Genomic DNA, 135,841 nt, shown 5'->3' with positions numbered 1-135,841 from the left:
ATGAACCTAAATGCAGAGGCATGAGGGATCCTTCTCAACCCCAAAGCTGTTGTGTTTGCCGTGGGATAATGGGATGAGGCAAAGGACACTTCACCAGCTAGTGACAAATCTGTTTATGGCTCACCTTCCTAGATGGCCGAATGAGGGTAACGATGACCTCTGCTTCATAGGGATACGCTGAGATAGCTGGAAGAGATTTCCAGAAGGACCCAGAGCATGGCTGGCCTCTGTTACTAATAAAGGAGTACGGAATCGGCTCAAGATTGTCAAGCAAGGCGCTGTTCTATTTGTTCTGGGACAGCACCGAACAGGGGATTTCTCAAGACTGGAGGTAAAAACAGGGGGCCACAGGCGGCTTCTCCAATCCGCCGGCACTCGTCACCCTCCCCGGTCCCCTCTCTGAGAGGGGAGGCTCCAGCAGGTTCTAAGCCTCCTGTGGCCTGTGTCCTGGGGGAGGAGATGGCTTTTGCCTGGTCCAGGTGAGGCACGGGGTCAGCCGAGGTGCCTTCCTCCCTCCTTTGCATCCAGCCAGGGATAAGCCAGGCTGTTCACCGGCTCCTGGGTCAACCCAACTCTCTGATCAGGTTGGTGGGCCTTTTAGTGCTCAGCGCAGAGCTGGCTTGTGGAAGGGGCTAATACCAGAGGAATCCAGGGTCTGGCACTGCTGGGGGGAGGGGAGGCTGGTGGCTGTGAAAAGGAGGAGGGAGGGGTGAGGGGTCCTGCCTGCAGAAACAGGACACCAACGAAACTAGACCGGGCTCTGGGTCTGTGGGGGTGGCCGAAGGAGAGCCCTGTGCTGGGCTGCGCAGTCCAGGTTTCCCAGGGCAGGCTTCCCTCCGCTCCAAGGAATGACAGACCATGTGGTGCTACCAGGAGGCCATCTCAGTAGGGACACACTCTGCTCAAGGACTGAAGGTCTTGAAGCCAGGGGGGCTGGGCTACCCTCTACCAGCTGCATGACCTTGGACATTTGGCCTAACCTCTCTGTGCATCCACCTCCTTTATCCAGATGCAGGGATTACAAGAGCCCACCTGATAGGGGTGTTGTGGGTGACAGCTCATCACTGCTGAGATTGGCCACTGCTCAGGGCTGAGCATTTTGAAATCTCTTGTTTGTAGGCACGTGTAGGCGAGCAGACAGAGGGCTCCGGTGAGAAAAGCCCCTGGAGGTCTCAAAGCAGGTGTGTGAGGTGTAAAGAGCTCAACCTGGAGCCAGAGTGCGGGTGGGCTGGGGAGCAGGGGCAGGAAAGGTGGGGGAGGGGAGACCAGCTTGGAGGGGCTCTGGGGAGACAGGGAGGGGTATGGGTTGAGAGAGATGGGGAGGGGGCAGGAGCCCTTGGGACTGATGTCTGTCACCCAGGAGCATCCCCAGGGTCTGTGTGTGTGTGGGGGGAAGAGGCAGGAGGCTCCTGACAGACATTCTGCCCCTTCAAGGGCGGGCACTAGGCCAGGGAGCTCCGTGAAGTCTGCAGCCTCTTCTCCGCTCCCATCCCTGACCCGAAGTCTCCGTGTGGGGGCTCTGGAAGCCCAGCATGCAGGGATGGCCGTGGGTGCGTGTCTGAGCAGCGTCCGCCCTCTCCTCACTGCAGACTGGGGTTGCCAGCACAAAGCGGCCACTCCCAACCCTCCTCGGAGCACCTGCTGCAGGGTCGGCGGCCACCTTGACCCACCTGGGGCAGAGCCCTTGCCAGGGCACCGAGCATGGTCGCACCAGGCACCTCAGCTGTGGGGCACATTGTTCCAGACCTGTCCGCCAGCCGGGGCTGCTGGGCTGTTCTCCAGTCCCCCAGGCCGAGACCCTCGGCCGCCGCCCCTCAACCACTGTCCACAGACCGTGCTCCAGGCCGGAGCTGAAGGCATCAGGGTGGCTGCGCCCGGGCGGGGGCTTTAGGGTTCTCCCCCAGGAGGGCCGGCCGCGACGCCTGAGCTCCCCCACCGGACGCTTTCCGGTCCGCGGGGGACAGGCTGATAGGGGGTGGTCTTTCCTGAACGCCTCGCTGGGGAGGAAGATGAGGGGCTAGTAATTTCTGAACTGCGGAGCGGGGCGCGGGTGATGGAGTTAACCAGGCGCGTGCGGGCCGCCGGGGGCCCCTGGGAGCGCGGCCCCCATCCAGGCAGGCGGTGGGGCGCCAGGACTGGGGACGGGAGTGGAGGTCAGTGTGTCGTGGTCCGGAAACCAGCCCGGCGCCAGGATCCCCCAGTCGCACGCAGTGACTTCGGGCCCCCACCCCTAGCTCGGGCACGTCCCCAGCCCCGGGGAGGACGAGGGAAACTTTACCCAAGCGTCAGCAGAGCTCAGCCTCCGCGCCCCCTCTCAGCTGGCGGTCTGCCCCCCGCCCCACCCACCCTCCTCCCTTCACGTCCCCGCCCGCTTTCCCCCTCCTCTCCTCCCCCCCTCCCCCTCTCCCTCCTCCGTCTCCTCCTCGCCGGCTGGAGGCGGGCAGGTCCGGGCGGGGCCGCGCCGCGGAGCCCACAACCCCGAGCTCCCCTCCCGGGCCGGGTCGCCGCTGCCGCGCCCCGCGGGAGGAGCGGCGGAACCAGGCCCCGTGGACGGAGCGGCCCGCGCGGCGCGGGGGCATGAAGTTGGGCGCGCGCGGGCCTGGGAGCGGGGGCGCGGCGGAGCCGGGAGCCGCCCGCGTCTAGAGCCCGCTCGGTGCGCCATGGAGCTCGGGGGCCCCGGGTCGCCGCCGCCGCCGCCGCCGCCGCTGCTCCCGCCGCTGCTGGTGCTGCTGGGGGCCGGCTTCCTACCCGGTAAGTTTCGGGGCGCCAGACGGGCCCCCTTTCGTCCAGCTCAGGGCGGCCTTGGACCTCCAGAGCCAGAGGAGGGGAGGCTCCTGGCCGCGGGTGCGCGCAGCGGGGCGGCCGCCCAGGCTCCCCCACCCCCAGACGCAAAGGCTGTGCTGCGGTGCGGATTGAGCGGGGCAAGGAAGGAGTTAATTCGCCCGCGAATGCCAGAGAGGGGTTTGGGTGGGGGTGGGGGGCTGCTGTTTTGGGAGCTGGACCCAGAAGCTCCAACTTGGGTAGAGAGAGGCGGGGACGTCTCTCCGTCTTCATCCCTCCGGCCAAATTTCCCTGCAGACACCCCCATGCCTGCTCCTGGTTTGGAGGAGCAGAGGGGTGGCTTCCGTCCTTGGCCGCGCCCCATCCAAGCCTTTTCTGCTCCCCCAAGCTCACTGGGACAGGGGAAGTCCTCGCCCCCTGCGCCCCCCGCCCCATCCCTGGGCAGACCTTGCTATTCATAGTTTGGTGGAGGGAATTTCAGCCCCTGGCCTCCCCAGTGAGGAGTGGGCTGTACTGTCCTGGTGCAAGGGACCAGGAAGAATAAGGCTGGGGGAGGGGGGCCTCTGGACTCAGAGTGAAGGGTCCCCGGGGGTCTAAGACTGGCCCTAGGGTGCTTGTGAATCCCCTCTTAACATCTGGTCTAGGACATACAGGTGAGCAGGATCGAGCTGAGTGCAGGCAGCTGGTACCCTGTTCCCCTCCCCACACCCCCATATGGTGCAGTGACCCCAGTGCAGGTGCCCAGGAGAGACAGAGAGGCCCTCAGACAACAGACTGGTCAGTGGGGCAGGGCTGGATCAGAGTGGCCTCTCCTCAGGAAGCAGAGTGTGTATGTGTGGGGGGTCACCCTTGACTCACAGAAGGCCATCTGTCCAGGAACCCAGGGTGCTGGAGTTGGCAGTGTCTGGTGAGAACTCAGGGCCACCGGCAGCCCCAGGAAGCAGGCTCTCCGTGCCCCCATTTGGGCCTGTCCTGGAGTCCTGCGGTTACCTTCACCTTGTGCTTTGAGCCAGGGTTTCAGCTGAAGATCCAGCCCCTCCTTCCCAGTCAGCACTTACCGTTGTCTTTGTTTGGGGTGCTGTGCAGGGCACCTGAGGGGTCTGGGAAGGCTTCCCTGAGGAAGTTACACTTTTACCCAGAGGGTAGGAGAGAAACTGAGGCCAGGAGCGGGGCAGGATGTGCAAACGTCCTGAGGTGGTTGGAGCTGGAGGAAACCAGGGCCTAGTGGGAGGTCCGAGGGGCAGCCTGGATGACTGCCATCCTCTGCCACTGAGCTGCACCGATTTCCTGTCCCCATAGTAAGCAGCCACGTGGAGACCCGGGCCCATGCAGAGGAACGGCTGCTGAAGAAACTCTTCTCTGGCTACAACAAGTGGTCCCGGCCCGTGGCCAACATCTCGGACGTGGTTCTTGTCCACTTTGGGCTGTCCATCGCACAGCTCATTGACGTGGTAGGTGCCAAGGGTGGGGAGCGGGGAGCTCTGAGCCTCGGCCCATCACACACAGCCGCGGAGGCTCGTGCTGGAGGGAGCACCCCCCTCCGAGGGGAGGCCGGCCTGGCGGTGGCCGCAGAGCCTGGGGAGCCTGGAGGGGTGGGGGGGCCGCCATCGGCACTCCACGCAGGCTCTTTGTGTCGGTCCTGCAGGAGCCCCACAAATGTGCCCTTGTGGTGGAGCCCAGAGGACAGGGAGGCCCCCCACATAGGAAAACCCAAATGCCAGATTTTCAGCAGTAGGTCAGGGCCATCTCCCTCAGAAGCAAAGAGCAGAAAATGCCTCTGTGGGGTGGGGGTGGGGGGGCAGGTGCCGAGGCTGCAAGTGGCTGGAGGAGCTTGTGTGCTTTGTGGCAGTGAGTGGGGGTGGGGTGGGCCTTGAGCTGCCCTGGCAGACCTCACCTAGGAGAGCCCCCCTGTCCACTGCTCTGGAATACGGTGTCCCAGCAAGGCCCAGACAGGTTTGGGTGTGTTTACCTCCCTGGTTAGGACCCGAGAAGGCTGCTGGGTTAGGGTGCTGGGGGTCCCGCCTCCAAGTGGCTCTGGAAGGGCTGAGGCATCCGTTGGGGGGCACTAGGTAGTGGGTTCACTGGGGTGGGACCCCAAGTGCCGGGGAGTACGGACTGCAGCCTGTCGAGGAGGGGGCCTCCGGGAGCTCGGTTCGTGCATGTGAGGAGGTCCCAGGCCTGCTGGGTTTCCCACACTAGGATGCAGCCTGCTCTGGTGGCAGGGAGGGCACTGGAGTTCCTCCAACTGTGGGGGCCATGGATCTCCCCACATGCCCACCTCGCTCCCCTCCCAGGACCCCAGGCTATGTCAGCTTGTGTGGGGGAGGAAGCTGCTGGTGGAGGGGTGTGACCACACGGTGACCCTGAGACGGAACCAGCCGGGTCTCCCGATTCTACCTCCCCTGCTCCAGCCCCTAACCTGCCCACCTTAGGGTCCTGAGACCCCGGTCCTAGAGGGGCAGTCTGTCCAGGGGCCAGCTTGGTGAGTGAGTGGGACCTGTGCACACCGGGGTTGCCCACCTAGGAGCCTGCAGACGGGCTGCCCTGACCAGCCGGGAGGGCCGATGCAAGCTGGCGGGCGCTCTCCTCTAGCAGAGCCTGGGAGCCCCCCGCCGCACGTCCCACACATCTGACTGTAGCTGGGGGCGGGCCAGGCGCTGGCCACCTGCCAAGGCAGACAACCCTTGTCCCCACTCTCCTGGAGAAGCTCAGGGGCCTCGTCCCCGCCTCTCTAAGTCCCCTCGGGCTGACCATCCTGGGCTTGGTTGCCTCCAGGGTCAAGGTACTCATTCCTTCCTGGGGTCACCGGCTCCCCATGTTCATCTCAGGCCTGTCTTTGTGGGCGAGGAAACTCAGGGCCGAGAGAGAGGGAGGGACACACACACACACACACACACACGCACACACACGCGCACACACACGCACGCACGCGCGCACACACACACGCACGCACGCACACACGTCTGTCCCCCAGGGGGTCACAGCCACCATTCTCCTTTGTGTCCTAGGATGAAAAGAACCAGATGATGACAACCAACGTGTGGGTGAAGCAGGTGAGTGAGTGGGGGACCCCTCCGGCCCTCGTTCCCCCCCACCCCCTCCCCTCCTCGCCCCCCTCACCGGCTGTGCTTCCTTCTCCCGCCCTGGCCCAGGAATGGCATGACTATAAGCTGCGCTGGGACCCCGCTGACTACGAGAACGTCACCTCCATCCGCATTCCCTCTGAGCTCATCTGGCGGCCGGACATCGTCCTCTACAACAAGTGAGCCCCGGGGACGTCGGCGGGCGGGGGGCGGCAGGCACCTGGGTCCAGGTGTGAGTGACACAGGGGATCCAGGCATGAGCAAGAGGTGGTGACCTGTGTGTGCCCCGCCGTGGCAGCCGGTGCGGAAGCCTCTGGGAGGAAGTGGAGGGGGCCGAGGAGGGGGTGGAGGGTCGGGGGGCGGGCCACCGGTGAGCACAGCAGGGACAGGGGTCCTGGGTGCAGCACGGGTCCAGCCCCACCTGGACTAGCCAGCCCCGCTCTGGCATCAGTCCCCCGCCCCGTGGGGGCAAGGGGACCGCAGGACGCACTGCGGCACTCGTGTTTTCCGGATCACCCCTGGCCGGGCGGTGGTCCTTCCATGCAGGAAGCCCCCAGACTCCCCGCCCCATGCCAGCCCCACTTCTGCCCGCTGCCCCTGGCCTTTGGGTGCCTCTTCGCCTGGGTGCTCGGCCCCTCTCCAGCCCTGAGCAAGCAGCCTGGGGGACAGAATGCTGGATCTGCTCAGTACACCATCGTTCTGTGCCGGCAGCGCAGAGGTGTTTGCCAGGCATGGCCGAGGCAGAGGGTGGGATCCAAACTGTCCTTTGCCAGGACCCTTTCTGGGGCTCCTGAGCCTGGGGCAGCCTGACGTCCGCTTGTGTCCCCAGGTCACTGCTGGGTCGTAGCTGGGCGGTTGATCCCGTCTCAGGCTCGGGCCCGAGCCGCAGCTCCCACGGAGCCTACAGATAAAGCAAATGGAGGCACTCAGCTCCCTGCAGACCCCTGCCCCCCACTGCCAGACCCCGATGGGCTCCGGCACAAAGCCCCTTCCAGGGCCCCGGGCACTGGGCCTGACCTATAAAACGTTGCTATTTGATTAAGAACGATTGGGCTCTTCTTCCAACTTAATTGATTCCAGTAATGGCAGTGGGAAGAGCTTGATGGTTTTCGGGGACGCATTAGGGGGGTCGGCTTCGTGAGCGGGAAGGCAGTGGTGCTGCTCTTCCCGCAGGGCAGGCTCCCTGCTCTCCACAGCCAGCCCCACTGAACCACCAGCCTGGGGTTCTTCAGCCTCCCCGGCCTTCCTGGGGTCTGCACCCAGCTCCCCACACCCCCCGCCCCGGGTCTCAGAGGCCGTTTGACTCAGAGAACATGGTATCCATGTCCTGGGACTCAGGGGAGCATCCGTGCTGTGGGGACAGCTCCGCCCTCCCCAGGCAGGACGGTGCCGGCTGAGGAGCAGCTCTGGGGCCTGAGCGGACCCCCCAGGACTGCGGCCGGGAGATGGGGCTGCCACCTCAAATTGCCTCCTCTCTCTTCTTCCAGGCCCCGAGGGAGGGGGTGGGCCCCCAGCCTGTCTGTGGGGCTGTGGTCGGCATAGAGGTTCTTTCTGGACAGGGCCGCGGAGTGGCTGACGCTGGTCAGGCCCGTGTGCACTTGAGTGCGGCCAGGTGACCAGCCGGAGCTACTGGGCGAGGGGAAAGATGGGGGGCAGCTTTTCAGATGGCTTTGGGGAGCCCCCTGCATGGGAGGCTGTGCTGTCCACTTGGGGGCTTCTCTGTGGTGGCCCTTTGGGGAGGAGGGTCTCGCAAGGTCTCTTTCACACAACGCCACACGGATGGGGGTTCGCGGGGCCTGGGCAGGAACCTGGACGGGCCAGGAAGTCTCCTCTGCTCTGCTGGGGCCACAGCTCCACGCAGCGAGGCCAGCACGTGCTCAAGATCTGACCGTTAGGTCCCAGCGTCTGGAGCCCTGTGGCTTCCTGGAGGCACAGTGCTGCTGGGGGCAGGACGTGGGGCCGGAACCTGCTGGCGGGTGCTTCCTCTCCCCTGCACCAGCCCCTTCACAACTGGGGGCCTCGAAGCCAGCATGGGGAGGAGGTTGGACCCCGCCGGGCTGCCTTCTGAGATCCTCTACCTCCTCGAGAAGTGGACCGGTGGAAGTGAGATGCTGCACCACGGGGCCCACGTCTGCCCACAGGTCCAGACCCCACGTCCCGAGGGGGATGCCCTCCTGGGAGGGTCTCCAGGATCTGAGCCAGGTCTGCACTGGGTGAGGACACAGTAGCCCCCCAGGCTGGGGGCATGGGGCGGAGGGATGCACAGCCATGGGGGTCTGCGGGCTGTGCACCAGGAGAAGACTCGGATCCTGTCGGGGCATCAAGACCCCGAGGCCTGGGTGCACATTCCTAGTCCTGGGCTGCTTTCAGTGACCTTCTGGAACATTCCCTTCCCTTCCTGGGGATCAGGGTCCCCCGGGCTCACACCGCTGACTGGAGCCTCTAATCTCCCTGCAGAATGTTTGTGCATTTGCTTTGTGCCTCAGAGGGACAGGCTTTGGGTTTTGGAGCGAGGTTGCGGAGGGAGGACAGTCCACCTCATCGCGCCCCAGAGAGAGCCTCAGCCCCACGCTGGAGTGCAGGCTGTGTGTCCCGCATGCGAAGCCCCTGTCGCTCTTCCTGTGGATGCATCTGCGGGTCTCCGCCAACCGCTGACCTAGACGTCAGCCCAGAAGGGTTCCTGGAGGTCATAGGATCAGATTGGCACCAACTGAGACCGTTGGGACATCTGAGCTCGATGTCTGGGGGCTTCTAGGCCGTGGTGGGTGTGGGCAGGCACGGACGGCCGAGCTCTGAGCCCATGGCGGGGCACCTGACTCATGTCCACAACCTGTGCCGGCAGGTTGTGCAGTGACCCCCCTCCGTGGTGTCAAGGCACGTGGCGCCCACGGGTGCTGTCCTGGGGGGTCCATGGGGCTGTGGGGAGGTTCCCTGTCAGTGCTTCAGAGCCAAGCCACGGGGCCAGCCACTGCCTCCATCCGTTCATGGTCAGAGTGGACAGCCCAGCCCGGGGGGAAACTGAGGCCAGGAGAGCGGTATGCACACAGTTCAGGTTGCACCTGCTGGGGACACTAACCTGCGTCCAGGGGCTTCCAGCTGTGGAGCAGAGCAGGGCCGAGTCCAGGAGCCGATGAGGGCTCGGGGTGGGGCCTGTTAGCAGCTGTCCCTGGCTCCTCACTCCACAAGGCACCAGTGTGGCACGCCAACTTGTGTGCATCCGTGCGGAGACACTGAGGCGGACGTTGCTGTCTGCGAAGCCCCCGGCCAGGGATAGCAGTCCCCCGTCTGCCACCCACCCGGCCACGGATGGGCACCAACACCCCTGAGGCTGAGGGCAAGTCAGGAGGGTGGATGGCCAGGGGTGGGCCCTGTCCCCTCCTGCTCAGGCAGCCCAGGGTCCTCACCTGTAAGTCGTGGGGATAATGGAGAGAAAGGTGCTCAGTGGGGTTGCACACCTGGTCTGTGGCAGGAGATGGTGGCTGGGCAGGACCCCCCCCAAGTTTGGCCGTCCTCCAGTGTGACCTGCAGGGGACTCGGCTCTGTCCCAAGAGCCACTTTCATGTCCGTGTCCTCGTCCATAGGGCGTGGATGACCAGGTGCGCAGTGATGGGTCCCAGGAGGGGTTGCTCAGCCCCCACCCCACCTGGATGCAAATCTGCGTGGGAGACGGGTGGGAGCTGAGACCTTCCATCCCCTCTGCCCTGGGCCCAGGGGCAGGAGAGCATGGGGCTCTGTTCTCCAGAGTCAGGCCCCACTTGCCCTCACACCATGGACAGGAGCTCCCTGACCTCGGACCCTTTGCAGGGACGTGACCCCCCCCCGGCTGCCCGCTCGTTTCCAGCGCAGACAGTTGGTAGCTCCAGGACAGAGATGGACCGTGTGCCTCCTCACCCTGGTGCTAACAGTCCCTGCTCTACCCGCCAAGTAATCGCCACTGTCACCAACAAGCTTGTGTGTCAGGCATGGCGGGGGCCACTTAGATGTCCTCCAAGCCACGTGTCCCTCCTAGGGTAGGGGCGATAAGCTGAGGCAGATGAGGAAAGTGCCCAGGGCCGCCAGCCCAGCTCCACCTAGCCCGGTCCCTTGCCGGGTCCCCCGCCTTTCTTTGCTCACCTGTGAAGCCAGATGCGTGTGAGAGCTGGGCTGCGGTTTGGGTGGGTCTCACGCTCCTCTCTTCCTGCACAGCGCGGACGGGGACTTTGCGGTCACTCACCTGACCAAGGCCCACCTCTTCCACGATGGGCGGGTCCAGTGGACACCCCCCGCCATCTACAAGAGCTCCTGCAGCATTGACGTCACCTTCTTCCCATTCGACCAGCAGAACTGCACCATGAAGTTCGGGTCCTGGACGTACGACAAGGCCAAGATCGACTTGGTGAGCATGCACAGCCGCGTGGACCAGCTGGACCTGTGGGAGAGCGGCGAGTGGGTCATCGTGGACGCTGTGGGCACCTACAACACCCGCAAATATGAGTGCTGCGCCGAGGTCTACCCGGACATCACCTACGCCTTCGTCATCCGGCGCCTGCCGCTCTTCTACACCATCAACCTCATCATCCCCTGCCTGCTCATCTCCTGCCTCACGGTGCTGGTCTTCTACCTGCCGTCCGAGTGCGGGGAGAAGATCACGCTCTGCATCTCCGTGTTGCTCTCGCTCACCGTCTTCCTGCTACTCATCACGGAGATCATCCCCTCCACCTCCCTGGTCATCCCGCTCATCGGCGAGTACCTGCTCTTCACCATGATCTTCGTCACGCTGTCCATCGTCATCACAGTCTTCGTGCTCAATGTGCACCACCGCTCCCCGCGCACACACACCATGCCCACCTGGGTGCGCCGGGTCTTCCTGGATGTGGTGCCCCGCTTGCTCTTCATGAAGCGGCCGTCTGTGGTCAAGGACAACTGCAGGCGGCTCATCGAGTCCATGCATAAGATGGCCAGCGCCCCTGGCTTCTGGCCTGAGCCCGAGGGGGAGCCCAGCTTCGTGGGCGGAGCCCAGAGCCAGGGCCCCTCGCGCTCCCCGTCCTTCTGCAGCCCCCTGGACGAGCCAGCCGAGCCCCAGCCAGCCTGCGAGTCACCCTCAGACCAGGTCCCTGCGTTGCCGCCCTCAGAGGCTGAGAACGGGAGCCCCTGCCCCTCGCCTGACCCCCGCCACCCACCCACCAGTACCCAGGCCCCAGGGCTCACCAAAGCCCGGTCTCTGAGCATCCAGCACATGTCCAGCCCTGCCGAAGCCGCGGAAGTTGGTGTTCGATGCCGGTCTCAGAGCATCCAGTACTGCGTTCCCCAAGATGATGCCGCTTCCCCGGCTGGGGGCCCTGCGGCCGGCTCCCCTGCCTTTCTGAAGGCCGGCTCCGCCGAGCTCCTGCCCCCAGACCAGCCCTCTCCGTGCAAATGCAGGTGCAAGAAGGAGCCATCCCCAAATGCTGTGCTCAAAGCCCGGGGCACCAAAGTGCCCCCCCCGCACCTGCCCCTGTCTCCGGCCCTGACGCGGGCAGTCGAGGGTGTCCAGTACATCGCAGACCATCTGAAGGCCGAAGACACAGACTTCTCGGTAAGTTTCTGCCTGTGGCCGGACAGGCTCTGTCTGCTTCCCTTTCCTCTCTGGAGGAGGGTGTGGCCGGTGAAAAATCCCAAGACCCGGGCCCAGACCCGGGCTACTAAGCTCTGGGGTGCGTGCAGCCCGGCCCCCACCCTGTCCTGCTCTCTCTTCCCCGAGCGTCTGATTCTGGCAGGCGGTCGCTGGGGTGGCTAATGGGAGTGTACTGTGGGGGTGTCCTCTGTGGTGCCCAGGACACGGGGAGCCCGCAGGCTGCAGGGCGGCCTTGCCCGGGAAGTCTGGGCACCGTTGCTGGCCACCGGGAATGTCCCCTCTGGGGCCAGGAGTGGGCCTCTGGGGCGGGACGGGGGGTGGCTGGGCCCTGGTGCAGGGTGGAGGGGTAGCGAGAGGAGCTGAAAGGAGGCCTGATGGGGAGGGGTGGACTGGGGTCTGAGGCACAGCCCTGCCTCTCTGGCCAGCACCCCGCGTGTCAAGCTGGGGAGGAGGAGTTGTGGGTGTAGGGGCAGTAATGCTGGCCCAGCCGCAGGGACCTGGGGACCCAGGACCCCAGGGAGCTGGTCCTCCTGTGGGGGCTCCTCACTCACCAGCAGGGATCAGAGGAGCCCAGACAGTGTCCCCAGTCCCTCTGCCGAGTGTCAGCCCTGAGGGCAGAGACAGGATGCTCCTGTTGTTCCCAGTTCCTGGAGGAGAGGTGACCAGACGAGCCCAGGCCCCCAGCTGGTGGGCAGTGGGTCTGGGGTCTGGCCGGCTCTGCTGACCCCCCACCAGGAAGGGAACGTTCCTCTTTCCTTCTGCTGATATTTGTCCACCTGTCATGGGATTGCGCCGGGGGCCAGGGGTCCCAGCTCAGCCTGGGCTGACACTCAGGACCCCACAGAGCTGGGAGGGAGGGAGGGTGTCTACATGGGCCCAGGTTGGTGGGGAGTCCTCAGGTCAGAGCACGGGCAGAAGTGAGGGGGCTGCCTGCCCTGCTCAGTCTGTGGGGCTGTCACTTGGGGGCAGCCCAGGGAGCCCAGGGTCACGGCCCCAATTGTGTGTCGGATACACACGGGGACCACCTGCCCCGCGGCTGAGCGAGCCCTGGACCCATGCAGCACACCCCTGGGAGTGGGACACCCTGCAGAATCTCAAGAGGCTGTGAAGACATTCTGGAGGTTTCCGGAACATTCTGCCTGGGAGAACCTGCTTCTGGGGACCCCATTCTGCTGCCAGCTCTTGAAATAGCAGGCCGCCTCCTGACTCGATGTGCAGTCTGAGCGCCGCTGAGGAGTGACTAATGCCTGTAGAAGTGTGACCAGAATCCTGAGGGGCTCCGGCAGCCGGGCACACCTGTCCGGCCGCGGCCCAGCCCGGCATTTGCCCGCGTGGCACGACGGGCCGCCGCGACCTGGTTCTGGCTTCGGAGCAGCGCCAGGCTCTGGGGAGTGAAGCTGCCTTGACGTGGCTGGACCTCGGATGCTCTGGGCAGCTTTGTCCACGAGGCCTTTCATCCTCAGGATGGGGGACGCGCCCAGCGGGGATCAAAGACAAAGCAGCGGATGAGGCCACGGGCTGCTTCTCAGCCTTCCTGGAACGGAGGGTCCTGGAGGGACTTTTTATTTATAAGTGACCTTGTTTGCTCTCCGGTTTTGGTCTGGTTTAAAACCATCAGGGTGTCTCTGATTACTTGAGAAATCAGAGCAGAAAATGGCAGTGGAGAGCCCTCTGTACCCATGATGCCCCCAAACGGGAGGGCTGAGCCTGCCCCTGCCTCAGCCGTCCTGCCCTCAGTGCCCGGCGGGCCTGAGCCCGGGGGCCGCCTCCTTTCCTGTCCCTCAGGCGCCAGCGGGCTGCCCACCCAGGACGTGCTTGTGGCCACGGCCTCCATCCGCCTCGCGGAGCCTCTGCCCTGGGGGAGGCCGAGGGCTGGGGGCGGGGGCCAGGACCGTGGAGCGGTCGGCCTGGGCTGGGATCTGGGATGCATGAGCGTGGCCGCCCCCAGCCACACTGTGCCGCGGGTCCCCATCGACACACGGACGGTACCACCGCCTTTCTTCAGGTGGATGACCACAGGGGACGTGGCCCACTGCCCGCCCTCCGGCCTCGGTGTGCTGGACCCCACCTCAAGCCAGGGCCTCTCCCCCACCCCCGCTGAGGGGCCCTGTTCTCTTGGGCAGCTCCGCCCCACTTGGAGCCGGCCCGCAGTGCCCAGGTCTGTGTCTACCTCGAGGGGCTTCAGGGGCGGAGCTAAGAGATCCCGTTGACCCAGGAGGGCAGCTGACCTGTGAGCACTGTCCCTGGAGCAGGGTGGGCAGGTGCAGAGGGCAGCTGGGCCTCAACCGTTGCTCTCTGGATGCCGACCACCACGGGGCCCCAGCAGGACGCTCCTGGCCCTGAATAGCCAAGGTGTGGGCGCCCGCTGTCTGGGCCTCACTGTCCTCACCTGCACAGTGGGGGTGCACTGGATGACCTCCATGGTGTCCTTCCCACGCTGCTCTCCCAGTGAGAACAGACGTCCCCAGGAAGCAGCCTAGAACCCCGTATCCCCAAAGGCACTCCCTGTCTCCCCCTCCCTGGCACTTGGGCTCCCTGCCAGCCTCCCGTGGTTACCTTGGTGTCAAGGAGGGGACATGGAGAACCTGCCTCAGGAAGCATCAGGTTCTAGAAGGTATTCGTGGCCTGGAGGCCCAAGGGCGGCAGGCTGGGAGTGACCGTGTGTGTCTGTGTTTGCAGGTGAAGGAAGATTGGAAGTACGTGGCCATGGTCATCGACCGCATCTTCCTCTGGGTGTTCATCATCGTCTGCCTGCTGGGCACCGCGGGCCTCTTCCTGCCACCCTGGCTGGCCGGCATGATTTAGCGGGAAGGGGCCAGGCACCCGCAGGACACCCGCGACGTCTATGGGCAGCTCGCCGGGGCTCTGTGCCTGGCCGTCCAAGGGACTCCTGCATTCTGTGGGGTCACATCATTTGCCAAATTGTCCCCCCATTTTCTGTCGACTGCAAGACGGCCTTGGGAAAGGCCACTGCCCCCAGGGGGGCTGGTGTGGCTCAGCCCTGCTGAGATCTGCCAGGGGGGCGGCCGGGCTCGAAAGGACAGCGGGTGAACGCCTGTTCTTATCTGGAGGGCGGGGTCACCGCCCACATCTTATTAAAGTTTATCTGGAGCATGGTGACACATTGGCTTCCTGCCCAGGACGCGCGTCTGACCGCTCAGCACGCGGCCCAGCAGTCCCCCTGTCCGAGGGCCACGACCTCGGCCCCCCAGCCCCACACGCCCCTCGTCCCTGGGAGATCCTGGAGGCATCCTCAGGTGGACTCTCTTGGACCCCACAGAGGCCAGGCAGCAGACTCTCAGATCTCATGTGCCAGGGGTGGGTCCAAGCAGGGATTTTCTTGTTTCGTTTTATTCTGGGTAAATTAGTGTCAGTGCAGGTCTTGTGTCTGAGGGGTTTTGGGGAACAGTGTTGGGCCTGGGCCTGCTTGAAGGGGAGTCCAGGGACACATGCCCCACAGCGAGGGCACCCTCTGCCCCCGGGAGTCCGACATCTGGCTTCCTGCGGCCCTGGGAAGTCCTGGGCAAGCATTTGCAGGGGCCTAGTGATGCAGCCAGAGTCCCGGTGGTCACTGGTAGTTTGTGAGGACCCCGGAGCAGTGTCCAGACCAGGGGCTCCGGGCCCTTGTCTGGGCTCTCCCCGACCTCCCGTGGGTCCCCCTCTGTGCACAGCCCCTTGGGACACCCTCTCTAAAGCACAGACGTGGTAGCCACGGTGAGGGGTTGCTGAGGACAGCTCAGCCAGGCTGACTCCGGGGCCCTCTGGAGTGCTGTCCCTGGGGCTGGGTCCCCTGAGAAATGGCATGGGGGGGAGACCAGCACAGTCAAGGAGGCCCAAGGGCCTGGGGGACCTGGTGTCATCCTCTACAAGGTGGCCCCAACAGTATCCCTGTGCCCCTGGGAGTGGCATGGGGGTGGGCAGATGCTGCCCCCAGGCTCTCCCTGATTCTTCGGAGCCCTTAGGCCCCGAGTGCCAGGGAAGGGGGGGTAAGGACGATATTCATAGAGGACAAGGCCCAGGAGGCTAAGAAATCTGGACCCCTATTGATGGCCAAAATCCCACCTGCCCTGACCCCCTTACTTCAGCGGTGCCGCATGGCAGGTGGGAGCTGACCCTGGAGCCCACCTCCCTGCCTGCGAGGTGCCCGGGTCTGGAGAGGGGTGCGGATGGTGACCAAGCATCTGATGGGCCTTGTTGCTGTCAGGGCCGACCGCTGGTCCCCATCAGCAGTGACGCTGGGGTGCACGAGAACCAGGGCGGCAGCCACACCCTCGTCTTCCCCTGGGGCACCTGTGACGCTGGACTCCAACTGAGGCCCGGACGGTCCTTGCGTCCAGAAGTGGGATGCAGAGACCCCAGTGTCTAAGTCCAGGCATTGTTGCTGTTCCAGCCCCCAGGCCCCACTGTGACCTGCAGCTGACTCCCGGGGCGCCGTCTGGGGCGGCCGTCCGCACGTGGTGGGCAGGAGGCACCAGGCCCCCGCAGTGGGGCCCAGACTTGGATTTCAGATGCAAGCGCCTCGGTCCTGACACAAGTGGGCCCAGATGCACCGCGGCAGCGGGGCGGGTCCCTGGCGCTGGGCCCGGCGTGGATGCTCTCTTCTGGGTCGGGAGGGACCACAGGGCATGGGGACTCTCGCCTGTCCCTTTCTTGTTTTTGTTTTTTGTTGTGCTTTTTAAAGACTCAAACACCATGTCAGAAAGTCCACACTCGAAAACTCAGCGCCATGTTCCCATCACACCAGATGAGCCACGATTGCTATCTTGTATTTGCCTCCAGGGTTTTGTTTTTTCCATCGAGGCAACATTTCCTTGTGACAAAGTGCACGATCGTCCGCTGTCCTATCAGTGAGTCTGATGGATGAGACACCGGGACCCAGGACCCCGTTGCACACACGGGACGCCGCGGTCCCCGGGAAGCCCACCCGGCCCGTTCTGGCGGTAAGGGGGGAGGCCTGTGGTGTGGGGCCCTCCCGCCACCCTCCAGCTGGGGTGGCATCACCGAGACCCATCGTGGTCTTGGGTCCACCTGTGAACTTGTAACAGCAGCTGCCGAGAGGCTTCGTAAAGGAGAGCAGACTGGCTTCTGGGTCACCTTCCACAGTCTTTGCTCCCAGTCCCTGGGGCCCTGGCTCAGCGGCCGTGAGCGCTGTGCGGTCTTTGTGTGGAGCGTGTTTTCATTTCCCGTTGTGTTAACCGTGTTTTTACGATCAGTATCTTGTGATGTCAGCACATCTTACAGGCCTTAAGGAAGGGGAAGGACGGCCCCCATGGCAGCAGGGTCCCAGGAGTGGCGGGCATCTGCCTGGAGTGCGCCAGGAGTGTGCCCCCCATCCCACCTGCAGCCGGGCCCCACCACCTGCGTGCCCAGCTCTCCCGCTCCCCAAGCCACTATCCCCTGCCTCACTCACCCGCGGCAGGTGCCGGGGTGGCCCCATGCTCCAAACCAGGCAGTCCTGAGCCGTCTGCCCTGCCCTGCCTTGGAAGCCCCAGTAAGGCTGTGGCCTGGGCCTTCCCCTCACCCTGCCCTGTCGCCCTGCGGGGCCCGGCGTGGAAATGAAGTCATAGATCCTTCTTTCAATGGCATGGGCCTCTCCGTGGCCTCACCTGGTCACCTGTACGAGTGGAGATGGGCACGGAGGACTGTTGTCATGCTGCTCGGTCCTGGGACCTGGCTGGCACCCGGGTTCCTGAACTCACTGTGCACCTCTGCTTTCCCTCCACAAGTGTGTTCAGGTCCGGCTGTTCCTCACCCTCAGCAACGCCCAGGCCAGCAGGCCATGCCGGCCACGGCCCACGGAGTTCTGCCTGCACGTGGCCACGCCGGCCGTGGCCCACGGTGGCAGGCCTGGTGCTTCCATGGAGACCTCATGGCCCACAAAGCAGGAGCTGCTTCCCACCTGAGCCCTCACAGGACAGGTTCGTGATCCCAGTGTGCGTTTCTACTGCACTAGCTGCTTACCTGGACGATGGTCCCAGGCTCCAGTTCTTCTAGTCTAGAGTTTTCCCTTTCAGTCTGAATAAAAATGCCGTGTTGGACGGCACCGCACGACACCCGGGATGATGACGGGGGCCCCTCCTCGACATCCTGCTGGCGCGTCCAGACACCTGCCTGCCTCATGGGCGCGCCGACCAAGGCCATACATAGCCTGACCGGCTTTCCCTCACAGACCGGCCGTGCCGCAGCCCCGCCCCCGGCCCTCTGCCGGCCTCGCCTGTTCTTGGGTTTCGCAGAGAGGGGAGCACATGGTGGTGCTCGCGCCAGCATCCTGTCCTCAGCTGTGTCCACGCTCCGTCCATTTGCTACATGCAGCCCCAGGCAGTGGGCTCCGGCCGTTCCACAGGATTCCGTGGCGGCCACACCGGCCTTTATCTACCCACCCCTGCCGCTGGGAATCTGAGCCACCTCCAGTTTGGGGCTCTTGGGCGTGAACCCGCTGTGAACATCTCGGGGCATGTTTGGGTGCATCTGTGCATTTCTGCCGGTCCTACCGCCAGGAGCGATTGCTCCAGGGTGGGACGTGGGAACTGCGGCCGGATGGCTGGTGGTTGCGTCCCTTTGCCCCCCGCCCCCGCCGCACTGAGGCTTCTCGTCTGCGCGGGTCCCGCGAGGACACGGCCGCGTCTCACCCTCGCTGGGCTGCCACCGGCACCTCTGCAGCACACGGGTTCTTACCGTGTGCTCCTCGCCTGCTGCGTAAACCATGCTCCTGTCCTTTCGCCAGCTTCCCAGGGCTCAGCGTGGGCTCCGATTCAGCGCCACTGCCGACAGTTTGATTTTACATTCGTGACGCTTTGGGGGCCAGCATGTGGTTGATCGCAGCCCACGTTCCACATACGCTTGACAGGGTGGTGCGGCTTGCCATGGGGAATGTTCTAGAAATGCCAGCCAGTTCAGGTCAGGGGAGAGGTCTGCCTGGGCGCTGCAGACGGCTGGCCTTCTGTCTACTTTCTGTCCCGGTTCCTAAGTGGCCGCGGGTGTCACCGAGGACCACTGTTGGGTTTGTCGGCTTCTGCTCTCTGTCTGGGTCTACTGTCCTCCTGCCGAGCGGCCCCGTTTACCCTTACGTAACTCCCCCCTTTGTCTCGGGCGGAGTTCTGGGTTTCGAAGTCTACCTTTTCTGACACCTACATAGCCGTTCAGCTTCTTTTTGGGGGTGTTTCCACCTTTAACCACTAACCTGACTCATGTCAGTGTTTACAACGTGGACGACATGTGGATACCACCCAAGTCAATAGACGGAGCATTTCCATCACCCTAGGACACCCCTCCGCTCCCCAGGGAACCACCGCCCTGACCGCCACCGCTATAGAGGCTTCATGTGGTCTAAAACCTCGTGGAAATGGAAGACACTCTTTTGTGGATGGCCGTTCCTCCACAGTTTGTACGAGATCGCTCATGTCCACCAGTACACCACCATGTCTTTATTCACTGATGGACATTTGGGTTGTTCCTTGTTGGCGCTGTGATGGATGCTGCTTCGCACACGCACACATGAGTCTTTGTGTGGACGTGTTTTCATTTCTTTGGGGCAAATACCTAGAATTTCGGGGCTGCAGAAGACTGGTGCTTCTGTCTTCGTAGGGAGCTGAGAAACTGCCCTGCCATGCTCCCCGCACGCCTGCAGCCACCCTCAGCGACACCTGGGTGTGGGTCACACAGCGGCGGCGATGAGCCGCCCAGGGGAGCCCGCACTTTGGTTCACTTCCCTGAAGACCCGCGGTGTTGAGCGCCATGCTGGGGGCTCACGGGCCAACTGTGTCTCGCTCAGTGAAGTGTTGAAATATTTTCTCATTACATACCACTTTCTTTCAATGAGTTGTTAATATTTCTTCCCATCTGTGACTATGTTTTTCATTTTCTTAACGGTGTGTTGAAGAAAAGCTTTTAATTTCGATGAAGTGCAATTTATTACTGTTCCCTTCTATGGTTATTGCTTATGGATCCTTTCTGAGAAACCTGCTTATCCCAAGGTTGTAGGTACGTATGTATTTCCTTCCAAAAAGTTTTATTTTAGCTTTTATGTTTCAGTTTACTTTTTTAAAGATTTTATTTATTTGCAAGAGAGGGAGGGAGAGTGAGCATGAAAGAGAGCGAGCGAGAGAGAGAGCAAGAGAGAGCACAAGCCCGAAGGAATGGCAGAGGGAGAAGCAGACTTCCCGCTGAGCAGGGAGTCTGAAGCGGGACTCGATCCTGGGACCTGAGATCATGACCTGAGCCGAAGGCAAACGCTTCACTGACTGAGCCCCCCCAGGTGACCCTATGTTTTGGTTTATAACATTTTTCAAATTAGTTTTTGTGCATGGTGTGAGATGAGGGTGGGGGTCAATGCCTTTACCTCGAACCTCCAGTTGTCTCTGCACCATTTGTAGAAAACTCCATCCTTCCGCATCAAAATGCCCAGCACAGCTGCCTCACATGTTCTCCTGGCCTTGGTGGTTCTTGGTCCAATCCTGGCTCCTCCGTCCCGGCTAGAAACAGAAAGCTGGGTCTTGCCTTTCCACGCAATTTGGAGAGCTCATCTTTTGATGAGTTAAACTCACTTATATTTATTGTAATTTCTGCTGCATTGGGATATGTTTAAGCTGTTTCTCTTGTTTTTCTGTTTACATGTTCTGTCCCCTCCCATAAAAGAAAACTTGACCTAGTTGGCTAATCTCGAAGGTTTTACGTTCTAATTTTTTCCTCCTCGTGGCTGCTCCCAACTTAAGACCAAGGTTTGTATGTTTTAAGAGTTTAATAAATTGATATCATGCCACCCACCGCCAAATAAAGCAAGCACTTTGGTTGCCTTCAGGAACCTGCCCTCCCACACGCCAGCCACTATGGAAGGATCTAGAATTGTAGTGATTCGTCCATGTGGAGGGCTTCATTATTCAGTTGGTAGCAAATTTCATTGCCTTTCAGTGACTAGGGGGTTTCCTGTGTATTGGGTCTAATTTCTGGTTATTCTCCCCTTTCTGCAGAAGCCCCCCAGCTGGATTGCCAAAGAGGATCTTGTCTCCCCTTCTGAGATTTGTGGACTCAGAATATGTTTTTACCACATTGATATCAGTGATAATTCCACCGGATGTAAAATTTGAGTATTTTTTCTTCAACACTTCGGGTCATTATGCTCCTGTCTTCTAACACAGAGCTGACACCTAAGGAATATTTCTATTATCTTTGTCGTGTTTTGCATTAAATAATCTAAGGGTGTATTTTTTTTTGAGAGGGGAGGGGGTTCAGAGGGAGAGGACCCCGCGATCCCAGGACCCCGGGATCATGACCTGAGCCAAAGGCAGATGCTTAACGACTGAGCCACCCAGGCGCCCCCCTAAGGGTGTACTCTAAAAATCGATCCCATTTGGTTCTCTAAGCCTTTCAGTGTAAAGGTCTCAGATCTTCTCTAATTTTTTAAAAACGATGTATTTCCGCACTCTGCAGTCCTCATTCACTTGCCGCCCCTTTCCTCTTGGACCCCTGCCATATGGATGTCGACACTCACATTCTCTCTTTTTCATCCCGTTTTGAGTCCCGGGGAGACGTCTTCCGGCTGGTCCCATAACCGCCCCGCCTGCCTTCCTCTTACTTCTCCTTTTGTGTCGTCCACACTGGGCTGCCGATGGTCTTTTCTTTATTCTTGTTAATTCTGGCTTTGTGTCATTACTGTCCATCCTTTCCTCTTTGACGGTGTCGTGATTTTTAGGTTAATGGCATCCGTGTTGGTCTGGTGGAGGCTGTCTGCCCAGGTCAGGTTCTCTGCTCCCCTGAAGCCTTGTTTTCCCGTTACATTGTCTCCCAGACCCGACAGTGGTGCTGCATGTGAACGCGTGTGCGGCGGGTGTACGTTCGGGCACACACGTGTGTACGTGTCTGGGAATGCGTGCATGGGAATGTGAGTGTGCGCGGAGGTGCTGGCCTCTTGTGGACACGTGCAGTCAGCCCCAGGCTGAGGTCAGGAGGGCGGGTGGCAGGGGTGCTGTCTCTCCAGCCCGCCAAGCCGGGTCGGAGGTGGCAGGCAGGGCCGTGGCAGATTGGGGCGGGCAGGGCAGGGAGCCAGTGCCCAGTCCTGCTGGGCTCTCATGCTGGATGGCAACTCCCTCCCCTGCCTCCCCAACCGAACAATCCGGGGCGGGCGCCTTCTGACTGCCCCCCTCTGACGGTGCCCCCCGGGCCGAGCCTGGCCTGCCTTCACACCCAGAGAACCAGCCCCAAGGCTTCCCCTCACTCTGAGACAGCGGCCCCCCCACTTCTGTCCCCATGAGCCCCGGACCCGTCACCCCCTCTGCCCTTGGCTGCCAGGGGGCACCTGGAACCTGTTTGCCCACCCCAGACTGCTCCCCCCAGGGCTCAGCCTCTGCCAGCAGCCCGTCCCGAGCTCCACCTGCCCTCACCATCTCAGAGGACAACGGACGAGGTCCCTGAGCTCTTACCCACAGATCGTGCAAAGCAGACACCAGGTCGCATCTGTCCCCTGCTCAGAAGCCCCAGTGGTCTGCTCCTAAGTCAAAGTCCAGATCCCAGGCCACCGTGCTGCCCGAGGTCTGGTGGGCTGACCCTGCCCCTGGCCCTAGGCTCAGCTTTCTCTGTCCTCGCCACTCCAGCTTCTGCAGCCTCCTGCCGTTTCTGGGTGGTACCGTGGTCCTGGCCTCCCACGTGCTATGTCCCTGCTAGAGCCTCTCCTGCCTGCCACGCCCCTCTTTGTTTCTGTCTCTGCTCAAATGTCACCTCGGAAGCCTTTGTTGGCCTCCGCATCTAAAGGAGGCCCACCCCAAATTCTTCCTAGTCTGGAACATGATGTGGTGTCGACAGGCCATAGCAGATGCGGCCCCAGACCCACACTGGTGAGGTTTCTAGGTGAGTGAGTGTGGGGCACGGCCAGGGGGTGGTTACAGCACCAGCTGCACTGTCCAGGCTGCTGGGCGGGAGCAGGGGGGGCACTGGCAGTGACAAGGCATGGTGCCAGCCAGTCAGGGTCCCCACAGGGCCCAAGCACATGGGAGGGGAGCTGGACGATATGACATTAGAGAGGGGGCTGCTACTAGGGAGGTGGGGAGCCCCCTGAGACGGCCCAAACCCAATGCCTGGCTGAGCCCAGGAGGTCAGTGTTTGAGGGAGGGCTGGGCACTGCGTTCAAAGCCCCCGCACCCCCCGGTAGCTCTGAGTGCAGCTGAGAAACCGCATCCTGGGGCACAGAGTCCCGCGGTAACAGGGCGACAGCGGGGTGGGGGTCCTCGAAGCCATGGAAGGATGGTAGCTTCTCTCTGAGGCCAGGGGTGGGGAGCCTTGGACTCCACTTGGCAGGGATGGACTCTGGGCCCTGGGGACACCCTCCCTGTAGTGAGCAGCCCCCTGCCTTGGCGAGCATGCTGCAGTTTATCTGAGCGTAGAAAACAGTACAAAGGAAAGGCTCCCCACCGCCCTCCTTCCGCTCCCAGGTCCCTCCCGGACTCGCTCCTCCTGCCCGCACAGCTGCTCTTGGTGCCCAAAGTCTGGGGAGGGGTGCAGGGTCACTGTGGGCAGCACGGGAACCGTCCTGGCAGGAGAGAAAGGTGGGCAGGTCTGAGCCAGACTGCAGCAGCCCAGCCCTCCTGGCACCGGGGACCCGAGCCCCCCGGGTCTCAGTGTGTCCAGCAGAGCCATGAGCCTGCTGCTAGCAGGCTTCTCCTCCTCGGGGCGCTGCTCCCACGTGCCTCCTGCCCTGGCCCCTTTACCCACCTGGGTCAGGTGCCCACGGCGGTGTGCCCCTGGTCTCCCCTCCTGACATGCTCGCCCCGGCCGGGGCCTCCCTGGGCTCTCCTGGCTCCCCCACATCTGCCCACGGGCTTGTGAGGTTCCCCCAAGGCCCATGAACCCCCTCATGCCTTCATCCCAACCAGCCAGGAGGCCCTGCTCCTTGGGCACCTGCACTCTCTGTGCTGCACCCCCACCTTGCAGCTGCCCCTTGGGGCTCCCCCTCCCCGCAGGGTGGGGGCTCACCTGTTCCTCCTGGGGGTCCTGGAGGCTCGCTCCCTTTCAGCTGAGGGCTGCCCATGTGACTGAGGGCTCTGGGCTCACCTGAGCAGAAGGAGGGCATGCTCGAACCAAGAGGTACAGAAAGCAATGCTTTCCTTTTCCTTCTCAGGGACCCTGTTCTGACTGATGGGAAGGTGGGTGCCTGAGCCCTAAATAGACACTAGCTATTGGCTCCGTGGCCAAGTCGGGGAGGCTCAGTGGGGGGGGGGGGCTCATGACAGCATGTGCCAGCCTTGTCAAAGAGGGGGTACTCACCCCAAAGGCCATGTCTGGGGAACTGTGATGGGCTATGGTGGGCAGGGGGTTCCCATGAGTGAGGCCCTCAATGCACAGCCTGAGGTGTGAGGCAGGACCCCTCCCTGCCCACAGCGCAGTGCTCCAGCCCCACTCCGCCCCTCTCCTTTCTCCCTGATCCAGGCCCACGAGCTCTGTCTCCCCTAATCAGCCTCTCATCCATCTTAGCACCTGAGCCGTGACCAGCACTGCAGCCCCAGTCAGATGGAGGGATGCAGGACAAGGTCGTTAGACCAAGCCTCCTGCTGCATCCGAGCATCGAGCATCAGGCATGCGAGCACGCGGGAAGGAGGGCGGGGGGAGGGACGGCAGAACAGCAAATGGCCCTAATCTTGGGCATCCTGAGAGAATGGGGAAGGGGCCCCTTTGGGGACCCCAGGAAGCCAGGCAGTGTCCAGTCCTGCCCTAAGTGACCTCTGTGTGGGCTCAGGGGCCCGGGGAGGGTGGGGAGCCCAGTACCGGGAGAGGGGCTGCCAGGGCCCCTAGACCCTCCCCATAGGGCCAGTACCTCCGTTCACCGGGCGGGGGCCAACATCTCCCCCTTCTCCAGGGAGCCGGGTCTCACTGAGTGTGCCGGGGTGCCTGGGGGCCTCCCAGATGGGCCTGGGGGGCCTGGCGCTCTCATGGAGAAAGGAGTGGAACTTCAGCACATGAGCTGGGGGTTGGGGTGGAGGGGGCATCAGCAGGGTGGGGCGCAGGGCACAGGGGGCCCCCACGTGCCTTCCCCCCTTGCTCCACGGTGCATGGCCAAGGAGAATGGCCGGGCCAGGCTGGGCCTGCCAGTGACGAGGCGCCCAGGCTGCTGTGAGCACAGAGGCTGCACGGGGGGCATGGGAGGCTCTGGGGTCCTCACGAGGAAGCTACACCACTCACTCTGGATGGCAGACTCGCAGGCCTGGCTCAGGAGCTGGTAGATGGTGGCCAGGGACTGTGGCTCACCCTGCAAGGGAGGATGGGCCAGTGGCCACGTTCCATGACCAGCGGCACGAGGGCCGGTACCTCCCCCGTGCTCCCCAGGAAGTGCCCGGACCCCAGACAGGGGCCTACTCACCTTCTCTCCTCGCTCCCCTTTGGGTCCTGGCAGCCCCTGGAGTGGAGGAAAAGGGGGAGAATGACAGAGAAGTAAACCAACAGCAGAGGAGATGTGCTTGGACCCCATCCTGGCTCCCCTCTGGGCAGGCGAGGGCTGCATGCCAGGCCTGGGGTTGGGGTCGGCGTCTCCTGACTCTGCTCCCGGTGGGGGTGGGGGTGGGGGTGGGGGTGGGGGCGGGGGTCCCACCCACCTGGCGGGAGGAAGACCAGGGAAGGCAGAGCCTGATCCTAGGGAGCTGGCTGCAGGGAGTCCCCAGTGGACAAAGGGCCTTCCGCTAGCAAGCCAGCCAGCCAGGGAGGCGGGTCCAGAAGCCCGCCAGGCCTGTACGGAGTGCGTCCCCTCCCCTGGGCCTGCCTTCTTCCCTGTCCCCAGCTGGAGCCCCCTCCTTGGCTTGTAGGCCCAGGTCTGGCCCCACACCCTAGAGCCCACAGCCCCACCGTCTGTGCCCCACCTGTCCTGGGTCTGGGGTTCTAGCAGGGGCAGCTCCGGGCTCCTTCTGCTGAGCCCCAAACCCAAGCTCTTTGCAGGCCTGGCTTTACAAAGTGGCCTGATCGGTTGGGAGGGAGGAATTTGCTCACATTTGCCTCCTGTCTCCCCATTCCTGGGGAGGTGGTAGGTGGGAAGCGGACTTACCGTGGGCCCCACAGCCCCCGGGGGTCCTCTCTCCCCTCCAGTGCCCCTGGCCCCCGCCGTGCCCTGGAAGCCCTGCCGAGGTGTGGAGGGGCGGTTGGCTGCAGGCCCCGGACAACGTGGCCCCTCCTCCCTCCCGCCCTGGCTCCCTGTGGTCTGGGTCCCTGCGGCCTTGGACGCACACCAGATCCTTCACTCCTCCCAGCTTCCCGCAGGCTGAGCCTCATCGCCCACCTCAGCGCTGGTCCAGGCCCCGTGTGCAGGGCAGAGCCCTGCCCGCCCCACCCCTCAGCTCCGATTCTTCACTAAAACACCCCCTGGCTCTGTTCCAGCCGTCCTGAATGTGACCATGGTCCTCCCCTCAGCCCCCACCCCCGCCCCTGCCCTGGCCCCCTGGCGGCCTTTTGCGGGACAGGCACCTGGCCGAGGCCACCTTGGGCGCCCCCACTCAGAGCAGCAAGGACCCGGCTGGCTGGGGAGGGCGGGTGCTTCTGAGTGAGGCAGCCGAGAGGGAGAAGGAGGCCCGGGTCACGTGCTGTAGCCAGCCTCAACCCCACCCTCCCCAGGCAGCCCCGCAGCCCGGGCACTTTCCTGCCACATGGATCTTGCACAGGGGTGCCTGGGGCTGTCCAACCTGCCCGGGGGAGGCAGGAAAGACCCTCGCACAGTGTGCGGCAGGGTCCTGGGCACAGGGCGGTCCCGTACGCCCGGCGGAGCTCTGCACGGTCCCAGCCCAGGAGGAGAGGCCTCCCCGGGTCACCTCCTCCCGCTGTGGCCTGTGTTGTGTTCAGCCCTGAGGAGATGGTGGGAGACCCTCGAAGGGCAGGTGGTGCCTACCCTCGGGCCTGGAGGTCCAGGCAGGCCAGTGCTCCCCTCCAGGCCTCGCATTCCCTGAGGGCAAAGGGAGGGGCAGGCTGGGGTGGGGAGGGGGCCCGGCACCCCTACACGCCCTCCCGTGGATGCCCATGTGGCCGCCACAAGCGGACACACAGTGACCCGTCCCTGTGAACCTGTGCGGCACTCTGAGAGCCCATGAGGCCAGCCCAGCTCAGGGCCCGCCTCCCCGCCCCGGGCAGTGACCACAGCCCCCTCCCCACTGGCCAGGCCACCACCCCCTCAGCCTCTGCCCAAGACCCTCCCGCCGCTGGCTTCTCTCCCACCTTTGGTCCCTGGAGGCCGACCTTCCCGGGGGCTCCCTGGTGACCGGGATGGCCCTAGAAGGGAACAGAGATGGCTGGCCAGGCCGAGGCCAAGGTCTGAAGCAGAGGAGACCCATGGCCCCGCCCATGCCCTCCCTGCCCACGTGCCCTGAGTGGGGTCTGATCCCACTACCTGCAAGCCCGGGAGCCCATGGTCCCCTTTCTCTCCTTTGACCCCTGGCGGACCCTGGAGAGGAAAGAGACTCAGCGGCTAGTCTGTCCCGGAGGAAGGGGGCGGGGCAGCACAGAGGAGGGTGAGGGGGGGAAGCACCTACCACAGGTCCCTGCACGGTTCGGCCCTGGGTCCCTGGGGACCCCTGCTGCCCTCCAGGACCCTCAGGCCCCATCTGTCCGGGTGGCCCAGGCTCCCCCTGCAGACGCAGGCGGGGGAGGGGCTGAGAGGGTCTGGGGGCCCCCCCGCAGCCCCTCCCTCTGCCCTGTCAGTGACCCTCCCGGGCCTCCGGCTGACTTTGGTACCAGACCCGGGCTTGTGCAGAGGCATCTTCACCCTCACTGCCCACTCTGGGAGGGGTCCTGCTGAGACCCTCTCGACTGCCAGGAACAGACCGCGCCGCGGCCGCAGGTCTCGGAGCCCGGGGACCTGCTCTCCCTTCCCGACCCAGAGGTGTGCAGAAACCAGCTTGGCAGAGCCGGCCCGGGCAGGCCCGTCACAGACTCAGCCCTCCTGGAGCGTTCTCCCAAATCGCTAAGGGACAGGGGGCACCCGCTATTTCCACCGCTTGGGATTGCGGGGCGCGGGGGGCTGAGAGAATGCCTTCAGGTAATCTTTGTGAATTAAGCATATCAATGTACCAAACTCCGTAAAGAAAACTGAAGCTATTCTCATGTGTGACTATCGGCGAGAAAGTCCTCAGGACGACATCGGCAGGCAGAGCCCAGCCGCACATCACGTGCGTGGGAAGTACCCAGTTTATGCAGTTCAGGATTCAGGAAGACACCAAGATCATTCACCAAACTAACAGCTCCAGGAAGAAAAATTATTTGGCTGTGTCCAAAGCAGCAAATCTTACTTAATATCCACACTTGAGTTTTTAAATCTAATAAGGTAAGAACACACGGACGTGATAATCACACAACCCAACGCATCCATCTCTGCTCCCGAGCCTGCTCTGCACAAACACTGGTGTGTGGCAAACGTGGTCACAACTCACACGTGCGGCTGATTTCCATAAAGTATACTGCGCTCCCAAGAATTAGTAAGAAAAGTACCCATGGAAAGCGTTCAAAGGACATTTGTCCAACAAGAAAATTCCAGCAACTTCCACAGGGTGTTGGAGCTGCTTTAGGAGAAAAGCCAGTTAAAACGGTGTCAACACAGTTCACCCGTCAGAGTGCTCAAGGTCAGAGACGAGATGAGATTTGTGATTTCTGGGGTGGGGTGGGAAGCTGGCCGCTCCCTGGGGAGGGCACCTTGCTTCCAGTTGTGGGGCTGACTCCTGCATTCTCATGAAAGGTAGGGTCCAGCCCCACAGGACTCCCTCCTACTCACCCTGGGCCCTGGGAAACCCTGCTCTCCTGGGGTTCCGTTCCTTCCAGGGAGGCCCTGCAAGGGCAGGGTCAGGGCTCAGCGCCGTCCACCCGAGGGCCCCACAGCATTGCCCTGGACTGCAGTCCCCAAGTTTCGGTGGAGAAGGGGAAGGGTCTTTCGGGGCAAGAGAATCCTAGCCCATCCTTCCCTCCCACAGCCTCTTGGTAGAGCAGACTCCGGTTCCAGCAGGTCCTGGTTCAAATCCTGGCCCCCGTCTGGCGTGGACCGCTGAGCAGAGCCAGTGCCTGATGACCGACATTCCAACCGCAGGCCCCGCCTCATGGGGGGTCCAGGGCCTGGAGAGCCACCTCCCAGGCCCCACAGTGAGTACCCAGGACAGAGGCCACCCACGTGGCTATGACTCGCCACGCCACCACCAGCACAGGGCCGCACTCCCACGGGGAAATTGGGGTTATGCTGGATCCCCAGACAGGGGTCAGCCCAGGGGAGGGCAGCTGCGGGGTGGGGGGAAGGAGAGGCTGGGTGGACGAGGCAGCTGGGGGACGCAGGAGCACGTCCCATCTTGGAGGCAGGCTGGGACAGCTGCTCGGTGCTGTGGCAGCAGGACGTTGCCGAGAGCCCTGGTCAGCCCAGGGGAGGAGAGGATGGACTCACCGGAGGTCCCTGGGGCCCCGGGGGCCCAGGGGTCTGTGAGGAACAGGTGCAGGTGGAGGCAGATGGGAAGGCAGGGCAGGTCTCTCCATCCTTCTGGGGGCAAGGAGATCCCACTCATTAAGTGGCCCCCTAGCTGTTCTCATCTGACCTCGAGCTCTGAGGAGCCACAGACACCTGGGTTCCAGGACGCCTGGGAGGCTGGGAATGAGGGCAGGGACCCCACCCTGGGCGCCACCCCCCAGGCTGCCCCGCCCGGGCTGTCTCCCAGTCCCTCCCAAGTCCCGAGCGTGGCCAAGCCCGGTGTGGGTACAGCATGAGGAACTCTGCCCACACCCGCAAGGTGCGGAGGCCACCCGAGTCTCTGGCAGTCCCTCTGGCTTCGCCGGATGAGCGTCTTCCTGGCCCGCTGGGTGCACCCTAGCTGTGCCCACAGAAAAAGGCAGTGCCACCCCTGCCGCTGGGACTTCCTGACACGCTCCAGCCTGCCTGGCCCCCAGGGCCTCCGGGACACTTGCATCCAGCTGCCCAGGGCTCTGGCTCTGGCCCAGAGGCCACCTCCTCCAGGAAGCCTGTCCTGATCTCTGCCAGCACCGTGATGGTGGACATGCCGTCCACCCCCAGACTCTGGGACCCTTGGCGGGCGCTAGGCCCCCGTACCGCCGCAGGGAGCTCGCAGCACATGTCTTCCTCCGCCCAGGACTCGCTGCACACGATCTGCAGCATCTGGAGCTGGAACTATGACACAGAGCAGGGTCGACCAGACGAGGCTGCGGTTCCGTGGCCCCGCTCCGGCCCAGCCCAGCAGGACAAGGTCCATGCTCACTGTGGCTGAGCTGCTCCGGGGGCCCCGGGCCTTGGCCAACCTCCCCAGCATCACGAAGCCCGCGGCAGGTGGGCTGCCCGCCTCCCCGATGGGCCTCTCGGCCACCTTCCGGCAGTCCACGTAGAGCCTGACCTTGGAGCGGCCCACGGCCACATGCACCTGCCGGACACCAGAAAGGTTCCCCTGCAGCCCCAGCCAGGGTGGGCACCCGCCTGTGCCCGCAAGGCCAGGCCAGACAGCAGGGCCCAGCACCTGGGGGTCAGGATCCTAACTCCACCCCAGGTCTCACGAGGCCTCAGTTTCCCCTTTATAGAGTAGACCAAATCACACTTGTTGCAGACCCCTCCCAGGGATCTGTGGGACCCAGAAAGGGCTGGATGCTCTTTGACCCAAATGAAGACATCTGTCTAGAGGGGACCGTGGGGCAGAGGCTCGGACAGGCCAACGTGACTTTCAAGGAAAATGGGGGGGAGTGGGGGTGGGGCGGGGCGGGGAGAGCCTGTGTGTGATGGGCAGCCTGCAGTTGGGAGGCAAGCACGTCTTGCGGGTCCTGTGTGTGGGGGGGGCCTGCTCCAGAACTTGGGGAGCGGGGGCGGGTCTCGGGGAGGCGCACTTTAGTCTTTCAGGAACCTTCCAGGACCTTGTGGAAGCTTCCAAAGAATATCCTCCTCACTTCGGGCAGGTCAAAGGTGACCTCTTGCAAGGTGGCCCTGGGATCGTGGTTGAAGTAGGTCAGAGACTTCCTGCCAGCTGCAGGGGAGGGGTGGGAGCACGTGAGACCCCCAGAGGAGAACGGGGCGGCCCCACGGTCGGGCAGCATGCAAACGCACCCCAAGCCTCAGGGGCCCAAGCTGTGGACGCGGCTCCTATGGGAAGCTCCAGCCTCCCGCTGAGCCTGGGGCATCCCTGGCCTGGCCCGGACGCAGACCTCCTCAGGACCCACGGACCTGGGCCCACCAACCCTCCCTGTGGACTGACCATCCAGCAGGACCCCCAGGATGGGCTGGAAGTCCTCGGCTGTCATCTGCCATAACGCGAAGCTCTCGCGGGGGGTCTCAGGCAGCATGCGCAGCAGGAAGACCACCGTGTGCTCTGGTGGGGGGGCAGCCAGCTGGAGGCCACTGTTGGAGCACAGGTGGGGGGTGACTGGAGGCCTGGTTGGAGGTGGGGTCCCGCCACCCCGCAGACCCACGGGACTGCAGGGTGGGGGTCCACGACCAAGCTGGGCCTCTCCTGCCTCCATTCCCCAGTAGTAACATCAGGTATGTGAGGGACAGAAGCGCCCCCAGGCTGGTGCGGGTTCAGTGAGACACGCCCTGTGGCTTGGACCACAGCAATTGTTCAGGGCACTCCTGGGCAGGGTCCTCCAAGACCCCATCCTCCAGGGGCTCTGCGGGGGCGGAAGGGGTTAGGTCATGGGGGCCTGGCAGGAGGGTCTCTGGGCCTGTGTCCTGGGGTCAGGAGCCCACAAGCCCACAGGCAGCTCTGCCCTCAGGAGTTGCTTCCACGGACCCAAGCTTGCTGGAGTGCTCAGAGTGGGCAGGCGAGGGGGGGGGGGTCTGTGCCAGTGCCCACTGGGGCCTGCTGAAGGGTGGGAAGGGCAGGGAACAGGGTGTTAGGTCACCCAATAACATTGTTCCTAAAGGCCTACAGCCTCGCTCTTTGCCCTTCATTTGCTCTTAGGATAACCAAGAGCCCAAAAGACCCAGACCTGCCCATTCCTGTGGTTCTCCAAGCAAACTGACCCCAGGGCCTTGGCCGGCCTGCTCCTTCTTCCTCAGTGCCCTTCCCTTTCCCTATTGTCTCCCTGGTGGCCCTTACTTGTCTGCCACTTCCCTGGGGAGCCTTTCTGACCCCAACACAGGGAGGGACCCCTTCTGCTCTTAGCAACCTAGAACCCCTCTTGTGGCAGCTATGATGGTGGGGGGACACCTGTGCTGGGTGGCCTCGCCTGGGGTGGCTGATCGCATCTGGAGTGGGGGCCACACCAGCAGAACCGTCGACAGCGAGGGCCTGGGAAAGTCTGCACTTGCAGAAAAGGGACAAGCATGGCAGAGCCGCCATTGTGGGGCCGCCATCCAGGGAGGGTAGACCTTGGGGCCCTAGACGCTCAGAGCAGCCTGCCCCGATAAAGAACCGCAGATTCAAGCTTGGCCGGGAGGAAGGGGCCACCGGGAAAGGGACCGGCTTCAGCCACCCACACGCACAGGGAGACCCATCACCACCTGTCACGTTAACGTAGGAGCAGGCTGGGCTGGGCTGGAGGAAGAGGACCGTGGAGGAGGAGCTATGAGCTCAGATGGGAGCAGACGGCACCTGCCGTGGCCACGCCCACCCGCGGCGCCCGCCACGCCCACGCTGGGGAGAAAGGCCTGAATCCTAGCAGCTTGCGGGAGTGTTGTGCAATGGTCTGCTTCGTATTTTTCAAACTTCCAGCACAAAGCATATGACGGTGCTGATAACGTGCAGCATCTTCACTCTTCACAAGAAGGGTTCACAAGAACCCTTCACAAGGAAGGGTTATGCAGTGCGTATCACAGTTCCCGTTTGATTCAGGATCTCTCCACAAACAAGGCCGGGCGCTTGTGAGCTTACGGGAGCCACTCAGCCTTGCTCACGGCGGGTCATGGGGTGGCCCCTGCAGAGCCCCCGGCTGCTTGCAGATTTGCCTGATCCACGCCCACCGGGACGCGGGAGTTCTCAAGGGACACAAGCTTCTGTGCAGAAGTCTGCAAGTCTGATCAACGCTGGGGCCATGCGGGAAAAGGACCCGCCCGCGGCCTCGTTCCACCCACGAGAGATTTATTCATCTGTAAAACCCCACCTGCTCAGGGGAGTCCCTGGTCGGCTCTGGGGGCTTGAACCCGCCACAGCCTCCCCAAAGGGGCTGGGGGGACATCACAGGGAGGATGCGGCCACCCACCCCTGCTCTGCACCTGCCCCCTCTGGGGCCCAGTCCACCCCCAGCCCCCTACCTGGCCCGGCGGGTCAGTTGAGCATCCTTGAAGAGCGTGAAGGTCCTGGCACAGCTGAACGCCGCGCGCTCCATGGCAACACCACGGATGGAAGAGTACTCCTTCTCCACCAGGCCGAAGGCCGCCATGAGGTCGAAGCCTGCGTGGCCACGGCAGCAATGAAGGGGTGATCAGAGACTTGGGGTGAGGGAGGGAGGGAGGGGCAGGAGCAGGAGCCGTACAGGACGCGCAGATGCGAAGACAGTGACCGTGAAGACTGCCGACGGACGCACACTCAGAACCTGCAGGTGGGTGGGGGTCGGGCGCCCGGGGCCCCCCACTGCACTCCACGGGTGACCCCACACCCAGTAGCAGCCAGGGTGCCCAGCAGCCGGCCACACCACCCGCCCTGACTCGGCGGGTTCAAGGCGTTTGCACCTCCTCTGACGTTAGGGGCACCGCCCCCGCTCCGGGCAGATCTCCCACTCACAGGTCAGCCCCATGTCGGGGGGCGTCCCTGTGTGACCCCCGGCCCTGGCCCCTCACCCAGCTCCCGGTTAGCAGATAGCCTGCAGGAGGCCGTACAGGACCCAGGGCCCCAGCCTCGTCTCCGCGTGGCCATGGCCCAGCTGTGACCTCGACAGTGACGTGAGAATAAAGGCCTGGCCAGCCTCATGGGGAACCCCCTGCAAAGGTGAGAGTCCTGCCTGACCGCCTCTACCGACCCCGTGACCCTGGTGCCCTGTCACTGCCCCTTCATGGCGGGTGGGGGTCCCAGGCCGCTTCCCCGGGAGGACACGACAGGAGGAGGAGGAGGTACAGGTGGGGGATGGGGAGGGAGCTCAGCTGTCACGCGGGGGGTCCTACCTGGGAGGGGGCCATCGGGGCTGAGGGCGGGGCAGGCTGCTGGGAGGCAAAGGGAGTCTGGGTCAGTGGCGAGGGGCCTTGCCTCCACCTGGGGCCCCTCGCGGCCAGGTGGGTGCCCTGCCCTCAAGTCTACGGTGCCTTAGAGCCACGTCCTCACCCACACACGCTTGCGGGTCTCCAGGCTTGCGGTCCCCACACCTCGGACGGGATGGGGAAGCGACAGGGATGGTGTCCTGCTGCCCCGGGGACAGTGCCTGGAGGGTTCTCCCATTGGGTGCTGCACGCCAACACAGGCCACCCAACGTGTTCCAGGCGGCAGGGCCAGGGAGATGCGTGGCTGTGGGGACATGCTATCCTGGGGCGTGTGCTGACCTGGCCTGACCATGCAGGCTTACTCCACGGCCAGGTGCACAGGAGGTGCTCTGAAGCTGTCCGTGGGCCAGTAAAGGCACCACGGAGTAGGGAGGCCCCCATCCTCAGAGGCATTCAAGTGAAAACTAGATGACCCCGTGGAGGGACACAGAGGGAAGCTGGAGTGGCCGAGCTGAATGGCCTCTGAGGGTCCTCTGCTCTGAGCGTCTGTGATTTTCCAAGAAAACCAGCATACAGCCACAAACAGAATCAGCAGGAACCTCTCTGCTGGGCCCTGGCCTGTGGGTGGCCATCCCCCAAGGACCACGGATGTCCTGTCCATGAGCTTGGTGCATCGAGGGAGGCCAGCCTGGGCCCCCCTAAGTAATCTCCCTGTGACCCTCGCCTGCCCTGTCTGCGACCTGCATTCAGCTGGCCCAGGACTCCCGCCGGGCTGGACATCTGCCCTGACCTCCTGGATGCAGATATAGGAGAATTACGAGCCCATTCCGCAGCTCTGAGCCCCTGCAGGCAAAGCTCCAGCCAGGAGCCCCCAGTCGCACCAAACTGCACCCGTTTTATTGGACTAATATGGTCTTAACCCTGGGTTTAGTGGTTGCACTGCTCCATGGGGAAGGTTTCAGTGGAAATCCCAATCCCCTTCTGTTAGCGCCACAGGGCTGGGCCGTGTGCTGAGCATGACAGACAGCACATCCTGCTGGCAGGACTCCAGCTGAATAGGCCCCCAGGTTCTAGGCTTCCGGGTGCCTGGCTGGGTCTGCGGTCCGGCTAGGGTCTGGCTTAGTGTGAGGGTCTGGGGTCCAGCTGGGGTCTGCCTGGGAATGAGGGTCTGGGGGCCTGTCTGGGGTCTGGCTGGGCTCTGGCTGGGAGTAAGGGTCTTGTCTGGCTGGGGCTTGGATGGGTGTGAGGGTCTGGGGGTCTGGCTGGGGTCTGCCTGGCAGTAAGGGTCTGGGGGTCCAGGTGGGGTCTGGCTGGGTATGAGGGTCTGGGGTCTGGCTGGGTCTGGTGGTCTTGGTGCCCACTCACCCGTCTGGCCTGTGGCAGACACTGGCATACTCTCCCCTGCTCCATAGACTGCCGAGACCAGGACCCTGTATTTGGTGGCTGCCAGCAGGTCGGGGAGCGTCACGTGGCTCCTGGGTCCTGGGACAGAGATCTGGGAGGGAGGACACAGTCACCTAAGCCTCCCTCCCCTCGGAGCATCTTTGCTCATTTGGGCATCTCTGCTCTCATTTGTTTGTGTCCTGCCGGGGAAGACCTGCCCCCCTCAGCAGACAGGGTAGGCCGTGCCTCCCCCACTGCGCCCGGGACCTAGGGGCCCATGAGGGGCATGGCCTCCCTGCTCCACCAAGACCCACCGACTTCTCGGGTCCCGAGCCCGAGGCCAGCATGTAGGTGAGCCGGTAGCGGAGGACGTGGCCGCTTGGGGGGGTCCAGCTGACCCGCAGGCTGCTGGGCGACTCAGAAGCCAGGGCCAGGTTGGAGGGTGGGCTCCGGCGTGCTGTGAGGCAGGCAGCACCCGGGGGCTCAGAGAGGGTGGCCAGCACGCCCTCCCACCGCGTCCTGCTGCCCCTAGCCTCGGCACGGACAGGACCACTGGCACAGGTCAGCCCCAGGATAGCCTAGAGGGTAGCCGGTGACGTGAAACCTCGGCCCCCCCTGGGAACACCTGCCAGGAGGGTTCGGGGAGAGCCTGCTGACCCAGCGGCCAGGCCATAGGGCCAGGCACTCAGGGAGCTGTCGACGGCTCTGGAGTCTGGGGTCCCTCTGGGCTGTTCCTGCTCCTCCCACAGCTGAGGGGTGGAGCAGGGGTCACCTACCAGGGCTGTAGCGGAGGGACACTGGGTCGCTGCGGGCCCCGTCCCTGTAGTAGGCCAGGATGGTGATCTCATACTCCAAGTGGCTTTGGAGGCCAGGCAGGACCGCCACGCCCAGGTTCCCTGGGACAGAGATCTGCAGAGGAAAGGGACAGGGGTGCACCCCCCAGACAGGTGTCCTCATGCGGGCCCCGCCTACAGGCCATGGGGAGGCTGGTGCCCCTGGATGAAGCTCCAGGGCCTCAGCTCTCCCGGAGCCGGGGGGCAGGAGGGTGGTCTTCCTCTCCCCACGCCACACCTCACGGGCCTTCCCGTCTCCCAGGGGGGTCCACTTGATCTGGTAGACGAGCACTCCAGAAGCCGCGGCAGCTGCCCACCCCAGCTGGACCTCGTCCCCAGGGAGCTCTGTCACCGAGAGCTGGCTCGGGCTGGGGACCTTCCCTGGAGACAGAGCAGGGACACTGAGGTTGGGGAGGCAGGGCCTGGACAAGCAACAGCCCTGAGGAGGTGGCCGCTGCGCCCCACTGGGGCTCATAGGGGGCCCCACATGCCCCCGCCCTGGGCGACTCACCAGAGATCTGCCCCCATGCGCGGGAAGGAGGTTTCACTGTTGCGGGACCACACTTGGGGATGGCTGCCCATGGGGGGCAGAGGGGACCCCAGACCCCACACAAAAGCCATGCCCATTCCTCCCCTTTCCCAGCGCCCGGCTGCAGGCTGGGCACAGGCCTTGCCTCTTGAGGTGCCCCGGGTCGCGCCCTCCAGGGCCCCATGCCCCACATCACATGTGTCCGGGTACATGTGAGCCCACCTAGCTCAGCACTGCGCATGGCAGCACCTAGGCCGATGTGTTTAGCTTGAACTATCCATCGGGGGAGGGATGAAGCCACCCTGGGGACCCCACCCGAACCTCAGCCCCTCACGTGTGGTCAGGCGGCCGGTCAGTGTGGAGGAACCGCCCACAGGGTAGAGGCAGGTGAGGCGGACAGAGTACGTGGTGGAAGAGGAGAGAGGGCCCAGAGTGGCCGAGCTGGCGTTCCCAGGGGCCTCCACCTGCAAGGCAGACAGGCCACGTGGGGGCAGGCCTGGAGCCACTCCCCAGACCAGGGAGGGGTCAGCCCCGGCAGGAAGGAGACCCCAGCCTGGGAGGTGCACTGGAGGGGGTACCCACCACACGGGTGGGGCCTCCTGGGCCCTTGCCCGCCCCCACCCCCCCCAAAGAGCCTGGCTCACAATCCCCCGTACCCTGCACCCCGCATCACAGATGTCATTTATGTGTATTTGTCTGATTCCTAGCTTCACACCTGCCCCTTCCCTGCCCCTGCAGACTGGGGCCCCCAAAGGCCGGGATGGAGTCGGCTCCACAGCAGGCCAAAGCTGGTGCCTGGGGGCTCCGCCAGCACCCAGCAACTGTGAATGCAGCGTGTGGGGGGGTGCTGGGGGTACTGGCCCCCTGTGTTCACCTCGTCCCCGCTGGACCCCAGGTCCCCCAGCGGCCCCCCAGGCACTCTCACCTGCCCGGAGTGGCTGCCGTCACTGGAGACAAAGCTGACCCTGAACAGGCGCACGGGCCTCGGGATGCCCTCCCAGAACACGCGGACTGAGTCGTGACTCACATCTGAGAAGCCGAGGTGTCTGGGGGGCACCAGGGTGGCTGTGGAACACATCGTAGCCTCAGGACCAGCCAGCACCCTCTCCCCAACTGGTTAGGGGCCACCAGAGGGGCCTGGGTTCCCCCACCTGGTGGAAGGCTGAGAGGAGCCAGAGCGGGGCATTTGCCCTGGGGGCAGCAGCCTGTGGGGTGGGGCACTCACCGGTCCTGGCACGGATGCCCCGGGCCTCGCTGGCCTCTGTCCCTTGCAAGCTCTGCACCCAGACATCATAGTCTGTGCCAGGCTCCAGGCCGTCCAGCAGTGCCTCTGGCTGTCCCACCCGCACCTGCAGGGACGTGGCACTCGTGCTGCCCCTTGCCCACCCCATCTGCCTCCCCGATCACCCTCCTCTGCCTCCCCTCCCAACTGGCCTCGAACCTCTCTGCCCTCCTCCTGGCCCGGGGGGAAGGCCGGCGAGCATCGCACCAGGTACTGTGTGGCCCCAGCCGAGGGCTGCCAGGCCAGGCGGATGGTTCTGGGGGTCACGGCAGCCAGGGTCAGGGCCTGGGGCGCAGGCAGAGGCGCTGGGGGAGGGGGGACACTTTAGGAATGCAGCACCTTGCAGAGACTGTGCACACACACCAGGGGGGCCTTGCTCAAATGACAAAGGGCCCAGGTAAGTGCAGACCCTGCGGTGGGTCTCAGTGGAGACAGAGGTGGGAGGGTGGGGGAGGCCCACAAGCCAGTCTGACCCAGCCAGACTTCATTTTGGGCTGGGTTTCCAGCTGACAGCTCTGGGGGAACACAGCCACCTGTGGGTTTCTGTTTAAGGTTACCTGCCCTGAATGGGGGGGGTGCCACGTCCCCAGGTTAGAAACCCCACAGGAAGCCACGTATCGTGTGGCCCAGAAATGGCAAATCCATGCAGACAGACACAGACTGGGGACTGACAGGGGCTGAGGGGCTGGGGGCAGCAGCTCGGGGGTGCAGAGCTTCTCTCCCGGTGAGGATGATACTTGACAGTCGACTGTGGAGACACCCGGGGACTAGACTGGACGGCTGAGTCTCACACTAACGGATGAGTTGCACAACGTGGGGATTATGTCTTAAGAAAGCTGTTGAAGGGGCTCATGGCAGGTCAGAGAGGGCGAGAGCTCCACAAAGGCTTGAGAAGCTCAGAAGAGGACACCGAGGGTCAGAGAGGCCCACAGCAGGTGGGCTGAGACCAGGCCAGCCTTGGCACCACCCCTGCTAGAGGGAGGCTCCAAGGAGGCTACAGATAGGGTAGCCCTGAGCCCGGCCCAGCTCCACCCCACCCACCTGTGGTCACAAGGCCCCGCAGGCCCTGGCCGACCCCGGCCTTGCCGACAGGGAACACAGACACCAAGTACTCGGTGCCGGCCGTCAGGCTGTGAAGCTCCGCGGACGAGGTGGGCCCCTCCACCACCACCTAGAACATGAGCCACAGCAGAGCCCGCAGGGTGGGCGCAGGGGTGGGGAGTGCAGGGGTGTGGGGTGCAGGGGTGTGGGGTACAGGTGCAGGGGGTGCGGGGTGCAGGGCTGCGGGGCAGGGACAGGATCAGCTCTGCTGGGGCTGAGGTCAGCCCTCGCCTCCCACAGTGACCTTGGCCACCAAGCAGCCACGGAAGGTGGGAGCAGCACACACGCTCCGTCTCTCCCCTCGGCTTGCGGGCCGCGGCCCGTCTGCTAGGCCACCCCCGCTGTGCCCTTCTTCCTCCATGACGCCACGTCAGGTGCAGCCCTGACTCACCTCCCGCGGGGTGCCGCCCCTGGAAGGCCGCCACGTGATCAGATACTTGAGCGGCAGCTGGGGGGCTGGGGTCCAGGACAGCTGGATGCTGGAAGAGGTCACCTGGGTCACGACCAGGCTGCTGGGAGTGCAGGCGGTCTCCGGGGCCGGGGTGCCGGCGGCCGGTGGAACTGTGGGTGCGAAGGAGGACAGTCAGGGGCCCAGCAGGCAGCCTGCATTAGAGGCTCTACCTACTCTCCCCGGCGGCCACTTCCAGAAGGGACAGGTGTCCCCCAGGCTGCAGACACCCTCAGAGCCCTGAGAGCCAAGCGGGGTGGGGTTCAGGGCGTCCCATCCAGGGGCCACAAGCGTCCCCTCCCTTTGCCCAGAGTGGCCGGGCAGGGCCGCAGCCGGCGAGGGTGACCCCGCTCACCGGGGCCCCGGCTCCCGCCCTGCACCTTCTGGCAGATGAGGCGGCTGAGCAAGCCGGCCAAGGTGCCGAGCTGCGGGAAGTCCTGCACGTTGTGGACGGTGATGTCCAGCGGTGGGGACGCCAGGAGCTGCAGCTCAGCCTCATCTGCGTTCTTCACGCCTGCTCACGGGGGGGTCTGAGGACGCACCTGACCCCACCCACCCGGCACCGTTGTCCCATCCCACACGCACGACCACGGGCCCCCGGCCTGAGTCACCCAGCCGTCGGCAGGGGCCTTCCCAAGCCCGGTACCCAAGATCCCACGGTCCCCGGAACTGCGTCACCCGACAGGCCCTCCGAGAGACGGCGGCTGGACGCTGGTACAGGAGGGCTGGGCTCCCAAAGGCCCTTGCAGGCTGTGCAGGGCCTGCCTGGGTCTCTATGGAGTTTGGGGCCGGGGGGAGGCCAGTGTGCTTTCCTCAGAGTCCCACACACCCCCAGACCTACTCGTGAACCCAGGGCCTGGGATAAACCATGATACAATGGGATCTGGGCACCAAGGAGGTACTCTGCCCCCAGGAGCCCCCAAATCTGCAGTTCCTTCCCAAGGGACAGAGATAGGAAGTGACTGGTCAAGGGAGCAGAACGAGATCACAGGGGCGCCAGGCGCCTGTGACACCGTGTGTGGGGCACATGCAGAGGGGAACATCCACACATGGCACCGAGAACTCGGGGCTTTGCTTGGGAACCCCACATCGTGTCCCCCCTCTGAACGCCCATGGGTGCTCAGCTCCTCGGAGCAGGGATGGGTCCTCCCTGTGGCACAGACACCACAGGACCCCCAGCCCCGGGGCAAAGAAGTGGGAGTGCAAACTGCCCCCCATGCCGTGAGAACCCCAGCCGAGGGCCGGGGGCTGCTCACCCACGGCAAAGACGGCAACACCCAGGTCCTTGAGGACGCGGCCAGCAGCACGGGCATCGTCCTGGGATTTGCCGTCCGTCACTAGGATCACCACCTTGGCCGCCTCTGGACGGGTCCCCGCTCTGGGCTTCAGGTTCTGCTCCCGCACATGAGTCAGGGCCAGGCCTTGGGCAATCAAGAATCAAGGGCGTGCAGCCCCACGCGCCCCTCCCGGTGCCCTCCCTGCCCAGATGCCACTCCACTGGCCGGGCCCCAGCTCAGGGCCCACTGAGTCAGTCCCGGCCCCGCCAGGCTGGGGGCTCCAGAGGCAGGGACCACCACAAGACCTGGGGCTCTGCCTGCGGGAGATGCTCCTTGGGGGCTGCTTCCACTCGCGGCCCCTCCCGGAAGCTTCTACCCATCGGAGGAGCCACTCGCTTCTAGCAAGCCAGCCTGACGGAAAGCCCTGTTTTCATCAAAGATAATTAAGGGGCGACCTGCTCTTTACGAAGGTGTGAATCAGGCTCAGCACCCACATCACACTCAGCTTGATTTACATACGAGTTTTCAAGTCTGGGAGTCTGACCTGTGGGATGGAGCCAGGGCCTTCGGGACTGAGACCTGGACAAACCCCCCAAGGGCGGGGTCGCTGGGGGCCCAGGCACACCTGTGAACGTGTTTCCCCCCCTGTAGCGGAGGCTGTGGACAGCTGTCACCACCTCCTCCTTGGTGCGGAAGGCGCTGAGGTCCCACTCGGTCTGGGGGTCTCCACTGTACTGAGTCAGGCCTGGGAGGGGGGCAGGTGCTGGGTGCTGAGCCACCCACCCCACACACAGCCTCACTGGGACACCAGGGAGGGCACATGTTTGCACACGGACAGTCACCAGAACATCCCCCTGCCCCTGTGGGAGCCCCCACCTGCCCGGCCAGGCGGGGAGTCAGTGTGTTGGCGGCCGGTGACACCAATCGGCAGGGCTGTCCTTCGGTTTCCCCAGGAGGCTCCGTGCCTCCTCCCCGACTTGCCGTTTCTCAGAGTTGGGCCTCCCATGGGTGCTGGTAGGACTAGTGGGGACGCCTGGGGGCAGGGCCGCAGGGCAGGGGGCTGGTACCCACCGACTTGGACTTTATTTGGCCCAATTTCGAAGGGCTCGATGACGCTGGCCAGGAAATCTTTGACCTGCTGAAAATGACCGTGGCCAATACTCCAGGACCCGTCCACCAGGAAGATCATGTCCACGGGTGTGGGGGGTGTGCAGCGGAACTGGGGGCTAGCTGGGTGAGGAGGGAGGGAGGTGAGGAGCTGGGCCCGGCCCACACCACTACAGGAAGCCCCCCAACCGCTTCAGGCTAGGCTCCAAACCCCTGGGTCTCCTTCCCTGGGGTTGGTGGAGGGTGAGGGGCCATGGGGCTCTGGCCTCAAGTGTGGCACGTGGCCACGTCTTGGGGGCTCCCACTGGACTCAGAAAACCTCATGTGAGCCTTGGTTCATTGTGTCAGCCCTCTGAATGCCCCCAGGGAGGGTTAATGAGACTCCCAGCTGCCTCTCCCCTCCAGTGACCTCGGCAGGGCCAGTCCCTGTGTGTGATTGTCAATGTGGGTGCCAGTGGGCAGAGGTTAGCCAAGGGGGTATTGACTGGGGGGGTGGTCAGCATGGTTGGCAGCTCTGGGCTGAGGCCTCACTGGCTGGGGTGGTGGCTTGTCCTGATGACCTAGGAGCTCTTTAGACACAAAGCCACTGCCTGGGTCTGGGGCTCCCCAAGAGTCTATACTGTCAGTGCCTCCGGGCCGAGTCCCAGACCCAGGACAGGCCCCTCGTGAGGACTCCTGGGTAGCGTGAGTGCAAGGAGACCCCCATCTAATGGGGGGCGCAGCCCTGCCCTCAAAGCCTTGTGTTGCTGGGGAGACCATCCTGGCAGACCCCAAGTCCAATGGGGGACAGTGAGGGCGAGAGAGGGGATGTGTCCCTCTGAGAAGGGAGATACCTCTTTCCATCCCAAGTATGATTGATAGGGAGACAAAGTCAGAGACATCCAGGTCTGGGGGAGGAGGCACGGCCGATAGAAATGTCACACCTGTCTGCCCTGCCCTGGGTCATGCAGCCCCCGCCCCAAAAGCCCACAGAGGCTGGTGCCCTCGTGGTTTTACCCAACTTCTCTGTTGTTCCCGCAGAGCCCCGGGCCTGGCTCTGCCTCTCCAGGTTTACGGTGGGCTGAGAAATGGCCTTGCCCCCCGAGCCCCTGGGTGGGCGCTGCTCCTCGCCAAGCAGTCCTGTGGAGGTCACAGTTGTGTCACCTCTCACCTGCCACACTCAGGCTGGGCAGCAAGGGGCACTGGGGCCCAAGCGCACCCCCAGCAGGGGACCTGTCCCTGTAAGCCTGAGTGAATGCAGGAGAGCGGCAGGCATGCTCAGGAGAAGCTGGAGTGTGAGGTCAGACATGAGGAAGAGCATCCCGGGCGCATGGAGAGCAAACCTTGGAAGGTGACCTACCCTCATCCGACTCTGCACCACCAGGAGTGGGCGGGTCTTGGCTTGGGGACAAGGCAACTCGGGGCTCAGGGTCTGGGCTCCCCACGTGGGAGGGCATGGGCTCCACAGCTGCCTCCAGTGGCATCTGGCCACTCCTGCTCACAGAGTGACTCTTCAAATCCTCAACTGCAGAGAGACGTGAGGGGCTGTCAGGGTCCCCCACCCCTGCGTGGGAGCAGGGCCTGGGGGGCTGCGTGGGGAGGGGGGCCACAGCTCCTTTCCACACACACACAACACTCTGAGGCTGGGTTCCTTGTGCAGGATTATGGACTTACTCACAAACTCCCGCTGTGCCAGCAGGGCCTTCCCTGAGCTGGTGAGCTCGAAGATCTGCACGGTGTAGCCCTTGGAGGGGCTCAAGCCCCCCACCGTGGCCTTGGGGGTCTTGGTAGTCAACATCACCTCCTGTTCCATGTCCCCTGGGGTGGGGGTGGGGAGAGAGATTGAGACCACCAAGGTGGGCAGGTGTGTGTCTATGCACATGCATGTGTGCATGCATGTCACAGAGTGGGTAAATACTCTTGACCTCTAAAATTTAAAAAGATTACCCAGAACTGCTAGTTCAAATTGCCTCTGTCAGAAACAAACACAATTTTTTTCTGAAGTCAGACAATGTCACATAAGGTCATAAATTATTTCCATAAGTTTTCACAACAGCTGGCACTCAATGAAGGGCAACCAGGTGTACAAGGAACAAGAGGAAGTGACAGAAAGTTAAGAGAAACAACAGACAATAGGAAGAGACCCACGGATTTTCCAGACAATGGAGTCAAGGGGCTTTAATTATACTAACTAGTCTGAAGACTTAGAGATAAGCCTATGAATTTGGGTATCAAACTAGAAACAATAAAAAGGAAATTCAAGAATGTAAAAACCAAATGGACATTTTCCAAATGGAAATTCTGGAATGGAAAAACAAAAAACTGAAGTTAGGAATTCAAAGAATGACTTAACATCTTCTTACACATAAATGAAGAGATAAATAGTGGAATACAGGTCAGGATAGAAAACACAGAATTAAGAATGGAGAAATAGGGCGCCTGGGTGGCTCAGTGGTTAAGCGTCTGCCTTCAGCTCAGGTCATGATCCCAGGGTCCTGGGATCGAGCCCCACATTGGGCTCCCTGCTCCACGGGGAGCCTGCTTCTCCCTCTGCCGTTCCCCCTGCTTATGTGCTCTCTCTCCCTCTCTCATTAATAAATAAAATCTTCAAAAAAAATGGAGAAATAAAGGAATTAAAAATATAGAAGAAACAGTCAGAGGCACTGGAACAGGGGGAGGGTCCACATGTGTGTAAGTAGAGTCCCATGAAGAGAAGAGAGAGGAAACAGGGCACAACCCATATTTGAGGAGACATGGCTAAAGAATTTTCCAAAACTGCAAGAGAGTAAGATGCAGACTCAAGAAGCACATGAGTCTGAAGTGAGATAACAAGAGGTGAACACCAAGAATATCAGACTAAACGTGCTAAGAACAAAACAGAAGGAAGCATTGTAGAACAGTCAAGAGGAGACAGAGCAGCTCATGGCTCATGGAGCAACAACTGGGTTGGTGGCTGAATTCTCAAGAAAAACAACAGAAGCCAGATAACAATAAAAAGATTTTTCAAAGTGCTGAAAGCAAGTGCCAACTCAAGATTCTATACCCAGAAACAGCATCTTTCAAGAACGAAGAATGAAGACATTTTCAGACAAACAAAAAAACAAAACGCCAGAGAACTGGCATCCAGCAGACCCAGACTACAGGAAGCATTATTTTCAGGCAGGAAAAAAAAAATCCCAGATTAAGAGACTCTGGAAGAAATAAAGGTAAAGGGTGAATATGTGAGTTGGTCTAAATTAATATTGAATCAATATAACTAAAATAATTAAGATGTGTCTTGAGATTTAATGAAGATGTAGAATCAGCATGCATGGAAAGGAGATAAATGCAACTGTGATGACTGGAAGCCTTGTCTCTACCTGGGGACGGTGATACAGCTGCTGTGTATCCGACCCGCTGACAATGTCCAGGTGATCACTACATGGTGATGGAACCAGAGCTACCAGGCTGACGGAGACATGGAATAAAAAGTGTTCAGTCATCTCATACCTACTCGTAAGACTTCACTGCTCAAAAAAGGAGACACCAGACATTGTGTACCTCCATTTGTGGCACAACAGAAATTGCACAATCACTTATAAAGAAGTCTTGTCAACAAAATATAACCAAACCGGAATCTGACCAACTTCTGGGGTGGAAGTGCCCATCTACAGGAGGTACAAGGAGAGAAGAACGATCTGCATGACACCATGGTGGTGCCGTCAGCAAAACACAGAATTTCAGATGTTCCACAATACCAGCAATCTTTTTCCTTCAACAAACAAACGTCAGATAAAAGGGGAGAGACAAAACCATTTTAAATTGAAGATAACTGGGGCGCCTGGGTGGCTCAGTCAGTGACATGTCTGCCTTCAGCTCAGGTCATGATCCCGGGGTCCTGGGACTGAGTCCCGCATCGGGCTCCCTGCTCAGCGGGGAGCCTGCTTCTCTCTCTGCCTCTGCTGCTCCCCCTGTTCATGCTCTCTCTCTCTCTCAAATAAATGAAATCTTAAAAAAATAAATTGAAGATTACTTGAGACCTAGGAACCACATAAAGTATGTGGATTCTGTTGGGATCTCAATTCAAAGAAATTAAGTGTAAGAAGTATTTATCAGACAAGTTGGAAGATGAGAACACAACAAAATATTTACTAGTAGCTCTGAAATATTTTCAGTTTTTAGGCATGCTAGTTGTACTGGAGTTATTTCCGAGTCCTTCCCTTTAGAGAAAACTACTAAAATATTTATAGACAGAATTATATGATTATACGACGTCTTGGATTTGCTTTAAAATAATGCAATATATAAAAGGAGTTGGAGGCTGAGATCACACAATAGTGGCCATATGTTGATAACTGTCAAAGCTACATCATGGGAACATGAAGCTTCATTACACTATGGTCTATTCTTTCGCAGGTGTTTAAATTTTTCCATAAAAATTGAGTTTCAAAGAGGATAAGGAGAGAAAAAAATATATATATATAACAAGTATAACAAAAAGAAAACAAATAGGAAAATGATAGATTTAAATCCAAATATGTCAGTAATTTCATGAAATGTAAATGGAAAAAATGTTTCTATTAAAAGGCAAGGATTAACACCACGGATCATGTGCTCCTTGGAAGGTGCACCTATGGTAACAGGTGAGAGGATGCTGAGTAGACGATGTCACGCAGGCACCGCCCAGCGGAGCCAGCAGCCCGACGATGTCACGCAGGCACCGCCCAGCGGAGCCAGCAGCCCGACGATGTCACGCAGGCACCGCCCAGCGGAGCCAGCAGCCCGACGATGTCACGCAGGCACCGCCCAGCGGAGCCAGCAGCCCGACGATGTCACGCTGGCACCGCCCAGCGGAGCCAGCAGCCCTGGCCGCAGAGGGGGCATAAGGGAAAGCTGACGAGAGAGAACGGGAGCCCTGCACGGCCAGGCTTCTGTCCAGTAGGAAGGTGGAAAGATCCTAGACTTGCGTGCCCCCGGAACACGGCCTCAACATACAAAGCAAAGTTTGGTGAGACAAGCAGAGGAAGACATTTCCAGCACAGGTGGGGATTTAAGATGTTTCTCTTGGTGACTAATAAGATAAGTAGACCAAAAAAAAATGAACAGAAATAGAAAAGATCTGAAAAATAGGATAAGTAAATTTGGCTTAATCAAAATATCAGAAAACTGCCCCCAAGTCAGAAAGGGGGTTATTCTTGGGGGCAGAGACAGGATGGTGATGGGGAAGGGGCCTGAGCGGGGCTGGAGGTGCACCTTTCCGCTTTGGGAGGGGAGCTCAGGCTCATTGGCTTTCTGCCAATTTCTGCAACTACACACTTCTGTTTGCCGGCTTTTCTGTGGATGTCAAACCTCAATTTTTGAAAAGTTTTCTTTTTCTTTTTATTTGGGGGGGGAACAGCAGAAGGAGAAGGAGAGAATCTCAAGCAGACTCCACGCCCAGTGAAGCCTGATGTGGGGCTTGAACTCCTGGCCCTGAGATCACGACCTGAGCCAAAATTGAGCTGGATGCTTAGCCGACTGAGTGACCCAGACGCCCCGATTGCTGAAAACTTTTTAAGATGAGCAGCCAGCATCATGCTGGGGGTGCTCGTGGCCTCTCTCCTGTAAACTGTGAGTTAATCCTGCCCATCAGATGCCAGCTCACTGGCGTGCAGAATTCTGAAAGGGATCCAAGCTCGAGAAGGGAGTTCTTGTTTCTTCTAAAGACACTGACAGCGCCGTTGGCATGAGCTGGATGTGGGCATGGACTTCATAGGCCTTATTCTCCTGCTCCCATTCCCGCAGCACTTGCCCACCACTCACAACATGGGTGCTGGGATGGAGGAGCTGGGCACAGACCAGCACGCCGGCCGCCGGCCCCGCCAGTCACACAGACCCCTTACCTGCCCTGGGCTTCACCTGTACCAGGTAGCCGAGGCTGCCCCCTCCTGACTCCCTCCACTTCATCTGCAGCTGGTCCTCGGGCAGCACAGCCAGCCTCAGGCGGCTGCTCGCTGGGGAGACACGACCGGTGGTCAGGACTGGCCCCCGGACAACACCCAGCAGCTGTGGGGGCCCAGCAGGGGGACACGGGAGAACCTAAGGCCCCGTCTGGGGCTGAAGGAGGACCGGGCCCTCCAAGGGTCCCAGGGGCCAGGGCCACCTGGTAGGTCCAGTGAGGAGACTGCCCCCACCCAGGGAGGCCTGCCCGGCTCTGCGAGGGGTGCCCCCCGCCCTGCCAACCGGGGCCCAGGCCAGCATCCAGGATCAGTAGGAGCAGCCCCACTGGCAACCAGCAGCGTGGAGCCCACATGGCCCCTGCCCTGGGGCCTGGAGCCGCCTCATTTCCCCAGCAGCGTCCACACAGCCCTGTGGGGTCCGTGGCCATCCTGGGAGGAAGAGGAGGGGCAGTAGAGGACTGAGCCCTGGGACACAGCCTGGCCTCCCGGGGAAGCTTCCGGGAGCTCCGTGGCAGGGGTGGCTATTTTTGGAAAAGGGGGACAGAGATGGGCTTCTTCTGGCTGCCCCATGAGAGCTGGGGCACAGAAGGGCAGGGGTGGGGGGCGCCCAGGGCAGACACAATGAGCAACAGCTCACAGGGAGAAGCAGCTGGACTGGGCGTCCGGATGTGCCCAGCGGCTCCTGGGAGCCCCAGGCTGAAAGGCAAGAATGTCTGACGGGGGAGCTATGAAAAGCCATTTGTGAGCGCGACCCCCCCAACTCCTGCTCATGAAGGGCCCTCTGTGTCTCGCGGTGCCTCTGACATGTTGGGGGAGACATTCCCAGCTGCCTTCGGGATCTGCATGTCAGGGGTCCTTGGTGGGGCATGGGGCAGACAGTGGGGGGGCCTGCCGGTGGGAAACCCCCCAGGAGCACCCCCTCACCAGGGTCACCCCCGGGGCAGGCAGCCCGGACATGCGGGCCCACACCCACCCTGCCCTCCTCGAGACCGGGAGACCCAGGTCTGCTCAGAGTCTGCAGGGACCCTGCCGAGTGCGGAGCTCAGTGTGTCCGTGGACTCACTAGTGACTTGGCCCCACTGTGGCATGATCCTGTCAGGGCCACAGGGACCCAGGGACACGCCTGATGACCGCGGCCAGTCTGCATGACAAACCAGCACTGAGGAAGAGTGCTCAGCAGACCCGTGCCTCCCTCCACACGAGGTGTGGCCACGTGGCATATGCCCCTCCACCGTGCACGCGTTCTCAACAGAGACCGTGAGTCAAACACAGCGAGACTCGGGCAGTCGCCCAGGAGGGGAAGCTTCAAACAGTGAGGAGGCAGGTCTCCTGCCCTCACAGGACTTGCCGGGAGCCCCCGGGTCGGCAGCTGCAGACTGGCCTTCCCAGAATCAGTCCGAGCCGGCCCCCCTCGTAGGGAGCTTGGCAAGGATATCCACCACGTTCCACACTGCGTCCCTTCTGGGGTATTCCAAAGACACGGAGATGAGGGTCATTCCCAAAGGGAAGTGATCAGACTGGGTCACAAGACGCTGCTGGGCAGCCTTGTGTTCTCCCTGTGCCTGAAAGTGAGCAGGGAAAGGGCCAGAAGCAGGAGCAGAAGGTAGCGAACGGTGCTCTCCTTGGGGTGACAGGAGGGAAAGGGGGTTTCCCTCCTTACTCTAGACTTGTGCTGTTTGGAAGTTTTACATTGTAGAGGTGTCCTGAAATAATTCAAAATAAAGCATGAATGTAAGACAGAGCTCAGGGCCAAGCGTGTCAATAATTGTCAGAAAGCACACAACAGCATCCCCACGCTGGGCTGACAGCAAAGCCAAAGGTCCCGTAAAAAGCCGCGGGTGGTGCTTTGGGCAGAGGACACAGGTGGCCTCTGGTGTCCTGTCTTTCCTCCTCAAGCACGCCTTCAACTCGAACAGCTCCTGGTGGAGTGTCAGGAGCGGAGGCAGAGGCCCCTCCTGAGTGGGTGGGGCTGGGCACGGACTGGCGCCACATTCCTTGGAAGCACCCCCCGTGTCCTTACCTTGTCCCTGGCCGAGTCCCAGGGCAACACCCAGCCACAGCCAGAGCCAGAGCCCGAGGAGGGGGCACACGGGGGTGCTCATGGTGCACCGCCTGTGGGAAGAGAGGCCATCCGTCCATCCATCCATCCAACCACTCCTGAGCTTCTCCACCCACACCGGGCACCCCACATGCAGTGACCCCATAGCTGCTGCATGCCCTGTCTACAGTGGACCTGTGTCCTGCAAGGTGGGGCAGGTGCTTCTCTGGGTGAGAGGCCAGCTGCCCTTCCCCTGCTCAGCCCCGGGTGCGTCTGGCCCAGCCACAGCCTCTGGTCCTGCATCCTGCCCTCAGGACATTCTCACAGGCCAGCACAGGGCCCTGACTGCTGGCCTGGTCACTCACTCATCATTAGAACAGACTGGGACAGCTGCTGCCGGGGCCAAGGGGCCTGGGGAGGGAACGAAACCAGGAAGGGGCAAGCCCTGTCTGCAGCCAAGGGGCATCAGAGCTGGGACCCCATCTGAGCACAACCCCTGGGGGTCACGCAGCTGCCCTCTGCCGGACCCAGGAGGGTGTGTCCTGGTTGAGGACTGGCCCCAGTCAGCCTCTCCGCAGGGCTGAGAGGTCCTTGGAAGTAGGGTTGGGGTCCTAAGGGAGCCCTGTGGGGTCACCCTTCCATCCCCAAGCTGCACACAGCCTGGGGTGCTGCCTCTGCGGACAGTGCAGAAGGGACACACAGCACAGCCCCTCGGGACCCCAGCCACCCCCAGGGAGGTGGTGGCCAGCCCCGCGGTGCAGAGCTGCTGAGCTCGCCAGCGTCCTCGGGGCTGGAGGGCAGTGCCCGGGCTCTGGACCTTCCAGGCCCCCCGAGTCCCCCCCTGATCCACATTCTGAAGCCAGACCCCTTCGCTCCCCAGAAACCAGACTCGGGGGGACCCCTCCCAGGGCACAGAGGTCATGGCTGTGAACAAGCACCCTCTGCACAGTCTGCCCTCAATGCCCCAGGCCTCTTTGAAAAGGCAAGATCATCCTCTGATCACAGACCTAGGCAGACCCCTGGTGGCCCTCCCCAGCCCCCCAGCCCCCCAAGACCAGAGGCGAGTCACTAACCTGGACGAGGGTGGCGTCCCTGGGTCCCCACTCGCCCCGCTCTGGTCCTGCCGCAGCCCCGAGAGGCGAGGGCTTATGAAGGTCCCTATCCCTCCAACGTCACTGCCTCAGCCCACCCCCTGGCCCAGCCCTGGCCTCCTCCCCTCCCCAGGCTCTCCCCCCTTCCCAGCTACAGCCCAAGAGTGGGGGCAGAGAGTCCCAGCATGAAGGACCCCGTCGCCGCAGGGCAGGGATCCCACGGCGCCAAACACCTTTATCCCTCACTCCTCTGGGTTGGCCCCAAAGCAGCGATCACGGGACAGGCATCTCAGGGACCACGGACATCACGCGTGGACAGATGACGGGCTGCGTGCCTCTGGTGGCAGGGGGTGGGGGGCACATCACTTCCTCCCGACTCCTCCAGCGTCAGCCCAGGCCCACTCTGGCCCCCGCCTGGAAGCCTCCCCTGCACTCCTGGCTTCCCCTCGGCCCTCCCGGGTCTGAAGGGCCAGCCAAGCTCGGCCCCTCCCAGCCAGTGGGACAGCCCCAGGCCCGGAACCCCAGGCCTGCTGCCTGGGCGGGGACACTGACCACACCAGACCCCGTTCCAGCCCCACCCCTGGACCTACCTGACCCGGGACCACCCACCCCAGGCAGCTGAGGGGTGAGGGGAGCTGACAACCAGGAGCCCAGCAGGGCTGGCGTCCCACGCGGGGTCCAGCTTCCAGAGACAGAGGCACTTTGGGGGGAGGTGTAGCACGGGGCTCTTGGGCTGGGAGAAGCCGACAGTCTGAGACATGGTATTCACTGCAGGCTGGCAGCATTCGGTGGGCAAAGATGCTGCAGGGGGAGGGGAGCCCTTGCCCGACTCCCAGGGGGGCTCAGCCCCTCCCCGCACTCTTGGCCACAGGGAGGACACTGCTTCACCCCTGCCGATCCACCAGCCCCAAACCTGGGAACAGGGCTGGGGGGTGGGGGCACACGGTCCCAAGCCTGGGCCAGGAAACCAAGGTGGCTTGGCTCCAGGTGCCCGAGTGCCCCTCTGGCTCCCCCCACCCCACCCCCGTCCTGACGGCTTTGTGAGCCCAGCTACCCTCCTGGGGGCTGGGAAGGGCCTCAGGCCGTAGGCCAGATGGAGCTCTTTGACTTGCCATAGCCCGGGAGCCGCCTGAGCCTGAGGACCCGCGGCTGGACACCAGGACACCAGTGCTGATGGACGCCGTGCCCAGGGTGCTGGGCACCTGCCCAGTCCTGGGACCCACACGCCCGAGTGCGGACCAGCAGAGAGCGCCGGGCACAGCAACCACGGACAATCATGCCCCGGACAGGGTCCAGGCGTGGCTCGTGGGCGCTCGGGACACACATACGCACTCACACGCACCCCGCCGAGGCGTCACCCTCCACACATACGAGCCAGTCAACTCCTCCGCACCCTTAGCTGGACGCTGTCCACCCCTCACCTGTGTACCCACCCTGGAGTCCTGCACAGAGCAGGAGCTCATCACCTGTGAGCCCGGAAGCCCGAGACCGGCCAGCAGTGTCAGGACTGACCCGGGTCACTGAGAAAGGACGGCACTGCGTGCTGGCCGGCCCGTCGCCCATCATGGGCCCTCACTGCAGCGTGCAGGTAGCGACCCTGAGCCCACCCCAAGCACAGGTCCCACTTACCCTGGGCCCCAGCTGTGAGGAGGGCTGCAGGGGCTGAGCCACCCAACCGTATCAGTTGGGTCAGACCCAGCAGGGCCGGTGGGACGCGGGGTGCAGACCAGACCGGGCCGAGGGTAAGGCTCCAGGAAGGCTCCAGTTTGGGTGTGAGGTCCCAGGACAGTCGCAGCACTGGGACTTGTAGGCACGGAGGCCCACCGGATGACTGGACTGGGTGGCAGTGGTGGACCCGTGTGAGGGGCACGGCCAGGAGGAAGTGCGGAACGTCACGGGGGTGTCCAGAGAGAGAAGGAAGCTAAGCAGGGCTGGCCTGGCGCACCTGCTGGTCAGTCTCAGCATCTTTGGCGAGGGATCTGCAGCAACCAGGAGGCCTCATCTCGTGGTCACACCAGTCCCTGGTCGGCCCAGCGTCCTGGAGCTGGGGTCTGGGTGGGCCCGCATGCAGGCCAGAGGGGGTGAGGACCACTGGATTCGGCCAGAAACTGACCCTGGGTCTGTCATGTGCAGGATCCAGCCCCTCAGGGCCACGCCCCACCCAAACAGGATGACCTGTGGGAGACCACCCAGGAAGAGAGCTTCCATTCTGGAAAGTGCACTCAGTGTCCCCCGGCTCTGCCAGCCTCCGACTACTTCCCCATCAAGTGTCTTCGGGAGGATACACGCGGCTTCCAAGCATTTCTACCCAGAGCCAGGAGAGCCGCCGTTGGCCCCAGGTCCCAGGCAGACACCCACTGGAGACGCCCCTGCCCTCCCACCTGCACCTCCAGGAGCCCTGTGCCACCTGCAACCACGTGGTGTTCACCCAGATCACTCTGCTTTGCTCTGTGCCCAGTGACCCCTGTACAGGAGAGGACCAGGGAGATGCTCGAGCCCCAGGACCTCGCAGAGGTGGAAGACCCTGCGTCCCATCCCGGGCACAAGAGCATCCGTCTTTGCCCGTGAGGGGTCTTGGGCCACCACGTCCCAGCACTCTAGAAGGGGATCTGGGAAGCAGAGTGCCCTCTGCCAGCACACGTCTAAAAACTCAACGCCACCCTACTTACTGCATGCGGCATTGAAGGCGACTCACTCCCAACAGAACGTGACCTCTAGACGAGAAATCACAAGAAAGAACAGCCTGGGCACCGCTAAAGCCTCACAAGCTGCCAGCAGATCCACGTGCTCCCATCCCGACGGGGTAAGGGCCCCAGTGTGGAAACCAAGCACCTGCCCCGACGGGGCGTGGATGCCCGACGCTTGGGCTCCTCCTGAGCACCGTCACCCTCGGACACTTGGCCCCCGGCAGGCAGACCGACCGTGGGTTTGGGTCCCCGCCTGCTCGGGGGCTTCCCCTCCCCTCAGGGACAGCCGGCTGGTGCTCAGTGACTGAGGCCCTCACAGCGGCAAACACACAGCTGCTCCACACTGGGCGTCCCTGTCCCTCCGGGGGGGGGGTCCTCCTCAAGGGAGAGCTGAGCGCTAGCGGGCTGTCCCAAGACGGCCCCGCGGTGCCCGCCCGCTCGGACACGCCACAGACCGACAGTGGCAGCCACCAGCGCTCGCGCTCGGAGGGCCTGTCCTGGGACGCGAACAGCTGGCAGCAGCCAGAGGCTGTGGTGGACGCGTCGGCACAAATCACCCAGGAGGACCCAGGCACACGCAGTGCCTGGTCATAGGGCGGCTGACAGCAACCTAAGAGCCAGAGGAAGGGGGTGTGGGGACGGAGAACCCACCACAGCCGTGGCTCACGTGGAGAAAGGCTCCTCGTATCGACCATGACCACGGACAAGGGGGTGGCAGCCCGCGGGTGCTCAGTGCCAGGGGGGCTCTGGGCGCACGAGGGGGTCTATCCGTCACCACAAGCCGAGCCCTGGGAGCACAGCACGGGCAGGATGCTGCGGCGGGCACAGCTAGGTGCTAGTGGAGACGCAGCAGCAAGCCAGACCGACAAATGCACACCTCGCTGGGAAGGGCCAGACGCCACGTAGCTCCTCGAAAAGCCCACCCTGCGGCCATGCACCTCCAGACCCGGGCTCGGGAGGGAGCGTGCCGGCTTGCCTTCCCCCTCCCTACGCTTCACTTTCACAACCCTGTTCCTCAGCCGTCTGGGGCATCCTGGGGGTGCCGCCTCGGCTCAGACGGGCACGGCTAAGTGAGAGCGCAGGCGAAGGACCCAGGCCTTGGGGCCGTGTGCGGAGGCCTGGAAAGGCGACACGGGAGAGTGGCCCCGGCAGCGAAGCAGGGCCAGGGAAGGGAGCTGGGCACGTCCCTCGCGCGGAAAGGCTGGCCCGGAACAAGCCTGGACCTGACACTTGGGAGCACGCACGCCTCACACACAGCACGGCACTCAGGAGGATTTATTAGAGGGTGTTCTGGGAATGACGGCGCGGCCCACCTCCTGTGGGAGCACTCTGCCTCCCGCGTCACCCCGCTCAGGTTCCCACGGGCTGCCCCAGAACCACAGCAGAGACACGGACCGTCCCGCACCGTGGCCTCGCGGGGCCGGCGCCCGAGCCAGCCGGCAGCACCACCCCCCGGCTCCCACCAAGGTGCTGTCTTCCCGCTGCGGCTGGTTTCTGGGGTCAGACAGGAGGAGTGTGGGGGCAAAGTGCAGACGCGGGCCCACCGCAGCGGCCGGGGTTCAGTGGGGCTACCAGTCTTGGTCGCCCCAGCCGTCGTCCACCGGCTCGGCGGGCGGCACGGCCTTCTTGGCGGTCGTGGCTCTGCCCTCCCCACCGCCCCCCCAGGCCTCCCCGAGGTCGCTGTGATCGCTGTTCTTATGGTTGGATGCGGAGCCCGAGCCCCACACATCCCAGCTGTCCGAGCTCCTCTTCTCGGCTGAGGCGTCCGCGCACGTCCAGCTGTCGCTGCTCGGGGACCTGTGGCCCTTGTTGGGGTCGGCACTCCCGAAGGTCTCCCAGAAGCTCTGGTCCACGGCGCGGTTCTGGGAGTGGTCCCCACCGCTGTTCTGGTAGCTCTGGCCCTCCAGGGGTCTTGGGAAGACAGGGAGAGACTGAACAGTGGCCTGAGCCACCAGGCCATCCCTTGGTGTCCTGCCCCAGGCTGCAAAGGCCCCACCCAGACCTCGACGCCCACGGGGCCTGCAAAAGGCCCCCGTGCAGCTCCACCTGAGTCCAGGGCACAGAACCTGCCAGAAGCACTCAGGCCTCCTGCTGCCAGAGCCCCGCTGGGTCAGCCCCACCCCAAAAGGGAGCTCGTCGTGAAGGAAAACATACAACACTGGTTTTCTGCAGTGACTGAGGGCAAAGGGGAGCCCTGAGTGCGTCAGCCCTCCCCGCACTGTCGAGACAGAGGGGGCCCCGCAGAGCTCCTCAGCGGAGCTGTACCCTGATGAGCACAGCCACGCGGCCTGAACCACCAAATGGCGCATCAGGAAGACGTGTGGCCTGTGCCCGTGAGCACAGCAAACGTGCCACCATCCAGCAGTAGCCCCCACCATGGCCGGACTTCCCGCCCCGCCCACCCTGCGGCTGAAGAACTGGAAACCAGGCCGACCGGGCTTCCAGCAGACAGGCCAGGACGCCAGCCCGGAGCGGACGGTGAGTGAGGGGACAGGGCCACTGAGGCGCCCCCGCCGGCCCCACCTACCCAGACTGGAGACGGGGATCAGCGCTGGTGCCCCTCCTCTCCAGGCCTCCCCCTCCCTCCCTGCCCTGGGCGGCAGCAGTTACCACAGGGCCGGAATCTCTACGATTCTGGGGGCTGCTGTGACCCCCATGCCCCTGGGGATAGCACGCCCGTCTGCCAGCGACTGCCTCCCAGAGACCTTGTGGGAAGAAACCCAGGGAACCGGCGTACCTGTCCGACGGGTCCTCTGCTCTCCCAGAAAAGAACGTGGTGACGTCCCGCCATCCCCTACTGCCAACCCCCTGGACCTGGAAGGGGACGGGAGGCGGCAGCTCAGGGTGGGTTCTCACACACGGCACACACACGCTGTCCCGCTCAAAGTCCCGGCAAAGCTTAGAGACGTGTATAGCACAGACAGGCTCAGGCCCACGGGCGCAGGAGCTCGAGGAAACAGCACGCGCGCAAAGCTCCCTGCAGGCTTCCCCGTGCGGAGAGTGGTGGGCTGGGAAGCAGGGGGCCACGCACACGCACACCCGCCTGGAGGAGGCCGGGAGGACGGCAGCCGTCCACCGGCATGTCAGGAAGGTCGCACTCACCGGGGAAGGGCAGCGGCAGCAGAATGAGGGTAGAAAAAAAGCGACAGTTAGCAGACGTGAGAGACCCTCCCCCCGCCAAGCTGTTTCCATATTCCTCTGGCAACCGGCATAGGAGCGTCTCGCTGAGCCTCCTCACCCACCGCTCAGCGGGCACTCAGGCCACACGAGCGCACAGGGGCACGGAGAGCCCACGCCCTTCTTGCTCTCGGCCCGGGCGCCCCGGAATGTGGAGACTGGCTTCCGGCTGCGCCCGAGTCCCAGGTGGGGCCTGCCCTACCTTGGACGCCAACTGAGACACCCCACTGGACACATCATCAAAAATCTTTCCCTCTTTCACCTGCGTGGGTTAAAACAGTGCTGTCAGCCGAATGGCAGAAAGCCCACCGTCACCCGTCTCTGAGAAAGATCAGCACACGCTGAAGAGACCCGTGGCGGCAGCTGTGTGTGACCCTGTCTCCCCCTGGGCGGCCCCCTCCCCACAAGGGAAGAGGGGGTGGGGGCCGCCGACTCCAGCCCAAGCTGCTGAAAATGCAGCATCCTACCGGGGGGGGCCTCTATGTCAGCCACAACCTCCTGACGGCAGGCTGGCACCGCCCCCCGAGGCCCCAGCCTGCTGCGGGGCCTCCCTGGCTCAGTCAGCCGCCTCCGTGCTGCCCACACCCAGCCGCACTCTTGAGGAACAGAGCTCGAGGCCAGGCCTCCCGGAGCCCGGGGGTGGGGGCCCCCTGGGACACGCGGCACTGGTGGGAGTCGAAACCCCCAGCACCAGCTGCTCCCCTGAAACGAGGGCCTATGGGGGTGGGGACGGAGAGACAAGGTGTCGGCTGCGTTACCTTCTCCTGGGCAGGTTTGAGGACGTTCTCGTTCAGACTGTGGCCCAGCTCCGAAGCCTGTGTGACAAGAGGGAAGTCAGGTGAGCCCGGGCAGCATGTCAGCCAGGACGCTGGTCAGCACGTGGCCGCAAGCTTGGCTGACCGAGGGAAGGCAGCAGATGGCGAGCGGCCCACCAGCACCCAGGACTCCGCCCCCACCCCCTCCAGCCCCGGCAGCCATGGCACCCAAGGCAGTTGCACGAAGTGCCCCCCAGGCACCCTGGCTGGGGGGCAGCCAGAGACACTGCCCCAGGCCTACCCGCTCTAGAGGGAAGAGGCCCAGAGTGGCAGCAAATCCCGCGGCCACCCGCGGGTCTTCCCATCGGAGCCCACGCAATCCCATCCCGTGAGGACAGCCTGCGTGCTGGCAGCAGGTCACATGCCACCCCCCTCGGCTGGGGTACAGGCGGGTGCACCCTTGTTCACTGGAGGGAGTGTGAGCCCACCTGCCCACCACTGGGCACCTGACTCAGGAAAGACCACAGAGCCAAGGTGGGTAGGATGGGGCGGGACGATGGGCAGCTAAGCGGGAGCACGCCAGGAAGCAGTAGCCTCGATGGACAGGGTAACCGCACACCAGTCAGCACCTTACCGCTGGGATAACCCTTCTGCTCACTGAGCTTGAGGTGATCCAGCCGTGAAATGAAAATCCTGCCCAGTAGCTCCTCGCACCCCGGGAGGAGCCGTGCCCCCCCGGTTCTGGACCCCTGGCCTCCCGCCGGGGTCTTAGGTCCCTGAACAGCATGGATGGGCCAGACAGGAGCCCAGCAGGCTGGCGGGGAGCTCCGAGGGTGAGGGCACTTAAGCGAGGACACATACAGGCCACAGTCCAGGGAAGCTCAGGGCAAAGCGCGTGGTCAGCACAGAGACGGGGAAAGGCATGCACAAGAACAGACTTGGGGCCTTACCATCTCGGGCTGCTGCTTGGAGCCCCAAAACTTTACCCAGACAGCAAGGGAGCGGGTTGGGGCGGAGGGGGGAGAGAGGGAGAAAGTGAGAGAGCTAGCGAGCTCGGGCAGGAGCAGCGGTGAGCAACCACCAGGAAGCACCTCCAGACGGGTTAATGAGCCTCACGTTCTCGTGGCGGCACCCCAGCACGTGTCCTCAAAAGTGGCCTGGAGTGCCCACTTACTGCCACCAAACCTCACTGCTTTCCCCTCCCAACGTACAACTTCCAGAACCACACGCGCACAAGCAGGTCAGGAGCCCGAGACAGGGACAGGCCGTCCTCGAACACCAACCACCCTCCCTCCCGGGACAGCCTCTGGGGCCGCTGCCTCCGGCCTGTGTCCTGACCCCCACCACCGGGGCACAGGCGGTCCAGAGCCCTGCCACTACCTGGGGACTGCCAGGGCTACCAACCAAGATTTGAAAAAAAAGGAGAAACGCCAACACCCCAAACCACCACCCACGAGAGAAACTAACTGGGAATTTTCGGAGGGCTGGCCTGCCCCACCCCACAACCCGCAGCCCTGGCAGCACCAGGCTTCCTTCCGCCCACGGGTGCAGAAAGCCGACTGCACACGAGCCTCACAGCTGTCCGGGTGCCCTCAGCCCTGCGGGGCCTTACAGGCGCAGTTTCTCACCCCCCTGCTAACCCACAGGCACCTGAAGTGATGCACACAGAAACACCCCCTCCCAAGCACAGGCCCTGAGGAGGGCAGACCAGGCATCTAGACGACGACGACAGGACAGAATTAGGAACTTTAACAGCACAGAACGCAGAAGCTTCCGTTGTTACCTTCTGACTTGCTTGAGATCCAAATTTGGTTGCCTGAAAAGAAACATGGCTTTCAGTCACCGGTCCTGACACCAGACCCCCAGCTGCACATCCCCAGGACTCAGCACTCAATCCTAGGTCTGTCTCCTGACGGCCTCCCACCTCCCAGCAGCTCCGAGGGGCCCAGCAAAGCTGCCCACTAGGCCAGGCTCCACTGGAGGGGAAGCAGGTCCCCAGGAGGGGGCGGCCACCCCAGCCCCATCAGCTGTGGGCTTTGCCGTGGCCCAGGCCATGCCACCTGCTTGGCGCCCAGCGTGGGACCATCCCACAGCTCACCTTAGCACAGCACCCCCAACAGTTTCATAAACAAAGAAAGAAAAGGCCTGGCCATAGATGTTCCCGCTGAGAGGCGCCTGAACCTCCTGGCGGTGCCCTCCAGGGACGAGGCCTGGAGAGAACCAGCGGAGGCCACGTGCCAGAGCGCTGGTGCCATAGGGCCTGGTGCCCCTCGAGGCCAGGCCAGATGGGGGAGGACGCAGGGCACTGTGGCCCACGGGGAGCACGGAGAGAGGTCCATAGCGCCTTCACTTCGGCCCAGAGCCAGCCCCGTGGTTCCTGCTGGTTGTGGAGCTGCAGGCACCCATCTGGCCCTCAGAACGTTCCTGTCCAGGGCCTACTTGGCCGGGCGGCCCCTTGAGCCTGCCCTGGGCTCCTCCTTCTACAGGTCACCTTCCTCACCAAGGCCACGCTGACCAGGAAAACTGCCGGACGCCCTGACAGTCTCCCCTCCGGGGTAATGTCCTCAGATAGGTTTCTGCCTGTTCCTTTCCAAAATCATACCCACTCCCCACCCGTGTGTCTTGACTAAATCCCCAACCCTCCCTCGCTTGGGCAGAGGAGCAGGTAAGGGGAAGAGAGAAGTCCGACTGCCTGAACCCTGCTCCGTGCCCAGCAGCAGAAACTGGAGGGCTGGCAGCACCACTCAGGCTGCAGGGCTCACAATATGCCGCATTGGAGCATGGCACACCCCTCTCCTAGAGCGGCACCCCTCTGCACACAGCTCATCTCTGACACGCAGATGGATGCCTGCCACTGAAGCAGTGAACGGCGGGGCCCTGAGATCTGCTGCAGCCTCGGGGACTTGGGGCCAACAGCACACGGCCTGGGAGGGGACCCTGTGGCTGGAAACGCCCTCCACCCCTCGTCGGAGCCCCTTCAAGACCCCTGTCTGCCCCAGACCCCAGACTAGCAGCCTGTGTGGGCCTGAAGGCACTAGGATGGACTACTCACACCCTCCTTAGCGGCCGAGGCAAACTTGCTCGCTCCGGTGGTAAAACTGCTCCAGCCCTGGAAAGAAGCAACAGAGAGGCCACGTCGAGGTTCCACAGGCGACCGAACAGGCAGGCTATCTGCCATGCCATCCACCGCTCAGCGAGGGGCTGATGGATTCTGCCCCCAAATCTGTAGGATGGCCACCTCCGGGGTCCCGTTCAACAGCAGCAACCCCAATTCCCACGGAGAACAGGTGTGCAAGCTGTGGGCACACCTGAACACCATGCCCCCGACTCCTGGCAGCCACGGCATCTGGCCCAGCACATGCGTCTGTGCTGCACCACCTGCCTGGACCTCCACTGCACGCACGTGCCGGTTCTTCCCTTTGCCCTTGGTCCTTCCTACCTCCCCTCGAAGGAGTTGGGGCCTGGCACCTAGTCTGTGGGCAGACCTGTTCTGAGTTTGAGGTCTTCCCCCTAAGCCCCCAAAGCCTACTGAAACTATTTACGGACACACACGTCTCACTCAAATCCCAACTTCCCAGCAGAGCCTCTTCCCCCCCAAGGAAGCCGAGGAACCCTTAGCTCAGGAGACAAGCACATTCAGCTTCTTCGGTGAATTAAAGACCCGTAAGAGGGCGACACTAACACAAACGCGCTACGTTGGGTGGGACCTGGAGAAGGGACCCTGGCTGCCCAGGGCCGCCACCGCCCGCGGCTCTGGAGGAGCAGCTTTAATTTCTGACAAGTTCCACCACTTCGGGAACAGCATGTGTCACGGACCAGGAGAGGACAGCAGACAGTGATGCTCAGCAGACCTCCCACTGCACCCAGGACGCAGGGCCCTACAGTGGCGGCGGACACACGGCCGCTCCCAGGGGCTTCCTGCGTTTTCACCCATCACGTCTGCTCCTCCTGCACTTGCTGCGTCCCCCCAGGGCACTGCAGACCCTGTCCTGTTAGCGTGGAGGACGTCTCCTCGCCTTTTCACGCGTGCGGTACCCAGAGACAGGCCGCTGCCAGCCGTCACTGGCCAGACCCCTGGGGGTCAGCAGCTACCATCACAGACAGTGCTACAATGAACGAACATCATCTAAAGACACAGTAAGTTTCCTTGGAAAACGATGGTTTGACCTGAAGCTGAGGACAAAAGCGCAGGGCTGCGAGCGTCAAACCCAGAGGGTGCCAGAGCCCATGCGGCTTGGAGAGCGGGGCTGGTGGGCAGAGCACCGGGGTCGGCTGTGCCCAGTGCTCTGGCAGGACAGGAGGACCGGGCACACACCACACAGGATGTTGTGCTTGGAGGAAACGCGCCTGGCTAGTGGGAAACACACATTCTGTAACAAAGTACGTAAGCAACTGCACGTGCCGGGACCGGAATGAATAAGCCAGGTCATAGAGAAAACTTCGCCGAAGGAAAGGGGAGGTGTTCCGTAGGCGGGGCCGGCTGCGGGTCTGCGGGGCAGGGCGCGGTCCTCACCGAGCACAGGGACGACACAGCGCTGCTGAGGAAGTCCTCATCCCTCTTCGGGGGCGGCACCGTGTTCCCAAACCCCACATAGCGGTTCTCCTGGGCCCTGACAGGGAGACAAGAAGCAGCATGCTCCTGAAAGCCTTGAGGCGGGAGGCACCCAGGCCCTGGGCAGAGGTGCGAGGGCCCCGGGGAGGACGTGCATCCACAGCAAGGCGGGCACACAGGTCAGGCTCCCCTCTGCTCACCGGAGAACACCCTCCTGCTGCATTTAGCCAGGGAACCTTGGCAAGACCCAAAGCCAACAGCCTATTATTACAAGAAGCATCCAAATGATTTAATCCGACAGCTCCAAGAACAAAACTCGCTTACAGGTCAGGCTGGTTTCAAGAAGGAAAACTGTTCTTTTTTCCTTTTCTCTCCACTCAAAACCACTCTTCAAACCTGGGCTGGCCCAGGGATTGCCACAACCAGCACCCGCGTGATGCGTGCGGGCTCGACGTGCCCTGCACACAGAAAGCAGCAGGCCCTAGCCCTGAGGGACTGAACCCCTGCTGCCCGTGGCCTCACCCCTGATAGGAGCCCAGGTCATCATTAAGCCAGTCTTCAAATGCCTTGTCTGAGGAGGAGGTCGAGTTCTGTGGGTGGCCAGAGGCTCTGAAAGGGAGAGTCAGAGGTCAGTGAGCCCAACAGAGGACGGGCAGGTGCCTGAGGGATCTGTGCGGGCCTCTATGCTGTTACATCCACCTGGTCACACCTGGGCTCCTCCAAGAATGGAGCACCTAAAGCCAGCTGGCCTCCAAGTCTGTCTGAAAGGCAGCTCAGGTTCAGGCTGGCAACAAGCGGGCACACTCCGGACCCAAAGGGCCGGACAGCAGCTCCACGCCTGCCCATGCTGGCAGGGAGACAGCAGAGAGGCTGGAGAGACAGAGGCTGAAGCAGGCACATCAACAGTGGTCCAGGGACCTTCCACATAAAATGCACAGTGCAGGTGTGGGGTGGGGGTCCCTGGGCACCCACGGTGCAAACAGGGAGCCTTCTCTGGACCAGTCACTCCAGAAAACACCAGCCTCTGACATGCAAGAGGACGCAGGGGGACCAGCTTGTCCGCATCACACCTGCACTCAGGGGTGGGCAATCCTCAGAGAGGACACAGGAGGTAAACAACACTCAGCTAGGATGTTTCCTACAGAGATGCACGCATGTCACGGGTGCGTGTCGGGAAAGACTTGCACCAAACGGGCTCTCGAGAAATGGGGAGGTACTCCCTTCACCTTAGACACAGCTTATGGGCTGCATTTTTACTGAGAGCCTGTATTGCTTCAATGACCTACAGAGTTGTTGTCCCTACTGACTCTCGGGAGCAACTCACAATGGGAGCTGTTCCCACACCAATATGGGGTCCTGAGCTACGGCTAAGATCAGGGCCAGGCCCAGAACAGTCTGAAGCCAGACAAGAGGCCAGAGGAATAGCTACCGGTGGGCAGTAGACGGCAGTGCCTTGGGTTGGGGTGGGGTCCAGTTCTGGGCAGGCGATGACTCGGGAGACCATTCTCTGCCTTCAGCCAGAGTGGCTACCTGCCGAGGGGACACAGGCATTAGACAGCCCAGGACAGAGACGTCACCCACTCCAGCATGTCCTGTCTGCTGTCCCTCCCAGGCTCAGCGGCCATGGGCTGGGGGCTCTCTGCCACATGTCAACACCGAGACAGGGTCTCACTCTGAATGAACAGCGGTGCTGGCGAGTTCTCGGTCAGTGGCTCTGACCCCAGATGACGCACTGCCATCCTCGGCAGAGTTTCAGCCACCACGTACAGAGGAGCGGGCACGCGACACTCTCCCCGAGGGTGGGGAGGAAGGCCCGTTCTTCACCTCTGCTAACAACGTGCCACCTCCTTTCCCCCAGGTGGGACAAGACGGCCCACGTGTCCTATCTGTGGACAGACCGCGCACGGCCTCTGCAGGGAGGTCAGAGCCCACAGGAGAATGACAGCTCCCACGGGCAGAGCCTCGGCACCCCTGGTCAGCCGGTCCCTACCTTGTCCCTGAAGAGGGCCGCGGCCTTGCTGTTGTACTTGTCCTGCAGGGACCAGCAGGGGTCATAGTCCTCCTGAGACTCCAGGAACTCCCGGAATTTCGCGTTCCCTCCAGCTTTCATCTTCTCCAGCTCCACATCCTTCCACTTGTCCATGGTCACAGAGCGCACGAAGCTAGAAACCAGAGAGCCAACCTACTTATTAGCATTGGGCATCCAAGAGCCCCCCACCTAGGTCATGAATCTGGTGCAGGCACTTCCCCTGACAGAAGCGCAGAGCAGGAAAGGTGGCGCGCGTTACCCCGTCACCGCACACCCGACAGGAGGCCCTCGAGGCAACAGGGGCAGGGCACTAACCTGAGGTGCACCCCGAGCCCGCGGTGCTTCCCCGAGCACTCCAGGCAGATCCAGATGCCGTAAGTCACACTCACCCACTGAGGATTGAATGCACCACACTCAAAACACACCTGCGGAGAGGGTCACGTGCGACTCACCCAGGCACTTGGGGCCCCGGGACCCCAAAGACCCGACAGGTGGCCCCAAGAGGGAGCAGAGGAGACTGGCCCGAGACTAACAGTAACAGGGAGAGCTCTGAGAGATTTGCTAAACCTCAAAGCACCAGAGCAGAGCAGATGCTTACGTTGTTTTCATCCTGCACTCTCACTTCTTTCAGAACTTTCCTCGTTCTGGGGCTGGCCATGATGCTGCAAAGGAGAAACACAAAGTTTTAAAACTTACCAGTAGGCTACTTCACAAGAAAACAAGTAAGTGCAAAAACACTAGCACACACAGCTTCAGAGAAATCCCACGAAGCTGCCAGGATGGAAGCTATGGGGTAACGCCACTGCTCACTACAGGCGGCATGAGGGAACCACTTACAGAAAGAACCTGTCCTCCACACACTAAGAAAAACCCACAGCCGTCTGGATGTTTCCAACCAAAGGCAACACAATTATTAAGAATAACATAATTACTGGTGTCCGCTTTGCCTAAGCATCATATACCACCCGCACTGCGTAATTTATATAACGTCCCGTCTTGTGATGAAGCCCATAGCAAGGGATGGTCTTTCTACAACCTACACAGACTGGCCGCTCAATCTGACTGCCCACCTGAAAGGCCAACACCTCAGACTAGGGCCGATAACCTTCGGAGACAGGGAACCCCAGTTCTCTGCATGCAACATCGTCCTTCTACTCCCCAGCCTGTGGTGTGGGCTGAAGCGGCAGCCCCAACCAATACGTGCAGAGGCCAGTCTGGGGGGGGCCTACAGGGATGTCCTCCATGGGCCCATCACAGAGGGTGGACGTGACAGACGGCATGAGCGCAGCAGGGCACACCTGCCACCGTGCCTCATGGGGACACTGCCGGGGTACCACACCTTAATTCAGGCTGAAGAGAAAAACCATTTCTGTCTTTACATAGCTCCTAGCTTTGGCAAAGCTCAAGTTCAACCAACAGCCCACTGGATTCATGACCAGGAAAAGTGATAGAGTAGATTCAAGCTGCAGGAAGGGGGTGGGAGCCGCACAGTGCTGGCCATAAAGCAACCCCATGGTCCTGCACACCCCGTCACCACTTGGCCCCAGGCCACCTCTACCACCACCAATGCACGACTGCACGTGTGTCCCCCTGAAGCTTGCCCTCCCCTCACCCGTGAACGGAGCCTGTGAGCTGCTGCCCCTAACTCTCATGGCAACACGCACCCACTGCAGAACACGCAGGGACCCTGTAAGTGGCTCAGAACTGGACACCTGCCCAGCTGCTGGACATTTCATGCGGCCAGCTTCTCTGCTGATAGTGAAGCTGGAGCTTTCTACTGACGTGCAGTGTAAACATTCCAGGAGGATCTCTGGCTGTACCTCACCTGTAATCTTAGTACGCAGGAATAAGCCACGGGTGGAAGCCCTGACTCTCTGCACAACCAAACTTTCTAAATCTGGAAGGCCAGGACTGCTGTGCTCATCAGTGCCCACTTTGAGGCTAGCTGAAGGAAATAACAAATAAACATTGGTTTTCAGTTTTTTACAATTGATGGACAAAACTCAGAGCTCACCCGCGGCTCTTCTGCACTCTGCAGTTTTCCGTGCTACGTGTGACAGTCTACCAAAACCATCGGATCTCAAGAGCAAACACCTGAATACATCATCCCGGTAGGACTCGTTCAAGTGGGATACTTTCAGCACACTGAGCGTCTATGCCACCGCACACGAAAGGCATCAACAGGTAAACACCACACACACTTGGAGAGACATCGGGCTGGGTCTGAATCCACAAAGCCCTTTGCACACATCTGTCTCACTGGAGAGTCCCTTGTGGCCTGCTGTGCGGGGCTGACACGCACACCTGCCCGATCAGTCTCCATACTCAGCCCTGTGCTCTTTCCAGAGAACTGTGCCTTCCCTCAGAGGTTCACATTCTGGTCAAAAGGCACCGGCAAACAGAAGTCAGAACTGGGCTGAGCATGCTCCGAATTTCTAATTGTGTAAAATAAAATTAAGCAGACCAAATTGTTCGCAGAACTAATAGCAAAATAACATATGAAAAGGAAATGACCTGATTTTAAAGAAATTCCCCTTGGGGACCAGTTTTGGATGTGAGCAACCTTCAACTCTCTGAAATGCTAACTGATACCTGAAAATGCATCCTAACTTTCAAAACCACAACTACGGTTTATCTTGAAAAATCGTCCAAGAACTCTTTAAAGCTTGAAACCAGGACGGTAAAATGCAGCTTTTCTGCAAGTGGACATAACTTCAGTAAACGCTGAACCAAATGAGGACACTTTTTCTTAGTTCACCACGTAGGCCACTTGTTAACTGCACAATGCTTGGTCCTGAAGTTGGGATCTTGTCGGTATCACAAATTAATTAAAAGGGATGACTGAGGGGCAGGACTGGGTCCCCGGGGCTGTTACAGTGACGAAGACAGACAGAAACCACCGGGAGCATCCAGAGCACCTGTGCGAACGCACAGCCCCTTCTCCCGGGACGCACGGATCTGTTGTGAACCTGGGCGGGCTGGGGTCCTGGGAAGCAACGCCAGAGCAAGCCTGAGAGCTCAGCGCCCCCTCGGCCATCCCCACGGGCGCACTGTCATGGCCAGAGCGCGGCAGGAGGGTTAGGCCTGCCCCAAACGAGCAACATCCCTTCCCAGCGTTGGTGGTCTGCGGTGGAGCCTTGAGCAGGGCAGACGGGACGCATATCCCACGGGAACCGAAAAGGACCGCTCGAGCCCCTCCCTTCCCGAGGGGGTCGTCCACGGCACCGGGCGAGGCCGAGGCTGCCGCTCCTGACCACACCGGCCTCCCCCGCACCCGCCAGACGGAACCCTCGCTTCCCAGGGCGGAAGCCCCTCGGCCTGCAGCCCTGCGCCGTCCGTCTGGACGCTGCGCCCCTTCCCCAGGAGGAAGGGGCGCGGCGGGGTGCGCGGGGCCGCGGCTGCGGGAGGGTTCCAGGAACCGAGGTGGGGGCGGCTTCCGAGGAGAGAGGGGCGGCGGGCCGGGGTTCGGGCCGGGTCCTCGGGCCACGCGCTTACCGGGCGGGGTCCGGACTCGATCCCGCGCGCCGGTGGTCCGCCGGTGGTCCGCCGGGCTCGGGCGCGCCGCAAGCTGCTCCGTGGACGCGCGCCGGCCGCCCGCCCCGCCGCCACCAGCTTCCGGCTACGTTGCGCCTCGCGGGGCATCACGGGGAGCCGGGCGGGAGGGGGCGGGGCCGGCGGGGCGGGACTTCCGCCTTCGCTCTTCGGGCCGGAGGGCGGCCACGCCCCTGTCAGCTTGGGGACGCGGCGGGCCGGCGGGGGGCCGGCGGGGGGCGGGCGCGGTCCGCGGGGCGGGACTGACTGTCCGGCGGGGACCGGCCGGGTGCCGGTCCGCAGCGGCGAGCACGGAAGACGCGCCCTCCTTCCGTGGGGACGACTCCGGGACGGCCTGTTCACGGGGGGCTGATTAGGAAGGCGCGGCGGGGGCGGGGCTCCCAGGGCCGGGGGGCAAGCGGAGTCCTGGCGTGCGGTGGAGGGGACCTCGCAGGGGAGGGACCCGTGACCAGGGGCCGAGCCCGGCTGCGGCCGCAGGACCCCGGGTCCTCCGGCTGGGAGCGGGTTTGGAGGGGCGGCGGGGCAGGCGGAGCGCGCAGCAGGGCGGTCACCTGCAGGCTGCAGACCTGGGGAGCGGCCGGACCCCGAGTCCCCGAGGACGCCTACAGCAAAGACTGCCTTTAAAAGGATTGTCTCTGGGCAGGGAGGAGTCGCAAGCGATCTGTGGTTTGCTTTGTGCTTTCTGGATATTTCTGTGTTCTTTGTGCATATTCTTCGTCCAGGTAACTTTCGGAATGGTCACGTATAAACGTTTTTATTGAGGTGTAATCGTATAGTTGAATGACTTGACAAATGCATACCCCATGGAACCACCGCCATCAGTTAGTTATGGAGCATTCCCACCGAGGCAACCACCGTTCCTACTTCATCCTCACATCCTAGCTGGGTCTGTTCTAGACATTTGTATAAATGAATGCAATATGTACTCTTTTTCCAATGGCCTCTTTCAGTTCACAGAATGATTTGAAGATCCACCCACGTTGTTGTGTGGGTGGATCTACCCCAGGCACTTCGTATGAATGGAATCCTACAGTATGTGTCCTACCGGGTCTCTCGCTCAGCATCATGTTTTCAGAGTCATCCGTGCTGTAGCTCTCGGCGCTCCATTCCCTGTAATTGCTGAATGGTATGCCACTAAATGCAATGCCACTCTGTTAGACCCCGGAGTCATTTTTAAGTTTTTGATATTATGAATAAAGCTGCCTTGAAGTTCATGTACCAGTCTTTTTGTGGGCATATTTTTTATTTCTCTCGTTTAATCACCTAAAAGTACAATTGCTGGGTGATTGTCAGGTGTACTTAGAACTTGATATGAAATTGCCAGTCTCCCAAAATGGTTGTGCCATTTTCTACTCTCCCCTGCAGTTAGAGAGCTCCAGTTGCTCCACGCGTTTTATCAACACGTGGGTTCTCAGGCTTTCACGGCAGCCACGCTGGTGGGCACACGGGGGGGGGTCTCACTGCGTTTCCCTCCGTGGTTGGCTGAAAGCTGCCCTGGGTGCTTATCTTGACTTCCCAGCACTCACAGGCCTGCCTCGTGCGTGGCTGAGCATGAGTACTCCTGCAGCCGGAGGGAACCCTCCAGAAGGAGCCCCTGGGTTCACGGAAATAAACAGGCACCACTAGGGTCTACACGGTGGCAACAGGAGACTAGATTTCAGCACAAGAGCCTGTGGTCGGAACTGTAGGCTCCACAAGTTCAGAGAGAGAGAGCCAGGTGCTGCATTTACAGTGGGCTTCCTGGAGGAGGTGGGCTGTGAGGCGTGAGAGGATGTTGAAAAGGAGGAGAGAAGGAGGGAAGACCCTCCTGGAAAGCAGAACTAGAGCCGGCATTTGGCACCCACTAGACCAAACAACAAGTGAAGGCTGAATGTTCAGTTTTCCGATCACAAAGCAAAAGGGTCAAGCCCCCACCTGCCCTAAGCTCTGGGAGGCCTGGGGCTATGTTCATCCCTAGAGAAGGTACGTCCCTGGAGCCAAGACCAGATGGGTGGCCTTCCAAGGCCAGGGCTAACCTACTGCCCCACGACGTCTGGACAGCTTTTGTCTCTTTCCATGATCTGAAGGCTCTTACATTGTCCAAACAACAGGGCAACAGCGGAGTCCGGGCAATGGAGTGGTGAATGGGCAGAACATGTAGCTACAAATTGAAGACGTTCTATGACTCCATCTAAACTATTCAGATAATTTGTTTTTCTTTTAGAACTGCCAGCAGTCCATTCACTTTCAGTTACAGTAATACAATCTTGTTTGTGGTTTCCTCCCTGGGGGCTGGGAAGTTCTGGATGGGAATGGAACTGAAGGGAATTCTTGGGGCAGCAAAATGAAAGCCGTGCAGTGAGTGACCACACAAAGCTGCAGGGCTCTTGGCACCAGCTACACAAGGTGGGCAGAAAGGAAGCCACTGCAAGCCAGGCAGGAGTGCAAGTCCCCTGTGAAGTCGCTGGTGGAGCTGCGTCAAATCACTGCTTTGTCCTGGACTCAGTTTCCCCACTGGTGAAAAAAAGTCTACAATTCCCTTTCAGGCCAGGAGCCCACACTGCCTGAACACTTTCCAGAAGTCAGGCTGTGGGCTTGGTAAGGAAGATCTTGTTAAACTGCACAGCCACCATGCATGCTCTGATATGAACCCATTGTTCAGATGAAGAAACTGAGGTGCAGAACAAAGAAGCAATTTGCCCAAGGTCCAAAAGGCGGTTTAATGGAGCCGAGGTTTTCACCCAGCTTCTGTAACACCCTCCTCAAAGTGGAAGGCAGGTGTGTGGAGCTGGGCATCCACAGGGGGTAACCAGGCATGTCTTCAGATCGGGACACCCAGCACCAGTCTTGGTGGCCTTGTCTGGGCCCCATAGCTGGGTCAGCTGGGGCCAGGGGGTCCAGCCAGCAGCCAGCAGGGCGTGGCAGAGGAAGCAGCTGGAGCTCCACAGGGCTAGTGAGGGCCATGTGTGTGCACGTAAGTGCACACATCTGTGAGCGTGTTTGGGTTTGCACATTTGCGCACCGTGCACGCGTGTTCGTGTGATTGTGTATTGCTGTGTGTGCATGTGCGTGTAGGGGTGTGCGTCTGTGTGTGCTTGTGTGTATGTGATGTGGAAGGACAAAGACGTGTGTGCTTGTATGCACGTCCATGTGTGCGTGTGAGTGGTGCATAGGTGTGCGCAGTACCGTGTGTATGGGTCCGTGCCTGAAGGCTCGTGAGGCTCAGGTTCACGGTCCTGAGTCACCCATCGGCAAAGCGACAGTAGGTGCGGCTTGCAGGGTGTCCAGGGTAGGGGCCGTGCCCGGGCTTCCTTGAGAGGCGGGTCCTGCTGTATCGGCTGCGCACAGCTGCAGAAGCTGTGACACAGTCCGCGGCCCCGGCCCGTGGCAGCAGCTGGCGGAGGCGGTCCCAGGCCGCTCAGACCCCAGAGGCCCCGGGGTCAGCCTCATTGGAATGTCGCGCGATGAGCAAGGGTGCAGCCCCCAAGCGCAGGCGCACCCCAGCGGCAGCTCGCCCAGGGCTCCAGGCCACGGCGAGAAGTAAAGACTGCCTTACAGTTCCTCGGAGCGCTTCTCTGCCGCGCGTCCGGGGTCCAGACCCACGCGCTGGGGTGCGGGAATCCCAGCGCGGACCCGGGCCGTTTCCGCACGCGGCCGCCAGGAGGCGGTGTGGGGCGCCGCGCGCTCCCCGCCGCGCGCTCCCCGCCGCGCACCCGCGGACGGCGCCCCTGCACTCCGCGTGAGCGCCGCCTCCTAGGAAGCCCACTATCCAACCTCAAAGGTTCAGCCCGCGGGCCGGAGGGCCAGGAGCCTCGGGGCGGGGCGGGACCAATGGGCATCTTGAAGTGACATTCTTTTTTTTTTTTTTTTTTTTTAAGATTTTATTTATTTATTTTGACAGAGAGAGACCCAGCGAGAGAGGGAACGCAAGCAGGGGGAGTGGGAGAGGGAAAAGCAGGCTTCCCGCTGAGCAGGGAGCCCGATGCGGCCTTCGATCCCACGAGCTTGGGATCATGACCCAAGCCTAAGGCAGACGCTTAACGACTGAGCCCCCCCAGGCGCCCCTTGAAATGACATTCTAATCCTGTTAACTGGCCAGGGCTCCAGGGCCACCAGCAGAGGCGGAGCCTGGCCTCAGATGTCAGCAGAGCCCTGGGTATCGCTCTGGACTCCGCTCATCTTGGAAACCTACTGTGTCGGGCTCAGCTCAGGGCCCAGGGGTGTTTCCCACACCTGTCCTCTGGGCCTGGAGGCCCTCACTGGCGTCCAGCGAGCCCTTAAACCGACCTTGAGGACAGCAGAGCCTCAGGTTCCATGAGAAATGGGGGGCATCCTTAGCTCCTGAGAGCTGTTTTAAGGAAACGTCCCAGGGGCTGAGAAAGGTGTAGGGGTTCCCAGCCGGAGGGCCTGGGGCCAAGATCCCGCGTGGGCTCCTACACACTGAGCCTCCTGTTGACCAGGCTGGATGCGAGGGGCAGCCTGTGCGCTGCACCCCACAGGCACCGGTGGGTCGTGAGGCTGGCACTTGGGGCTGGCACTTGCTGTGACAGATGCCAGCAGCTCTCAGTGGAGGCAAAGACCCAGCAGTTTTTCCTTTCTCTCTCTTACATCTCCCATGCTCTCAGTCACAATCTTCAACCTGTGGGGCCACACCTGGTCACCCTGACCACAGCCAGGAAGAGCCCCCAACCATTCCCTGGCCCCAGGAGTGGGAACCATTCAGGGGAGAAGGCGGAGGCTCAGAGATACACCGTGTCTCACACGAGCTCACACAGCTTGTGCTCAGGGCTGTGGGATGAGGCCCAGGTTTATCTGGCATAGAACCACTGTGTCCTCCAGCCCCTGGACTCGCCCACTGCCGTCAGGAACTCCCTCATGGTTTCCTGCCCAGGTGCCGCCCGGGCATCGTCAGTCTCCAGAATAAAGTCCAGTGGTCTGGACTTGGTATTCCTGGCCCCCCGGGAACTTGGGCTCTGGTCTGGTGCCTGCCCTGCCCCATGTCCTGGAACTCAGGCCTTCCTCCCCGCGCTCTGAGCCCTCCTCCCTGCCCTGCCCAGCCTGCCTTGTGGTCTGGGCAGGCTGGCCCACGCCTTCCTCCTCTCCCTGTCGTTCAGTGCCCCTCACACAGAGGTGGCTGGGGGTAAACTCCTAAGGCCCAACTGCTGGGTCCCACTTTGCCACCAAGATCACAACAGGTTCAAACCACAGTGGGCAGGAATGCGCTGAGGCCGGGGGGGCCCATTCACCCGCGTGCCAGGCAGGGGCTCACGGAGCTGGAAGGAAGCACCCCCTGCCTCAGGGTGCTATGCGGGCCTCTTGGGTCCTAGTGCAGGCCCCTCCAGAGGTGGCCATGGCCAAAAGTTTGGGGTAGACCCGCCCAGACGGGGTCTCCCAAATCAACATACATGCAGCACCTCCCTCTGTGGCACTTTCTCTCATCTGCCTTTGCAGTGGGACCTCATTCTTCCTAACCACAGATCCACAGTGGAATTTCTCTAACTGACCCAGCAGTGCAAACTGGGGTTCTGTTATCACCATTATCGCTTTGTTATTATTTTGCTTCATCCTCATGGTTTACTGGACATCCGGGTACAATGACCTCTCTACGGCCATGGATGCATTGATCTCTGGAAGTGCAAGCACTGGATAAATTCTCATAGATTCTAGCCAATTTTTCCCAGAATCTTTGTACCAAGTGTCCTGCTGTGAGCATGCCTGTTTCTCATGCCCTCTCCCTGCTGTGTTGTCTCCCTGTCCTGCTAGAAGCACATATGCATTGTCCCTGCTGCGTTGGGTGGCGAGGCCAAGCACAGGTGCGTCGGACAGTGCGCATCCCCTCCTGAGGACCCCTGTGTTTGTTCTCTGTTCTCCACCACCAGGTCCTTCCTGAAATGGCTTTGTCCTGCATCTGGAGAGAAGACCGTGAGCTTGGTCTGGGGCTGCCGTGCTCCTGGCTCTGGCCTGTGAGTGGCAGGACTCGGTCCCAAGGGGAGAAGGGCCTGGCTGGCCTGCCCCATCAGACTCCCTGGCATCGCCTGTGAATGAAGCACAGGATGAGTTGGGGCCGGGGACAGAAGGAAACAGAAGGGAAGCCGGAACATACGGCTGTGCTAATCGGAGAGGCTGTGCCTCGCCACAAAGGTACACTTGTTCCCGAAAGCCCTGAGCTACCATCCCACGCCCAACACCAAGGAGCCTGCAGCTGTGCCGAATCACACTCGTCCACACTGGCTAAGGAATCACAGCTAAAAATGTGTTGAGACTGGGCCAGTTCCTCGGATTGCAAGCCTGATGGCTCAGATCCTGGAGCCAGACAGTAAGGACCCCCACACTCAGTCTTAGCCCCTCCCATGCCTAGCTTAGTCAGGAATCTTTCTAGATGCTAGTTGCTAGACACAGAAAATCCAACCACAAATGGCTTAACAACAAAGTTATCAATTCATGCAATGAGAAGCCCAGTGGTAAATTGGCTTTCAGGCAAGGCTCGATCCAATAGCTCAACAATACTGTCGAGAACTAGGTTTCTTCCTGTGTCTTTGCCTTGCGGTTCCTTCTTTATCCTAAGGTCCCAAGATGCAGCTTCTAAAGCTGCAAACTCCTGATTCACATCCAGCTTGTACCCGCATCCCAGCGAGAAGCCTGGCATTCCTTCTGATTGGACTAGCTCGGGTCACGCGTCCACTTCTAAGCTAATCAGGGGCCCGGAGGTCTGTGCCAGCCTGTGGCATCTGAGCCCCAAGCTCCGGCCCTGGAGCCGCAGGGGGAGGTGGGTTCCCTAGGACCAGAGATCTGAGGAGCTGGGGGGCCAGAAGGCGAGATGCTGGAGAGCCACCAGGGCACCAACCCACACTACTGCAGCCCACCCCAGGCAAGCTTCCCCCGGGGCAGAGGTAGAGGCTGGGTGTCGGGGTGCAGCATGAAGCAGGACGTGACAGCTAGCGTGATGAATGCTCGTGGCAGGTGGGCGGGGCTCGGCCTGTCTCTTCTGTTTTCTCAAGGCTAGGCTTCTGCTGGAAGGGAGTGAGACAGGTGCAGGGTGACAGGTGGATTGTCGGGAGAGGCAGGAGCTTGGCCCGGGGTGGGGGAGGGGAGAGGGTGTGGTCCAGATGCGGGCATGTCCAGTTTGGGGCCCCCAGGGAGGCCCGAGGGGCTGGTGTACAGAACAGGAACAGCACCAGGGACCTGGAAGGGGGAGGGAGCACGGGCTGGGTGACACCCCAGGAGAGACAGACAGCCGTTAACCGGCCTGCACTGACCCCCAGGCCAGCAGGACCAGGGAGGTGCGGATCAGGAGCACTAAATGCAGCCCAATCAAGACGGGGGCTGAGCATGCTCCTGGCCGGTAGGGAGGCCTGAGAGCCTGCGTTCTTACCTCCCAGGCCTGTGCCAGCCATCACGGAGGGAGCCTGCGGGGGCAGATCCTCCTCCCAGGCACGTTGTGCTGCTCCTTCCAGCTCTTAGTGGCAGGGTGAGGAGGCACTACAGAGCCCCGGTCCCAGGCTCCTGCTGGAGTTATACAGGCCTGGAGTCAGATCCGACCGCTGCCATTTCTGGGCTGTGGGAAAGTCCCCTGACACCCCTGAGCCTCCGTTTCCCCATCTGTAAAATGGGGGCATCGTTAGGCCCTCCCTCGAGGGTTCTGGGACAGAAGGGAGCCCCACTGCAGCTCCTCAGTGCAGGGCGGGGCCTCCTGTCGCTTTCCAGCCCCAGGATGGGGTGGGGTGGGGGGACAGGAGCAGAGGCTTCTCCAGGGGCCACTGGAGAATAAAGAAAACTAAGGAAGCGAGCGAATGTCAGCTGCAGAACGCTTCCCGAGAGAGGGGTGCTGGGGGTCATTTCTGAGTCCTCCCCGATGCCCCCCAGACACTGGCTTCGTGTGATGCTTATGTGCCCCACACCAGAGCCTCCCCGGCAAGAGACAGACAGACAGACGGAGACAGGGGGGGGGGAAGGGAGAGAGCACATGGAGAGAACCAAGTGGAGCAGAAAGGCCACTGACCTCAGGGGAGGACAGACAAACAGGCCTGCAGACCTGTTTCCTTCTCCTTGTGCTTTTCCTGCTTGTTTAATGAGACAAATGCTTAAGAAAGAAACCCCAGCCCCCACCTCTGCCTTGCTTTCCCTCTGTGACCCCCAGTTGCTGAGAGGAATGATGAGGTCCCAAAGGAGACCCGCGTGCACACGGTCTGGGTCTGGGAGCTGCAGGCCTGGACTGCACCAGCTGTGTCCGGTCAGGGCGGTGAGCCGTCTCCTCCCACGAGCACTTCACCAGGAGTCCGGGGCTCCTGGGCCTAACGCCTCATCTGTAGCCAATCCTGGACTGGCCGCCCAGCGGGCAAGACCCCAAAGCCTCTACCGCCCGTCTGAGAGAAATGCCCTGAACCGGTTTGGTGCCCGTTCCATACATGGCCCTGGCAGGCACTGAGTGTTGCAGTCTCCACTGCCTGCACCGTGTGAGCCGCCCGAGGAGCTGAGAGCTGTTCCTGGGCCGGGAGACCTCCTGGGGGCTCATGAGAGCAGCCGTCTGGGACGCATGCGTGAGCCCAGCCACACTTGCACAAGGGTCTGTGACAACGTGCTGATGGCACGCAGGCCCGGGGACGCCTGGGGTGGGACATGCAGTGCTGGGGCCTCGCTGGGGGACAGACGAGGCAAACTAGGCAGCCCCGAGGTCTGAGCTGCAGGCTGGAGTTGGTGTGGCCCAGAACCCACTCCTGCCCCAGGGCCATGGGAGGAGCCCCCGGAGCCCCAGCCGCTCCCGGGGCCACGGTGCTCTCTGCAAAAGCCCTCTCCAAGTTTGCTCCAGTTTATGGTCCCCTCTTCCCAGAGGCTGAGAGCTGGTGGGCAGGGAGGCTCTGGCCAGCCCGCGGGGAGGCTGCACCAGGACCCCAGGGACTGCAAAGCACCAGAAACAGAGGTCCACCAGCTCCGGGTCTTGGCTTCCTGCTGTCTGCCAGCAGAGCTGTGCAGGACACAGGCTGGGCCGGCCCGAGGTGCAGAGAAGGCTGGGGCAGCAGAAGGCCACAGTCCTCACCACGCCTGGTGCCAGGAAATTGGCCTGGACTGTCAGGGCCAGGGCCGGAAGGGGAAGGAGTGGGTTCCCCAGCAAGAGACTGGGGGTCAGTACATGGGGATGTGGAGAAGGAAGTCAGTAGAGGTGTGGTGGAGAGGGGTGGCGTGTGAGAGGGGGTTTCCCAAATTAGCAGCCACCTTGGGGGAGAGACTGCCCCGTTTGTGTGCGCAAACCTCTGTGATCTTGCTTGTCAAGGCCTCTGTGTCAGGCCCGGGAGCTCAGAGCTCAGAACTCCAAGGATCCTGTGGCTTGGAGGGGGCATGACGGCATCTACTCTGAGAGCAGGAACGTGGCCCGGGGCCATCCAGGGGTGAAGCTCCCCTGGGAGAGCCTTTGGTGACTGTAGGCACCCCCAAGAAGGCTCCCAGGGCACAAGCCCACCCACACGGGAAACACATCCCATTCTGTTGGTGCAGCAGGGACGACTTTCCCTTCAGGACGGGGTTCTCTCTGCTCTTCTGCAGTCAAATGGAAACCAGCCAATGCCATTATCTCTCAAAGGAAGAATGGAATCAACACTACCACCCATTGGGCCGCCTTTGATCCAGTCAGAGGGAAGGGGCCAAGCTGCCTGCCCCGTGTGGTTCTGGGGATCAGCCTCTGTTTTTCTGGGAGTGCCTATTGATAGTTAGAAATTTCTCCCAGTTCCATCTGAAAACATCTGTGTGCATGGCAATTTCCAGGGCTCTGGGCTTGTGGAAACATCACATGTTATGGTAGTGAAGAGGTTCCTGTAGCCCTGCTGTGAGCTGACCCCACACAGGCCCCCAGGTGTGGGGGCTTTTCCTGTTGTTTATGGTGTAGAGCGGGAGGGGTCCAGGAGAGTGTCCCAGAACCTCAGTCCGGCCTCTCCAAGTGTAGCCGTTGACTGGTAGCCCCCAAAAGGTATGTTCCTAATGCCTGGAGCCTGTGGGTGTGAACTTTTAAGGAAAAAGATCTTTGTAGATGTGACTGAAATAGGGACCTCGATATGAGATTGCCTTGGGTTCCCCGGGGGGGGGCCTACGTGGTGTCTCAAGTATCCTTATAAGGGACACGCAGGGCAGAGACAGAGAGGAAATGCCACCTGAGGGCAGAGGTGGAAGGACACGGCCACAAGCCCAGGGCCTTGCAGCCATGAGAGCTGGAAGTCCAGGCTGGATGCCCCTGGAGCTCCGGAGGGAGCACGACCCTACCGACACCTTGATTTTGGACTTCCAGCCTCCGGGGCTGTGTGGGAATAAATTTCTGCTGTTTCACACCCTCAAGTTGGTAGTAAATTATTACAGCTGCATAGCAAGTGAATACACAGGTTTACTCAGGAGGAAAAGGAAAGCACACACGTGGTCTTGGGCTGAAGAGCTGTGGCGTCCCCCAGCTCCCCACCTGGAGACTGCCCCCAGGAAGAAACAGCCCCACACACATTGCAGCGTCTGGCTCTCACCCCTGGAAGTCAGGGGCACCCCCCCACCGCTGTCCTAACCGCCCCCCCCGCAGCCCCCAGCGACAGGCAGCGGTGACATCCCGGCCTCGTTCTGATGACTGATTCCTTCGGGTGGGTGTCAGGCTCCTGTCTACCCCCCAGCCCCTCACCACTTGCACAGGCTGGAGGAGGCACCTGGGGACAGCCCATCTCTGTGTTTTGGTTATGGCCATAACCACTTTCCGGTTATGGCCGGAAATCCGACAGGGGTGAGGCAGGTGGGGCTCTGACTGCTGTCTTCTCCGGGAGTCCATGCAGAAGGAGACTTGGCACTGCTCAGCTTTCCAGATCCATGATGCTCAGCCAGCAGCACATGGAGTGAGGAGCGAAATCTCACCGCCCCGAGGGGGCTGGGCCCCAGCACTGCACAGTGCTGCCCACCGCATGACCCGGCCCCGTCACAGCATTCTTATCTACGAGGCGGGTGACTCTGCACCCTGGGGGTCCCACTGCCTGCCACAGCAGCATGTACCCTACTGTGGCAGGTGCATGCCGTGGATCCTGTGCAGACCCCACACGTCAGAGCTTACCGTCCCAGTTGCTCTGGCCGACCCCCCTCACCCCCCCGCCACGGACTGGGCTTCCAGAACAGGCGCTGGCCGCCAGCTCTGATACTCCGTGGCCCCCGCAGGAGGGGGCTGGCCTAATTCCATCCTCGACTGGCGTCTGATCCCGGGAGGAAGAGCCGACAGGCGCCATGACTGGTTTCACTTGCTGTGATATTTTCCGTGTTTGTGCACAGTGTCGTGTGCATCACGACCTGACTCCTACAGACACCTGAGTGATACTCCATCGTATGCATAGACCACACTTTTATGTTGGGACACTCAGGCTGTTTCCTCTCTGGGCTCTTAGGAATGACATGTCTACAAACAGGGTGCACAAGCTCTCCCCTGGCTGTGCCGTTTCTTCTGGGCATGTCCTGGAATTGCTGGTTCCTATGGTAACTGTATGGTCGGCCTTTCAAAGAGCTTGCCAGACGGTTTTCCACGGTGGCTGTGCCCATTCGCATCCCGCGCAGCACGTGGAAGGATGGATTCCAGCCACCCCAGTGGGTGTGAAATGGTGTCTCCTGTGGTTTTGACTTCCATTTCCATTTCCAGGTGCTTGCTGGGAACTATAGATACTTCGTCAGCCTCCTGTGTGGGCCTTGGGCTGTCCCATCTCCTGTCTGTGGACGGGACAGTGTCAGCCATTGCCCACACATGGGTGCAGATGGGAGAATGTATCCGGGAGAGATATTCCGGGAAGCCAACGAACCAAGGGCTCACACGCTGTCAGCTGGTGACCAGATCTGCCATCCCGCCCCCCAGGAGCATACATCACACTTTCCTTTTGATAAAATCAAGCCCACATTTTATAGCAGTGAGGACGGTCCTAGGAGACATTTGTCCATGTCTGGAAACATTTTTGATTGTCATGACCAGTGGGATGCCATGGTATCTAGCGGGAAGAGCCCAGGGATGCTGCTGGAGCCCCATAGTGTCCAGGCCCCCCAGAGCACAGAGTCCTTGTCCCCTCATGCCTGTGATGCTGATTTTGAGTCCCCATTGCATGTAATATTTTCCCACCTATTCTTTTCGCTGAATAATCTTTTATGAACATCTTCCTAGGAAGTCCTTTCATTCAGGGTGTTCTAAAGGTCAAGACTTGCAAAGAAGATCAAAGACCTTGGGTGGTGAGTCCATGTTTCCCATATGCATGGTCTTGTCACCATGGTGCCCCCACCCTGCCCAAAGCCTGATGAATCATCCCATCAGGAACTGGACTTCACATGGGAGGGGGTGCTTCTAGGGTCCCTTCTGCTCGCCTAGCCCAGCCCCACTAAGGCTGTCTGAGTGATTTCCAGGGACCGCCCTGGGCCCCAATCTTGCAAGCCCCTTCCCTCCTTCCCATCAGCAAACACCCCCCCCCCCCAGTCTGAGAACACTCCCACTTCCACCAAACCTTTCCTCCCAACCTTTTCTATTTATGGGGTCTGAGAGCTGCACCCCTCATTAGAACCTGGGTTAGAGATCTGGTGTGGCTTCCTCTCTAATTCGCTAGAGACTCTAGAACTTGACCTTGCTCTTCTGTTAAGTGGGCTGTGGGACTGTTAACCAATATCATGTAGGTGAAAATTCTCAGTGGCTTATACATGCCCTGAGTGGGGTCAGGAATTGAGGTCACCATGGGAAACTGATTTCAGTTCGCTCTCCGTGAAGGGGCTGGCAACAATGGGATGCTCAGAGCTCCTAGGAGCCTGTGCAGTGAGCATGCTGCAGATGCCCCTTGGCCCGGTGGAGCTGCTCAGCCAGGGAAACCATCACCAAGGGGCTCGGACCCTCTGGCCCTGTACTGCTGGAGCCAAGAGCAATGGCCCAAGGCTGAAGTGTCACCTGCTGTGCCACCCTGGAGGAGGACTCTCATCCCCACACCCCTCTGTGCTCTACTCAAGGACTGCCTCCTGGCTTCCAGCATAGGATTCACTTCCTGAGGACCGGCTGGATCAAGGGCTCACACTGATCAAGAACACCAGTGGCCCCCTATGACTGGAGGATAAAACGCAACCCAGACTGTGTGCAAAGCGCCTGCAGCCCACCTCACCTGCCTCCCTTCTCCATCTGCCGCGGACCCGCTCAGCCCCACCTCCACACCTTGGCATAGCAGGGCTGTCCCCCAGTCCTCCCTCCAACGCACATGACCTATGCCTCAAGGTTGCCTGCAATGCTGGGGGCTCCCCAGGGTCTCCCCCCCTCAGGCCTGACCCTGCCCTGCCCCAGACACAGGTGGAGAGGACTTGGCCCCCAGGTCTCCCCACACTCTCTGGGCAGGTGAGCTCTTGGTAGACTATCCCCCCCCTCCTCAAACCTGGGAGGGGACCTTTGAGTTGTGAGCCCTGTCCAGGATCCTGGGGGATGGGGTGCGCCTGGGGCTCCGCGAGAGAGGAGGTTGATGGGGGCAGACGCAGGAGGTGCCTAGTGGGGGGGGGTGGGCAGGAGGGTTACTGCTTTTGCCGGACCTGTCTGGGGCAGGCTCGTAGTGCTTGGATTCTGTACTCCTGAGGAGCCGCGCCATCGCCGCTTTAAGAAGGGGTCTCGCGCCCCTCCCCAACTGGCGCGAAGGACCCCCCCGCCCTGGGAAGGAGGGAGAGGCGGAGCAGCTGTTACTTGGAGGGGCGGAGCTGGGCCGGGGGTGGGGGTGGGGGGGCGCCCGGGGCTGAGGGGCGGGGGACTGCGGGGTGGGACCTGGCTGGCGGCTGTCGGGAGCCTGTGGGGCGGGGTCGGGGACCGCCTCGGGGTGGGGCCTCGCGGAGCCGGCCGAGAATGGGCGGCGGCGGGCCGAGGCGCCCAGCGCCCCGCGCGCGCGGGTGGCTTGGGGTCCAGACTGGCGGAGGCGGCGTCCGGGGACGGCGCGGACCCCATGGGCTGCTGCTCCGGCCGCTGCGAGCTCATCTTCCTCTGCACTTTCCAGCTGGTGAGTGGCGACCCCTCCTCAGGTCCCGCGGTCCCAGCGCTCGGGGTGGGGGTGGGTTCCCGCTGGCGACGGTTCGGGCCCGCGGGCTTCTGGGGCCGAAGTTCGCCGCCGTCTGGGAAGGGTAGGGAGCCAGCGTCCTGCGCGCGACCCCGATGGCCCCTCCGGTCGACCTCGAGTGCCCCGCTGGGTGTGTGTGCTTGTGGGGAAGGGGGGCAGCCGCGGGGGACCCGAGCGGCGGGGACAGGTGCCGGGAGGAACAGATGACTTTGGGCGGGGCTCCTGGACCCTGCTGTCGCCGGCGCGTCGGGCGAGGCGCGTCCTTGGGCGCAGGGGGAGCCCGGCCCGCGCACGAGTCGGTAGTCGGTCGCGTTCGCGCAGGGGCGCTGCTGCGCGCGGCGTCCGCGAGTGTCGGAAGGCGCGTGTGGCCCCGAATGTGCGCGCAGGGACCGTGTGCCAGTGTGTGTGCGCGCGTTCCCTTTACAAAGCCAGCGCCAGGCACTTGGGTGAGCGGCGGCCGCCCATTTCTAAAGCCTGACAGCCTGGGGGTGTGGGTGTGCTTGTGAGTTTGCGAGTACGTGTGTGTGTCAGGGATGTGTGAGCGCGGCCTTGTCTGCCCTTGATGCCTCCCAAGGGGGAGGATGTGGCCCCCTCGCCCCTTCCCTGTCCTGGAGAGGTGCGAGGAGAGAAGAGGTGTGATCTGGTGCCCAGAGTTGCACTTGGGCACCTTTTGTGTTGGGGATTAGCTGGTCCTCCGGATCCAGAGCTTTGTCAGAGAATGTGGGCATCCCTGGGCCAAGTTTCCGTTTTGCCCTCGGAGCTCCAGGCCGCCTGGTCAGTCCCATTACCAGAGCCTGAGGCCCTGGGTGGGGGTGGGGAAGTGCTAAACTGAGGTCCCTGGCCATAGGCCTGGGGAGGAGATGCTGGTGAGCCCTGGGATCTCCCATCTTAAAAAGGAAATGCTGCTTTGTTGAGGTCAGGCTGGGTGGGCTTCTGGCTCAGCCAGGCAGGGGGCTTCCTTCTCTGGAAGCTTGAAGGCTCATGGAGGATGAAGTTTTAAGCAGAAAGCCCTCCCACACACAGGGCATCCAGTCCTTTGCCTGTCCACTGCAGGGGGGTGAGGGTTGCGCACAGAGTTGGCAGGGGCCTGAGATACCAGGTTGGTGTGTCCCATGTGGAGGAAGGAAGGAGTGGCCAGAGGCTCCCTGTGGGTGCACACTCACTGCTTTGGAAGCCTGAGGGGGTGGGGGTGATGGGAGGATGGGGGAGGTGGACATCTACAGGGTTTGTGCTGGACAGATAAGGCCGGGAGATAGCTCTGGGCTTCGCAAAAGGCTAGAGCCCAAGGACTACTCCACCAGCAGCAGGGAGCTACCTCCATCTTGGGGCAGAGGTGTCCCCCACTCTGTTTCGGTAGGAGGCTCCTGGGGGTGGGGTGGGGGAGCAGGAGAGGGGAAGGAAAGGTCTATGCGGTGAAGGACGGCGAGGAGCCCAGGCTGATTAGGAGGTCAGCAGTCTGGTCATGTCTGGACATCATGAAGCAGAGTGGCCTTCGGGGGTTAGTGTGACTTTGGTTTCCATGTGTTGAGTTTGGTGTGTGGGATGTAGTCAGGATTGACTTGTGACCTGGGGCTCCGGGCAGCAGAAATAGATGTACTGGGTGAGGGATGTGGCCTCGGGGCTTGGAAGGCTCAGGTAGGGTCATTTGCCTGTTTCACCTCCACAGTGGAGGGGACGGTGCACGGAGGGTACCCCCACAGGTCCTGGAGAAGTTACCTGCCACCAAGGGCAGCAGGACGCAGGGCTTTTTGAAGACTTTGGGTCTCAGCCAGGCAAGTTCTAGGGCCGGGGCAGAGCTGTGTCCCCACTTGGCCAGCCGGGCCCCAGCTGAAGAGCAGCGGAGAGCCATGAAAGGCCCTTTGTCCTGGCCACCCCTGTGCTTCCTCTGCTGGGGGGAGGGGAGGCAGAAGGAAGAGCTCTGACGCCACCCATTGCTCTGGTCACCACATGTGGGGTGGGGGCGTCGTGAGGGAGTCCTGTGGTTTTTCTTTTCTCTTTTTGACAAGCGTGAGAGTTTTCTCGTTACCAAGCTAGTGGACAAAGGCCTGAGCACGTCTTCTGTGAGCCTTCTCCCTGGAGAATAGCGTGAGCTTTGCCCGCTCTGAGCCAGCCGGAGCACACCGTGGCGGCTTCCCAGGCCGTGCCCACCATGCGGACGAGAGGGAAGTCACGCGGTTTAGGGCGGGCGGCCACTAGAGCTGAGTCACTCATCTTTTCCCTGCCTCGAGAATGTGGCCACCGTGCCACACGGCACCATGGAATGCTAGGCCTTTTGGTGCGTGGCTCAGAAACGAAAAGGCCCCCACCTGTGCTGGACACGTGCGCAAGCTGTAGGGTCTGTTGGGAGCACAGCTGGTAGCAGGGACGTACCTCCAGTCCGGGCACGAGCCTGGACCTTGGAGAACAGGGCCAGCATGACACGGTGCGGGGGCTGGGGGAGCTGGGAGGGGAACCGCGTCTCCCCCGCGTGCGTGGCACTGGTGGGGGGTGCTGGGACAGGGCATATACCCCAGCCCCTCGGTTAGGGTCACCTGGGCCAGAGAGGACTGGGGCTCAGAACATAATTTCGTTCAGTTGAGAACAGATGGTGCCGGCCAGCCGTGCCCGTGAAGGCTGTGATGTGCACGCACATGTGTGTGCATGTCTGCGTGTACATGTGTGTGCATGTCTCTTTTTCCTTGCCCCCAGGGCCCCGCATCACAGCGTAGGCCCTTCATGCTTGGGACCCCCCCCCACCTCCAGAGCTTTGCCCCTCGTACCAGTCCCTCCACTCACCCCTCTCCACCCACCACACCCATCTGAGCCTGGCCAGGCTTCCCCTGCCCACCCAGTCCCCGACCCCTCAGGCCCAGGGTCGTGGGGCTGGCCAAGAGCTCAGGTCCGAGTCCCCCACCCTCGGCTGTCCGGTCAGGCTGGGCTGGGCTCTCATGAGGCAGGGGAGGCAGGATCTCTGCCCTCAGGCGCCTGTCTCTTCCCCCCCCACCCCCCACCCCCGCCCCAGTCGGTGTAACTGAGGAAGTTCTGCTACTCCACCGGCACTGGGACCCAAGCCGGGTGGGGGCTGCGGCCCCCTGGCCCGTGATGGGGCACATGGAGGGCTGGGCGGTGGGCTGGTGCAGGGCAACCTCTGGTGAGCCAGGAGATGGGGGTCCTGGGGAGGGGGCTTCATGTCTGCTTGTCCTTGTCCCCTGAAAACAGCTCGGTGCTATGGTCTCCAGTCTGTACCGTGACTCAGAGCCCTACTGCGCGCTTCCTTCCATGCGGGAGCTCTGGTGCCTCTTCCTGTGGGGTCCTTGCCTGGGATAATTCCTTTTTCTGTTTTTAAGATTTACTTATTTATTTGAGAGAGAGAGAACGTGAGCAAGGGGAGGGGCAGAGGGGGAGGGAGACAGAGTCTCCAGCAGACCCCCGCTGAGCGCAGAGCCCGACGCAGGGCTCGATCCCAGGACTCTGAGACCATGACCTGAGCCGAAACCGAGAGTCGGCTGCTCAAGAACTGAGCCACGCAGGCGCTTCTACTTGGATAATTCTTTCACTCTGACTTGGCCTTTGTCAGCGGTGACCCTGTCTTGGTTCAGGTGGTGGGAGCAGGAGGCCCTGAGCCTGAAGCTTTCTTTCGTTCCCATTTTGTGGTGCTGTGAGGTGGGCCCCAGCTCCCGTCCGGGTGAGGCTGCGGTGAGGATGCCCGGGCTGATGCTCTTCTCGGTGAGACTCAAGCAGTTCTGTGCTGAGCTTTTGTTTTCAAGCTCTAGCGTCCAGAGGGGCACGCGGATCCAGATGCTCTTTCCTGATGGGGTCGATGAGTCTCCGTCACAGCAGAGGTGGCCCTCTGAGTGGGTGCCGGGCTGGTTGGGTCCTGCGCCCCATGCCCCGTCCTGGCCAGTGTGGATGTCCCAGGGCAGCTTCTCTGTCCTTCTGACCCAGCCTTGAACTGAAGCCAGGACATCCTGCCTCGTGGAAGGTGGTGGCTATGCCCCTGGCCTCTGAGACCGGGACTGGCTGCCCCCGAGTGACCTGGAGATCCTGGGGGGCCTCTAAGAGCGAGAGGTGCAGCACACCGAGGGCCGGTGCTGCTCCACAGACCTGGGAAGGCTGGGAGGAGGTGGACTCCCCCTCAAGCCGGCTCGGGGGGCAGGGAAGGGGGCTGGAGCTTTGCTGGAGGAAGGGGCTTAAAGCCCATGAGCCGTGCACGCGGGGAGTGGCGCGCACACACATATGTGCGTGCTGGGGGAGTGGGGGTGGGCATGGGGGCCCCACGTTTTTTGAAAAGATCAGTGCAGGCTTTGGGAGCCAGTGAAGCGTGAGCGTTTTCTCTGTCCTGAACTGAAAAGAAGGCTACGGGAAGGGTGGGAGGCAGGAGGCCAGGCAGCAGCTGGTGAGCAGACTGTGCCCCCGGGGCTGCTTTCTCTGCAGAGGAAGGACGGCTTGGAGGCCCTGGTGAGTGTCCCTCCCTCAACTGCGGGCTCGTGCCAGGGATGGATGCCCTGGGAGGGGACAGACAGACAGACTTGCCTGAACACACCATGGCAACCCTGACAGCAGAGTCCACGTGGTGAAGGTGGCTGTCCCCCGGGTCTGTGCGCGGCGCGTCCACGGCCCTGAGTCAACCCTCCTCCCCCGTTCCTGACCTGTTAGTGCCCTCTGACCTCCATCCCCTTCCTGGGGGGCCACCAGGCAGGAACACCCCTAGCCCCGGGGATGTCCCCTGGGGTCCACAACTCTGGGCACAGAGGACACAGGGCGTGGTCAGGGAGGTCACAGTCAGACAGCATCAGACGGGGTGGATGGGGGCCCACAGTCTTCCCAGCAGCTGCCCGGCCCCCGCCTCTTCGCTCTGAGGGCATTCCTATGAGAGGATGGGCCAGGCCCAGGGGTCCCAGCGGCCCACTGGGGGCTCGGGCTCCGACTGAAGCCTTCTTATCCACAGTGATGGCACTGCACGCTCTTCCAGAACTTTACTGAGCATTCGAGACAGTGTTGGTAATAGACCACTCATTCTGTGCACAGCAAGCGGCGGGGGGGCGGGGCAGGGCTAGTGACCGGCTGGACCCTGGATACGCCCACTGGGCATTAAGAGCAAAGTAGGAGACAAAAGGTGGGGGTTTGGCTGGCCCTGGTTCTCCTTGGAGACCATCCGTGTCTTGGGAGACAATGCCCATCACCTCCTGGCCAAGCCACCCAGCCTCGGGGGGCTGGTCTGGAGCAACCCACCCATGGCAGGCCTGTGGGGTGGGAGGGCTGTGGCATGCAGGAAAGCGGCCCAGACTGGCATGTGCCCTGCCTGCGGGCCCACTCCCCAGTCCCCACTCCCAGCTGTCTCCCAGGATGGACCAACCTCTGCAGGGCATACTTGGAATGTCCCCTTGCCGGAGACCTCCTGAAAATAGCCACCATCCCTTTGGGACCATACACAGCGGCCAGGAGTGCCCAGGATGCACCCACGGCAGCTGTTTCCGGGGCAGGTCGGGGTCCTGTGAGGAGCCAGGGTGGAGGCAGGGCCAGGTGCTCCCGCAGGGGGGTGTAGGTGTGAAGTCCACAAAGGTCCACCCTGCCAGGCTCTCCGTCCCTCGCTGCGGTGCGGGGCAGTGTGGAGCCTGGAGGCCTGTCTGGCCGGCTCGTTCATGGTTTCAGCCCACCCAGTCTGTGGGAGGCACCCGAGGGGGGCTTGCTCGGAGGAGCTCTCCTTGAGGAGTCAGCAGGCGGCCCCCACGCAGCCCACACAGCTGAGCTAGCTCTGGGTCGGGGACTGGCTCTCCCTGTGCCAGTGGTGTGCTGGTGCACAGTGGGGCTGTAGGGGAATCGCGGAGTGCAGCCAGAAGCCCTGCCAGGATGCTGTCCCTTCACTGCCACTGTCCCTTCCAGGACACGGCCAGTCCCCTCCAACCCTTGCTGGACACGCCTTGTCTTGCACATGGACGGGAAGGTGCTGGCTTGGGTGCAGTGGATTTGGCCGTGTTTTCTCCCAGTGTATACGGTCCTGGTTTCTCCTGGTGATGGGCCAGGTCCACAGAATGCGTGAACGTGTGGGTGCGTTCTGGAGTCGTGACTGCGCTCAGAGCCAGCAGGTCTCCCCTGCAAATTGAATATCGCCTTCCTGGGGTGCCTGGCTGCCTCGGTCAGGAGAGCACGTGACTGATGCCCTCAGGGTCGTGAGCCCCTCGCTGGGTGTAGAGATCACTAACAAAACAAAGAGACAGACCTTAAAAACAATCGAGCTCCCCAGATGTCTGAGTGCCTCTGGTTGGTCCTCTGTTGGCCGTGCCTGCAGGGCTGGAGGGCGGGAATCCACCACAGTCCGTGGAGTGAGGACAGAGCCCAGTAGACGGGGAGGGTGCTGACCTGAAGGCCGCAGAGCCTCAGCGTCCACTTCCTGCCGAGAGTGCCCCAGAACCACGTGACTTGGTCTCAGGCGTCCTGCCCTGGGTTGGTGGTTGGGCCTGCAACCCCGTGAGACAGAGCGGCCCAGTGTTCCCATGCTTGGGATGAGGGAGTCCAGGATGGAGGGGACGGTGCTTGCCCAAAGAGGGCATTTTAAGGCAGAAGGGACACCCCAAGGTGAGGCTTGGGGGCCAGATCCATTTGGAGATTTTTGTTGGAAGGCCCAAGACCATAGCAGATGCTGGGTGGTGGTGATTGGGTCGGAGAGGCAGGCCCGGGAGCGCCCTCGGGGGCCTGCTGCCCCTCCACTGCCCACTACCCCTAGGTCACTGCCTTGGAGCGGCAGGTGTTCGACTTTCTGGGCTATCAGTGGGCACCCATTCTGGCCACCTTTGTCCACATCGCCATGGTCATCCTGGGGCTCTTCGGCACCATCCAGTACTGGCCTCACTACATTGTGGTGCTGCGTTCATTGTGCTCCGGCAACCCTCCCACGGGCAGGTGGGGCGGGATGACCAGCAGGGGGCCTCGGGCGGTATAGTGTCCTACAAACCACCAGAACATCCCAGGAAGTCCGGGGTTCAGCCACTCCACCCTGAGACCTGTCCTGGGGTGGGCTCAGGAAAATGCTCCTCCAAACAGAGCATGCTGGCTGCCAGACTTGGGGAGCAGAGTCCCCCTGGTTCAAGTCTCCTCCAAGGGTGCTGTGCAAAAGTAAAAAAAAGAGCTGAGTTCACCTTCTCCACCCCTCCCCTCTCTTAACTTTTTAGTACGCGGTGTGGGCGACCATCTGGGTCACCTGGAACGTCTTCATTATCTGCTTCTACCTGGAAGTGGGGGGACTCTTGAAGGTAAGTCGAGGGCTTGTGGCCAGGCTGCTGTGAGCATTACACACACCTGCTTGTTGGTCACTGTCTCCCCCGTGGTCTGTTCCTGGCTCTGGCCCTGGCACCCAGGACAGCCCTGGCCCGCAGGAGGGACTCAGTAAAGGTTTGGGGAAGACTAGTGATTTGATGGGTCGGCGGGGGGCGGTGGGCACTGGTGGGCAGTGGCCTTGGAGGAGGGGCCCTGGAGCCAGGGCAGTGCTGGGCAGGAGAGGCAGGGCTGGGGGCCAGGGGGCAGAGGACCAGGGCTGCGAGGGTGCAGGTGGGAACACCTTAGGGAGCCAGGCTCTTTCAAATGCTGGTGAAACCCACCGGTCTCTCCCGTGGAGGAGGGGCCCACATCCAAGCCATGGTTTGCGGGGAGTGCTGGTGGTGAACAAATCCTGAGCGGTGGTTTTGGGCACTTTGTCCGTAAGGTTTTATTTCACTGTTGCCTGAAGCTCAGAGCCAGGGACGTGGGTGGGGTTTGACTCCAGGTAGGCCACGGGGCAGACTGGCCGTTGCTTTGTGGGGCCACGCCTGGGGCAGCAGAGTAGGGAAGACAGACGTTAGTTCAAACACCTAACATGGCAGCCATGGCCAAAGCCGTGAAGGAGGGTCCGGAGCACTGTGAGAACACACCCCCAGGGTCGGACCTGGGCAGGGAGGCCTTCCTGGAGGAGGGGGTGTGAGCCGGGTAGGGGGCCAGGGCAAGCAAAGGGAGGCCTGCTTGCAGGGGAGTGGCTGAGAGGGCCTTGGGGTCCCTGCCTCCCTTGGGGGGCCCACACTGGACTGTGACGGGTGGGTGGGCAGTGTCCCTGATGCTCACCTACTCCCACCTTCACCCCCAGGACAGCGAGCTCCTGACCTTCAGCCTCTCCTGGCACCGGTCCTGGTGGCGTGAGCATGGCCCAGGCTGCCTGCGTGAGGAGCCAGAAGCTGGCCTGGGGCCCCCGGATGGACAGGCCTTGGTGCCAGGCATTGGCTGTGCCCTGGAGCACGGCCACGCTGAAGCCCTGCACAGCGCCCTGCAGATCCTGTTGGCGGTGAGTAGGGGGGGCCGGGGGAGGGGCTCACCCTGCTCTTGGGCCAGGCCTCCCGCTTTGCCTCCTCTGGGTCCCCCTCCCTGCCACTGGAACCTCAGTGGGCTGCTCTGTAAAGTGGGCTCGGAACCAGCTCCAGCCCCAGGGTGGGTGTGCGGAGGAAAGAAGGGACAGACCCACAGGCCCTGCTGGTGCTGTGGGGCGGGCCGGGGACTACAGCGGAGTTATCTGATGCCCCTGCCGGCCCTGGAGGCTCCTTCCCAACCTCCTCCAAGTCAGAACGGACACCTGATAGTGAGGGGGTGGAGACGCAGCTTGGCCGCACTGCTGTGTTGTTGGGGGGCTGTGACCCCGTGAATAAAACGACAGGATTCCCGGTCACCTCTGAACTTCAGACCGACACCGAGCAAATTTTTGCGTACGTGCATCCCATGCGGTGTTTGTGACACTCTGACACTAACATGGTGGTTCATTGTGTATCTGAAATTCAAATTTAAATGGGTGTCCTGTATTTTATCTGCAAGTCCCGAGAAGAGGAGGGATTTCATGTAGGGGCCGGGAGTGGACATGAGAGTCTGCAGGCCTCAGGAGCTGAGCCGGCGCCCAGCACCCTCTGCCCCGTCCAGGCTGGGGGAGCAGTTCTCCTGGGGACCGACTCTAGCGATAAACCTGTGGCTTCTCCAAGCCTCAGTTTCTCTTCTGCGACCCAGACAGCTAGCCCCCACCCCCCATGGAGGTCTGGGCGCCTGGCTTCTGACTCCCACGGAGGGGCTTTGGGACTAGATGGGGCAGGAGGGAGGAGGGTTGAAGCACCAACTGCGTGGGAAGCCGGGGTCCTCTGCAGAGTGCCCCCAGCTCGCCGCTGCTAGGGTCCGGGGTCTGCACTCAGCACCGAAGTGCTAAGCCTCGTGGAGCCCGTGAGGGTGTGGTGGAAGCTACTTCTACCCACGTTCACGGGCCCTGTTCTAAGGGGAGAGTCTGAAATCTGCTGCAGAGTGGCACTCGGCGTCCGTGCCTCTGGCTGGCTGCAGTTGGGGTGGGGCAGGGCATGTGGGGGATGCAGGGCACCAGCACACGGCGTGGCTGATGTCGCCCCCTCATTCTCCTGTGCCTGCCTCATGTCCCCAGCCTGTGGACGGCAAAAACCAAAGCCAGTGAGGGCGACCCGCGGGCGCGGAGCTGGACGCCCCTGTAGGAGCTGTTGGCTGTGGCTGTAACGCATTATCCTGAAACATCATGGCTTGAGACAATAAATCTGTCCGCGGGTCCGGAGTCTGGGAATGGCTTAAACGGCTGCTTCTGGCTTGAGATCATTCACGAAGCTACAGTCAGGCGGAGGCTCTGGCCACCAGAAGGCTGGAGTGGAGCTGCAGGTGCTGCTTCCAAGGAGGCCCCTGCATGTGGGCTCTCCTCAGGGCTGCTTGGGCGTCCTCACCACGGGGCGGCTCGTCCTGCAGGGCGAGCAGGTGGAGAGGGATGGGAGGTGGGGGCAGCTGCAAGGCCTGAGACCCTGTCTTGGACATCACACTCGGTCATTTCTGGAGGATCTCAGTGTTTGCACAGGTCAGCCCTGGTCAGGGTGGGAGACGGCCCCGCAGGGCGTGAGCTCCGGGGAGGCCCACCAGGACGGCCTGGGAGCTTCTGCAGGAGCACTGACTCTCCCTGCTGTTGGTTCGCTGCTGGGACAAGGCAGATGGGGCCCAGAGTCCCATCTTCCACCAAGGCCCAACGTCTCTGGATTTGAGCCCTGGGGAGACTCTTTCTCCCCACCATCTCCCCCAGAGAGATAAGGACCCATCTGAAGAAGAGGAAGATGGAGGCCCATAGTCTGACTTGAGATCAGACAGCTGGCTGCAAGGAGCTTGAAAACCCAGATGAGGCCGTGGGGGGGGGTAGGGGGGTGACAAGCCCTGTTCGGGGTGGGGCACCTGCAACGTGCCCTCCTTTGGGGCTTGGGTGGCTATGGACACAGCTGTCTGGTCAGCAGAGCCCAGGCTGGCCTTGACTGTGAGCATGTGGCCTCTGTATTCCAGAAAGCATGGCCCCGTCGCCAGGCCCCTCAAAGCCAGGGCCCAGGAAACCCGCTATGGGCTGCAGCCCCTTCCTCTCTCTCAAAGCCTCCAGGAGCATCCCCTGGAGGCTGTTCCAGGGCCCAGACGTGATGGGTGTCCCTCCTCCAGTGCCACCTTCAGTGGGCTGCGTCCCCGGTGGGTCTGGAGCTTGTCCTGAGCTCACACACCCCAGAGGCAGAGCCTGTTACAGGGATGCTGTCTGCCCTGGGGTACTTCTCAGCCGGGGGTCTTGCAGGGAGCTCGTCCTTTCCTGGGCAGCTGGGGGGTGGGGAGCCTTATCCATGGATGCATGTGTGAGACAACAAGACTGGATGTGAGTCACAGGGGCAGAGATCAGGGATCATGGAAGGAGCATGAAGAAACACACTGTGGACTCAGAGGGGGTCAGACAGCCGGGAGGGCCCCAGAGAAAGGGGAGGTCGGGGAGCATCTCCGAAGGCCGGCCGTGCAGCCCTGCATAGGCGCTTTCCCTGTGTGGCGAAGGGAGAGGCTCTGGGAGGAGCTGAGCCGGCGCCTGCGGGGCCCCCGGAGCCGGAGTCTGTGCTGCGCTCCTCCCTGAATGGGATGCCGGCTGCTCCATGCTGGTGCTGGTACTGGAGGAGAGTTCTCCGCGTCGGTGGGAGTGACAGAGCTGCTGTGTTGCTATCATCCTTCACCTGCAGGGATGGACGTTCCCCTTGTGAAATACGAGTTTCTAAATACTGGTCAGCTGCTACGTGCTTGGCCTCGCAGGAGCCAGCCCTCTGATGATTGTTTTGGAGGGCTTGGAGAGGCAAGCCCTTAGCTGGCTGGCCTGAAGTCTGGCTGGCAGGGAGAGAACCAGCCAAAGGAGGCAGAGAGCCCAGTGCTGGTGGAGCGGGGTCTGCAGGTACTGCGGGCCTCTGGGAGCTCCGGGGAGGAGCTGGCGGTGGAGCACGGACGACAGGAGGTGGGAAGGCAGAGGTGTGGCCATGGGGTGACTTCCCGCAGGACCCTGTGAGAAAAGAGCCCTGGGGTGGGAGCAGGTTTCAGCACCACGGCCAGCTCCGGCCCTGGGCCCTTCCCGGGAGGAGCGCCAGGTACCGAGGCCGGCCCAGCCGCACAGCAGTGCCCGGAAGGCTGTTTGGGAGGAGACCGGCTTGTCTGAGTCAGCATAGAGCAGGCCCACTATCTGCTGCCTAGAAGGATGGGGGCTTCCAGAGCAGGGCACAGCACCTTGTCTCCTCCCTCCTGGCACTGAGGGGGACTGTTGGGCCTGATCTGTGCATGAAGAAACAAGACCCAGAGCTCACGTGAACCTCTCAGGTCTCACCGCTGCCGGTGGAGGGCTGGCCACGCCCAGGAAGGCTGCTGGAAACTCTGTCCTTCCCGAGGCCCGTGCTGCTGGCCACCTTCCTTCCCCGTCTACCATTTCTCACCCCATCATGGACTGTGCTAGTCTCAGACAGACCCCACCACCCTCTCCCAGAAGATCTGCTGTGTCTTCTCCATAGCAGGCACCCCTGTGAAACATCTTTTCTCTTTGTCCCCCTGACCAGTCAGGATCCCAGCAAGACCGAGATGGTGCACTTAGGTAAGGTCAATTCCCGGGGGCTGGTGAAGGGGCTGTTCTAAGTGTGGGTGCCACACCAGGGACCACACAGGGTATCCCACTCCCTTGGGTGCATAGCCACTGAGCTGTTGCCCCTCTGGCCTGCAGGGGTGTGGGGAGGAGTTACATCCAGGCAGAGCTCTTTGGAGCTGTCCCCCTGCCCCTGGGAGGCAGCCTTGCAGAGAAAGGACCGAGGGATCCACGCTTTGCTTCTCTCCTTCCCCTCTACTGCTGGGCTCCCCGTTGGCGAACCCAAGCAGGAGGACACTGGAGTCTGGACACCATCCACACCACAAAGGGTGGAGAATGTGGAGGAGGGTCAGGTGGAGCACCTCCAAGCCACCACCATCAGACTCTTGCTCCAAGCTGCATCCTTGGGGTGGAGACCATTGCTTGGTATGGGAGATGCTCAGATGCCCGACAGCATGACCATACCATCATCGGCCACCTCGCAGCTTCCCAGCATCTGTGGAGGAGGCTGACTTTGCTTCCCTGGGCAGAACCTCCCAGATGAGCAGGGACTGCCGGCCCCTTCCAAGACCCTATGAACACATGGGGCTGTGGGCCTTTCATGGGAACCTCTAGCTGCCCTGTGGCATTGAGATGCGTTTTGCTGTCAAGTTATAAACAAGCAGTTCTGCTCAGGGACCACTCTGTGCTCTGGCTGTGAGTCAGGGCTGGTCCTCTCATTCTCATTTAAGGGGGATGCAGTTCCCTGATGGCGGTGAATGCCACACTTGGGAGGTGCTCACCCTTGGTTAGCGTTGCCTGGGCCCCACGAGGGCAGAGAGACTGGACCACGGGCAGTGCCAGAGCCCTTTCTCCCACAGTGGCCCTGGTGCCTGGGTGTCCATGGGGCACCTAATGCCTGCCTGCCCTCTCCCCTGAAGTCTGAGCGTCCTCTGAGCCTGGCTGGGGAGCCTCTGCCCAATCAAGCCCCTGACTCCCTTGGGACAGCAGCCAGCCCTGTCCACTCTGCCCAGAACTGCCCACTGAGCTGGGTCCTTGGCACTTTCAGCCGAACCATCCAGCTTGGCTGGCTCCAACTTCTCCAGCAGGGCTGCGTATGGGCGCCCCCTCCCCAAGGAGGAGAAAGCTGGTGGTTGGCTGCTTATGGCAAAAGGCCTCGGGGATGATGGCCGGGCTGGAACTGGGGGGGTGGGTTCAGTTTGGGGGTCCATCAGCTGTGGTCGTGTCTCTGAGGGCTTCTCTCTGCACCTCAGCCTCATCTTGCTGACTCGTCCATTGGCCAGCCCTTACCCCGCTCACCCTCATCCCTGCAGTGCCCCCCACAGAGGAAGTCAGACGCCGCCTGGGACATCAAAGCTAGAGAAGTTGCACAGATCCGCTCTCCTTGTCCATTTTACAGACAAGGAAATAGGCCTAGGAGGGGCTGTGGCCTCGTGGTCCGGACACTGGGGCTTCTGTCCCCCACACCTCGAGCTTGCCTCGTCTTGACCTCTTGGTGTCTTTCAGCTCGTGGACTTCGTCTATGCCTGCCACGTGGTCAGCGTTTTCACCGAGGAGGACAGCTGTGAGTATGCGGCTGCCGGGCTCCCACAACAGCCTCTTGGTGGCCTGGCCTGGACCCTCCAGGCGGTGGCAGGGCGGGTGGGGGGGGAGCAGAAGGCGCAGAAGGCTCGCGGTGACTCTGGCCATTCTCCTGGCCTGTCATTGCAAAAGTTGAGACCTCGCCTCTTAGATGGATCCCCCTGCCCTCAGCGGTCCTTGCCTGAGCAGAGGGGGTGGGGGGCCCAGCCACCTGAGAAGAGATGAGGAGGGGCCCCGGGCTGTGGGCATCAGGGGTCAGCTCATACCAAGCCCCCAGGTCCAAGGGCTCCTGTGCTGCAGAGCTGGTCCCCCACAGCCCCCACAGCAGCTGCAGGTGGAAGGTTGAACCCTCAGACCTGCAGAGGGATGGGCCCCTCAGCCTCTCCGCAGCTGAGATCGGGCCCTACTGGCTGTGGTGTCCCTATCAGGTATTCAGTGCCCGCTGGACCCATCAGAGCAGTATTTTTGCTTCCTGCTCAGAGAGGGGGGGCCCCCTTGACGTTCCTCTGATTTGTAACTCCAATGCTCAGGCACCCTTGTGGGCCCCGACTGCCCCTGGCTCTGACGTAGTTTCCTGGGAAGACTCTGCAGAGGACAAAGCTGGTGTGCATGGGGACTGGGTGCACCCAGGGGGCCTTGGCTCCCATGGGCAGAACCTTCCTTGGGGTCAGAACGGGGATCCAGATCTTCTGTTCCCAGGAGTCAGGTGGCTGTGGGGCTGGCGGTCCATGTGTCCAAATGGCATCCTATTCTGGGAGACCAGACTTGCTCTGGACCAGCCCCCAGATCCCCCAGCTGTCATGCTGTGACCCCCAAACCATCATTCAGACCACTGCTGGCTGGGAGAGAACCAGAGGGGATTCACGTGTCGGTTACATTAAAATGTTTTGGGATGGGAGCCAGCCCTGCGGGTTCGGAAGTGCATTAGCTCTGCCCAGCAAGCCCAGCTACCCACTGGCTGCCCAGCACAGCTTCAAGGGGCAGGTGGCTGATGCTGGTGGAAGTGGTGGGGGCATGGTTGGGTCACAGTGAAGCTCTCTGAAGCCCCAAGGACCCAGGCCATCGCCGCAGACCACCTCCCCCTGCTGAGCTCGTCAGTGTCCACTGGGACGTTTTACCAGGGGAGTCACAGTGTCGCTCCTCCAGAGGGACGTGGCCCGGTGTGGGCCGGGCCTGGGGCAGTGCCTGCCCTCCCCCGGGGCCCCCAGGCTCGCCCCCGCCTCTGCCATCACCACACCAGGGTTCTGCCATCTTTTCCATTGTTTGGGTCTTGTTTTATTTGGGTCTTGATTTCTTTCAGTTGATTTTTCATTGACCCATTTCCTCTCTACCATGTCAATGAAAAGGCTTCCAACCTCTTGTTCAAGCAGGCGTACTTGAATGTATGGCCAACAGAGCCTGCCCCTGGCCGGGCCTAGCCGGTTGGGTTCGCACAGCCGTGAGGCTTCTCTCCTTGTGGATGCCTCACCAGCCATCCGTCTGTCCATCCATCCCTCCATCCATCATCTGTTCGTCTACCTGTGCCAGCTCTGGGCTGGGTATGGAGGTGTCAAGGCTCTGGGGCTTGGCCCCCACCCCCTGGAGCTCCAAGCCCAGCAGAGTCTATGGAGTTGGGTCTAGGACGGTTTTGTGCCAGGGGGCTGGGGGAGCGGTCATGGAGAGGCCACGTCCCAGGAGGGCAATGTGGCTGTTCTCTAAGGGTCTTACTGCAGCAGGAAATTTAGGGTGTTGGTTTCTTTGGAGAATCAGTCTTCTTTCCTCTTAAAAAGCAGTGTCCAGGACCCTGCACCCTCCCAGGCTCAGGGTAGGGGTACCTGAGCCGCTGTCCACCTACTCTCAAGCAGCCTTTGCCAGGTCCCCCACATAATCCTGAAATTTGGGGTCCAAGAGCCAGCTGGGGGTCCTTCTCTCCATAGAGCTGGACTTGCTCCATCCCACGCCGGCTCTTGGACACAATCCTGCCCTTCAAGGTGACACCTGTGGCGGAGGACCCCGGCCCTCTTGGCAGCCGCACCCCTTCTGCCCTATAAGTGAAGGCCCATCTCAGCCAGGGGCCATCAAGGGTAGCAGGCGTCCCGTCCCCGTGACAGGAGAGCCCTCACTCAGGCCGCAGAGCCAGGGCAGACTATGAGAGCAGACACCTCGGGCACACGGGGCTCTGAAGGACTTCACCAGGCTGTGCGGGCCTCTGGGGATCTCCTCCAGCCATTGGAGCCTGGGTGGCCAGGACCCAGGGTCAGCCCCTCACCCCACCCCCAGCTTCGTGGCCCAAACCCTATTGTCTGCAGACACAAGACGGGGGCCTGCCCAGAAGCCCCGCCCCCACCAAAGGCCAAGAAGCCCTCAGCTGCTGGGATGTTGTCCCTTTTGCATTTGGGGCTCTCCGAGGCAAGAGGGCACAGCAGCCCTTGCTGAGGGCTGACTGGCCCAGCCTTCCTGCCCCGGTGCCAAGGGCTGCCCCTCAGGGCGCTCTGACCTCTGCCCACCCCCACCTTGCCCCACAGGCCTGCATAAGTAAAGAAGCACCAATCCCTCCCGTGTGCAACCTCCAGGCCCAGGGACCACCAAAGACTGCGGGGAGACTCACCTGGCCTCCCTACTCTCAGGGCCCTGCAGGTGGCCAGAGCATCTGCCCCCGGGGCCAGGTGATTGGACACCAGCCAGGGCATCAGGGCCAGTGCCAGGTTTCGGATGGCTAACTTCAAAACAATTTATAATTTCCTTTTTCTTAAAAAAAAAAACAAACCCAGAGAAGACACAGAAGCCTCCAGCAGCGCCGGCCTGGGACTGCTCTCCGACAAGCCCACCCTGGGTGCCTACGCCAGCCCCAGGCCCCCTGAGGCTGCACACCCCGTGGCTGGGGGAGGGGTGGCCACAGGGACTTTGAGACAGGAAAGTGTGACCCCACCACGAAACTCAGTGTAAACCCACAGTGACCCCCCTGCCCCAAGCAGCCAGGTTCCTGATTAAATACTGCACACCCCGGCTGCCGTGAGCTGTCACCCAGACAAAGCCCCCTCCTGCCCCAGGGGCCGCTGATGGAGCCCTGGGTGGGCCACTGGGCTCAACCAGGAGTACAGGCTCCCTCTGCCCACAGAGCAAAGCACTTCCTTGTCCTTAGCTGGTGGTGCTGTTCACAGAAGGGGTTTAAGCCCTGGTCCTGCAGCGTCCCCACGGTACTCCCAAATAGAAAGTAGAAAGGGCGCTGCCCTGTAGACCTCCTTCCCTGAGACGCAGGAGTTTGGTGGAGAATTACAAGCTCCATCCCTGAAGTGGCCTGGGGCTAGAGGTTTTTAGAAGTCCTCACAACGCTGAGAAGAACAGAAGGAGGGAGAGGGGAGGGGACGGAAGGGGCCCTGCTGGACACAAGGGGGCATGTGGGGAGATGTGTGGCCGTGCTGCCCTGCTGCTGAGGGGCGGGGGCAGGGGACCTTCTGGAACAGAGGCTGCTGAGCGCCATCCAGGGAAAACCCACTTTATTGTGAATCTCCAAAAGCATCCGAGCATCAGTAAAACCACCTTTACACCCACTCCCTTTGCCACGACGTCTGCAGCTCCTTTCCACCCTGGGCTGCGTCTGGGGACTTGGGACAGCCCGTTGTGGTTGCCAGCTCAGCTGTCCTCAGCAGGCCTGTCGTGTGGCCCGAGGGACAGGCAGAGATGGGCAGGGTGCCCGCCAGCTCTTGAAGCACCTGGGAGAGAAGGAGGGATGAGTGGGCTACTCCCGGTTGGCTTGTCCACGGACCAGAGACTCCAGCCTGCAGGAAGCTCCCTCCCCGGCCACTTGGCCCCCCTGGAAGTTGATCGGAGAGACGGGGTGGGGGGGGGCACAGAATCCTTTGACTACCAGGAGGAGGCCATGCTTCCTGCCAGCCGTAAAACTCCAAGGTTCACGCTCCCCTCCCTCACCTGGCCTTGGCCGCCAGGTTAAGATCTCTGCCCAGGCCCTGCCTCATAACAGCACACCTCCAGAGCCATCCTCCCCTGGGCCTGGCTGTAGCCCACACACCCAGCTGGATAGGGGGCTTTATCCCCCCAGTCACTGGGGAAGTCAAGGCAGGGCTGGGCCCAGCTGGTATGGTTAAAGTGCCCCAGCCGAGTGGTGGTGGTCAGCTGGGGTGCTGTGTTGAGAAGGACCCGGAGCACAGATGTGAGTGTCGAGGGAAGGTAAAGCATTGATCAGCAACATCTGCTGGGGCCAGGGAGCTAGAAGAAGTAGAAGTGCTCCCTCCTGCCGCTGCCCTCGCCAGCCAGCCCCGGTGTTGAGATCGCGGGAGACAAAGTGTGCTGGGGGTCCCTGTCCAGGCCCGTCCTGACATTTCTGAGGCCCACGTGGGGACGTGCACACATCAGGCCAGGCTAGGATCTGCCTGTGGGTAGCTCCGTGGCCACTCACCTGGCCTAGGGCAGGAAGGTGCGCACGCGGCTGCGGATGGGAGCCCTGCAGGTGGGGCACAGCTGCAGGGCTGGTGCGCACTCGGCACAGACCAGGTGGCCACAGGGCACGAAGACGGTGCCCACGGCGCGGTCCAGGCACACCTTGCAGGTCCGCTCCTCCCACAGACACAGCAGCTGCTCTTCTGTATCCTGGGCTCCTGGGGGTTCAAGAACCCAGCAGTGCCCTCTGGGCCGGGGCTCCACCCGCTTCCTCCAAGGCCACCGTGTCCACCCCCAGACCTCCACCTTCTGTCCTGGGCTAATGGGGGGGACCCCTCCCCCCAGGATGCAGGGGAGCTGGCCCTGCCCCCGGGTGGGTCCCACCCTCACCTGGCTCCCTGGCACCTTCTGACTGGACCTCTCTTCTGGGCATGGGCAGCTCAGGACCTGTGTGAACAGGAGCTGTAGGTGGTGAGGAATGGATTAGAAGCCCCAGGGGAAGTGAACCCCTACCCAGAGGGGCCACAGGCCAGGTCTGGCTCTCGCAGGAGCCCACCCAGCCCCACAGCCCCCCTCCTGCCACTCCACGGCATGCCGTAACCCCCAGAGCCCACGCCACCGCGACGTGCCCCTGCAGACCCCGCACGGTGGCTGTGGGGGCGTGTGCCTGGCGCCGTGGGGCTGCAAGGAAGGGCTGTGCCCAGAGGGGATGAGCAGGGAGAGGCCAGGGCGGGGACGCACCTCTGGCCGCCGTCACCCGGCCCCCCTCCTCTTCCTGGAGCAGGTCGGCCACCAGCTGGGACGCGGAGATGCCAGCGGGCACCGCCCACCGGTACCTGTGCTGCAGCAGCTGTTGCACGCGGCTCGGCCCAAAGCCCATGCGCAGCACGGCCCGCACCGCTGGGCACCGGCTCCACGCGGACCACTCCTGGCTGCCCCTGGCACCTGCAAGGCAGGGTGAGGGGCACTGGGCCAAGGGCAGGGAGGGCTGGGGCAGGGCTCAGGGTCACAGGACAGGGGCAGCGGCTTGCCACTGTGGCCGGTCCCCACGGGCCTCTGTGGCCACCACAGCCACCTCGTTGACATTCCAGGGAGGGCTGTTCCTCGTTCAGAGGTGCCACCACGCAGGAAAGACGGTAAAAGCTCATCGCCAAGGCCACTATAGACAGAACCCCGCCAGGTGCCGGATGCTGCTCCCAGAGCATCACATAGACCGGCTCGGTTCCAGACGAGGGTGGCACCATCCCCATTTCAGAGCTCAGGGCGTTGAGGTTCAGAGAGCAGAAGTCACTTGCTACAGACTTAGAAGAGCCAGGGTCTGAACCCTGGAGCCCTCGCACCTTTGCCCTGCCGTCCTGGGCACGGGTGTAGACAGCACCCCCCGCTGCCCCGTGCGCTCCCGACTGCAGCCACCTCCGGGGCGAGGGGCACCAGGTACACACAGCTGCCTCTCCTCTTCACGCTCCCGCTGTCGGCCATGGGATTGGCAATGCCCACAGCGGGCTGCTCAGCGGTGCCGGGGACTGCCTTCCCTCTCCTGAGCACCAGACACACAGTGCACCTGCATGCAGCCCCCTGCCACCCAAACAAGCCCAGGTAGCACCCTCACACCTGGCCAAGCAGCCTCACTGTCCCTGCACTGAGACCTCCGCCACAGTGCAGGCTGCAGGTGCCCAGGGAGCAGAGCATGGGGCACGCACCACAGCTCACCTGAGAGGGGGGCAGGGGCCCCGTCTTCTGGTTCTTCCGGGCGGTCCTGAAAGGAGCCAGAGAACATCTGTGCCCTGAGTAGAAGGAGGAGTGGGGGTGGGGAGGGACCCGGCTCCCCCTGCCCCACCCGAGCCCTAAGGAGAGGCAGCGCTCACCCAGGAGCCGGGCAGGTGGCAACAAGCCTCCTGGACACTGCAGACAAAGTCCCGTCCCTTTGTCTGGAGCAGGAATTCGCACCTGGAGAAAGCAGGTTGGGAGGTCTCGTGGCAGCGGGCCTGGGCTGCTGGAGAACCCCTCTAGCCAGCCTAGTGCCCCCAGTGCCCTGCAGAGGGCAGCTGGGGCTGAGCGTCAGGCACTTGCTGCGAAGGCTGTTTTGGAGAGACAGCCTCTGTGGAGCATCAGGGGAGAAACAGCAAAGATGCTATCCCCAGAGGCCCCCATCGCCAGGATCTGACGCTCCCCGCCCGTGCCCAGCCCCGGAGCGGCCTGCGGGGTCCTCACCTGGGGAACCACTTGGCATGCTCTGTCCAGGGGTCGTCCCCCTGCTCCCAGCTCTGCAGACCCCCATAGCAGAAGAAGCACCTCACTTTGTCTTGCTGGCCTAGGTAGAACGTGGATGCTGGCCTCGCCCACACCCAGCCTCTCAGCACCCGCCCACTTGGCCAGGTGTGCCCCCCAAGGCCGTGGGGGCTCCCAGGTGGCCTTTCCTTATGTGGCAAGGGTTATCGGGGGTCGCTCAGGAACCCTGGGGGCTCCCACTGCTCTCTGCCCCCCTTTGCCCTGTATTCTCCTTGGATTTCACATGCACCCCACTTTCTCAAGGGTGAAGTGGGGATAGCAGTGCCTTGGGACTGATGCAGACATTCATTCACAGGAAGCAGGCAGGTCAGGGCTGCTACAGGCCTGTCCCTGGACCCCAGGGGCCCCATGGACGCCCCATACACCTCCCATCCCAACTGCCCCTGTGCACGCGCCACCGTCCGAAGCACCCGAGGAGAGACTCCGAGGGGCAGGGACAGCTGTGGAAAGGCCGCAGGACCCTGCCCCCTCTGCGTGAGGCCCAGACCCGCCCTGCCCTGGGGGAGGGGCTCCAGGCCAGCAGGGTCCCGAATGGCACCCAGGCCCCCAGAACTCACCGGTGTGGAAGAAGCCTGCGGCAGCCAGCAGCTCAGGCCGCACCACGGTGGTCAGTGGCCAGTCGTAGAAGGAGGCCAGCCGCAGCTCCTCAGAGCCCATCCCAGGGAAGGCCGGCCTTGCGGATGGGGCAGCCCTGGCCCCCACCTCCTCCTCCTCCTCCTGCTCTGCAAGGGGGCGCAGCTGGCCCAGGATCTGCCCGTCCATGTGGTCCTGGCCTCCCCAGGACACGGCGCAGCAGGTGCCCTGGCCCACAGTGTGGCTACACAGAGAGAGGGGCCCACAGCGCCCCTGTGTGGGACTGTTGTCAGCCGCCCAGCGGCTTAGCTCTGGGCCACAGCACCAGCACCTGGCCCTGCCCTCAGGCCCCATAGAGCAAGCACCAGCCCTGACCCGTCCTGCAGCAGTGACAGGGCCCACGGAAGCCAGTCCCGGAATGTGCCCAGCCAGCCTGCCTCAGGGCTCCTGAGCCCTGGGCCCCGCCTGGGGACAGCAGGGGCCTTTGCCTCCAGCAGCTGGGCAGTGAGGGCGGCACAATCCTGCCCCCGGATGCCCCAGCGCGGGGAGCGGCCAGGGGCCCCACTGCTTTCTGGAAGGGGCCAGTGTGGCAGTCAGCATCACGCGCTCTCGGCAGCAGGGGTGTGTCACGGGGCTCCCAGGCGGGGGCCGCGGTGGTTGGGGCCTCGCTCCACTCCACAGGGGTGGGTGGTGACTCCCGGGACAGAGGGGGAGGGGGTGGAGCATGGACACCCCTACTGAGGCCGCAGAGGCCTACTGCTGGCTAAAGGACCTGGGGTAGGGGGGAGGCGGGCAGAAGGGGGAGGCGATGCTCTGCGTCAGCTCCGAGTTCCTGGGCCAGGTGCCAGTGCCAGCCTCTGAAGGCGGGAGGTTCCAGGGGCTCTGAACTATGCAGTTAGTGCCCCCCCCAGAGGGGAGGGCATCCCCCTCTCTCAGGGATGCCACCGGGCTCCCAGGGACAAGGTTACCTAGTGACAGGCCAGCCCCTGGAGCAGTTTCCCTGGACATTCTGCTCTGAACCCTGGAGCAGAGGGGCATGAGACTTCCTTGCGCCTGGCCCAGCCAGAGCAGGAGGGTCTCAGCTGGTCAGTGTGCAGCTCTAGCCCTTAAGCCATGAAGATCAGGGACAACCGGGCTTGTGTCCTTCCCAAGGCTCTGGGGAAGGGGCTGGCCTGAGCTCACCTCTGTCACCTCCTCAGCCTCAGTGTCCAGGTGGGACTAGGCTGGGGTGTGAAGCCACACAGTGCGGGCTCAGTTTTCCCATAGCCCCCAAGGCCGCAGTAACCCAGAGTCATAGCCCCCAAGGCCGCAGTAACCCAGACACTGGGGACCTTTGGGAAGGGGTCACAATTCCAGCTACCTGCACCTGCTGCATCAGACGGGTCCTCCTGCTTGGGCGACCAGACCAGCCACCCCACTGCTCTCCCAGGTGCCCCCTGCTCTGCCTCAGAACCAGCCCACCTCCCTGGGCCTGGCTGGGCACCTCCGCTTTCCTAGGTAGACATGGGGTGCCCCACTGCTGGCCAGGGGTCCCAGGTTTCAAAACTGCGCTTGCTCCAGACCCAGATCAGAGCCACCGGCCACATGGAACAGGCTTCCCTCAGACCTGATCATGGCCACAGGGTCTCTACCAACCCGGGGCCCCAGTGCCCCCAAGCCCAACAGTTAGGGAACATGGGAGGAGGGCTGTACCCAGGGAAGCTGGAGCTCCCAGGTGGGCAGAACATGTTCTGACGTAAAGGATGCAGAGAAAGGCTGGATGGGGTGTGGGGGCCGTGGCCCTGCTGCCCCCCTGGCCCCCGCCTAGAAGCCCAAACCTACTCCCTGCTTCCTGGGGCGGACCTGACTCTTCTGCCCGCTCAGGCCCTAAACCCTCACTCATCCCTAACATGCTTTTCCTGGCAGCTCACATCCGGTGTCAGCACCCGTTTGCTCAGTGCAGCAGCCCTTTAAAAACAAGTTTGTGAAGAATAAAGCAAGGAACCAGGCTCTGTAGGGTCATTGCTGACAATGGGGGGCAGGGGGGCTGAGAGTGGGGGCAGGAGGGGCTGAGATTGGGGGGCAAGGGGGCTGAGATTGGGGCAGGGGGGCCAACAGTGGGGGGCAGGAGGGGCCGACAGTGGGGGGCAGGGGGCCTGAGATTGGGGGGCAGGAGGGGCCGACAGTGGGGGGCAGGGGGCCAAAAGTGGGGGTGCAGGAGGGCCCAACAGTGGGGGGCAGGGGAGCTGACAGTGGGGTGCAGGGGGCTGACAGTGGGGGGCAGGAGGGGCTGAGATTGGGGGGCAGGAGGGGCCGACAGTGGGGGGCAAGGGGGCCGACAGTGGGGTGCAGGGGGCCAACAGTGGGGGTGCAGGAGGGCCCAACAGTGGGGTGCAGGGGGGCTGACAGTGGGGGGCAGGGGAGCTGACAGTGGGGGGCAGAGGGGCTGAGAGTGGGGGGCAGGGGAGCTGACAGTGGGGTGCAGGGGGCTGACAGTGGGGTGCAGGGGGGCCGACAGTGGGGGGCAAGGGGGCCGGCAGTGGGGGTGCAGGAGGGGCCGGCAGTGGGGGGCAGGGGGCCGGCAGTGGGGGGCAAGGGGGCCGACAGTAGGGGGCAGGGGCGGGAAGGCCTAACCTGCTCTGGGGTTGGCAGCAAAGCCATGGCAGGGCTGTGGGCAGGGTGAGCCATGCCACAGCAAGGGTCACAGAGAAGAAGTGGGAGGGGGTGGAGGGGTATGGGGTGTAACTCTGGTTCGCCCTGGTCAGGCCCCTGCCCCAGCGGCCCTCCCTCACCTTCCACGTGGGGCTGTATGAACCGCAAACCCAGCCTCTGGGAGCCCGAGCTCCTATATACCAGCCTGCACCTGTGCTTCCTGTACCGGGGAGGGGGGCTGCCACCTTGCCCTCGAGGAAACCCGTCACTGTCCTGGCTACCCCAGCTACTCAGCCCCGATGCTACCAGGATCCCAGAGAGTCCCTGAAACCTTCTCCTATTAGAGGCCCAGAGCCACCGGGTTCCCTGCAGGAAATCCCAGTAAAGGGTGTGGCTGGAAAACCAGGCAGCAAGTAGCAGGGCGCTGCACCCCCTTCTGCCTCCCCGGGCGAGGGTGGCCTGGTGGGCGATAGAGAGAGGGACAGAGAGACAGCTCGGGGGCTGTGGGGGCTGGACCCCAGATGGGACCTCTCAACATGTCGGTCTCAGGATGTCAGGCCTTTGCCCCGTCCATGCTCCACTGCTCAGGATGCAGAGGTATCCTTACCTTTGGCTTCAGCAAACCCCTGAGGGCACCTGTCCCAGGGTCCTTCTGGAAGCTTTCCTCAGGTCAGCCCTCTGCCCCTGCTCCACCCCCACCCTCAGATGGACAGGGAGGTGGGTACCAAGTCTCCAGCCTGCTTTTCCCTCAGCAGGGAGCTCTGCAGCCCCCAGGTTTGCTGTGGATGCTCTGGACCTGGGGACTGGACGGGTTCGGGGGGGGGGTCCTCCCAGGGGCCCCTGGCAGCAGAGGCGGCTTCCCCTGGGAGCCCCTCTGTGGTCCGTTCCCTCTGACCTTACTGCTTTGGGGCTGGCAAGGCAGAAGCAGTCTTCCTCGATTCTGGAAATCCCAAATTTGCACAGTTTGGTTAATTACAAAGTGGAAGGAAGGAAGTGGCTCTGAAAGGGGGATTTGCTGCCTGAGCCGAGGGGCAGATGATCTGCAAGCGTGGGTCTGTGCATCTGGGCACAACCGTCCATGGGAGTAGAAGCCTGGACCCGGACGCTTCACGGGCTGGAAACTTGGTACCCACATCTCTGTGCATCTGAGGGTGGGCATGGAGCCGGGGCAGACGGGCCGACCCCTGAGGAAGGAGGAGGAGGCCAGGCGTCCATTGCCTTGCTCATCTGCACCCATGTTTGAAATTCTTGAAACAAAGAATTATCCATGAGTTGCTTATATAATTAAAGAGAAACACGAAGGTAAAAATAGCAATCACATGCTTATTCTGGAAATATTGAGAATACTGAAAATACAAAGAAAATAAAAGTCACTATCTGAACCCATTCGGTGGCAATACTGGGCCAGTTTCTGGATCTGACCTTGCCTTGAAGCTACACAAGGTGTCACCACGGGGCGGGGGCGGGGAGTGGGCTGGACCCCTGCACGTTTCTTTGAAAGGCACTGTGAATCTACAATTGTTTCAGAGTAAGCAGCTAAATGGCCATCGGCCTCTCCCTCCGAGATGTGCCCTGCTTACGCACTACCTGCCCACGTTTCTCAGTTAACTTTGTCAGTTTTCAAACATGAACGACGTCTGTCAATGTCTCCGATGGCTCAGCTCTTTGACCTCAGGGGTGCCGTATCTTTACTGCAAAATCTCCCCAGGTGAAAGGATGCCAGACGGGAGATGGGGCGAGACGACCCCAGGCCACCCCAGTCATTTACCGACGGGGGTCTGAAGACGACCCAGGACCCGTGCAGTTTGCTCAGGAGCCAGACAAGACTCCCGCTCTGCCTGAGAGATTCAGAGCCAGCCGGGTGTGGACAGGAATGTCCCTGAATCCTCCCACCAGTGTGAGCGGCTGGCCTGTCAGGGTAGGAGAGGGGCCAGCTCAGCATCACCGCCCACAGTCCCCGCCTCCCCCAAGCCCACACCCACCTGAGAATGTTCTCGCACGGAAGCTGTGTGGCATGCTGTCCACCCCAGGCTGGCTTTCCTCGGAGATGATTGGGGCCAGGACGGCTGGGAGGGCGTGCTGACCTACTGGACACGTTCCCCTGGAGTGAGGCTTCTGAGGCCAGGCAAAGGAGGCCAGTCCACACAAGGAGGGGCAGGGGGAGCAGAGTCCCTGGCACTTGGGCCCCCGGGAGGCTCAGCAGGGCCAGGCCTGCTGCCCAGGCCTGGATGCATCCCACAAACTCCTCTGAGATGGGGCAGAGGGCCCCCTCTCTGTGCACCCCCTCTCCTGGCTGAGAAAAGGGCTCCATGAGCTCTCCACTCGGGGGCGTGGAGCTCCCCTCCTGTGGCCACAGAGCCCCAGGCAAGCACGGGACAGGCCCATAGAGGCTTTGGGCTTCTGAGGGCCAAGAACAGGTTTGGGAGGGTGGGGGCAGAGCCGCTGGCGCTGGGACCCCCGCCGCCACGTCCACGCTGCTGCCCACCTCAGAGCCTTCCAAGCTCCTGCCCGGTGGCCCGCACTCCCTCCAAGAGCCCACTTTGACCCGGGGCTGCTGCTGGGCCCCTCGCTGATGGTGATGGGGGACTCCGCCCTCACAGCTGCGGCCAGGAGAAACCACACACGGCCTCGTGGCCATCTGCACCATCTCACTGAGCTGGGCCGGCCACCAGCGACCAGGGCAGGAGGGCGAGAACCGCCGCAGACGTGGTCCTGGAGCCCGGAGGGTGCCTGGCCATGGTGCCACGAGGACCTGTGGGAGGAAGGGGCCCCGGGAAGAGAGCGAGGGGGAAGATCTCTCCGAGGAGGCTTCTGTGCCACCCCGCCTTCTCTACCCTGCATCTTGCCTTGAGTACTCCAGAGCAGACCCTGGGGTATAAGTGCTTTTGGGGGTCACTGCAGGAAGCATAAGGAGGGAGTGGGCAAGTCACCGATACTGGGGGGTGTTCCTGAGGGTTCACTGCCACGGCAGCCGTGCTGGGGGCCTTGGAGCCTGCGGACCCCAGGGGCGGCCGGCCAGCACCGGGCTCTGGGGTGAGGGGGGGCCAGAGGGAGCCGCAGGCAGAGCTGCCGGAGGCCAGCAGGTGGCGCAGGAGAAAGGCGAGCACCAGCTGTGGGGCTTGGGGGCTTCTCCCGGCCTGCTGAGGATGAACCTGCAGGACCTCAACCGAGCTGCGGGCCCACTGGGCCGCACTGGACCCCACTGGACCCACAGCTTCAGGGCTGCCTCGGTGGGCCAGCCCGAATCACTTCAGGCTCATTGAATCAGATATTTCCTGGCATGTGTGGGCCCAGGCCTGGGCAGGACAACTGGCCTCCCTGTGAAAACAGTTCAGTACGGATGGGCCTGGCTTCTTCCTGCCCGTTCCCTGAGCTCAGGTGCCTCTCAGAGCTGAGCCAGGAGGACGGGGGATGGACCAAAGGCGTGGTGCACAGCCTGAAGGGGAAGGAGGGGTGATGAGCAGCCAGCCGCCTTGTTGTCCCACTGCCCTGCAAAGCCTGGGATGTCCACTGGCCAGCTCTGCCGTCTGCAACCACCGGGGCATCACCTGGAACCTTGAAAGATCCCATATCTAGGCCCAGATTCCAGCCTAGGGACCCGGGGAATTGGGTTCAGCTTTGGGGACGGCTGGATTGGGGAACTCAACCCACCTTTGGTGGGGGGGGCTCCAGGGAAAGCAGAGCTGACAGCTTGCACCGGTACACAGGTCCCAAATGCCCCAACCCCATGCAGGCAGAGCTCAAGGGTTGAGGGATTATAGGGGCGCAAAACCTCTTTCTGTCTCTCCCTCACTTTGGATTTTCAGACTCAACGAGGAGGCATTGCTTGGGGCAGGCATCTCACAATGCAGGTCAGGCAGGGATCCTGCAGACAAGTGATGACTCAGCTGAGCCCCAAGATCCCCCAGAGTGAGTGTGATGTTCAGAGGAGCCACAGAAGGGAGGGACAGACCCCCCAAGAGTCTAGGGCTAGCTTGGGAGAGGAGGTGAAGCAGGGGCTGAGTGTGCCTATCGGAGATTGGGAAGAGTATCACAGGCAGAGGGGAAGTGCCTGTAGTTGGTTGTTGTGGGGACTAGAGGCATTTGAAGGTGCAGGACTTGTGTGGGGCAGGTCATGGGGACCCTGGAGCCAGCCAAGAGGTGCTAGCTGAGCAGCGTTCGGCTGGTGATGGTCACCGAGGCTCCGCAGACACCCTCCTCGGTCAGTCTGAGGTCTGGGCCCGGGGTTTGCAGGCCATGCATCCTCACTGTGGTCAGAACCCTCAGGTGCAGGTGACAGAAACTCAAAGCCTCAGCAGAAATGAAATGTATTGGTTCCTGTGGCCAAAAGCACAGAGCTAGACTGCTTCCAGCTTGTCTGGACGGGCCTGCTTCTCCCACTCGGGGTCCTGTCTTCTGTGTCCCATTACCCCCAGGCCGGCATGGCCATTGGCAGCCCCTGTGTGCACGGCTTAGCACCAGGGGACGCTTCTCATCTCCAGACCCAGGCACTGTCCCGGCTGAGGCTCCAACGGGGCCAGGTGAGGTGCCACCTCCGAACCACAGGGACCAAGGGGAGTCTCCCCGAAAGAAAAGCAGGATGTGCCCTGTTCTTCATTTCTGCCTTAGCTGCCCACCCTCCCCAGGCACCTGGTCCAGCCCCTACCCCCCAGCTTTCTGACCACTGGCTTCTGTGGTCCCCTCTCCTTGTGAACCCCTGGTGCAGAATCCTCATGGTGCCCGGAGGCCTTGTGACCCAGGCCTGCCCTCAGGGCATTCCACCGCACTCAGAAGGGCCAGTGCTTGACGTTTCAACCTCTGCGGTCACTGTCTTGATGTTCTTAATACTTTTGTCCTTGAACTTGTGTCTTGTAAAGTGACATCCCATGGGATGATGTGTTGGGGGTTTGGGGGTTTCCCTATTCCCCTTCCCCTAGGACGGATTCTTAGCTGCCCACTCCACTGTCCTCTGCCAGGTAACCGCTACTGCCTGTCCCCCCAGCAGGGGTCTGGGTGTGAACATGGAGGGGCACCCAGTCACAAGCATGGGCTTGGGGAGCCTATGAGGGCCTGTGTTCCCCCTCTGAACACCCCCTGCCCCAGGGAGTGTGACCTTAAGCAGCAAATAATAAATGTCACGACAGGCCCAGAAAGAGATGGCAGAGAGTGAGCCCGGGTGTTCACCTTGCACAGAGCCAGCTGTGCTAGGCCCTCCTGGGCTGAGAGCTGTCCCCCGGCTGCCAGGTGAGGTGAGCCCCCCCCGACCGAGCAGTGCAGGGTGCTTTGCCACAGCCTGCCTCATCTCATCGCCAAGGTTAATGCCACCTGAGCTGGGACAACAGCGCAGAGCACCCCAACTCCCACTGTCGCATCGACTGCCGGCAGGGTGCATCTGTATCCTGCCCTGACACCAGTGAGACATCTGGTTGACCACCTGGCACTGTCTTTGGGGACCGAGGAAGCAGAAGATGCCATTGGCAAAGTGGAGTTAAGATTCTAAAAGCTCAGTTCCTGGAAAAGCAGGGAAGGAGCTAACCAGCAGAAACTGGCATGGGGAGGGGTGCAGCCATGACTTTGGGGAAGTCATGCAGAGGGGGTGGAGCCGAGGGTGCCCGCTGAGGACAGGACAGGCTGCTGGGTGCCAGACGATGGTTAAAGTCCTCCAGCTGGCCATGGGTTCGCTGTGTGGCCCCGGTGAGCTCTCTAACTTCTGGGAGGCTCAGCTGCTCCTGGCCCCCAGTGCTGCTGACGCCTCACTGGTCTGCTCTCTACCTGTTACCATGCACCTCCACGCGCCAGGCTGTCTACCCGCACTGCATGCAGCAGCGGATACCAGCCCGGCCTGGCCACAGGGAGCTGCCCTTCCAGTGGGCATGCAGCTGCTTTGCATCCTGGCTCCAAGTGCTAGCCGGTGAGCTGCTGCCCCCCCCCACCCCGAGCCTCTGTTCCGGACGGGGCCCCGGAGGCCGTCTTGAGGCCAGACCTGCGCCCCTCCTGCCTGTCTCAGGTCTAATCTAAGGTGACCTGTTTACCCCCATCTGTCTCCCTTTTGGGTCACAGGGCAGCATTTGGCTCATTCTCTGTCCCTGTGTGTGGTTCCTTGTACACAGCAGGTGCTCAATGGATAAGCTGAGCCACTTTTCAGGCTGCGTCAATGTTCCCCAGTCCCCTTGCCAGCTCCTCAGGGCAGAGACTGCTGCATACCCTCAGCACCCCACATAAGCAGGTACTCAATTAACACTTATGGAATGAACGACCCAATTAAATATTTAAAAAGAGGAGGTCTCGAATCTGTAAAATGCTGTGAATCACAGGAAGCATGTCAAGGTTACTTCTGGGGGTGGGGGGGCACATGTCTGGAGAACATGAGCAGGTTTTTTGGGGATGAAGCAGCTCCACAGAAAGCTCCACAGAGGAGGGGATTTCCGGAAGGAGGCCCCTGATTAGGAACAAACTTGGAATTTAGCTGGGGTGACCAGAGATCGACTGGACACTGGCATGGGTGCTTTCATTACTCATTGGACAGGTGTCCTCGTTTGCAGCCCCCCAAAGGTCAGTTGTTGAGTGAGCTATGTCCAGCCTCCAGGGGAGAGTTTGCTCCAGCCAGGTGGTCACCTGCACTCAGGGCCACCAGCCCTTAGGCCCCGCCCCCAGCTTGGATGAATTTGCGCAGCCTCTTTTGGGAGCCATGGGCCACATCTGACACAGCGAATCCACCTGGGCTGGGATGCTCACTGCAGCCTGAGCCTGAACAGGAATGGCCTTGGGAGGGACGGGGGGAGCAGTGGGTGGTCACTGACCACTTCTGGGAGATGCAGAGCTGTGAGCAGGGGACAGACAGACCCATGTGTACACGTGCAGTCCGGCTGGAGGGCTAGGGAGTGGGCCTGCGGGTGTCTCCCACCTTGCACCTTTGAATACAAAGGTGAGGTTTCGCCTGAGCCTGAGCCACCCATGGCCCAAGTATACCGAGGTGCCGGGCCCAGCCTGAGCCTGAGCCGCCCGTGGCCCAAGTATACCGAGGTGCCGGGCCCAGACTGAGCCTGAGCCGCCCGTGGCCCAAGTATACCGAGGTGCCGGGCCCAGACTGAGCCTGAGCCGCCCGTGGCCCAAGTATACCGAGGTGCCGGGCCCAGACTGAGCCTGAGCCGCCCGTGGCCCAAGTATACCGAGGTGCCGGGCCCAGACTGAGCCTGAGCCGCCCGTGGCCCAAGTATACCGAGGTGCCGGGCCCAGACTGAGCCTGAGCCGCCCGTGGCCCAAGTATACCGAGGTGCTGGGCCCAGATTCATCTGCAGGGCATCACATCTTCCTCTGGGCCTTGTGCCCAGCCTGCCTTTCCCATCCTTAGGTCAGACAGGGCCCCAGGGAGACCCAGGGATGAGCGATGTGGTGCAGTGGACTCTCCCATGGCCCACCCACCCGCTGGTGCTGTCTACACCTCCTCCTACAGCCATCAGGAATGCTGCCTGGTACCCCACTGGTCCTGCCTCTCCAGTGCCGGGGCAGTCTCTGAGCTTGTCTTGGGAACCCACTAGATCCTAGGAGTCCCCATCCACCCTGCTTAGTGCACAACCTGCCTGCTGGCATCCCCCTTGGCCCTGCTTTGGAGAGCGATCTTCTGATGCCACCTGCCTGGCTCCCCACCATGAACCAGCATTCCAGGCCTCTCTCCTTCAGCAGAACCTTGGCTTGTGAAGGTTACAGGAGTGTGCAGGAGAGCGGGGAAGGAAGAGACCCATCTGGAAGCCAGGGTGGGAGATGGCCACAGGGGCTCTGGGGCTGGGAGCGGGGTCCAGGCTGGGAGCCCTACACTGGGAGGGGTGGGAGCGAGTGAGGAATAGAACTGGACTCCTTTTAGCAAGTTGGAGCCGAGAGGGGCTGTCCATTCTTAAACAGAGACCAAAAGGTCCCTTGCCCCTCCTGGACTAGGGCACAGTGTGGGGCTGAACTCTCTTTTCCTCCCCATGGTGAAATTGGGGTCAAGACTCCAACATGCAAACTGGTGATAAACTAGAGACCCAAGAGATGGAAAAGCAGGACCCTCAAGGAGGCCCGAGCACAGGGCTCCCCAGGAACAGCTGCTGCAGAAAGCAAGGACACAGACGAAACTTAGGAAGCCCGGAGGTGCAGCCCCAACGGCCGCAGAGCTCCACTCAGGGTGCCCCTCTGAGGAATGTCTGCGGGGCGTCTGGCCCGAACGGGCCCCGCAGGGTCGTCCGGGGGGTCCAGCCTGCCGTAGGCGGCTTCAGGTAGGTGGTCGTACTCGCCGGTTCAGCTGCCTCTTCAGACCTCGGGGATACGCACAAGGCGCCAGGGACTGAGGCTGTAGATGCTAGGCCCGGCAGGCGCACACCCGAGAAGGCCAGCCGCTAACCACCCGCCGCTTCCCGCTCGGCTCCCAGCCGCCCGCCTGGAGGTCGCCCACGTGACTTCCCGGGCTCGCCCCGCCCCCGCCGCGCGATACCAAGACTCGGGCGCGAGATCCGTCCCGCCGGGCGATGGCGCGCAGGCGCGGAGCGTGGCGGCCGGTCGGCGCTCCCGGCCTGCCCTGCGCGCGCTGACGTCGCGCAGCCTCGTCCCCCGCCGCCGCCGCCGCCGCCGCCGCCGCCGCCGCCGCCATTGGAGTCGGCGCCTCGTCAGTGCGTCCCGTCCAGGCTTGTTGCCCTGCGCCGCGCCCCGCGAGCGGCCCGCGCGCCCAGTAGTCGCCGCCGCCGCCGCCCGGCCGGTGCCCGGGGAGGAGGCGGCGGGCCCTGGGCCGCGAGAGCGCGGGTGAGAGGCCCGGCCTCGCGGGGAGGCCCGAGCCGGCGGGCGCCTCGGCCCCGCGCCTCGCCGGCGGGCGCCTCGGCCCCGCGCCTCGCCGGGCTGTTGATGAAGCATGTCGGCCACCAGCGTGGACCCCCAGGTAGCGGGGCCGGGGGACCGCGGGCCGGGGGCGCGGGGCGCGCGCGGGCCGGAGCGCGCCGCACGCCTGGGACGGGTGCTTGTAAATAACTTTGTATTTCCCTCTTCCCCGGGTTCCGCCTGCGCGCACGTCCCGGCCTGCGGCGACACAGAGAACGAAAGGACAAGATAACAAAGGTAAGCGGTTGGCGCGGGCGGTGCGGGTCCTGCAGTGGCGGGGGAGGGGCGGGCGCCCCCCGAGGGACCGCGGACCACGCGGGGAAGGAAAGGTCTAGGAAGGGCGTCTGGAACCGGAAACTTTTCTCCCGCGTGCTTCCGGGAGATAAAATTTTAGGTTGTAGTATTTGGGGCGGTTTGACAGTTTGAAAACAGGGGCTTTTCCAGGAGAAGTAAATAAATGGGTGGTTAGAGTGATCCCCCTCCTCCCCACTGCAGGAGGGCCGATTGCAGTAGGGGGAGGGAAGGGGGCCGAGGGGCGGGCTGGCGGGCTGCAGGCGCGCTGGGCGGCTCTGGGGCCACCCTGCCAGCTAGCTCCGACCCCAGCAGTTACAGCCCTTGCTTTCTGAGCCTCCGGTCATCTCTTGTGATTTTGTGGCTTCGGATAAACCCCCAAAACTCACTCTGGTGCAAGCCCGTAAGTGACACTTCATGTTTACTGGGTAGACGGTTTTTAACCAGTGTGTGTAACCAAATGTGGCTCATCATGTTTTAAGATTGGAAAAGGCCCAATACTTTATTTACCTTTCCTTTCCTTTTTTGGCTGAGCATTGTAACAGTGGAAAGTAAGTGGAGAGCGGGACAACAATGAGTTTAGAAACGTCACTTAGTTACAGCCCCTCCCAGCTGTGCTGGAAGCTCCCCGGGTCTCTGTCCTGCACAAACTGGGGGGCCTTTGGAAGCACCGGCCTCTGTGTGGCCTACGTAGTCTTCCCAGACCACACCGTCTTTAACCAGAACCCAGTTACAAGTTCCTTGCCTTATTTTGTCTGCACTTGTATCTTGTCAACTTTTACCAAATTATGATTAAGTATGGTATGCTTTACCAAAAACAATCAAAACTGGGGCGCCTGGGTGGTTCAGATGGTTGGGCGTCTGCCTTCGGCTCAGGTCATGGTCCCAGGGTCCTGGGATCGACTCCCACATCAGGCACCTGGCTCAGCAGGGAGCCTGCTTCTCCCTCTCCCTCTCCCTCTCCCTCTCCCCCTCCCCCTGCTTGTGCTCTCTCTCTCTCTGTCTCGAATAAATGAAATCTTTATTAAAAAAGTTTTAAAAAGTCAAAATTATCAGAAGTTCTGCATCACCATTGTAGTTATATAAATATCAGTGGGATACTGATCGTGTTTTTTAAATAAAAGCAACTTCTAGGCATTGATGGATGTAGACTTTACGACTTTTGATTTCTATGCTTAAAAGTGATTTTTTTAAATTCAAAGATAATATTTTTCAATTTCTTTTTCTAGTACAAAATGGTTCTTTGCATCAGAAGGATACGGTCCATGACAATGACTTTGAGCCCTACCTTTCTGGACAGTCAAATCAGGTGAGTTTTTGTTTTTTTTTTTTAATAACCTACATTTCTATGTTAGTTTTTCTTGAGTTTTGTAATGCATCTTTAGTGTTACGGTTCTGAGTTTATTATCCTAACAACCAAGAAGCACAATATAAAATATTAGAAATAGCATGCTGACGACTTGCTTGGACGTGTAGCCTTGAGCTAAACATGGGGCATGGGTGGGGCTGGTGTGCTCTCCGGAGGAAGCAATGTCTCATGGGGGCTGTATGCAAGTGGACTTCTGTTGGCCTCAGCATTGATGGCTCAGTGACGCACTGCTTTTGACAGAGTGGAGGTGTGCGTAGTTCTTTGAAACTTTCTGGTGAGTTATTTTGGCTCTGGGCATTAGAATTGTGGTGTAGGAGAGCATCTAAGAACCAAGCTCTGGAGTCACACTTTGGCCTTGGGTTCAAATCTTCACTCCATCGCTGACTCCATGACACTTTTCTCTGTGTCTCAGGTTCCTTTTCTGTAGAACTGGTTGTGGTAACTGCTCACGTAAAATTGTTAGGGGGGTAACAGTAGGTGGGCCACGTGAAGCTCCAACCGGTAGCTGTGCAGGCCCCGGTAGATCACAGCTGTCCGTTTCTTAGATACTTGGCACTACAGATGTTTTGGACTGAAACATTGTTTGGGGTGTGTGTGTTGTAGGATGTTTAGCAGCCTTCCTGGCCTTCATCCACAAGATGCCATTAGTAAATGACTCCCCTACACACACACCAGCGGGACAACCAAAAATGTCTCGGCAGTGTCTCCTGGGGGCCGGCTTGGGGGCTGGCTTGCCCTTGTTAAAACCACCGGGCTTAGTTGAAGTGTAGGTTTAAGTATGATGTCTACCACTTTTTAAATGTACTGTGTTAGTTTGCTTTAGAATGAAACCAAGTTTAGCCTCTTCTTGCAGAGGAATAAAGTTATTTTGTTTCTTTTTTTTCCTAGTCTGCTGTTGTCTAAAGTGTCTTAGAACTTAGAACTTTTCTCCGTCTTTGTCCTTCTTATGCATTGAGCAGGTCAGCAGCAAAGGCACCCAGGAGACCCTTTTTATAGAGCCCCCCCGCCCCGGCCAAGAATCCACCCCTCCTCTGGGCAGGACCAGGTGCTGCAGAGGAAAACTGCCCTGGCCTCAGTGATGCATTGCCAGAGATAATGGCAGGCAGTTAAATGGACTTATTTTATCTTGGTATCTTATTTGTTCCTTACATGATCTGACTATCGTAGCAGTAGTGTGTTCTCAGTTTTAACCAGAGAAAAGTGGTGAGGGGATTGCTTCAGATACACTTGAAATGTTTTTATAAGGCAGGAGCTTTCATGTTAATTGGGAGGACTTCGTTGGAAGTGGAGCAGATGATTTTCCGTCAGGAGGGTAGTTACAGCTGTTTCACAGACCATCGTAGGTAGACGCTCCGTGAACAGCCATAAAACGGCCCCTGTTTGTCCTGGCTGTGAGGGTGTGTAGTTTTCAGCAAGATGGTTAATCAGTACATTGTTTAAGAGTAAATCTGTGTTCTTGGCTGAGAACAGGTTTTCCAGAAACACCCCCCTGTTGGAGTGGAGGAAGCAGGTGACACGGGAGAGCTCTTAGGCCCTAATTCCCTTGGTCCTCTTGCTGTGGAAGAAAAAGTGGGACCGGAGAGGCCTGGTTTGCCCAAGTGATGGATCCAGTTTGTGGCCAAGCTCCGTTCCCAGTGATGGGGTGGGAGGGTGGGGGGACGTGTCTCCTCCCGCACACGGCAAGGGCTCCTTTCTTCCGGGCGGGGGGGCACCATGCAGTGTGGCCTCCTTGTAGACGAGCCCCTGGGAGTGGGTGACACCTCCAGTTTTGGACTCTGCTGGTGAAGATGGCTCTTGAGGAAAGAAAGCGCCTGCATGCTGGTCGTCCAGGTCTCGGATTGAGGGTACGGGTGCTGCTGGGTGAGTGAGAGAAGTGCTTTGTGTGGCCGGGAGCTGCATGCCTGCAGTCGCCAGTGCTGTGCTCGTCTCGAGTGACGTGTCGTTGATGAGCGACAGGCTGCACGTATGTGAAGGGTGCACACAAGTGACTCATCCTGTGCGCGGCCACCGCAGTGAAGGCGGTGGGTAGAGCCGGCAGCCCCGTGGTGCTTTGTGGTTGGTTTAACCCAGATGTTTGTAGTAGCAAGTTGGAGGCTCTTTCTGTTTTTGTGTTTGAAGTTTTAATACCTGGGAAGATTAGGAAAGTGTTTCAAAGCAGGCCTTTCAAGTTAATTTAACTTGGAATGCACTGTAACGGAAGTGTTGTCCTCGGGGCAGGTGATTTTTTTTTCCCCACAGGAAAGTCTTGGGACACTGCTTCTGGTGTGCTTTTTTTTCCCTTCCTATTTGCCCCCGGGACCATCCTACATTGACATAGCAGCTCTGGATCCCCTTGTATGACATGGAACATGTTTTAGTCAGCTTTAGGGAATGTGGGGGGAGGGAGAGCCCTGGGGAGCAGAGGGGCTCTGGGTGGGGCTTTGGGGGAGGGGTTATGGAGGGGTTCTGGATGGGGATTCTGGGGGAGGGGTTCTGGAGGAATTCTAGGGGTGGCGTTCTGGGTGGGGATTCTGGGGGAGGGGCCCTGGGTGGGGATTCTGGGGGAGGGGCCCTGGGTGGGGATTCTGGGGGAGGGGCTCTGGAGGGGTTCTGGGTGGGGCTTTGGGGGAGGGGTTCTGGAGGGGTTCTGGATGGGGATTCTGGGGGAGGGGCTCTGGAGGGATTCTGGGGGAGGGGTTCTGGAGGAATTCTAGGGGTGGCGTTCTGGGTGGGGATTCTGGGGGAGGGGCCCTGGGTGGGGATTCTGGGGGAGGGGCTCTGGAGGGGTTCTGGGTGGGGATTCTGGGGGAGGAGGGGCTCTGGAGGGATTCTGGGGGAGGGGTTCTGGAGGAATTCTAGGGGTGGCGTTCTGGGTGGGGATTCTGGGGGAGGGGCCCTGGGTGGGGATTCTGGGGGAGGGGCTCTGGAGGGGTTCTGGGTGGGGATTCTGGGGGAGGAGGGGCTCTGGAGGGATTCTGGGGGAGGGGTTCTGGAGGAATTCTAGGGGTGGCATTCTGGGTGGGAATTCTGGGGGAGGGGCCAGGCAGTGTGTGGGCACTGTGGGAGTTAAGCAAGGGCAGCTGGGACTACATTCAGGATATACTCAGTTGTCAACAGATTCGTTTGCCTGGTCACGTGCGACAGAAGGGAACAGGAGTAAACTTTCCTAGTTTTTTCTCAATAATTCAGTTGTGCTGTCAGTGTAATAAGACATGTTCATTTTATAGGAATGTTGTGTAAACGCTCCTGTTCTGAGTCTCAGTGCTCGTCGCTCATAGTTGGTTTCAGCTCGTCCTGAAACATTGTTCTGGAAAGCCATGCCAGCCATCACCCCGGTGGAGGGAGGCCTGCTCTGCGCTTGGAGAGGACCACCTGAGTGCTAGCGGGGGGTGCTTTAGGGTCAGGGTGTCCTGGGCTCTCTGTGTCTCTTCACGGACCTGGTACACCAGCTCTTAGAAGTTACCTCATGGTTAAGTTGAAATTTGTACCTCCTTACGCTTTGCAGGGAGCTTCTGTCTGTCTGGAGAGGTGTTCGGTTTATAAAACGACAAACTTGTCTTGAAAATTGTGCTCAGCTGTCACCGAGGGTTTCTGGCAGGTTGGGGGTTTTCACCTAGCAGCACAAAGCCAGGCTGCACCGATGCCCTATTGGTGGCCCATGTCACATGAAGAGCCCGTGAGCCCCGTGGCTTATGGCTCGCTCTGTGCTGGGCAGTCGTGGTGGGCTTGGGTGACGGGAGGGGCTGGCGAGGAGCGCATGGTCTTGTAGGCTGTAGCCTCCAGTGATGCCAGCCAGTCAGTGGGGACAGGCCATCACAGAGCGCGGCTGGCGGGGCCTGGTGGGATCTTTGCATACTTCTTGTTGTCTCCTTGCTCAAAACTACGTACTTCGAGCTGGAGACAAAGGCACACGTCCTCTGTGTCAGAAACCGGGCTCCCTGCACACAGCCCCCCCAGGCGAGGGCCTGCAGCCACAGTCCTCTTGCTCAGGGACACACGTAGTCCGATCTGTATCGCCAGGGCTTCCGCCACGTGCATGTGCTGGGCCTCAGAGCTTCGTGCCCAGCATTTGTGTCCCTTTGATCCTTTCCCTCCTTACTTAATTTACTTAAGGTTCGGTTCTGGCCATTCAGAATGAGTTCCTTTTCTTTCTCTTTTAGTGTGGCTGAATTTTATTAAGTATGAAAAAGTTTGAATTTTAGGGTAGATTATTGTGTTTTATTATGGTTTTTTAGTGAAAATGATGTAGGGATAATAGTCACTGATTTTGAAATCTGTGTTGTCTGGAGTGCCCGTTTTGTTTATCATTTTGGATGTGGCTTCAAGGAGGCACCCGAAGAGTCCAGTGCCTGGCAGTGTCTTTTCTTACTTCTGTTGCCTAATCTCACCCTGAAGACGTGTCAGCCTCCCTTTTTTGAGGTCCTGTATTCTACCAAAGGCTACGTGTGGAATGTGTGTGAGAGCATCGGTCAGGGTGGTGGTTTTACCTGTGTTGTCCTGACGGATTGGTTGCGTGGCCAACATGCTGAGGGAAAGCCCGGCGTGTGTTTGCACTCCTCAGCGTGTGCACCTGCATCCCCAGTACCTAGACTTCTCTTTGGCAGCCCTGGGTGCACAGCGGGCTAAGTAGGCTGCTTGTTTGGTGTCAATGAGTCAGGCTGAGCCATGGTCAGGTGGCAGCGTGTCCGTTGGGAGCAAGCGTTCCGGGCTGCGTCTGGCTGTGTCCGGGCTCCATCAGTGGGGGTCACATTCCAAATCACCTTCACAAGTGAGTAGAATGTCAGTGTTTCTGGAGGTTGAGGCTGGAGCCATCAGCCCCTACACATTGCAGACGGACCGACAGACTGACCAGGGCCGCTGGGAGGGGAGTGTGTGGTCAAGAGAGCAACTAAGGGGGTGAACACATCCAGGTCTTCTTACAGGATGAATGACTGACTTCATGGAGTTTGCAGACTGATCTGTTGCTTGGCTTTCAGAGCTTTGAAAGAAAGGTGACCGGTGTAGCAGGAAATAGCTGCTGGTCAGATGGCATATAGGCAGAAGGTAGGCTCACACACACAGCCTGCCAGGCGCCCCTCGTGCCCGGGTGAGGATGGGCAGCGTTGGGAGGAGGTGGGCAGGGCTGGCGTGGAGCCCGGCTCCTGGGTGTTGGTGGTGGGCTGCGCAGGGAGTGCCAGGGCCTGTGCGGAGGAGGACCGTGTGAATGCTAGTGCAGGGTGCACTGTGGTGCCCGGTGGGGCAGCTGCTGGTGGGCCTGCAGCCACCCGTGGACGCTCTCACTGCAGGGCCGCTCCTTCATCTGGCAACCAGAAATGAGTCTTCATTGCTTTTGCTGTGAGAACGTAGTGCTCAGGGCGAGGGGGTTGAGTCCTCGTAGCCAGGACTGACCCTTCGCTCCCAGACATACTCTTGCCTACGTCTGCCTCCTGAGCAGAGCTGCGGGATTCAGGGGATGCCGACTGGGTCGCTTCATCTTTGCCCTGGACAGCCCTGCTTCCATGGAAGCCACTGAGAACCGCCTCTGCACAGCAGGGTCCGTGGGACTGGAATGCTAGGGTTATCCACTCACCGGTAGGACTTTAAGTGGTATGTTGTCTCGGGTCTTAAGTTATGTCCTGTTATGGTTGAGGGTTAAGTGTGAGTCACGAGTGAGGTGCTCACCCCGTGGGAATCCCGAGCAGAGAGCACCTGGCGTCTCGTGAACGGTCTTTGGTTGCTGAGGTCCAGCGACCAAGGCTTTGGTCCGTGGGGCTGCCCCTTGCCTCGCAGAGCATGTCCTCTGCCCAGATCTGATGATTTGCTCTCTCTTGATTGGCCCCTTCAAGAGGCTTCTTTGAGGGCCCAGGTTGGGTGCGGGCAAACTGAGGGAGAAGTTATAGGAAAGGGGCCAGAATCACTGAAATCCTTTCAAGGGAGGGTAGCTCCAGCTGTTCCGAGGCTTGTAGAACATTGATGGTGGCCATTTGTTGTCTTTTTTTTTTTTTAACTTCCTGAGCATCTCAAGGACTTTTGTTACAGGGGAAATAGTTATTGCATCTTAAAAACTGATTTTGGAATAGTCTTCTGTCAAGGGGAGCAGCGAACAGGAAGGAACCATGATGCTTGAAGCCCCACAAATCCTAGGGACGGAGGCGGGAGGTGGCCGTGGAGACTGGCAGCCAGGGGGCTGGGTCACCACAGTCATGCCTTGTGCTGGGACTGCTGGGGGAGCACCCTGTTCTCCGTAGGGTCCTCTGGGGGTCTGCAGAGTTACTCCGCATTCCCATTGCAGGAAAGCAGAGATGCTTGCTTGTCTGGTACTCCAGCCCTCTGTGGCTGCCTCAGCCCAGCTCCCACCTTGGCGGTCCCTGGGACTGGAGGTGTCAGCAGACACCATGCCAGCCTGGGCAGCAGGTCTTCTCACCTGAAGATAGGTGTGGGGTTGGAGGAGGAGGTCTCTAGCCAGTGCTCTCCATGTAGAACTTTCTGGTTATTTGGGGTGGAAGGTAGGGGAGAGGATGGGGACCAGTCAGAAGATGGTGTCACAGACTGGAAAGCTTGCTGCTGCCCCCCACTCTTGTTTTCCTTTGCAGCCTTTCCACTTTGAGGTCAGCTGCCCTGGGTGGGAAGCCTCCCCCCCAACACCGCCCAGCACTCACGCCCCCTAGGAAACCATTTAAGTCACCCACAGTGGCATGGCCTGGGGGGCCCAGTTCTGGCCAGACCCCCAGTGAGTCTCTCCCCAAGGAGGTGCCTTGTCAGAACTGCTGACCCCAGGTGTAAATCTGCGCCCTGGGCCGGCTTCCAGAGACTCTGAGATGAGCCCCTGCTGCCTCAACGGGCGGTCCGGATGCCACACAGGTCGTTCCTCAGGGACCCCAGGTTTGGCTCAAGCCCGAAGCTAGGGCCTCTCCGGCTCAGAGAGCGGGCAGGACACGGAGTTTTGGTGAAGGAGCTGTCAGAGCCACTGTGAGAACCCAGGGCGATGCCCAGGACAGGGTGGGGATGTGAGATGGCGAGACCCCTTTGGACTCGGAAGAGGGGTTGGGCTGTCAGGAGAGGCCTGTGGGAAAGGGTATTGCGGGGAGGGGGGCGGGACACCCCGGGCGTGTTGAGCAGTCAGCTTGAGGCCAGGCTGTGGGGCGAGTCCCCCTGAGCACCCCAGCTTGTCCTGCAGCTCAGAACCTCTCGTCGCCTGTGTAAAGCCGTCTTCCCCTTCTGTGCTGCTGTCTGTGTGCGGGTCAGCATCATTGCCAGTCGGATGGGTCGATTCCTCACTCCGGGTCCACTCCTTGAGGGGGGAGAGGGGACTGCCGAGTAGACTGCAGACAGCCAGTGGTAGAGTGGCTGAGCCTGGTCACATCAGTTGGACCCAGGACGTTGCAGGCGGCCACTGGGCTTCTCTCAGTCCTGGCTTTGTTCTCCATCGGTGCTCTTAGCCTTCCCGTCGGCAGGGACGGAGCTCTGAAGTCAGCTTGTACTTATGTAGGAAATCCCCTCCGGCTTGTGTCTTGAAAGCAGTCTAACTGGTCCCGTGCTTGTTTCCCCAGAGTAACAGTTACCCCTCCATGGCGGATCCTTACTTGTCCAGCTATTACCCACCGTCCATCGGATTTCCTTACTCCCTCAATGAGGCACCCTGGTCTACAGGAGGGGACCCTCCGATCCCATACCTCACCACCTATGGACAGCTCAGTAACGGAGACCATCATTTTATGCATGATGCTGTTTTTGGGCAGCCTGGGGGCCTGGGGAACAACATCTATCAGCACAGGTTTAATTTTTTCCCCGAAAACCCTGCCTTCTCAGCCTGGGGGACAAGTGGGTCTCAGGGGCAGCAGGCTCAGAGCTCTGCGTATGGGAGCAGCTACACTTACCCGCCAAGTTCTCTGGGTGGCACGATTGTGGATGGGCAGACGGGCTTTCACAGCGACACCCTCAACAAGGCCCCTGGAATGAACAGCCTGGAGCAGGGCATGGTGGGCCTGAAGATCGGGGATGTCACCACTTCTGCCGTCAAGACTGTGGGGTCAGTTGTTAGCAGTGTGGCGATGACTGGTGTCCTTTCTGGCAACGGTGGGACAAATGTAAATATGCCAGTTTCAAAGCCAACCTCGTGGGCTGCCATTGCCAGCAAGCCAGCAAAACCACAGCCGAAAATGAAAGCAAAAAGCGGACCTGTAATCGGGGCTGCCCTGCCTCCTCCACCGATAAAGCATAACATGGACATTGGCACCTGGGACAACAAGGGGCCCATGCCCAAGCCTCCGGCTGCCCAGCAGGCTCCGGCCCCCCAGTCTGCCCCACAGGCCCAGCCGGTTGTGCAGCCTCTTCCCGCTCAGCCTCCCCCTTTGGCCCAACCACAGTATCCGAACCCTCAGCAGCCACCCCAAACCCGCTGGGTCGCCCCTCGCAACAGAAATGCGGCATTTGGGCAGAGTGGAGGGACCGGCGGTGATGGTAACTCTCCTGGAAATGCCCAGCCTAATTCTGCCCCCACCATGGAGTCCCACCCCGTTCTTGAGAAACTGAAAGCTGCCCACAGCTATAACCCTAAAGAGTTTGATTGGAATCTTAAAAGTGGACGTGTGTTCATCATAAAAAGCTACTCTGAGGATGACATCCACCGCTCCATCAAGTACTCCATCTGGTGCAGCACCGAGCATGGCAACAAGCGTCTGGATGGTGCGTTCCGAGCTGCGAGCAGCAAGGGGCCGGTGTACCTGCTCTTCAGCGTCAACGGGAGCGGACACTTCTGCGGGGTGGCAGAGATGAAGTCTCCCGTGGACTACGGCACAAGCGCTGGGGTCTGGTCTCAGGACAAGTGGAAGGGCAAGTTTGACGTGAAGTGGATTTTCGTCAAGGACGTGCCCAATAACCAGCTCCGGCACATCAGGCTGGAGAACAATGACAACAAGCCGGTCACCAACTCCCGCGACACCCAGGAGGTGCCCCTAGAAAAAGCAAAGCAAGTGCTGAAAATTATCGCTTCCTACAAGCACACAACCTCCATCTTTGACGACTTTTCTCACTATGAGAAGCGCCAGGAGGAGGAGGAGGTGGTGCGCAAGGTGAGTCTGGCTTCCTCAGACACGGGCTCTGGAGGCCCCGGGCCAGAGTCGAGGCTGAAAGCCGTGCTCACTGGGTGGGGTGCAGTGACCGCCAGTCCCCAGTGGCCTGCAGCAGGGGCAGCACGGTCATGGGAGGCTGTGGGCAGCATCATCTGGGCTTCTCAAGCAGGGTCCCCAGCAGTGATGTGTAAGTGGATGTCACTACGTAACTTTTCCGTTTTCAGAGAACATAATGATTGGGACCACAGTGCATAGCCTCTGTCCGGAACACTTAGGAATGACATTCCGTGGCACTGGGGTGGACCAGCAGGGCTGTTGGGGCTGCAGGCCCTGCCCTCAGCCGGCAGGAAGCCCTGGTCTAGAGACCGTTGTTTCTTTCTCCCTCGAAAACCTAGTGTCTTAGTCTTGACCTCTGCATCTAGGTGGTAAAGAGGAGCTGGGGGTGGGCTAACAGTGAGCATCTGGAACCCAGAGTGCAAGCCTCGTAGTGGGCTGTAAGGTTGGCTCCGTTTCTCGCCCCGTGACCAAGAAAGTCCCAAGCCTGAGCTGGCGTAGCCCATGGGAGTGACTGTGTGTGTGCTGTAGGACAACAGGGCTCAGATGCCTGTGAACTGGCCCAGAAAAGGGAAGAATGACAGCGTAACACACTGTGTAAAGTTGGTTTGTCTGAGAGCCTTCATCCCAAGATTTGTTACGCTTTTCTGATACCAAAATATCCTTTTCTTAATTAAGCGTTAGTTGACAGTAGATGGGTTTGCGGCCTGTTGTAGCTGAAAGGCACATAATGGAGCATGTACATAACGGTGCTGTTTGTGGTTTTAGAGGCTACACCTGCTGTAACAAGTTTGTAGACGTGAAAATGACTTGGTCCCTCCATTATAGTGGAAAAGAGCAGGGCTTGTCATTATTCCAGTTAGTGAAATTCTGTGTTTTAACTCTTTTAGGTGTAAAATAAAATACTGAATTGCTGACTTTACAGGGATAGAGCAGAGGTCATTGGTAATGAAGCGGAAGACCCTTGGTGGGTTTTGGCAGCACCTGTGCGTGGCTGTGGTTTATCTTAGATCCTGTGGCACTTGGGTCTTTTCCCGAAGCTCACTAGGTTCTGGAAGTTGTGTGAGGTTAGAGGTAAATTTCTGCCCATGACCCGGTTGGTGTTTTAAGGTTCTAGGATCCTAAACGTACGTTAGCGAGTGGGGTTTGGGAAGAGGAAGTCTTTTGAGTTGGTCCGTGGGGTCCTGCCTGCAGGCAGACTGAGGCCGTTCACGGCTTTGAGCTGTCCTCCAGTGAGCTCGAGAGAGAATTGAAATTCCACCAGAACACTGCCAGTGTGCTTCTTAGAACCGTGTCTCCATGTCTCAGGCTGAGTTTAGTTGCAGCTTTGTAAGGGAGGACCGACGGGGCTTCTGACCATATTGATCAGAAGCCAGACAGGCAGGCGTGGGGAGAGGTGGGTCTGTGTGTGGGGGGAAACACACCCGGCCAGAGGGGCCTTGCCTTGAGCAGGTGGATGCCGTGGGTGGGTGGCTCTCGGAGGCCCGGTCCCCGTGCTGCCGTGGCCTGGCCAGTGCTGGCGGGGTGCACCGGTCCAAGACGGGGCCACAGCCCACCGGGCAGCCTGGGACCTCGCCTTTGAGGGAGCGTGTGTGGCATGTTCACTCAGTTTGTTAAACTCTTTTTCTTTTTACAGGAACGACAGAATCGAAACAAACAATAAGGATGAACCGGTATCTCCTGTGTTCTGACATTTGACTGAAAAAGTTTAAGAGAACGTGTGCTTGGTGCTGTTGTCTTGTGCAGGGCCTGACTCGTTGCATCTTTATGCTCTTTGTCTTTTATTTTTGCCCAAATGGATCTGCGTTCATTTGTATTTTTCTATGTATTATAGTATTACAGAGCTCACTAATAAAGGAGTGTGTTTTGTCCGCTTATCAGTCAGACCTAACGTGAAACACAAGCACCCTTCGCGACAGAACAGAAAACCTCATACATCCCAAAGGTTCTGTTGTTGTTTGGCAGAAGTTATGTTCTTATTCTTAGAGTCACTGTCACTTAACATCTTTATAGGGGAGTTTTTCACCCTTTCTTACTTTCTAGCAAACACGAGAAACCACGGCTTGTTTTGTCATTTACTGTATTCTGTTAAAATACTTTTCAAAATGCTGAAATCAACAGGTTAATGATCACCTTGTTTGGCCAGTTTGCTATTTTTATTACCCATTATCTGTCTAAAATGCTAGTCTGTCCACTTGGTTTTTCTACTAGACAGAAAGATAGATTTGAATTTTTCAGATTCGGTGAGCATGCTGTGTTGGTGCGGAGTGTCCCTCATGGCTCCTCAACCCAGCGGGGCAGATGTGGGGTGGCTGGTGGAGGCTTGGGCTCAGCGGTCATCCGGGCTCAGCTGTGTGCAGCCATCCTGACCCGGCTCTTCACTTGCGAGTCCCAGTGCCATTCTGAGTTGTTTACCCATGACGCTGAGCTTCACATGTAGGACCTCCAGTGCAGCCGGTGCTGCGACTGTCCTTCCACGGTGTGCGATGGGTTTCGTTTTCCTGTCAAAGGGGTAAAAAACAAAAACAAAAAACCTTTGAGAAACTGAATTTGCTATCCTGTGTTGTGGAATGAGGGACCTTGAAGAACTCGCTGCCACCTGGAGTCTGACTCTAAGCATGAAAATGGTGCTCACGCCTGTTGCTCCAGCACAGTCTGCACGCACCCGTTGTAGGGGATCTGACTGTTTAGAGAGCAGGTACCTTCTGAAAACTATTTACTCCAAAAGACCCTCTGAGTTCAAGTTTAAGCTGTATTATTTAGACTTGTATTGAGAACGTGTCACTCTCTGAACTGTTACCGCCTGTACGGAGTCACGGACAACATCGGATAACTTTTCCTCCGGAGAATACAAGCCTTAATAAACAATACACCTATTTAGCAAGTCCGCTGTCCTGTCGTTCTTGGCTGCGTCTGAGACGCTGTCTCTGCTGTCTGCAGCAGGGAGCCAGTAATCCCCCGAAACCACACAATATCCTAACTTCACTCACCCGGCGCTATGCTTTGTGGAAAAGATTAAAGGAACTTTTTTCTTTTTTTTTTTTTCAATTTTCTCCAGCCCAGTGTGGGGCTTGAACTCAGGACCCTGAGTTTAGGAGTTGCGTGCTCTCCTGACGGAGCCAGCCAGGCAACTTCGTAAAGATCCAGTTCTCACTCGAGTCTGTAGTCCCTCAACATACTGCAAGCCTTTTCAGACGTAAGCAAAGTTGCAGGAGTTCTGTGAGCGTCCTGCGTCCACTGCCTGGTTGCCCGCACTGACCTCCTCCGTCCACTCGTCAGCCGCAGACACCAGCAGGCTCTCCCTAAGTCAGCATGCGCATCAGGAAGTTTCATGCTTGGGGCACCTGGGCGGCCCAGTCGGTGAAGCGTCTGCCTTCGGCGTGGGTCATGATCCCGGGGTCCTGGGATCGAGTTCTGCATTGGGCTCCTGCTCCACGGGAAGTCTGCTTTTCCTCCTCCCAGCTTGTGCTCTCTCTTGCTTCTCTCACTATCTCTGTCTCTCTCAAATAAAATCTTTTTTAAAAAAGAAATTTAATGCTTGTTCAATTTGTTTTACTGTTGCAGTAAAATTTACAGACATGCAGAAACCTTAAAAGTTTTGAAGTTTGAGATAGTTAAGGACACGGGACATGAACCCCAGAACACTTTCTCCCGTGCTTTCCTGGGTGCATGCCCCACCAGGACCTGGTCATCGGTGTGCAGGCCTCGGAAGGTGAACACGGGAAGCCCAGCCCTGCGCCCTGCCAGGTCAAGCTGGAGATTTTCCACTCCCCACCTGGTGAGTATTCTGTCCGTACAAATGCAGCTCTGTTTGCTCAGAATGATTTCTCGGATTTTACTTTGGAAAGTGAGCATCAGACCTTGGGTGCCGTTTTCTTCCGTGTGCTTGGTCACTGGGTTCCCTTAAAGATTCAGTGGTCCCTAGCTTGCAAGATGACTGGTTGAGCAGTGCCCCCACCTTCAGCTGGGGTTGAAGCAACAGAGGGCCCAGGGCTTTCGTGGGCATGCAAGGGAGGGGCCGGCTGTTTGTTACGGAGAAGCAGGGGCTGGGACGGCCACTCTGTCTATGAGATCAGTTCCTTAGATGTCACCAAGTAGGAAGGCTCCCTCCAAACCCTGCCAGCCGGACTGGCCCCTGGAAGTGGAGGTCAGGGGCTGCCTCCCACTTCTGGTCTCGGGGGAGGGAATCACATCCAAGGAAGGAAAGAACGTGTGTGTTGTGGCGGGGAAGGGTTGTAGGGATGCATGCACTTCTAAGCAGGACAGGTTTTGCTTATAAAGGGCTGCATGATGTTAGTGTCTGCCCTGCAGAGCCAACCGAGTCAGCTCTAGCTTTTACCCAAAGGCACGCCATTCACAGGTGGCTCTTCTGCGCGGGCATTTAGCTGACGAGAGGGAGTCCCGGAGAGAGTGCTGGCTGGACCTGCCTGCTGGTGGCTTCTCCCCAGCTGGGGTTCTATGCCGCCTTGCGTGCCTCATGGTCCGAGATTGAGGAGCTCCTCCCCCTCTAGTAGGATGAGGGCAGGTCACTTGCTCAGTTTCCTGGCTGTGGTCAGAGAGTGGGGCCCTTGTTGGGCCTGTGAGGGCGAGCACTGTGGACAAGTGGCAGGGCCCCTGGGCCTGCACGATGGTCGTGCAGATAAACTTCCACCTCTCCCTCTTCCCTCGGGCTCTGCCTGCCTGTGCCCCGTGTGGTCCGTCTCCTCTGGCTCAGCTTGGAGTTAATATTTGCATGTTCAGGTTTTTTTTCCCCCCAAAACCAATGTGTTAGAAAAAGTTTTTGAACAGTTGTCTTGCATGACATTTTTACTGTAATTTTTTCTGTGGATGAGAGGGTGAATTTTTTTTGAGCTTGGAATACCCAGTGGACTGTCCCAGAGTCCATCTTTGTTTACTGGAAAGCATCCCCCCTGGCGCGCCCCCCTCCCCCCGGGCCACCCTGGAAGAGGATCCGGGTAAGGATGTGAATAGTGTGCCACTGTTGGCCACTCACTGGGAAGTAACTGTTCAGATCCCTCCTTCCCTGGCAGCCGGGCACAGGCTTCAGTGCTCCCTGGATGTGGGGTGGGGGGGTCAGCCCTGCACACAGATGGGTCTCCTTCCGCTTGTGCCGCCTGCCCTTCCTGGAGAAGAGCCAGTAACAGGCTTGGGCTGTGCCCCTGCGAGGTGACCTTCCTGAAGGGCAGCTCCGGGAGTGACCTGGGAGGTGCCCTGACCTGCTGGCACCTGCGGCGGCCCAGGGCATGAGGGTCAGCTCAGAGCAAGTTCTCGAGGCCTTGTGAGACCACGCTCTCGATCACCCGCATGGTGTTTGTGGCCCCCCCCCCGCCAAGAGTGTAGCCTACCCTGACTCAGAGTGCCCAATCTCTGCCAACAACTGGATGGAGCTCAAGGCTCATGGGTGACGTCAGGTGCTGAGTGCCACTGGTGTGCGGCAGTGACCCCAGCTCCTTGTCTCCTTCCTGCCGGCTCAGGCCTTGACAGACTTGGGCCCATCAGCTGGAAGCAGACATGGAGACACGGTGCCCTGAAGCTGTGGTGTCCCATGCAAGGGTTGACCCACACACCCAGGTGCCGTGCCCCATGGGAGAGGGCATTCCTGCCAAGTGGAGGGCTCCTGTACCAAGGCCTGGCCAGTGGAGTGTGGGTGCAGGAGCTGGGGGTGCATTTCTTGTTTTCAGACTTTTTATTTGAAGTAACAAGTTTACAGAAGTGTTGTAAGAGCAGGACTAGTACAGAGAAGACCTTTACTTAGTAACTTTTGCCCTGTTTCCTTGATCATGTGCTTGATGTGCGCGTGTGTGTGTGCATGTGTGTGTGCGCGTGGAGGTGTATGTGAGTGCAGGTGCATGTGTGTGTGTGCGTGGAGGTGTATGTGAGTGCAGGTGTGTGTGCGTGGAGGTGTGAGTGCAGGTGTGTGTGCGTGGAGGTGTATGTGAGTGCGGGTGCGTGTGTGCATGTGTGTGTGTGCGTGGAGGTGTATGTGAGTGCGGGTGCGTGTGTGCATGTGTGTGTGCGCGTGGAGGTGTATGTGAGTGCAGGGGTGTGCGTGGAGGTGTGAGTGCAGGTGTGTGTGCGTGGAGGTGTATGTGAGTGCGGGTGCGTGTGTGCATGTGTGTGTGTGCGTGGAGGTGTATGTGAGTGCGGGTGCGTGTGTGCATGTGTGTGTGCGCTTGGAGGTGTATGTGAGTGCAGGTGTGTGTGCGTGGAGGTGTGAGTGCAGGTGTGTGTGCGTGGAGGTGTATGTGAGTGCGGGTGCGTGTGCATGTGTGTGTGCGCGTGGAGGTGTATGTGAGTGCAGGGGTGTGTGTGTGCATGGGGGTGTATGTGAGTGCAGATGCGTGTGTGCATGTGTGTGCATGGAGGTGTATGTGAGTGCGGGTGTGTGTAGGTGTGCTGGTGTGTGCAGGTGAGTATGTGCAGGTGTGTGTAGGTGAGTGCAGGTGTGCTGGTGTGTGTGCAGGTGTGTGCGCAGGGTGTGCGTGTGCAGCTGTGTGTAGGCATGTGTGCGGTGTGTGCACACATGTTGTGCACTAATTGAGGTCTGCAGTGCATCTTTCACCCACATACTCCAGCGGGGTTTTGACTGCAGCTTGTTAGGCTCTTCGATGAGTGGGACAGGGCTGTGACTCACCTGAAGCCCCGTCTGATTCCAGTTTGGTCATTAACACAACAGTGTCTTACAGCCTTCTGGGGAGGGCCAGGCTCTCACCTGTGTCTGGATGAAGCCTCAAGGTCGACACTCCATTGACCCCCCCCCGTTCCCCTGCTCTGGAAGATGACACCCCCCCACATACACCTTCTTGCAGCCTAATGGGGAGGCCCTAGGGTCCGTTCCACCCCTTGCAGTGCTCCTTGGGTGGCTGGTCCCTCAGGGGCCGCCTCTGCAGACATAGGAGGTTGAGGGCAGCTGGTGATTGCTCTCCGGTCCAGCACACTGTGAGCATGTCTTTGTGGCCAGGGAAGCCCTGCATGGTTGGCTTCTGGAAGTGGATGTGGGTTTAGCCCGGGGGCCCGCACGAAGAGAGCTGGGCACCTGCCAGCAGAGGTAGGTGTCAGGGGTCCCAGGCCTGGGCTGCCGGGATGCTGATGCCAGGAACATGCCCCCTTCCTTCCTTTTGACCTGGGCATGCAAAAGGGTGCTGCTTCCCTGGCAGCTGGTGGCACCACAGAGCCCTTCCTGGTGGCAGCGGCGGGGGGGGGGAACTGCAGAGGCCCCCTAGCTGACACCGCCCCCCCCCCAGCTCGTGGGAGCCATCATCTGAGCGGTGTCCCCAGTGATGGCTGTCATCTGCACCCCCACTGTAGGTTTCAGAGATGCAGTGTGGGCGGGATGGCTGCTCCCTGCCCCTCGTCCGGGTGTGGTGCAGGTGAAGGGTCTCATGTGGCCCTGGTAGGGTGAGGTCCCCCCCGTGCTTCATGCCTGAGTCCTGCGACAGTCCCACCAAGGCCAGAGGGACAGTGCCTGTGGTTCCTCCCTTACGGTCGGCTGAATGGCACCTTTGGCCCGTCTCCCCTCTCCCCTGGGCAGATGTCTGGTGCAGGCACCTGAATCCTGCCACCATTGGAATAGATTTGTTCCTTCCTGCCAGGCTTTCCCCTCCCCCTCCCCCGAAGCCCTAAAGTCACGGGAACCTGGAACTCAGCCTCTGGGACTCTGGTCATCTGCTGTCTTCAAGGGAACAGAGCTTGGTGACACAGTGCCTTGCCTCTGAGGGCCACTGGGCCAGTGGGGGATGAGCCCCTCCCAGGGGTCACAGAGTGTGTCAGAGTGAGCAGACGTGGCCTGCTGCTGCAGGAACACCAGAGGACGGAGGGGGCGGTGTGGATGGGTGCTTGGCTGGGAGGTCTTCCTGGAGAAGGCAGGATGCAGGACGAGCCAGGTTGTGAACTGCTTGCGCCCCGGGGCAGGGGGCCAGAAGTCTGTGGTCTCCCCAGCAAGCACAGGTAGGGGAGCTCGTGGGGCAGAGCAGCTGAGTCCGTTCCTAGGGGGCTGGGGGTGAGGGGTATTGGGGTGCAGGTGGGAGAGCAGCAGGCAACTAGGCATCTGCAGCAGGAGCTCAGGAGTGGGCAAGGGCACATTGTGGTCTGTGAGGGTCGTGGTCAGGGCAGCAGGGGAGGAGGCCAGAAGCTGGAGGCTGTACCCAAGCTGATTGCTGGGAGCTGGTCCTGCCCTAAACAGTGGCCCTGACCTGAGCAGGCTCCATGTCTGTCTCCATAGAGCCAGGGGTGGGGTCCCAGCCTTCTGGGGGGCTCCTGGTGCTCAGAGTCCCAGCTACACAGGGGTAGGTAGGACAGTAAATGTGGGTGCCACCCAGAAGACAAGCAGCCCACCCAGCCTCCCCGGGATGGTCCCCTGTGGGGGCAGTGAAGCCTGGGGCTGGCCAGCTGTAGTCTGCACCTGGTGGCCTGGGGTTTCAGGGGGGAACATCGCAGAGCTGGTTCTGCTCTTTCCTGTGTCCACAGTTTTACTGGCCATATAGGGGTGCCACCTGGTGGACACCAGGATGGGGTGGGGCAGGGAGGCCCTACCTGGCCTGGAGGGCAGAACCTGCTTGGAGAGAAAGGTAGACTTTGAGCAGCCTGGGACGATGGCAGGGGTTCTGGTCTGCCTCTCTTGGCCAGTCCCCAGCCCTGGTGGCCAGTGAAGGACCCCAGATGGGGAGGAATAAGGAAATGACGAAAGGAGAGCCTGTGCCCTGGGAACACTGGGGCTTTGATGCCTGTCTTGGGGTAGCCAGGGAAGCCTCCAGAAGACAAACGTCAAGTTGATGTCTGAAGGGTGATGAGGGGAGCGGGTGAGGTGGGTAGGAGGAGAGCCTTCCCATTAGAGCATGGGCAAAGGTGATGGGCAGGAGAACACAGAGCCCCTGGGAGTCCAGAGGCCCCACAGGGCTGCTGGTTCTTCCCTAGCCTCAAGCTGCCCTCTGTGTTCTGGGTACATGCACACATGTGCACACACACAAACATACATATAAGTGCACAGATGCACACACACACATGGGCATATAAGTACATAACTGTACTCCTACATGTAGGCATGCACATACCAACATATGTGAATGTGTGCACACGCCTATGCATATGTACACACGTGTGTGCACATGGGCCCTGGTGACGCCAACACTCGGTTGTAAAGATGATAATGATCCTAGACAAACAGGGGCCCTTGCGGGGGAGGAATCCTGCCTTCCTCTCCATCTGGCTGCTGGGGCAGAGCACCTCCTGGGTTCTCCGCACAAGAGGAAAGTGGGATTTAGCTAGAAACAGGCTTTTCTGTGGGCTCTTAGGACACCATCTCCAATCTTTGGGCAGATGGGCTCGAGAAGGATGGCCACCAAGCCTTCTAAACCAGGAAGCAAAACTTGCTTGCCCCTAGGGGGTTCTGCACTTTTCTGGATGTGAAATGGTTGGGGAGGTGCAGTTTGGGTGCCGAAACAGGGATCTTCCCTGACATTTTGGAGGATTGTGAGGAAAGGATATTGGAAGTTGCTCAAGGGTCAGCTGGGTCTGGGGCTGCTTAGGCAGTGATGGCTAGGGACCTCTGTGGCATGAGGACAGCTGTCCTCATGTGGGGTCGGGGACCTAAGCATCACACGCCCAGCTATCTGTCACTGAGTGCTCTACACTTCACCACTCAGCTCTCACCTCTGCCCCATCTCTGCCTTTCCTGTATCCTCAGCATGTGGTCACCCTTCTAGGGGCACGCGGGTTTCCTGAGTGACCTTTCTGTGGCAGTTACAGTGGTTTATGTCCTCTTCATTGTGCTCACCCACCCCCACTGCTTCAGGGAGCTAAAAACAGGACTAGCCAGAGGGGGTTCTAATGGTCTCACCCTGTGAGTTTGATGATGATGGTGGTGGTGCTGCTGCTGCTGGTGATGATGATGGTGGTGCAGATGGTGGTGGTGGTGATGACGATGGTGGTGGTGATGATGGTGGTCATAATGGTGATGGTGATGATGGTGATGATGGTGGTGATGGTGATGACGGTGGTGGTGATGATGGTGATGGTGGTGATGGTGATGGTGGTGGTGGTGATGATGGTGGTGGTGATGATGATGATGGTGGTGATGGTGATGGTGGTGGTGATGGTGGTGATGATGACGATGGTGATGGTGGTGGTGGTGGTGATGATGATGATGGTGGTGATGGTGATGACGATGGTGATGATGATGGTGGTGCAGATGGTGGTGATGGTGATGACGGTGGTGGTGATGATGATGGTGATGGTGGTGATGATGATGATGGTGGTGATGATGATGATGGTGGTGATGATGATGAGGATGGTGATGGTGGTGATGAGGATGGTGGTGATGGTGATGGTGGTAGTGATGGTGGTGATGGTGGTAGTGATGGTGGTGGTGGTGGTGGTGATGATGATGGTGGTGATGATAACTGCTTACATTTACTGAGTGACCACATCTGAGCTCACTCTTCAGCCACAGATGAGGAAACAGAGGCACAGGGAGGTGAAATATTTGGGTGAGGCCTGAGACTGCTCATGTCTGATGGCCATGGGGGGTCCACCTTCCTGTCTCCTGTCATCAAGAAGCTCATGCTGTGTTCCAGACTCCGTTCCAGTCGGGTTCCTGGGAGGAGAGCAGGAACCCATGTTACCCTCTGCCCATCAGGGTCCCATGTTCTGCAGGCTTGCCCGGGCTTGTGGCCTGATCCCTATGAGAGGCTCAAAAATATTTGTGGGTTGAATGAATGAAGAACATCCGGGTGTAGAGAGGCCTCCCCTTGTGTGGGCCTGGGTGTCCCTCCTCCTGTGGTCTGAGGTGCTGTGGCAAGGGGCAATCTCCCAGCTGTCAGACTCATGAAGATGGCCTTTGGGGCTGGCCTCTGCTGTCCATGCAGTGCCTGGGGTCCCTCTGGGCCCCCTGTCCAGGTAGAGAATCCTTCAGGGTGCCCTCACGTTGGGTGCACTGGCCCTTGCAGGAGGGTCTAGTGGCAGATCCAGGTCTCCGCAGGTGCCGGAATGGAGGGTTCTGTGCTGTCCAGCTGTACTTGGAGATTCTACCTGAGCTGGGTGTGTGGGGCGGACCGCAGAGACGGTACCTGCTGAGGAGTGATGATTCTGGACTTTTTGAGCCATGACAGGGCACAGCCCAGGGCTGCGAGTGTCCCAAGCCTGTTCTTCGTCCATTGCTGTGGTGTGCAGACTCTATCCACAGGGCTGGACTTCTCTGGGGCTGTGCACAGGTGTTGGTCCCAGCCTGGGGGGTCTCAATAGAAGGGTCTGGAGGACAGCTCAGATACCCTCCCAAGTGTCTGGAGCTCATGGCGTACATTCCTGGCCAGACTGGAATGTGGAGTTCCCCCCCAGTGGTGACTCTGAAGTCCAGCCCTGCCTTGAGGCCATGGGGGCCCCGGACTGGGGAGTGGGGAAGGGAGAGGCTGCAGGGACCCACAGGTATCTCAGGGCAGCCAGAAAGGACCTGCTGAATATGGCTGAGCTCCTGAGATGGGGCTCGGCACCCCTGTGAGCAGAGCCTTGTTGTCTGAAGGGGCTGTTCTTTTCCTCTTGTTCAGCTCCTCGCTCCTGGCTTGGGGAAGAGGGCTGCCTGCCCTCAGTGTTTAGCTGGCCCCACCACCATAAGAGCATTTGTAGGAATGGCTTATAGATGGGCCTCTTTTGAATCATTTC

At 60.9% G+C, this 135,841-nt stretch overlaps 6 protein-coding genes across 10 annotated transcripts; 3 read left to right on the top strand and 3 right to left on the bottom strand.

Annotated features, from left to right (window-relative positions):
* The first annotated feature begins 2,660 nt into the window (after window positions 1-2,660).
* CHRNA4 (cholinergic receptor nicotinic alpha 4 subunit) lies at window positions 2,661-14,262 on the top strand. Of its 4 annotated transcripts, XM_028091195.2 has the most exons (6): window positions 2,661-2,751; window positions 4,081-4,232; window positions 5,790-5,834; window positions 5,934-6,043; window positions 10,050-11,418; window positions 14,137-14,262. In XM_028091195.2, exons 1-6 carry the CDS (start codon window positions 2,661-2,663, stop codon window positions 14,260-14,262), a joined length of 1,893 nt encoding a protein of 630 aa, XP_027946996.1. The 4 variants fall into 4 exon arrangements, with proteins under 4 accessions (XP_027946996.1, XP_087882421.1, XP_087882422.1 ...); XM_088026295.1 differs by lacking the exon at window positions 2,661-2,751 and having other exon boundaries at window positions 4,119-4,187; XM_088026296.1 differs by lacking the exon at window positions 2,661-2,751 and having other exon boundaries at window positions 4,209-4,232; window positions 5,790-5,819.
* Window positions 14,263-22,949: 8,687 nt separating this feature from the next.
* COL20A1 (collagen type XX alpha 1 chain) lies at window positions 22,950-49,470 on the bottom strand. The gene is made up of 36 exons (XM_088026663.1): window positions 49,389-49,470; window positions 47,312-47,422; window positions 43,125-43,268; window positions 42,811-42,975; window positions 42,468-42,590; window positions 41,436-41,594; window positions 40,990-41,109; window positions 40,344-40,508; window positions 39,434-39,601; window positions 39,031-39,200; window positions 38,580-38,709; window positions 37,698-37,843; window positions 37,482-37,605; window positions 37,182-37,321; window positions 36,591-36,720; window positions 35,966-36,108; window positions 35,671-35,803; window positions 35,209-35,351; window positions 34,877-35,006; window positions 33,479-33,517; window positions 32,633-32,771; window positions 30,636-30,778; window positions 30,298-30,407; window positions 29,658-29,816; window positions 29,492-29,569; window positions 28,835-28,927; window positions 28,181-28,234; window positions 26,946-27,041; window positions 26,804-26,857; window positions 26,632-26,685; window positions 26,309-26,362; window positions 25,475-25,546; window positions 24,800-24,835; window positions 24,622-24,688; window positions 24,257-24,403; window positions 22,950-22,975 (listed from the first exon to the last, which is right to left on the bottom strand). The coding sequence occupies exons 1-36, from the start codon at window positions 49,468-49,470 to the stop codon at window positions 22,950-22,952; spliced, it is 4,047 nt and encodes a 1,348-aa protein (XP_087882789.1).
* Window positions 49,471-54,442: 4,972 nt separating this feature from the next.
* ARFGAP1 (ARF GTPase activating protein 1) lies at window positions 54,443-67,276 on the bottom strand. Of its 2 annotated transcripts, XM_028091186.2 has the most exons (13): window positions 67,193-67,276; window positions 64,296-64,359; window positions 64,013-64,122; window positions 63,659-63,830; window positions 63,098-63,198; window positions 62,191-62,277; window positions 61,630-61,726; window positions 60,169-60,225; window positions 58,900-58,932; window positions 57,120-57,176; window positions 56,564-56,623; window positions 55,922-55,998; window positions 54,443-55,095 (listed from the first exon to the last, which is right to left on the bottom strand). In XM_028091186.2, exons 2-13 carry the CDS (start codon window positions 64,353-64,355, stop codon window positions 54,753-54,755), a joined length of 1,254 nt encoding a protein of 417 aa, XP_027946987.1. In that variant the 5' UTR covers window positions 64,356-64,359; window positions 67,193-67,276; the 3' UTR covers window positions 54,443-54,752. The 2 variants fall into 2 exon arrangements, with proteins under 2 accessions (XP_027946987.1, XP_027946988.1); XM_028091187.2 differs by lacking the exon at window positions 56,564-56,623.
* A 13,889-nt stretch (window positions 67,277-81,165) lies between these two features.
* NKAIN4 (sodium/potassium transporting ATPase interacting 4) lies at window positions 81,166-96,171 on the top strand. The gene is given in 6 exon segments (XM_028091203.2): window positions 81,166-81,219; window positions 87,980-88,114; window positions 88,425-88,505; window positions 89,369-89,563; window positions 94,679-94,740; window positions 96,054-96,171. Coding segments are annotated over 6 exon segments (645 nt in total).
* Window positions 96,172-98,388: 2,217 nt separating this feature from the next.
* Window positions 98,389-102,346, bottom strand: BIRC7 (baculoviral IAP repeat containing 7). The gene is made up of 8 exons (XM_088026294.1): window positions 101,977-102,346; window positions 101,342-101,441; window positions 100,996-101,077; window positions 100,841-100,907; window positions 99,872-100,075; window positions 99,521-99,592; window positions 99,150-99,348; window positions 98,389-98,445 (listed from the first exon to the last, which is right to left on the bottom strand). Exons 1-7 carry the CDS (start codon window positions 102,344-102,346, stop codon window positions 99,155-99,157), a joined length of 1,089 nt encoding a protein of 362 aa, XP_087882420.1. The 3' UTR covers window positions 98,389-98,445; window positions 99,150-99,154.
* Window positions 102,347-113,406: 11,060 nt separating this feature from the next.
* On the top strand, window positions 113,407-127,073 carry YTHDF1 (YTH N6-methyladenosine RNA binding protein F1). Its single transcript, XM_028091182.2, has 5 exons — window positions 113,407-113,507; window positions 113,659-113,683; window positions 114,967-115,046; window positions 122,615-124,135; window positions 125,826-127,073. Exons 1-5 carry the CDS (start codon window positions 113,481-113,483, stop codon window positions 125,850-125,852), a joined length of 1,680 nt encoding a protein of 559 aa, XP_027946983.1. The 5' UTR covers window positions 113,407-113,480; the 3' UTR covers window positions 125,853-127,073.
* The last annotated feature ends 8,768 nt before the right edge of the window (window positions 127,074-135,841 follow it).

Source organism: Eumetopias jubatus, unplaced genomic scaffold (genome assembly GCF_037043125.1).
Source record: "Eumetopias jubatus isolate StellerSeaLion01/CBP00866 unplaced genomic scaffold, mEumJub1_p1.0 scaffold_9, whole genome shotgun sequence".
NCBI lineage: Eukaryota > Metazoa > Chordata > Mammalia > Carnivora > Otariidae > Eumetopias > Eumetopias jubatus.
This window is presented reverse-complemented; position numbering and strand designations above follow the sequence as displayed.

Bases quoted from the DNA above. Each gene is read 5' to 3' on its own strand.
- BIRC7 (XM_088026294.1), bottom strand. From the start codon at position 102,346: ATGGGGCCTGAGGGCAGGGCCAGGTGCTGGTGCTGTGGCCCAGAGCTA. The intron at 100,908-100,995 runs GTGAGCGCTGCC...CTCAGGGCACAG, and splicing joins GCCACCTGCCCGGCTCCTGG to ATGTTCTCTGGCTCCTTTCA. The intron at 99,349-99,520 runs GTGAGGGTGGGA...TTGAACCCCCAG, and splicing joins AGAAGGTGCCAGGGAGCCAG to GAGCCCAGGATACAGAAGAG.
- CHRNA4 (XM_028091195.2), top strand. From the start codon at position 2,661: ATGGAGCTCGGGGGCCCCGGGTCGCCGCCGCCGCCGCCGCCGCCGCTG. The intron at 5,835-5,933 runs GTGAGTGAGTGG...GCCCTGGCCCAG, and splicing joins CCAACGTGTGGGTGAAGCAG to GAATGGCATGACTATAAGCT. The intron at 11,419-14,136 runs GTAAGTTTCTGC...CTGTGTTTGCAG, and splicing joins CCGAAGACACAGACTTCTCG to GTGAAGGAAGATTGGAAGTA.
- COL20A1 (XM_088026663.1), bottom strand. From the start codon at position 49,470: ATGAGCACCCCCGTGTGCCCCCTCCTCGGGCTCTGGCTCTGGCTGTGG. The intron at 26,858-26,945 runs GTAGGTGCTTCC...TTTCCTCTCCAG, and splicing joins GAACCGTGCAGGGACCTGTG to GGTCCGCCAGGGGTCAAAGG. The intron at 22,976-24,256 runs GTACTGGCCCTA...CTCTCCTGCCAG, and splicing joins CCCCCGCCCGGTGAACGGAG to GACGGTTCCCGTGCTGCCCA.
- YTHDF1 (XM_028091182.2), top strand. From the start codon at position 113,481: ATGTCGGCCACCAGCGTGGACCCCCAG. The intron at 113,508-113,658 runs GTAGCGGGGCCG...GCGGCGACACAG, and splicing joins CCACCAGCGTGGACCCCCAG to AGAACGAAAGGACAAGATAA. The intron at 115,047-122,614 runs GTGAGTTTTTGT...TTGTTTCCCCAG, and splicing joins TTTCTGGACAGTCAAATCAG to AGTAACAGTTACCCCTCCAT.
- ARFGAP1 (XM_028091186.2), bottom strand. From the start codon at position 64,355: ATGGCCAGCCCCAGAACGAGGAAAGTTCTGAAAGAAGTGAGAGTGCAG. The intron at 58,933-60,168 runs GTGAGTAGTCCA...GTTTCTTTTCAG, and splicing joins CCTCGGCCGCTAAGGAGGGT to GCAACCAAATTTGGATCTCA. The intron at 56,624-57,119 runs GTAACGCAGCCG...TAACCCACGCAG, and splicing joins TCAAACCTGCCCAGGAGAAG to GTGAAAGAGGGAAAGATTTT.